Below are 144,179 nucleotides of genomic sequence, written 5' to 3'. Positions count from 1 at the left end.
CATAAAGAGCTTGTAAATGATGTGATTTTAACTATTTTTTATCTTCGCTTCGAAGTACTGCCATAATTGTTATTACAATTCAATGCCTAAACAGTACACCTAAAGCATATACTTGAAGATCATAAAGGTTTATTAACGTTATTTGTATAATGTTTCTTGCTCAACCAACATAAAAATATCAATCTCACAAAATAACTAATGTAGTGTTGTTGATTTAAATTGTAGATCTTTTGGTTCTAGGCATATAGAACATCACGATTTGAAATACCAACGCAAAATATATCAAAATCATGAACACAGTTATATTGCCAACATTAACAGACGGAGCAGAAACATAGTCATTCACAAAACAACAAACAAGAAATCTGGCCGCGGCGCAAAGGAACATGGAAAGAATAATATTAAACATAAATAGAAAAGACAAGACTAGAAATGAAGTCATCAGAAACAAAACTTGTATTAAAGATGTTATAAAAACAACAACAAACCTAAAGTGGCAACCACAGAATGGACACGAAGATATGCAAGAAGAACTAGAGGGAGACCAAAAAGAAGATGGCGAGATGCCATAGAAGAAAAGATTGGCATCACTTGGATGAGAACAGCAAAAGACAGAATGATGTGGAAACATATGTGGAGGCCATCTGCCAGCAGTGGCATGACCGGCTGATGTTGATGATATATCAACGCATGTTTGTTCTTCTTCCCGTACAACACGAAGTGCGGGCCGATCGCGTTGAAGTTAGCAAACTGTCTGTATGGACCTAAAAATTATAGAGCGGTTAATATGTAGGATTTAATTACGATGATTTCATAAAAGTTTTGCTGCCTTTTTATCGGTTTGGTTGTAGCCATGTTTTTTCGTAAAGCTGTTTGCTTGCAGGAATAGAGTTTTCACTGTTGATTCTGATGGATAGGTCTGTTGGTTCGATTCCAGAACATTCCAAATGCTGGGTTTTGTTCTTGCTGAATGTGTTATTTTGGTAAAGCAATGAGGTTTCACTATTTTTTGGCTTGTATGGGTTAGTTAATTTCGTTATACTTTAATTCTTTTATTCAGTGGTTTGCTTTTAGTTTATTGTAAAGTAATTAGTCAAAGGGGTGCTTAGTCGCTTATTAGTTAGTTATATGTATTATAATCTATGACTGGTCCAAAAGCTTAATAAATAATGCATTTTTGCATCTCTGTTTCGGTTAATCTTCGTTTCGCTTTATGTTGGTTTTGTTAACCTTTATTTCTTTAGGTCTACGTTTCGCTAAAACAGTGGTTTCAGCTAAACCTTTATATAGTAACGTTTGAAAAATATAACTAACCTGGAAATTAAAGTTGTTGGTATGATGTCACTTAAAGCTTATAAGAATAATAGCTTTTTCAAAACAACGTTACTCTAAATTTGTTATTGTTTTTTTGCACGAATAAATTTTTATTTTAGATGATGCTAATTCCAGCTAAACAATCAACATTCCTTTTATGCAATAAGAACACCCAAATGAACAGCTATAGAACAAATTGTTGCATATACTTCTGCAATCTGACAACTAGAAAAAAAATCAAAAGCTCTAACAGAATGCGAGCACAAATTTTGCAACATGTAATGACACCTGATGATAAAAACACACAAACAAATCTTTGAACACAAATTTTAACGTTACAAATTATGCAAAAGAAACTTGCGATATTTTGTTGTATTTTCTTAAGCTTGTAAAAATAAAATTGCAATTTGTTGAAAATATTTTTTTAAGTTTGTAAAAGAAAATTTAAGTATGTGGCTTAAAATAATTTTTCATGTGTATGTTTTCAGAGATAAACTTTCAGATTACAATTTGTTGAAACTATTTTTTTTATTTTCAGTTTGTAAGTTATGGAACTTAAAAGTTTGCAGCTAGTCAGTTAATTTTTGTTTTGATTTGTCAATCATACAACTTAAAAGTTTATAGTTTGTTAAAAAAAAATTTTTTAGTTGTTGGTTTTCACAAGTAAAGCTTTGTGATTTATTAAAATTATTTATTTTCATTTTTGCAAGTAACAGAACTAACTTTTTCAATTTCTTAAAATAATTTGAGAGTAAAAACTTTCAGTTTACAGTTTGTTGAAATAGTTCTTTTATTTCTTTCAAGGATAATACATCTGCTTATTTATTTATTTGTTTAATTTTTATATGTTACACAATTCAGTTTGTAACGTTTTAGCATAGAAAATCAAGATGAGGTATTTCCAGCAACTTAAAGCACGCTTATGATTTTATATATTTATGAATATGAATGGACTTGTAAATGTATTAATCCTAAGTGGTGAAGCACATTTGATTTTATGTGAGAAAGGTAAATCGCAAAGTACAAAGGCCGAATTAAGTGAAGCGACATAATTGTGTAACCGGGTTCGCTTCATGATTCACACGATAGGATATTGATGAAAAGGCACCTTATTATGAAATAATTAAAAAATGCTCATAACATATATAAAGTATAAAAAGGGTGGAATGAATGTTTTTTTTATGTGATAGTTTGGAAAACATGGAGAAACAAATCTCACCAATCAATGCGCCACAACCGTATGAATATAAACCATTGTATGAGGCTGAACAAGGCTTAGCTAACGAATCAAAACTTAAACGTGCTTCAGCAAAAGTTGTTGACATCGCCAGTACTTTCAATGTGAAGCATGAAATTGAATTTAATCCTCACTTAAGACGAGCTTCATTATCTGTTTGCGTCGGAAGAAAAGCGTTTCATCCTGAACAACTTTGCAAAGTTGCGAAAAAGCTAATTGTGAAACAACCGTTTTTTGCTTTTCCCTCCACGAAAAATATCTTACCAATTTTATACTGGAGCAAAGAAGTAGATTCAAATTATTGTTCTCATAGTCAGCATATCCAGCGTGTGAAAGAGGAGCTCCTACCTCAACAAATTGATTTGAATTTTACCAATGGGAAAGTTTACGCGCCAGCTGCCTATCTCTCGTATATTATCGATGGGAAAGTGAATGTGAAGGTTTATCATGAAGCGTGTCCCTTGCCAACTCCAGAAGATCAACACCAATTACAAGAAATCCTCAAATATTTAAAAGTCCTAAAAGATCAAACACCCAGCGCTTTTCGACCTCAAAAACGTATTAAATTAGATTCGATTCTGTGATTGTTTTGCACCATTTGTCAATAAAATATGATTGAAACTGTGCTGTCTTGTTTCTTTTGTCAGTCAGCACATAAGTTTTATTAAACAACAAGATTTCCAATAAAAAACACAGCAAAAATAAGTCGTAAAGCACATAGACACATACACAAATTATATTGATAATGGCAAAGTAGTGACATCATCAGAACAGACGATACGTTTCGCATAAAAATACGCCAATCCTTTTTTAGTTTGATGATATGTGTAAATTTTGTTTCTACATTCTGACAATTAGAAAAAAAAATCAACAAACCTAACGCAAAACTACATCACTATTGTTACCTAAACTTAAGATAAGCATGAAAAAATACAAATTCTAGCAGAATGCGAGCACAAATTTTGCAACACGTAATGACACCTGATGATAAAAACACACAAACAAATCTCCAAACACAGATTTTAACGTTAGAAATTATGCAACAGAAACTTGCGATATTTTGTTGTAGTTTCTTAAGCTTGTAAAAATAAAATTGTAATTTGCTGAAAATATTTTTAGTTCGTAAAAGAAAATTTAAGTTTGTGACTTGAAGTAATTTTTCATGTGCATGTTTTCAGAGCTAAACTTTCAGATTAAAATTTGTTGAAACTATTTTTTTTATTTTCAGTTTGTAAGTTATGGAACATATCAGTTTGTAGTTTGTTAAATATTTTAGTTGTTGGTTTTTGCAATAAAAACTTTGTGATTTGTTAAAATTATTGTTCAGTATGTAAACGAAAATTTAAGTTGTGATTTAAAATAATATTTCGTGTGTATGGTATTAGAATATTTTTTTAGTTTTCAATTTGTCAAAACTACTTTTTTAGTTTGTACTGTAAAACAAAACTTAACTATTCTTTTTATTTAAAATAATTTTTCGTGTGTATTTTCTTTGAGCAAAACTTTCATCATGTTTCCTTATTTCACATTTATTAACTTTACAAAATTAAATGTGAATAATTATATATAATGTAAGCTTGATATTTGATTTAACTTATAAATTAATTAAGATAATAATAACTCAAATTGATAGTTTTCTTGTACATAGTTTTGTTTGAAGCAAAAAAAAAATATGATAATGTTTAGTTTACAATAACTTATTACTACTTATTGCGAATTAATGTGAGTTACTCTTAGATTGATATTTTGTTTTCTTATTTCTAAAAAATAATACATCGGCTAATCTATTTTTATATGTTACACAATTCAGTTTGTAAAGTTTTTAGAGTAAAAAAAAATCAAGATAAAGTATTCCAGCAACCATATCGGGGTGCTTGAACGCATAAGATGTGGCTACTCAAAGCGCACTTATAATTTGCAAACTCTTCAAACACTTTCGATGTGTCACATTAAACTTTTAAATGGCAACGCCATGTACTTAAGGTTTCACCTCCATTCTGTTCTGAAATTTTTATTATTGAGCTGTTGGTTCTCTGATCGATCCCATGCTTCCATTTGTAAGAAGTATTAGTTGTCTTGTTAATACTGGGGTCACAAGTGTTTTTTTTTCACATTTTCAACCCTCCTATTAGTTTTGTTAAAAACAAGCATGGTTTACTTTGTAAATGCTAAAACTTTTATGCTGGTAGTTTTATCAAGCATATTAGGATATATTACAATTCATCTGGAAAGATAATGATTACCTAAAACTTGCTGTTTTAAAGTAACAACAAAATATTCTATCTGACTCTTCCTTGTTTCTTCTCCATCTAAATTTGTTGTCTTATTATAAATCTCATGTACAAAATCGTGCCCAATGGACATCTATCAATGTCATCATACTTCTTCCACTAGATTTGTTCTATTGGCATATATTATCGTACTTGTGAGTGATGTTACGCTAACGACAATTTATCAATCACCAAGCCAAGGTAGTCAACAAAACAACATGTTTAAAAAAACATATTATAACTAGGTTATCCTACAAAACTATACCTATTTATGTTATTAACACATATATATAAAATATATTATAAATATTTAAATAGAATATAGTATTATATATTATATCTATTTATATGAACTTTAAGAATATATACTATAAATATTATAGTTTTTTTAAACATGTTGTTTTGTTGACTACCTTGGCTTGGTGATTGATAAATTGTCGTTAGCGTAACATCACTCACAAGTACGATAATATATGCCAATAGAACAAATCTAGTGGAAGAAGTATGATGACATTGATAGATGTCCATTGGGCACGATTTTGTACATGAGATTTATAATAAGACAACAAATTTAGATGGAGAAGAAACAAGGAAGAGTCAGATAGAATATTTTGTTGTTACTTTAAAACAGCAAGTTTTAGGTAATCATTATCTTTCCAGATGAATTGTAATATATCCTAATATGCTTGATAAAACTACCAGCATAAAAGTTTTAGCATTTACAAAGTAAACCATGCTTGTTTTTAACAAAACTAATAGGAGGGTTGAAAATGTGAAAAAAAAACACTTGTGACCCCAGTATTAACAAGACAACTAATACTTCTTACAAATGGAAGCATGGGATCGATCAGAGAACCAACAGCTCAATAATAAAAATTTCAGAACAGAATGGAGGTGAAACCTTAAGTACATGGCGTTGCCATTTAAAAGTTTAATGTGACACATCGAAAGTGTTTGAAGAGTTTGCAAATTATAAGTGCGCTTTGAGTAGCCACATCTTATGCGTTCAAGCACCCCGATATGGTTGCTGGAATACTTTATCTTGATTTTTTTTTACTCTAAAAACTTTACAAACTGAATTGTGTAACATATAAAAATAGATTAGCCGATGTATTATTTTTTAGAAATAAGAAAACAAAATATCAATCTAAGAGTAACTCACATTAATTCGCAATAAGTAGTAATAAGTTATTGTAAACTAAACATTATCATATTTTTTTTTTGCTTCAAACAAAACTATGTACAAGAAAACTATCAATTTGAGTTATTATTATCTTAATTAATTTATAAGTTAAATCAAATATCAAGCTTACATTATATATAATTATTCACATTTAATTTTGTAAAGTTAATAAATGTGAAATAAGGAAACATGATGAAAGTTTTGCTCAAAGAAAATACACACGAAAAATTATTTTAAATAAAAAGAATAGTTAAGTTTTGTTTTACAGTACAAACTAAAAAAGTAGTTTTGACAAATTGAAAACTAAAAAAATATTCTAATACCATACACACGAAATATTATTTTAAATCACAACTTAAATTTTCGTTTACATACTGAACAATAATTTTAACAAATCACAAAGTTTTTATTGCAAAAACCAACAACTAAAATATTTAACAAACTACAAACTGATATGTTCCATAACTTACAAACTGAAAATAAAAAAAATAGTTTCAACAAATTTTAATCTGAAAGTTTAGCTCTGAAAACATGCACATGAAAAATTACTTCAAGTCACAAACTTAAATTTTCTTTTACGAACTAAAAATATTTTCAGCAAATTACAATTTTATTTTTACAAGCTTAAGAAACTACAACAAAATATCGCAAGTTTCTGTTGCATAATTTCTAACGTTAAAATCTGTGTTTGGAGATTTGTTTGTGTGTTTTTATCATCAGGTGTCATTACGTGTTGCAAAATTTGTGCTCGCATTCTGCTAGAATTTGTATTTTTTCATGCTTATCTTAAGTTTAGGTAACAATAGTGATGTAGTTTTGCGTTAGGTTTGTTGATTTTTTTTTCTAATTGTCAGAATGTAGAAACAAAATTTACACATATCATCAAACTAAAAAAGGATTGGCGTATTTTTATGCGAAACGTATCGTCTGTTCTGATGATGTCACTACTTTGCCATTATCAATATAATTTGTGTATGTGTCTATGTGCTTTACGACTTATTTTTGCTGTGTTTTTTATTGGAAATCTTGTTGTTTAATAAAACTTATGTGCTGACTGACAAAAGAAACAAGACAGCACAGTTTCAATCATATTTTATTGACAAATGGTGCAAAACAATCACAGAATCGAATCTAATTTAATACGTTTTTGAGGTCGAAAAGCGCTGGGTGTTTGATCTTTTAGGACTTTTAAATATTTGAGGATTTCTTGTAATTGGTGTTGATCTTCTGGAGTTGGCAAGGGACACGCTTCATGATAAACCTTCACATTCACTTTCCCATCGATAATATACGAGAGATAGGCAGCTGGCGCGTAAACTTTCCCATTGGTAAAATTCAAATCAATTTGTTGAGGTAGGAGCTCCTCTTTCACACGCTGGATATGCTGACTATGAGAACAATAATTTGAATCTACTTCTTTGCTCCAGTATAAAATTGGTAAGATATTTTTCGTGGAGGGAAAAGCAAAAAACGGTTGTTTCACAATTAGCTTTTTCGCAACTTTGCAAAGTTGTTCAGGATGAAACGCTTTTCTTCCGACGCAAACAGATAATGAAGCTCGTCTTAAGTGAGGATTAAATTCAATTTCATGCTTCACATTGAAAGTACTGGCGATGTCAACAACTTTTGCTGAAGCACGTTTAAGTTTTGATTCGTTAGCTAAGCCTTGTTCAGCCTCATACAATGGTTTATATTCATACGGTTGTGGCGCATTGATTGGTGAGATTTGTTTCTCCATGTTTTCCAAACTATCACATAAAAAAAACATTCATTCCACCCTTTTTATACTTTATATATGTTATGAGCATTTTTTAATTATTTCATAATAAGGTGCCTTTTCATCAATATCCTATCGTGTGAATCATGAAGCGAACCCGGTTACACAATTATGTCGCTTCACTTAATTCGGCCTTTGTACTTTGCGATTTACCTTTCTCACATAAAATCAAATGTGCTTCACCACTTAGGATTAATACATTTACAAGTCCATTCATATTCATAAATATATAAAATCATAAGCGTGCTTTAAGTTGCTGGAAATACCTCATCTTGATTTTCTATGCTAAAACGTTACAAACTGAATTGTGTAACATATAAAAATTAAACAAATAAATAAATAAGCAGATGTATTATCCTTGAAAGAAATAAAAGAACTATTTCAACAAACTGTAAACTGAAAGTTTTTACTCTCAAATTATTTTAAGAAATTGAAAAAGTTAGTTCTGTTACTTGCAAAAATGAAAATAAATAATTTTAATAAATCACAAAGCTTTACTTGTGAAAACCAACAACTAAAAAATTTTTTTTTAACAAACTATAAACTTTTAAGTTGTATGATTGACAAATCAAAACAAAAATTAACTGACTAGCTGCAAACTTTTAAGTTCCATAACTTACAAACTGAAAATAAAAAAAATAGTTTCAACAAATTGTAATCTGAAAGTTTATCTCTGAAAACATACACATGAAAAATTATTTTAAGCCACATACTTAAATTTTCTTTTACAAACTTAAAAAAATATTTTCAACAAATTGCAATTTTATTTTTACAAGCTTAAGAAAATACAACAAAATATCGCAAGTTTCTTTTGCATAATTTGTAACGTTAAAATTTGTGTTCAAAGATTTGTTTGTGTGTTTTTATCATCAGGTGTCATTACATGTTGCAAAATTTGTGCTCGCATTCTGTTAGAGCTTTTGATTTTTTTTCTAGTTGTCAGATTGCAGAAGTATATGCAACAATTTGTTCTATAGCTGTTCATTTGGGTGTTCTTATTGCATAAAAGGAATGTTGATTGTTTAGCTGGAATTAGCATCATCTAAAATAAAAATTTATTCGTGCAAAAAAACAATAACAAATTTAGAGTAACGTTGTTTTGAAAAAGCTATTATTCTTATAAGCTTTAAGTGACATCATACCAACAACTTTAATTTCCAGGTTAGTTATATTTTTCAAACGTTACTATATAAAGGTTTAGCTGAAACCACTGTTTTAGCGAAACGTAGACCTAAAGAAATAAAGGTTAACAAAACCAACATAAAGCGAAACGAAGATTAACCGAAACAGAGATGCAAAAATGCATTATTTATTAAGCTTTTGGACCAGTCATAGATTATAATACATATAACTAACTAATAAGCGACTAAGCACCCCTTTGACTAATTACTTTACAATAAACTAAAAGCAAACCACTGAATAAAAGAATTAAAGTATAACGAAATTAACTAACCCATACAAGCCAAAAAATAGTGAAACCTCATTGCTTTACCAAAATAACACATTCAGCAAGAACAAAACCCAGCATTTGGAATGTTCTGGAATCGAACCAACAGACCTATCCATCAGAATCAACAGTGAAAACTCTATTCCTGCAAGCAAACAGCTTTACGAAAAAACATGGCTACAACCAAACCGATAAAAAGGCAGCAAAACTTTTATGAAATCATCGTAATTAAATCCTACATATTAACCGCTCTATAATTTTTAGGTCCATACAGACAGTTTGCTAACTTCAACGCGATCGGCCCGCACTTCGTGTTGTACGGGAAGAAGAACAAACATGCGTTGATATATCATCAACATCAGCCGGTCATGCCACTGCTGGCAGATGGCCTCCACATATGTTTCCACATCATTCTGTCTTTTGCTGTTCTCATCCAAGTGATGCCAATCTTTTCTTCTATGGCATCTCGCCATCTTCTTTTTGGTCTCCCTCTAGTTCTTCTTGCATATCTTCGTGTCCATTCTGTGGTTGCCACTTTAGGTTTGTTGTTGTTTTTATAACATCTTTAATACAAGTTTTGTTTCTGATGACTTCATTTCTAGTCTTGTCTTTTCTATTTATGTTTAATATTATTCTTTCCATGTTCCTTTGCGCCGCGGCCAGATTTCTTGTTTGTTGTTTTGTGAATGACTATGTTTCTGCTCCGTCTGTTAATGTTGGCAATATAACTGTGTTCATGATTTTGATATATTTTGCGTTGGTATTTCAAATCGTGATGTTCTATATGCCTAGAACCAAAAGATCTACAATTTAAATCAACAACACTACATTAGTTATTTTGTGAGATTGATATTTTTATGTTGGTTGAGCAAGAAACATTATACAAATAACGTTAATAAACCTTTATGATCTTCAAGTATATGCTTTAGGTGTACTGTTTAGGCATTGAATTGTAATAACAATTATGGCAGTACTTCGAAGCGAAGATAAAAAATAGTTAAAATCACATCATTTACAAGCTCTTTATGTAATGTATGTAGTGTAATTGTAATGAAAGAAATTAAAGCAAGGTAATTATGAAAACCTACGAAATTAAAACGATTTCGCAATTAATACATTCAATGCGCAGCATCATGAAACAAAAGCGATGACACAAAGGTATCATGTGACGTTAAATAACCGCAAACATACTGTAGGTTGTTTCCCTGGTAAAGCGTTTAAAAAAAATGATGTAATGAAGGTTTGCAAAAAAAAAATGGTTACAATCAGGTTTAGCAATGTAATTCTGTGTAGGGTATGTAAGTGAATCTTATGTAGCCTATGCATTCTTTTAGGCTCGTGATAAGACATTTTTGTTTTATAATTTAGAAAATTAGTGCGGAGTTAACCGTCACCATTTATCGTCACTACATTTGATATAGCGTCACCACTTAGCGTTACCACTTTTTGATGCTTGGATGACGTATGTCTGTTGATTGCATCTTATGTTTTTGCTAGGAAAGATTCATTTTTCAATTCATTATTTCATAATGCCTTTTTATCAGTATCCTATCGTGAGAAAAGCGAACCCGGTTACACAATTATATCGCTTCACGTAATTTGGACTTTGCACTTTGCGATTCACCTTTCTCACATAAAATCAAATGTGCGTCACTACTTTGGGTTATTACATTTACAAAACCATTCATATTCATAACTATATAAAAAGCAAATGTGCTTGTGGCAGGTTATTACCGAGGGTTATTACATTTACTTGTTGAAACTAACATTTACTTACTACTTGTTTGGTATTGGCAAAAGTCGCTCTTTTAATTAATGCAGTTTCGCTTAAAATTAGGCAAACTTTGTTTTAGAGACATGGAGACTGAAAGCATCATTCTCAATATCGTTACGTCACACGCGTGCCAAAGGGGGGTTGTAAGTCCGCTGTGGGACTAATATCAGCTGTTTAGAAGCATATCAAACCATTCAACAAATTCTCACAAAATTTCGGTGGGGGGGCCGGGCCCCTTGCCCCCCCCATAGATCCGCGCCTGCATGGGAGTTACCGAGTAATGTCGGGACACATGTTAAAGGGCTGTTTGTTATGATATAAAATAAATTCATGCGTAGATAATGATGAAACTTTAGTTGATGCACTAAAAGTAAGATCGTTCGAGGGCCGCAAAAAGTTTGTCCGCGGGCCGCAGTTTACCGACCCCTGGTTTAGAACAACAGATCAAATAACTTAATACCCCAATGTTTTTTCGAAAATTCTATAAATCAACATGTTGCTTTGGTAGCCTACAGAAATGGTTGGATATAGCAAAAAAGTCACATAACAATGAAATCCTGTTGAAAATATGAGCAAGAAAACTGAAAATGTAAAAAAGAGGACATTTGAGCATTTTTTGGTGTCCTCGGAGGACAATTTACTTTTCTTCAAAAAAGAGGACGAATCCTCTTAAAAGAGGACATATGGTAGCCCTACTATAGTTAAAAGCCCGACTTAGTTCAATTGATCTTGTTCCAGGACTGCCAGATTTGACAGGTTCCGTCAATGAGTTGGTTGTGGAAAATATATTTTTCACATTTGGCCGCATAAAGACATTTAGTTTTTCCATAAACTTGGCCATTATCTAAAACTCAAAAAATGCTGAAAAGTATAATTTTGTTTAAGGAAGTAGCTACATGCTTAACACTTTCTTTCATTTTTTTTAACAACTCTGTGCTATTTAAAACCGATAACGCATTTCAACAAAATAGAGGTTTATTTTCTGAATGCAGATTTTATAAAATGGCATCTTCCCGTTATAGCCTAAAAATGAATTTTCAGGAAGTGTTTTTTGTCGTATCCAAGTTTTATTCCGACTAGTTGAAGATTTTTAAATGAACGGGAAGGCAAAGAACCCAATTTTGTTCCACCTTTAGGCATGCCATTAGGCGTCTTGTCAAAGACCCATCCGCATGCTTTTTTAGAATCAGTTAGTGAAATAAATTAGGTGTTGAAATTTATAATAGGCTTAAAAAACATCAGTTTCAGATCTATCATGCAATGTCACCTGAAGTTCATTAAAAAAAACACTATAACACAAATTTTCATATCTTGCAACAAACTAAATAGAAGGTCTAGTTTTTGGCCCTAAACTGTAGGCTAAAGCAAAATACTGATTTGCACCAACCAAAAAAACACGTTTGTTGGTTTATGTCACATTTCTTTATAAGGAGTGGTTCATGGTCCAGATCATGGAATGGAATTCGGACAGATTCGAAAAAAATTCATGGATCTAGACAGGGCCGGATTTAGACCATGAGAGGCCCTAGGCTATTCCATTTGTGAGGCCTCTCCCTATTTTTGAGCTCAGAATTTCTCTCTAAACAACATCACGTGTCATTGCTTAATGTTAAAAATATGAGTGCATTAAACTCTATCGTTCTTTTCATTTTCCACATTCATGGGTGCAAATTTTTATTTAAAAGAATAAAAATTTAGTTAAGGCAATTTTGCTTTTAATTTTAATTTCTTTGATCAAACAACCGTTACAATAATTGTGAAGTTTGTGGACATAAGAAATAGTTACAGCCATCAAATAGAGTAAGACTAGGCTACCATTTTTTTTCTTCTAGCTTTCGTCAAAGCAAAATCATGCAAAAGTTCATCAAAATTTATCTGTTTAAGTTTGCCACTCTCAATGCACAGAATGCTCAGTGCGAACAACCTTTCTTGAGACATTGTCGATCTCAGTTTATTTTTGATGTTTTTGAGCCTTGAAAAAGATCTCTCTCCTGAGCAGTTAGTGACCATTAAGCTTAGAAACAGTCTTAATATTGCTTCCACACTAGGAAAGGCAGTGTTAATTTTTTCCTTGCACATAATTTCCACGAGACAAGGAAATAGATTGCTCTAACTTTTTTCTCTGAGGACCCGATTGCTGCGAGATTAACAGCTGCGGGCCGGATGCAAATTGCGAAAAGATATACAACTATTTAGAATCTCCATTGACTTGAATTGAGCACAATAAATAACAAAGTCAGCGGTGGAGTTGCAAAGTTGTGATGAAAATCGAAAGGTTGCTGGAAAAGATATCCCCTGCTGTGATACACTACATGGCATCGTGCTCTTAAAAAACATTAGCCTACATCTTTCCAAATTTGGCCTAGGTTGCCTCATTTGTGGTGGCCTAACGATAAAAACAGAACACCAACATGTAGGCTGCCTGGTGGAAAAATGTACAAATTCAACATACAACAACGGTCAACGAACTATAAGAACGAACAATTTTAACAAAGAAGTCTTTATTACACAAAAAGGCAAAGCCAAAGACGGTTGCTAATGCCAAGGGAAGCACATGTACAGAATTGTAGTGCAGCTGTAATTTCCGCAGCACGTGGCAGGCCGGATAAAATCAGTTCGCGGGCCGTAGTTTGGTGACTCCTGCTCTACTGTACCGGTAAGCCCTTGGTTTTGTGTTTGTCTCACGTACAAATGAAAATGTAGAAGTTCATCAGTAAGTTTCGGATTAACATTTTCAGGATACAACGTAGCCTAGTTGAAACCAGTTGCGTATAGAATTTTCTACTCTGAAAAGCTTGATATATATATAGGCTACTTAAGGTAGGGTTTAAACTTGTCAAGTTTTGAAAAGAATTACAAACTTCGAAACTGAATTTCGAGGCCCTTGGACGTTGAGGCCCTAGGCTTCAGCCTGCATAGCCTATTGGTAAATCCGGCCCTGGATCTAGATTAGATCAGATTCTATTTTTCGGTCATACCGTACCTGATCTGAAATCTGACTCTTCGAAGCCCTTTTTCGGCAATGCTTTCGATCAACTGAGCGTAAGACTAAAAAGATAATTGATTTGGATGCTGTTTCAATTCATTGCATTGATAGTTTTGTAGAAAAAATGTGACGTTTTGCGATTCAAATGAATGCCATGTTGATTTAATAACCAGTTTTTCATTATACTATACTTTTCTATTTGTAATTTTTGGACTAGTTTCAACATAATTTAATCGCTTTCTGGATAGTTTGCTAACTAAATTAGAAATTTAGAAAACATCTGATTACACACTACACAGTAACTTAGAATGCTACAAATGGTCGTTCGACATCTTTTAATTCAGTATCAGCCTGTTATTCTAGTCTACTCTAGACAGTGGCGTATCCTGGTTGGTTGATCAAGGGAAGCAATAAAAAAATTTGTGGGGGAATAGAGCGTGCCGAAGGCACGTGTTTTCTAGGGGGGTCCGGGAGCATGCTCCCCCGGAAAATTTTTGCAAAATTACTCAAATAATGAATTATACTGCTTTCTGGAAACACTTTTAGGGTAATTTTTGTATGAAATTTATTAGCAGATAAACAGCTATTAACTTATTCAAGGTAGTTCTTACACACGAACGGGAAAAGGGCAAAAAATGCGACTATAATAATTAGAGAACAACAAAAACTCAGCTACAAAGTCAAGTCTAGCTTAGACCTCACATATCCTGTGTTATTCCAAAGTCTATCCAGCCAGGATAACGGTGTAAAGCCAACATTTGGCTCAGAGTTTTGCTTACAAGGCCGATATTATAACCATAACAGTGCCCTAGATTTTCTCATTACATAGCTCACTGGCACAACATCCAACAGAGCAGAGTTGCCAGACTACAAAAAAGTCTTAAAGCCAAAATAATACAAAGAAAAGGCCGAAACAAGGAAAATATTAGGCAAAAAAGGCTAAATATATATATTTACCTGTTTCTATCAAAACTAATAAAGTTTACATATATATTTTATAACTTGTAGTGGATTTTAATAAATTGTAGCAAAAATAATTCTGAAACTAGCCCAAAAAATAGCAAGTTAGCCTGTAGAAGTAGCGGATGAGTTTTGATCCGTCACAGTACGAGTATTAAACAAGTAGGCTATAGAACATGTATTGAACAATGTTGAATATGGTTTCATCTGGTAAGGTTACAATATTAGAGAAATATTGATTATTATACATTTTGAAAAGTTATTTAAAAAAAAACTAATTCGCAGAATTTGGCTAATCTGGCAACCCCGTGACTGGAAGCAATTTTTAAATCGCTTCCTGCGATTAGTTAAAAGAAACGTAAATTGCGAAAACTTTGCGCTGCTTTTTTCCTTTCTTTCAAACTTGTTTCTTATTATTGCAAAAACGAGAGCAACGGATGCAATACGAATCTTCGCTTCCGTTGGCTTCCAACTTTTTTTAAATTAAAACCGAGTTAAAATCATACGGGGGGCATGAGTTAAAAACCGTTCTAAATCGCATTTAGGTAAACAAATCACGAAATCGTTTTACTGAAAAATATCAGCTTCTCTTTTTTCAATTTTGACAGGGGAAGCAATGCTTCCCTTGCTTCCATTGAGGATACGCCCCTGACTCTAGACTGTATAGACCAGTGCAACATTTCTTGTTTGAGGCAAATTTTAAAACTTTAATATTCGTTGTCGCATACCAAGAAGCAAACTTGCTACGAAGAATACGATGCTAATTGCAAAAGACAATTTTAAATCTGAAGGCTATCAGTAATGTGTTTGGGGTAGTCATAATAGTCCGGCAGCCCGTGACGTATTTGTAACATCATAAGGTACAAAAGGTTTGAGTGTTTTATCAACCTTGCCCCTCCGTGGGATGTTCAGAAACCCACATCCGAGGTTTCACTGCTGGGGCGTTTGGGGGCTACGGCCCGGTGAAAAAAACATTTTGGGGGTCAAAAAAACATCATAAGGTACAAGAAAAAAACCTACGCCAGATTTTATGTCTTCACTTGTAGACTTTGGAACAAGTCGATCTGGGTGCCCCAGGTGGGGCATTCCCGAATAAGGGGCCTCCAAAGTTGGGGCAAAATACGTAAAAATAACATCATAAGGTACAAAGATGGAACTTTTTTCATAAGTTAGGGCATGTTCCACTGAGTACGAAACAACTTTTCTTATGGCCCCAAGGTGGGGCTTAACCTCATTTTAGGGGTAAAACCCCTAAAATTCACAAAATTAACATCATAAGGTACATGGATGAAACCAAGTGTAGGTGATAGTACCTCACTTACGGATTTCAGAACATTAAAATTTGGTCGCCCCAGGTGGGGCATTTCCGAATAAGGAGCCCCCAAAGTTGGGGCAAGATATGTAAAAATAACATCATAAGATACAAAAATGGAACTTGTATCATCAGTTGGGACGCGTTCCACCGAGTTCGAAAAAACTTTTCTTATGGCTCCAAGGTGGGGCTTAACCTCATCTTAGGATAATAAATACAACCCCCAAATTCAAGGTTGTAGCCTATTTGAATGAAATTAAGTGTTTGTAAAACGTCAAAAATTTTTTGCTTCAGCTGAGGATTTTTCCTAGCACAAAGACTGATACCGGATGCGAAAGTCATAATTCCATAATAAGCAACTGCGCTATAATTTAATATTTCACTGGTTGAAGACTGTAGTGTACAGTAGCATACAATGTGATAATGATTTGGCGCAACATGCATGCTTTCGTCATAGACTATTAAGTGTTACTCTGTATATGCTACTCTTGTGGTTATATTTCGTATAAGACTAGAGTCAAAGACAATAATAGCGCATAGACAACTCCACGTGCTGTTTCTGAAATTCTCATACTGACTGCCAGTTAACCTGCGCCATTAGAAATGTAAGATTTAGTATTATAGATTAAAGATTTTGAATCTTGCCAGTGTGTAGTGCCGGTTCCAGTAGCTTACCATTTTAGTTCTACTCAATAGAAAAGGTTAATTTGATGAAGATATTTACAACAAACTAAACGCTAAGCTACATCTCAGATTAGCAGACAGCATTAGTAGCACAGAAGCATCTGGCTGATGCAAAAAGTAGAATTCGACCACGACAACTACGGTAGTAACCAGTTTACAAGGGCTATCAAATAATAAAGTTTTAGTCTTCAATTGTTTAGAATACCGGTAGCGTAGTCTACGTTTTGAGTTCCTACCAAGAATTTTCAAGGAAAACCGAAACAGGAGAAAATGGCAAGACTGCCCAGTACTGGTATGGATACTTAAAACTTGTCAAGACGTACCTCCTCTTTGCTCGGAGTATTCATTCTGTAAATCATCAGTTGTTTGTGCGCTGCATAGGAGAGATGTCAAGCGTGTTCTTCATTTTCAACCAACCAAATTATGCAAGATGGATTTTGCGACTGCAGGATAACATGCTAAAAATGAAAGAAACTCACCCTGGAATAAGTGATCTGTTTTCACCCTGGAATAAGGCATCTTGTCTGTAAAAAGAACTGAAAAAAACTTCTATGGATGTGCTGTTGATCAAACTTTGGAGCAAACAATCAATGCAGAATCCGCCAATCGACTCACTGGGATTACGTCTTTCACCAATTCAATTGGTGCCAGACAGAGATGGGCACTTACCCACTTTATGCGCCAAACGATCCTTCCCCACTTCTATGAAGATCTGGGAATGACATCAGCAGAGAAAGCATCATTCGACCTTCATCCTTCAAGCATCGATAGAGATCGCAGACATTTGGATAAACCAATGCAAAAAGTAAGCAATACAGTTAATCCATTTAGTGCAGGCTTCGATGTATCCTTTCTATTCAATATTAGCACAGGAAAAGCAGTGGCTCCTGCCACTTCAAATTTTCTTTTGAATGTTTTTCAAAAAGGAACTGAGGATAGAAACAAATTTATTAGTCAAAGCCACCAGGACGCTAGCACCTTCAACAAGCCAATACGTAAAAACAAAATCTGCAACTTTGCTTCTGAAGCTGCCGTTGTCAAAAGCATAACCCGCGAAGGCAAATTTTCTCAGTTGAGAATGGAACGCAATTTGATTGGAAGGCTTCTATGTTTAGCAGATCACAAGGTAGACATGGAATTGATGCTGTCTTACCCCTTCACACCAGTACCACTGTCTTTGTGCCATATGGATGCAACGATGAAATCAACCCAAAAGTCAATGCTTTTGAAGGCTCTTGAAAAGAAAATTGAAAGTACAGATCCGCCTTTTGTTGACTGCACGTTGATCGATGGTATGTTTCTTCTTCACACTCTTGGATATTTGCCGATGACGTTCGGAGGTGTTGTAAAGACGACTTTGAAGAAATTGTGCAGACACAGTGGGAAAACAATACACGTTGTTTTCTATAGAACTGTATCGCCGTCCATCAAAGATGCCCAGCGAGATCGCCGAGCAATTCATGACTTCCGCGATCAGCAATAAGTCATCGAAAGAGAGTCCATGAAACGACCTGTTAATTTTGCAGCCGCAATGAGGAATGACAACTTCAAGCAAGCATTGGTGTATTTTCTTGTTAATTCTTGGAAATCAGATGAGTGTTCCAGCTTCCTCGACTTAAAGGTTCTTTATGCTACACTTGATGAAAAATGTTATGTTTATCGAAAAGATGGCGAAAAAATGTTGTCTGGTGAAGAGGAGTCCTTGTTATGCTACCACGAAGAAGCAGATACGCGCCTAATGTACTACATCGTCACCGCATGCCAAGATGTGAAAAATGTGGTAGTCCGCTCTAATGACACGGATGTTCTGATTATACTGTTAAGAAATTTGTCGTTCGTACAAAAAGACGTAAACATATGGATGGAAGTTGGTGTACAGGCAAACAATACTCTGAGATATATTGATGTATCAAAGCTTGGCAGTACTTTATCTCCAGACATGCTTTGGTCGCAACCATTGAAAAGGGCATGTGTGTGCCAGATGTATGGATGTAAAAGTGATCATTGCCTTAATGAATTACGATTTAAAAAAATCATTGAGACATACAAACCGAAAGGTTCCAATCCATTGCGACGACTGAAAGGTTCAGATGGAAGCAACTTTTCGCCGTGCAAAACTGTGCTCCATCAGAAAATACTCAGAGCGAATTACATTTGCGGCATTTAGAATCATGTTGTCGAAAAAGGAAGCTTTTTCCAGACACCAGTTGAAAGCGGCTGGCCTTTGGAAGATGGTAAATTCACTCCAGCTTGGTTTCATGGAGATCCAGTTCCGTCCACGCTGGATAACGTTCTGCAAAGTGAGAAGGGTTTGGACCAACACGGAACAGAATCAGATGATGAAACAACAGAAACGGATGAATGTGACTTTGACGACGAACCTGCAGACCTTTAATGAATAGATGTTTTTGCCTTTCTCCACCTCAAGCATAAATAAACTTTCGGCTATAGCCTACATAAGCAACTTTTTATCTTTATTCTTGTAAACATGGGGATAGAGTATGATTTGAACTTGTATTAATTTTACGGTTTCCACCAGAACTCACGAAACCACATGGAACAAACTGTTAGGATTAATCTTTTCACATGGCTGCAAACCGGGGCCAATGGTGCATAGCCTACTCAACAGAGATTATGCAGGAGGCATGCTTTTTCAAGGAGCCTTTTGACTTGATGAACAGGGCATACGTTTTCAAATAGTTCAATGTGCATCTTTTCGTTCTAGTGTAGCCTATAGTTTAACGTTTCTTTCGCACGCCTTCCAGGTTTCGTTATTTTGTAGCGAGCAATTTTTCCATTCCTTTCAGCACAAATCACATGTTATTCGAGAAGTCCTCTCAGTTGTTTAAATGAGACCACATAGTGTGATTTGTTTCTGTTCAGTGTTTAGCCTGAGAAAAACTTAAATGTAAGTAGGCCTACGTACAATCAGGGGCGGATTTTCAAACTAAATTAGCTCGGGAATTTAAAAATAATAACGGTCCACTTCTATCAAAATAGATTTAGCATAAAAATGCTCGTTTCACAAACAATTTATTTCAATTCAGAAAAAGTCTTTCATCGGTAATATGATGTAAGCTAGGCTATAAAATTAGACATTGTACGTATTTGTACAGCAAGCTTCGATTTGTAACTTGAATCATTGTCAGTGTTATTCAAACAAACAATAAGGATATACGGTAGCGCTACGACTATTATATTTCAAATAAAATTTTCTTTTGTACATAAAACAGGACAGTCAGGGCCGGATTTAGCTGATGGGGGGCCCGGGGCACTTTTAGATCGGGGGCCCCCATGCGAAAAACCATCTCTACGTCTACAGTAGCATCAGTCCAGTACTGCACAGCATTTTGCAGACTTTAAAGGCCAAAAGGAAAAAATATATAACAAAATCACATTTTTTTCCATAATAGGGGGGCCCTTCAAAAGTCGGGGGGCCCGAGGCAACTGCCCCCCCTAAATCCGGCCCTGAGGACAGTGATCCTCTGACCGGCCAACCGGGAACGTTCTCGAATTCCCAGTAGGCTAATGATTAGCCGCCAATCCACCCCTGCGTACAATATCTATTTTCATTGTGATAAATTTTAACCTAATAAGCAAATGTTATGCTGTGTAGATATTATATCTTACATACTTCGTTGATTTTCCAAAATATTTGCAGACGTTTTGAAATATATACGAGAGACACTATTGGTTTTATACCTTATGATGTTAATTTTGTGAATTTTAGGAGTTATATATACCCCCAAAATGAGGTTAAGCCCCACCTTGGAGCCATAAGAAAAGTTTTTTCGAACTCGGTGGAACGCGTCCCAACTGATGATACAAGTTCCATCTTTGTACCTTATGATGTTTTTTTTACGTATATTGCCCCAACTTTGGGGGCTCCTTATTCGGGAATGCCCCACCTGGGGCGACCAAATTTTAATGTTTTGAAATCCGTAAGTGAGGTACTATCACCTACACTTGGTTTCATCCATGTACCTTATGATGTTAATTTTGTTAATTTTAGGGGTTTTACCCCCAAAATGAGGTTAAGCCCCACCTTGGGGCCATAAGAAAAGTTGTTTCGAACTCAGTGGAACATGCCCTAGCTGGTGATACAAATTCCATCTTTGTACCTTATGATGTTATTTTTACGTATTTTGCCCCAACTTTGGGGGCTCCTTATTCGGGAATGCCCCACCTGGGGCGACCAAATTTTAATGTTCTGAAATCCGTAAGTGAGGTACTATCACCTACACTTGGTTTCATCCATGTACCTTATGATGTTAATTTTGTGAATTTTAGGGGTTTTACCCCCAAAATGAGGTTAAACCCCACCTTGGGGCCATAAGAAAAGTTGTTTCGTACTCAGTGGAACATGCCCCAACTGATGAAAGAAGTTTCATCTTTGTACTTTATGATGTTATTTTTACGTATTTTGCCCCAACTTTGGGGGCCCCTTATTCTGAAATGCCCCACCTGGGGCACCCAGATCGACTTGTTCCAAAGTCTACAAGTGAAGGCATAAAATCTGGCATAGGTTTTGTTCTTGTACCTTATGATGTTTTTTTGACCCCCAAAATGGGTTTTTCACCGGGCCGTAGCCCCCAAACGCCCCAGCAGTGAAACCTCGGATGTGGGTTTCTGAACATCCCACAGTGGGGCAAGGTTGATAAAACACTCAAACCTTTTGTACCTTATGATGTTACAAATACGTCACGGGCTGCCGGACTATAATAGAAAAGTTGCAATTCACTTCGTTTAACAATTTTCGAACACAAGATCATGCGGTGCTGGTTCGACTCTCATTGTGTGCACTTAAGCAACACATTTCGGAACTACTCTCCATTCAGCGGAACCTTATGGATGGAATAAATTTCGGCAACAACACTTCAACAACTCTCGGAAACATCACTCTGTCTATCTCGGTAACCAGGTTTGTGTCAATCGTTCAAAGCCTGTACAAATATGCGAAATTGCCAGAAGTAAGCTCTCAGAAGCTTTCCCAGTCCAAGGATAAAGATCAAATCAATCAGTCATATTTTGAGATACCTTTGTTTCGAACAGCTTTAAAAAAAGAAGCAATGTTTCCTTTCTAAATCTGTGATTTTTCTATTTCAGCTTTTCTTATGTCTCTGTTTGTTGGTGAACTTCACCTTATTATCCGAATCCCGTAGCTACAAGGGTGTGAGTCTGACAGTATTGAAAGAAAAAATGTTCGAGGAAGTACAACGAAATTTTCCGCGCAAAATGCGGATGAATCTTCACCCCGAGGCTGTACGGTCGGTTTGCCAACAAGACTCTAAAGATTGCCCGTACATAAACAGAACTCTACTTAACGAAATAGAATCTTCCCAGCAGATGAGACTCCGAAGCACGTCGCCTTGGGTGTTACTTAGGTCTCAGGATAATTTTCGATTTCCAAGAGTTATTTATCAAGCATGTTGTGCATGCAACTCTTGCTTCGATCTGAATACGGGAAACGCTCTGCCACGATATCATAGTGTTCCAGTCAGAGTCAGTTTTCAGGTAGCTGTTTGGAGTAATGCAACACATTTACCTCGTTTGGTGTCACGAAAATTTGCTGTTGCCTGTACGTGTGTTATTTCGCATACTGCAATTGACGTAACCGCTTGAAATTTTTGCAAAATTGCTCTTAAATTCGGTAATTTTGGCGCTTACGTTTAGTAATTTTGCTTAAAATCTAAACCTTTCCATGGACTTTAAAAGTTCGTGTACCTCGGTTTGAGAACCACTAATCTAGATTCAAGACTCATCCATCTCAAACTTACTCTAACGACCAGCGACAGGTATAGCCTACTTCATCAAGACGCCAAGCTCATAGAGGAAAAACAATAATGCAGCTTATAAATTGTGAACATTTTCTTATTTAACTTAGCCTATAGTTAAAGTGTGACGATGATGATTGTGTGCCTGATCTGATACAGAAGTTGGCAATTATGATCTTTCAAACTTTCTGTCATTTGCACAGTGGGTCTAAGATAGGTGCACAGAATCTTTAAGAAAGGTGCTAATTATACACCGTAAATGTAGGCTATATCTTGACACAAGCGCATGTAGCCCACCAGTGCAATCGTCTTTTGCCATGTAAGCTTTTCAGCTTTAGCGACTCTAACATGTTTAATTTTGCAAAAGCAGGTAATAGCAGTTACCTTGGTGGTATACGCGACATGGGTGCTATTAATCATTATGTAAATACAGTATAAGTAGCATATGGCATATTATACATGCTATGGAATATGGATAATGGTCCTTGGCAAAAGAGTAGGCTTCTTAGACAACCACTTTATCTGGTCCCGATCTGGTAAACATCTGGAACAGATAAAGTGGTTGCCTGGATTATGTCTACTGTCAGAAAAAAAAGTTTATTTGTCGAAACGCTGTAATTGCTGGAAACTTCTGTAAATAAGCTATAGCCTACTGATCATTCGAAGTAGCTTTCCAAGCTACAGTCAGAAAATACGCTGATATTGAAGTACTGTATTGAAAGTTTGCTTACCCTGACCTCTGATATCAACATATCTTTTATTGTCTCATCACACGCATTTTGATCGTGATGTAAGCAACATTCTGTAATTCAAAAAATATTGATGTGTCTATAGGCTTACCTGAGGTCAAGTTAGTTTGAAATATTTTAACGAGGTGTTTTAAGAAATGCAATTGCTTGCTGTTATTAAAGAATACGTATTAGTCTACTGAAATTCGCAATAACACTTGTAAAGTGTTGATGATAAAAAGTAAAATTTTTGTTTGATCTTTACTCTTTGCTGAAAATTTAGCTTGATTAATATGGAGCGTAATTTTAAAGTTACTGCTGTTTAGGCCAGGAGTGGGTAAACTACAGATCAGGCTTTACAAGCAAGTTTATAAATACACTTGATAATTTTAAATATTAGAAGGAAGAGCTACTACAGCTAGAAACGTGACAAGATTACCATTTTCTACACTTGACCTTGACCTGAATGTCAAGTTTTAAAATGTTTTTGCCCACCTGACTTGCTTGGCCATCCCTAGTACGGTCAACCTTTTTGCTAAGTTACAGTAGCCTATGAGCCTACATAGATGGCTGAAAAAAGATCATTTTCAATAATTCTGCATTTATTACCAATTAAATTGGTGATAAATACAGAACTTTATAAAAAAATGACGTTAATTTAATCTACTTAGGGCTTACCATATACTGCATTTTATCTAATAATGTGCATTTTGTATAAAAATAATAAACATGTGCAAAAATATTATGATTTGAGTATTTTGTGTTTCTTTGTTTCTTTGTCTGAAAAAAAATGAATAAGTTGTGGTGAGTTATAGGCTCTACGGGACACGTCCTTTTAAGCAACGTATTTCAGGCCTGCGCTCCATTCAGCGGCACCTGCTGGATGGATAAATTCAAGACAACAACAAGAGGAAACTTTGCTCTGTCAATCTCGGTAATCGGCCATGCATCAGTGGTTTACAGCCTCAACAAATAAGCAAACCGCCAGGAATAACCTATCAGAAGCTTTTTCAGTCTGAGGATAAAAATGATTTAAAACCAAACCAAACTTGAAAAGTTTTTGTTTTTGAAGTCTTGAAAATCAAACCATCCTATGAGAAATATCAAAGGTTCTTTGTTGTGTAAACCCAACTCTAACGAACAAAGTGAGGTTTGTTTAAAGCACCAAAAACATTTTTTATTTTTCAGATAATCCTACTTCATTCTTATTGCACTTTTGTAAATGTTCTCTTTTGAATACGAGTACTCGCTGGATTGAAATGGTTTTACATTAGGTTCAACATTAGGGTAAGGTATCATTTTTTTATGGTAATTTCGACTTGGTTGAGCTTTTTATCTTGGTTGATACCAGAGACCCATTATATAGAGACCGCTCACTCTTTTGCTCTTCGCGCAGCTTCACGACAAGCGAAGTGTTACACAAAATTGAGAGATTTTGAAAAAAATGAAAGTTTGCTGATTTGTCACAAGACGCTTTCTCTCGTTTCTACAGAGTTGCCAGGTTACTAAAGAGTTTAACCCACTGATAAAACAGTGGGCTTATTTTGCATTTTTTTGCTCAATAACTAAAAAAAAATTAGGTAGAGAGGTTGCTGTTTATACCTAAGAAATGTCAACAAAACAATAGTTTCATTGCATCCGGCAATTACGTTTCTTTTGCTTTTCTTAAGCTATAGTGGAACAAGTAATAATGTATTGCGGCTGTGCCATATTATAAACTGATTGCCTTATTTTGGTATGAAGTACGTTATAACGTATGCGTTTTTTCGCTTTTGCCTTTTCTAGACCTCTGCCATGTTTGGCATAGCCTATATTGTTGTTTGTTGTGATGGTCGGAAATAAAAACAATGAACTTCACTTTGTGATTTTTGTCTAGATACATAACTTTTACAGTGCAAATCAGTTTGCAACAATTGTAAGCAATTTTCTTGTTTTTCTCTTTATGATGTTGTTAATTTTACTTTTTTGGTTTTATTGCTGTATGATTTACTTGAAATATCAATTTAGACTAAAAATTTAGCAATAGTTAACTTTTGTTGCCATCTCCAACTAACGTTGGTAAAATGGCAGCTCTGCTCACGTGTTGTACAACAAGCAACTGGTAGAGTCGCTCTACTAGTCTACTCTACCATTATTGTAAAAGGAAATTCTTTTTCCGATTTGAGGAATATTGGATAGCCTATAAATCTTAAGGTCGCAGAGAGCAAACACTTGACATTAAGGAAATGTTGAGGTTAGGGTTAGATTAATTGCATCTGCAAAACTAGTTGAAATTTAATGGCATTGGTCCAGTGTGCAGACTTGTGACAGAATAGCTTAAAGGTATTCAAGCTTACCATCATTGCAGATTTGCAAAATTTTGAATTAAGCATCATGGTAGAGGATTTTTTTCAACAGTCAGTGGCAACATACTTTACTCAGTTAGCCTAAACATTTAAGCTACCTAGCTTAGCTCAGTATAATGCTATTTTATGATATTGACCAACAATTGTCCAATACACATTTTGCAGTTTGTACTGTAGTGCAAATACATCTTTTGTAATGATTTAATTTTAGCATGCTGTTGAACCATGCCCAATGTTTGCTGTGTTCCTAACTGCAAGACTGGTTACCGATATAAATCAAAAGAGCCCACAGAAAAAATATCTTTATTTCGATTTCCAAAAGAAGAAAACTTACAAAAAAAATGGATTAGAGCTATTCCACGAAAAGACAGGAAATTGAATAGTTCACACAGAGTGTGTGCACACCATTTTTACGAGGAGGACTTTCAAGAAGTTTCTGCTGATAAGCGACCCGACCGATGCAATGCTAGAGAAACTCAACAGTTGCAGTATATTCGTTTAAAGGCTACAGCTATTCCTCGTAAGTTTTCTAAGTTGCCAAAATATCTTTCTAGTTCTTTGCCTACATCTCGTCCAACAACTTCCAGCACTTCTGCCTCCAGGCGAGATTCTGAAAACAACAGAATCAAACAGTTAAATGAAGAATTTATGAAGAAGGATGTTTTAATTGATTTTTCTTCCTTTGTGTCACAACTGAAAGATGTGATTTTGCCTGCAGGGTTTGTAACAGTTGTTGAAGAGAGATTAGTTAGTTACTTATGAATCCCTGGTTGATACTTAGGATAGCCTATTTAGTTTTAGTATTTGTAGCCTCTGTCCTTAAAACACTATAAGGCACTGTTGCAAGATGTAAAGTGTCTACCTAAAACTGGGACGGTGTAGTAGTAGCCTATAGTAGCTAGTCTACAATATATTTTGAGACAAAGCATTTTAATATCGTAATTCGTACCATATCCAAGCATATTACAACAAAAATTGCTTAATTTACAAACAATTTTAGTAGGTTAATGTAAAGATAAATCGCCTGTTTTTTGTTAATACACAATCTACTTTTCCAAACATTTTTTCAATCTACCACATAATAATAGTTTCAACACTTATTAGCAAATAGCACCACAATTAAAAGTCCATTTGTCGCTTCCAGCTAGCTAGACTTGGGACAATTCGATTTATCCTCTCAATAATCCTGCACGATGGCAATGAAGCACACACAAGTCTGAGAGAAGATCGAAAGTCGTCGCTGAGCGTAACCGTATCTTCACTCGTTTTTTGCACATTAAATACATTTTTGCACATTAAATACCTCTCAACCTTAACAGTTGATGCGGTAATACCACAATAATTTGGATTGCAAATGAATGTTTGTAAGCTAAAGGATACACCACTCAAGTGATCTGCCATTGTTGATGTAGGCTACAGTAGCCAACTATAGCATATTCTATAGCCCTGCCTGACAAGTTTTTGGAAATCCACTTTTACCCTAGACTTAGAGAGATGGGCTAAAATACTTCGGCTGTTGAAATTTAGGGGAGACCGGGATTAGTTGGAAGGCGGGGTTAGTTGAAAAATTATCATTTTTTTCTCGATGACTTTTTAAAATATTTACTGCCACTATGTGATGTAATTTATAAAAGCATATAGCCTAATCCATGTTAATTTCGATTTGTTGAGTCCAGTTATGCCTGTTTGGCTGACAATTTTGTATTTTCTTACTTTCGAAGTAAAGTTTTTGGCGTTTTAAGAAACATCTTTTGCTTCGATGTCGTTAAAGATAGACAGAAGTTTTTTGGTGTGTGCCAGCTGTAGGTGTTCTACAACACTAAGAAATAAACAAATTTTAGTCAAATGCACCATGCTTGAAAATTTCAGGAAAATAGTTTGTCATATGCTAATGGGGCTAGTTGGAAAATAGTGGGTGGGGTTAGTTGGAAAATGTTTTGATAACAGTATGACGATGTAGTATGATAGGAGTAGGCTATGTCGTCGTGGTATGATAGTAGGCTAAGTAGTATAAGTTCAAATGTAGCCTACTTGTTTTAAGCAGATATACTAGTAAAATTTTAATTTGAATAACTTGGAAAGTGCAATATATACGATATCACAAGTTTTAACAACGATTTTATTAAAAAAACGTTTTTGCGGTGATTAGGTGTAGAATTCTTTGCATTTTGATTTCAAAGCAAATAAACATATTTGCTTACAACCCCATGTAAATGTTTGTTGGTTGAAAAAAGAGTATCCAGTTAATTAGCGTGCAGTAAACTGACGTTTTTCAACTAACCCCAGGCATGGGGTTAGTTGGAAAATCAATTGTATGTTTGTTTATTTTAAATTTGCATTAAAAGTTAAATTAACTGAAAACGTATTTTTAGTTGTATGATAGGAGACACAATAGATGATAATTTAAGCCACTTCAAGTTGTCAGGTCATGCACCGATTGTTTTAAATTCCACTTAAAACAAACTTTCCAACTAACCCCAGTCTCCCCTATTACTGAAACGGAATTTATTACAAATCTTGTGAAGCTTAAAAGCAAAAAGCACTTTTTTTAGGTTGCTCAATTGCCGTAAATATCGTGGTAGCTGTTAACTCATAATTTAAATTGATCAAAAAATTATCTAGATTCTTCATTATGATATTTAGCCAAATACTGGATTTTTATGAGCATCAGCAGCCTATGTTTACAAATTAGAATCTTTATTTTTGCGCCGTTAGTTTTAAACTGACTTTAGAAGGATAGGCTATGGGTTAATTTGTTTCTGGTACCGTATTCAGTGTAATTGAATACCTGCTGTTCATGTGATTTATTATGCAAGCCAAGTTGAAATTATGTTTTATCATTTGTAAAAACTTTGTGCCAAGTTCGACCAAAAATAAACAGCCATTTCAAAACACGTGACCCTGTGACCGACCTTCAAATTATTTTCAGTCCTGCTTCGCAGCGCCTCCATACGGCTAAGCGAAAATTTCCCTCAGTGCCTTGTAGGCTAAGAAAAATGCCAATGCACTGGGCCGTTGAGAGGATAGTTTGGGCCTGGTACAAGATTTTTGGCCTTAAATTAAGACACTTCTAAAAAAGTGCACTATATCCAAAAAATATAGGCCACGGTGGTTTCTTCAAGTTTCTTGGCCCCGTAGAAAGGTTACGGCCTCCTAATTTCATCTCAGGCCCGGGTCCAAATGTTCTCTCTGGACCTCCTAACTAGAAAAGTCTTCGTCAACAGAACGGTGGTTGCAAAGAATGATCCTAGTACTCAGTGCCGGATTTACCATTAGACTGGAAAGGCTGAAGCCTAGGGCTTCAAGATTTAAGGGCTCTAAAATTTAAGATTGGAAGGAAGAAAAATACCTTATTCAAACGCTTTCTCAAGTCTTTTAATAAAGCACTTTTTGAGCAGTAGGCTACTAAGCTTACTGTAATACGTTAAATCGCACAATTAAGATTTCAAAACGTAGGCCTACATATTTATTCAATTCGTCAAAGAATATTAAAATGCTATATCTGTTCAACCCTTTTATACAACTCTGAAACTTGGACAATGTCACACAAAATGAAAAAACGGATCGATGCCTTCGAGCTCTGGTCACACAGGCAAATGTTAAAAATTTCATGGAAACAAAAGATCACTACGTAACGATGAAGTAGCCTATTATCCAAATTCAATTCAAGCAAAATTCTCTTAGCCTACAATTAGTCAAAAAAAGAAAATTGAAATATTTCGGACATAGCCTACAATAAGGCAAAACTCATTACGGTACAAAGATCGAAGGGAAGATAAACGGTAAAAGAAACAAAGGCAGACCAAGAATGGTTTGGACATCAAACATCACTAAATGAACAAAATTAAGTTATGAAAAGCTCATGGTCGAGTCGAGAACAATGGTGCATTGTATCCAACCCTCAATACGAGGAAGGAACATAATGATGATGAGCAAATTTTCGTTGTGAAGCCATATAAAAATACAGTTCAGTTTGTTTTTATTTTTGACCATCACAACAAAAGCCAATTTGGAGAGAGAAAAGGGAGAAGCAACAAAATGCGAAAGTTATAACGTAAGTTCAATCATACCAAATTAGGATAATCAGTTTAAAATATGACACGATCGCAACTAAGAAAACAGATTATTCTATGTGTCATTGGATAGGCGATAGGCATTAAGTTATTTTTGAAGTGATGGCAAAAGGGGTTTTACCCAATCGACCCCGACTATGTTTTGAGCACAGCCCTGCACTTTTCCAGTATGTGCGCACGTAGATTGTTGTTCAGATTTTTCGATGGGCCTGCACGTGTTAGGCCTACATTCCAGGCGTGTGTTGCAAGCTTTGACGCGTGGCATTGCTAACACTGCCACTTTCAGTGGTTCTATAGCACATCCGTTTTTGCTTGGTTCTTCACAGAATGGTCGCACTCTATCAGTTCTCGTTTGGTTCGGTCCTTTGCAGAACGGCCGCATACTCTAAAAGTTTTCATTTGGTGTGATTACAAAGTGGTCGCACTACTTCAGTTGCTGTTCGTGGAATAGTCTTAGCCTACTTTTGGATTTCGATGGAAGACTGCCTGAACTTTTCATTTCCATTTGTAATTAAGTTCTGGTTACTATTATCGGAATAAATGTTATACGCCTACGTGAATGATCACTTCGTAACAGAGCCGGATGTAGATAAAAAAAATCTCTAGGAACTAAAGAAACCCGTTTGAGGCCCCAACCTCCACCATAGGCTACTGCCACAGAGACGAGAGAAAGATGTAGGCTACTTTTGTTTGTTTTTTCAAAACGAGAAAAATCAAGTAGCCTACTTAGGCTACCCTATAGAACATATAGGCTATAGCCCAGTGGTTCTCAACCTTTTTGTCTTGGTGGACCCCTTTTGGTGTCTTCGAAGCGGTCGCGGACCCCTAAAAATTTTAATTTGAAATTTTGGTATATCGCGTTTCCTTATGGAATCATATGTTACATAAGTTTCAAAGCAACAAAAAAGAATTTGCTGAATTCGCAACGCAGTTGACGATTGATGAGATTGACGAAATTATGTTATGACTTATGAGCTATATGTTGGCACACAGGATCAAACATCGGTAAGCTATATGCTCATTATTTTCTCTCCATACAAAGGTCATGCATCCTCCTTTTTTGGCATAACAGTAGGTTACATACCCTGGTATATTCAGCCAAAATTTTTTTTTAATTTTCCAACTACTAACTGCCGAAAAATAACTTTTAAATGATAATAAAAAGTGCCCGGTTGGTCAAACCCCTATACGACCAACGGGCCACTGCTATTCGACCAACGGGTCACTTCTACTTGGCAAAAAGCTGATGCACTGGTGCTTATTTTGGACTATTTAATACACGAACAACATACAAACAACACAACAACATAAGCAACAAGCACTAGAAACATGCTTTTATTATGAAATTTCATTTCATATTTTCATATTCAATTCAATTTCATAATATGAGATTCAAGGGTTTTTGGTGTTTATTTTACTCTTTTTAAATCTCATATTTTTCTAAAGTTGCAGAAAACTGTAAGATAGGCTATCAGACAGGTGTTTTGTAAATGCCACGGGTGTTGGTGCAGTAGTTTTCTCACTATCCATTGATTCATTTTTTAACATAACGAGCCAACGTTGTTTGTGGTATATCATATTTTTTCACCAAGTTTCGAACAGAAATATTTTGTTTCAAAACATCTTCGACAGCTTTGTTGAGATTTTCAGAAGTAAACAACCCTGTTTTATTGCTAGTTGTTTTAATTTCTGACATTTTAAGTCTGATTACATAAAGAAAGACGTTGTTGAACAATTAGCTAGTGACCCACTGGTCAAACAGGTGGGTGGTCCGTTGGTCAGATACATGATAGTTCTTGGATTTTATGACCTAGTTTAATGATGGATAAAATTTAAACATTTAACTCATTGCAATTTCATTAATCAATGAATAAGCAATCAGCAAACAAAAAATAGTCTTGAAAAAATAAACCGATGGGTGAAAAAAATTGCAGAAAAAAAATATTCAAAATTTACTTTCTACCTTGTAAAACATACTTTCCTTCATAACAATATGAAAAAAAATCACACGTCCCCGCAACAAAGATTTCCAAACCCAAAAAGGTTAATCTTGATACCACAATAACATTTTTCGTGCTTCCAACTTTTATTTTAAGAAATAGAAGGGTGGTCCGTTGGTCGTACCCTGTCCGTTGGTGGAACATCTCCCTACTTGCGACTGTTACAAAGAATTTGTCCCTTTTTTCATTTGAAATCAATATTAATTCGTTATAATCACAGTCATTGCAAAACCGTGAGTGGTGATAGACTGCTGACTAACGTTTGTATTTCTAAATTAATCATTGATCAACAATCTGTTGTCTTAAAAGAATTTAGTTGAACATAGCCAACATAGCCTTATTAAAAGGTTTAAGTAATTTATATGATATTTTAGTTAAGAAACCAAACCTTTGTGCAATGACCTTTGCAATTTCAAACGACGCACCAGTGCGTTGCGACTTACAGTTTAAGAATCACTGTAGGCTAATACATAAACAAAACACAAACAATTTTTAAATTTCTTAATTTAGGGGAAGGGAAGGTAATTTGATACACTTTTAACATTTTTGCCTGTTAACTGAAAATTATCTGACACAAACTATTGATTTTAAGCTGAAATGAAAGTCTGCTCCCTTACACACTTTTTAAAAACATTTTCACTTTTTTATTTTTGTTACTTTTTTTTTTAATTGAAATTTTAAAAACGTCACTCAAATGTATCAAATTACCTTCCACGGAAGGTAAATTGATACACCCGGAAGGTAATTTGATACAGTAAAACTAATACAGAAATCCCCTTTGACAGCAAAGCAATAGATGAAAATTTAATATGTGGTTGGCGTGCTTGGGTGCAAAGATGACTGTTGAAGCCCATGTGTGCGGCGAAGCTTCTGCAGCGGGATGGTCATGGGAAGGATCATTGGCTGGAGTTTTTATTCAATGGGGGTGCTTTGCACTTTTCTCCTTTTTTGACAGCAGATAGCGTGTAGACCTACGAAAGCCTATATAATAGTTGTTTCCCAAAATAGCAGGTTTTGTTAATAAAGAATAACTTATTTAAATCAAGTAGATCAATGTCAACATTTATTACAGTCACAAAAAGAATTTAATATACTGTATCAATTTACCTTCTCCACATGTATCAATTTACCTTTTTCAAAAAAAGTTATAAAATACTGATTTTTGTATGCTTGGATGCACATTGCAGAAAAAACGTGACATGCCCTTGAAGCCTTATCAATGAACTGTCAAATGAGTTTGGTTTCATCTTTCAGAAAATTTTCTTTAATTTTCCAGACGAAAATAATCATGAGTTAAAATTTTTACGAAAATACTCAAAAAACACACTTTCACAATTTTATGCCATAAAAGCACGAGTTAGCTGCATGGTGCAATTTTTGTAGGCATTATTTTCACAGATCTTCCACCTAATGACAATATTTTTGACCAATATTTTTTGTACATTTCTGCAGGGGGGGTGTATCAAATTACCTTCCGTATCAAATTACCTTCCCTTCCCCTATCCGTCATGTTGAAAACTCGGAAACTTTCGCGGACCCCCGGAAATCGCTTCACGGACCCCCTGGGGTCCGCGGACCCCCGGTTGAGAACCACTGCTATAGCCTATATCCTAACGGAGAAAAGACTGGCGTCATCGTAGGCCTATAACCTTGTCGTTTCCTTGTCAAGCAACAGCAATAGTATCAAAATTCATTTGAAATCGTAATCACTACGTGTAGCACAACTAGCACATATACAAAGGTTCACAATTGCCAGTAGCTTTATCTTACGTGTTGCTTACAATGATTCTTTTAGAATATTGCACAACTTGCCTCGTTATGGCAGTGCCCGTGAATATCAAGTAATGAATAATATAACAACGTTTGATGCTTTATTGATGAAAAACATCGTTTATCAACCGTTGCATTCGCTCCTCAAATCGCTTTATATCAGACCTGATGTCATCTGATTGTTTTTATCGTTCTGAATACTTTCAATTCATCCAACGCTCATTGTACGGTATGTAAATTTGTAACAGTAGATAGCCCATTTAGTGAGCTTTTAAACCGATATTCTATGTTCTGCCGTTTCATTTTGCATTTCGTTTTTCAATTCAGTGTTTAGATCAGTTATTCATTTTCATTGTAGGTATGATAAGCAGTTATTTTTTGTTACTTGATAAGGGCTAACGTGTGTATGGCCGAAAACGTTTGTAGCTTATAGTTTATGTTCAATTTTAATCCATTATGTTAAATGCCGTGTGGTTGCTTGGTTGTATATGTCTGTGGCTGAAGAAAGTAACCTCTTTACCAAAATTGTATTTTAAACCGACGGCATCCAAAGTGGCTCTCTGTGACTTTTGTACATTTGTGGTTTGTGTATTATTTCGTTGTCTTGTTTTGGATATGGACAACTTTGTCTGACGCAAATAAATAATAAACTTTGATATTTATACAAGTAGACCGACATAGTTCGTTCATGAGTAGCGTCATAAAAAGCAATTGATGACTCCCTCTCAAGCTATTCAGGAAATTTAACGTATACAGTTCAGGTATACAGTAACAATCTGCTTTTATTCCAATTAAGCAAATTGTCACTGTATACATCTTGTGATATTTTAGCTTAATTTGCACCAGTAGAACATCTCATATTATTTAATTTAATGCCTGGTGACTGAACAGCCTCATTCAATTTTCAATAAACACGTTATGTTGAGCTATTTTGGGTTACTTTTGAGTTGTGTTTAAAAATTGGGTTGCATGTGGACTCGTTTTTTGCTACACAAAATCTGGCAGCACTAATAGGTCTAGCTCATCAAACAAAATAAAAGTTTGAAGGTGATTTTATGGTGCTCCTTGTCTGACATGTCTGTTTTTGTTGCAATTTGTGAGTAAACTTTTTAAAGTTGTTAAGTAGTTAATCTAGAATTTTTTAATCAGGTAAACCAGGGTGGTCCAAGACTGCGAACATGAAGGGCCACATTAGGGTCTGAGAAAAACTTCACGGGCCGCATAGTGAGAAATGATAACGCTTTGCTGAAAGTAGAAACGTTAAGTAACAACTTAACTAGGTTGCGATTTTGAACTTCTTTTCTATAGATTTCGATCTGTTTTAGCTACATTCTTACTGTTTGCAGGCTATGAACATTAACAAATCTTGTCGCTGACAAAATACAGTTGCAATGAAAGGACTGAGTTTGCTGTTCTGATTGACCTGATGTTTTGCTGCACGCCTAACTCAGTTTTTAATCTCTGCTTGCGACTCAAAAAGTGATTTTCAGCTAGTAAAAAAGATACGATACATAACACGTTAACAAATTAGCAAACCAAAACAATTTAGTGTTATTTGCTTTTGTATAGTGTCGATCTCTGGTTTAAATCCAGTGGTCGACAAACGTAAGCAGGCATCCAGGGTTTCATCAGCCATTCTGTTCCATGTGTCGCTTTTTAACCCTTAAAAGGTTGGGCTCCTGGAGTCTTGCTCAGTTTGTGGGGGGGCTGTTGATTCTTCTTAAGCTTTAGGAGTGATATCTCTGTTATTTTTTAAGGCACGGTTTCAAAATTTGGGATTCACTTTGTAAAATTATTCATGCTGAGCATATCCAAAAATTAAACTATGTGAATTTTAGACCTGCTCATATACGTTGAAATGTTGAGGTGACTTATGACGTTTGGATTATTTTGCGATTGCGTGAGTTTACACATTATTTTTTGGTAGAGTAATGAAGAACATACATTGCGATATTGTGATTAAAATTTTTTTACATTATCTCAATTTAAATCTATATTTTTCATGCAAAATAATATAATAATGCAAAATAACATATAAATAGAATATGAAATATTTCAAAGGATGTGCTGAGAAATGCCTTATATCTCTTAATGTATAACCTTTATACCAGTGGTTCCCAACCGGGGTGCCAATTGCAATGCTCAAGGGTGCCGCGAGATATTGCAATACTGCGGCCCATTCTTTATTTTAACTTTAAGTTTAACCCGTTAAATGTGGAATTTATTTATTTAGTTTAACTCTAATCCGCAGTAAGCCTTTGTTTTCTCACCCAGGAAAAACAGCGTGAAAGAGATTTGGACTTGTTGCTGTTCTTTCCATAAAAACGTTTGAAACGCATCATTTTTGCCAGGTTTCACGGCGCACAAAGTCAAATTGCAGTGATAGAATATCGGATTGTGTGACCCAGCACGATTATAAAATTGTACGATTGTTTACGAACCATTATAAAATAGGAAAGGTTTGCATGGGGGATACAAGCACGATACATAGCTAATCGAGAAAAGGCTAAGTTATAATTAATTTGTTCTTTATACTTATGAATATATTTTGTGAATTGCTTTGCGATTACAATTGGGTCTCCAAATTAGTGTATAGGCTATTTAGTAGATATCTTCGACCATTTAAACAACGTAAATGGCAAAAACGAAACTCCGTTAACTTCTACCGATAAATTGAAAGCACTGAGAGAAAAACTGCAAATGTGGTCCTTAATAGTGGAGAACGGAAACTTTGACATGCTTTCACGTTTCTCTGAAATGAAGAACAAAGAAGTTGTCTCACTAATAAGTAACTCGGCAAATAAAATTGTTGGAAGAAAAAATCGAGAAGTATTTTCTCAGCTTGTCCACGGAAAATTACGCATGGGTGAGAAATCCATTTTTACTGGACTCTCATATTGTTTTGAATCTTAACACTTTAGCTGCCAGCGTTTTGAAAAAGTGAGAGAAGTTCTCCTCTTTCTCTGGTTGCCATGGTAATGAAAAAATGGGTTGCCAAACTATTGAAACGCACTTTGAAATTTTGGAGCAAATCGGTGTTGCAATTGATCGTCGAAATGACCATTGCATTTACAAGCGCGCCAGTCAGCAAAACAGTTTTTTTTTGCATTGAATCAACCTGTTCAGACGTGAAATCAATGTAAAGAAAAACGATAGGCCGAGTGATTCAACGTATTCAAACATTGAATCAATGTAAATACGAACTGTTAGGCTAATTCGGTTCTTTGAACAAATCGAATGGCTTTTGTAAATATTTCTCAGTTGCAACTTATACCTGGTCAGCAAAAGTTCCTTTTTTACACGATTTCAACATCTGGCGACGATGAAATGGTGTAAAAATGACAATTTTTGCTGGCCGGTAGCTAGGCTACTGTACGGTACCGAAGTTTAACTTAACCAACTAGGCGATTGCAAACATATTTCCTTTCGATGAAACCTATAGGCTACCACGTTTGGTTTGCCTTTACATTACATTCAAAAGTTTTGTTGACATCATAACATAGTCATAGCCTATATTCATAAGAAAATGCTTGCTTGGATTTTTTTAGCGACTAGGGTTAAATAGCCTACAGGACTTCTAGCTAGTATCAGTAAGCAGTCTAGTCTAGTGACTCTAAATGAATAGGTAAATTAGTCTAAACCTTAAAAAATAATAGAATATTTCAATTACCTTGCTGCATAAAAAGTAAGCTCTTTTACATGACCTATGTGCATTGATCAATATACTAGTAGCCTGGCATCATGATCCCAGTATAAGAATTTCTACACCTCGAAGTCATTGCTGTATTTCAAGCTTTGTTCACACAGATTGGTGTTTTGACTTTTATATAATTTTAAGAATTTGGCGGGGAAATAGGTTAAAAATCGTTTTTTTTTGGTTTAAAATTGAAGCAACCTGTCAGGCCCCCAGACTGGCAACACATTAAGATTTTTGGGGCATTGTGACGTCATGTGACGTTAAATTACATCACAATTGCACGAGCTAACTCGTTTCCAGCAGCAGAACTGTTAAGAAGAAGAATTAATTGACATTTGTAACAATGGAAATTTTAAGCTTATGCACAAGCAGATGCCTCTCGATGAGTTCTGGATAAAAATTCAAAATGAATATCCTTGCGTTGGAAAGAAAGCTATTGTTCTTTCGCTGCAGTTTTCCACGTCATACCTATGTGAGAGTGGATTTGCCGTATTAACGAACATAAAAACTAAAAAACGAGAACGACTGCTCATAGTCGAGGAAGAAATGCGAGTGGCTTTATCGAATGTGCCCCCAGATATTAAGGGACTTTGTGCAAGAAGTCAAGCCCAAATTTCACACTAACATTTGAATAAATACATTTATTTACGCGCTCTATACTGTACAACTCATTCTGTGTCATTTCATACAGTGATTTGAAATACAGAAATCTCATAAAATTGACCCAGTTTTGCCAGGGTGCCGCAAACTATTTATATCTTTGATAGTGTGCCGCAAGGTCAAAAAGGTTGGGAACCACTGCTTTATACGCTCAAAATTTCAGCTCAATAAAGGTGAATAAAAGTTAGCAAAAGTCAAGAAATCTCGTAGTCGCAGCCTCAGTGGTTTTAGAGATACAACTGTTGATACAAAAAAGTTGAATTGACAGCCCCCTCCCAACCTTCAAAGGGTTAATCACTTCATAACAGAGAAAGTGCTAGCAACAAAAGCAAAATATCAACACACGTTTGTGTCGTCACAAACCGACATTGTTCCCTCATAGTTACCTATTGACCCGATTATGCGCGACTTATTTAGGGTTGTGGCGAATGTAATGTATTTATAAAACGTAGGTGTATTTTTAAACCTTGGGTTTAGCACTGATAATTCCGGCATGCACAAAGTGTTCACAGGCGTCCAAAAGCTTCATGCAGCCCGCGTGCCAGGGTTTGGACCACCCTGAGGTAAACGATAAACTCAAATTTGATTTCACTTCGTGTATTATACTTAACATTAAACAGATATGATGAAATCAACGTATGGGTTCTCAACTCTGTATTATGCCCAGTCGCTTACATATGACCTTGAACATTTCAACAATGGAAAAAAGTGAAGTACAGGAAAACTAGTAAGGGTGTGGCACGAAACAGCTTAATGCACTTTCGGGCTTTTGCTTTTTTTCGGTACCACAAACCTAAGTTGTTTCTGGTAGAACACAAGAGTCGACTACTCGACTTGCTTTCGCTGAGCAACCCAACATCGGAAGCTCCTACTCTCGCATGTAAGACAATGTCGACCAACGAGTGTGAGGACTAGTCACCCTCCCCCGCATTGGTGACTCCTGATGTTCAGAATAAGGCAAGGCACTCTACTTAATATGCGTACCTCTGATGGGTGTTATGTGGCATGAAACAGCTTAATCCACTTCCGGGATCTTGCTCTATTTCGGTACCACAAACCTAAGTTGTTTCTGGAAAAACTAAAAGGTCGACTTGCTTTTGCTGAATAACCCAACATTGAGCTCCCACTCTCGTAAGTAACGCAATGTTGACCGAAGGGTGTGAGGACTAGTCACCCTCCCCCGCAAAGGCATAAACAGTATTCGCTTGGTTTAATTTCAATCTGAGATGTATATTCACAATATCATTGCAGCATTTATGACCATGGTGGAGACTTATAGTACACCAGCTTCATGAAAGCTTTATCAATAAATCATACAAGTTTCCAAACATGACTGATTTTGTTTCCTTGTTATAAACTTTTGCAAAGGTTTTTAACTTCAAATCCGTTTTCAATTTACTTTGTTCATAGAAATATTAACTAGAAATAGCGTTGCCAGATAAGGAGTTCTGCCTTAATTTGAGAAAAGTTTAAAGCTGTTGAAAACAAAAACTTGTATTTTTGAAATTTTGTTTAGTCCTGTGCAAAGATCAAAACCCTAACCTTATTCCTAACTTTAACCCTTACCTTAACCCTTCCTAACCTTAATCCTAACTCTTGCAACACCTGATTGTAACCATGGCAACAAGTGGGTAAAAATAGCCACTTTCAGAAAAATAACTATAATCATTCATTTCATGACAATTGTTTTCAAAGATTGAAGCATGGTTCAATAATGAATGTTTTTCAGGTTGAATTTACAAAAACAACAGAAAAAGTAGTGGTTGAAATTTTAGCCATTACAATGCCATTGTTAAGTTCTTTCCTGTTTTCAAAGTTTGATCAGCCATTGGTTAACTCTTCTAAGGTATGGTGATAGTGTAACAATGTTTTTTTTTAAATACTTTATTAAGGGACTGCTACTAGATCAGTGGTTCTCAACCGTTTTTCTTTCATGGCCCATTTTTGTTTGCATAAAAGTTTTGTGGCCCATTCAGTTTTTATGGAAGAAAAAAATTACAAAAAAGGTTTATAAACAAAAGCAGCAGAACATTGCCTTTGGAATGTTGATGGAATCCCCTTGTTGAATCCAGGCGCTGACGCTTCACACTGTCTTCTTTTCGTTAAAAAAATTTATATCTTCATACTTGTAATTGAGATGAACTTTTTCCAAGTGAAGTTTCAGTTTTGATGGCCTCAATGAATGGTGTAAGAACTTTACAACTTAATACACATTGTCCTTTTTCTTCTCTGTTATCAAAAATTGATGTACATACTGAATGTAATTTTCATCAAACTTAAAGCTTCAAGTATTGTCAATTCCTCCCCAAAATAATTCACAAAATAAAATACTGCACGTACTAAAAAGCGGATCTGCAGAAGTTCGACAAGGCTACCGCTTATAAAGATGGCTTAATTGTAACCACAAACTAGTCTATTACATCATAAAGTGTTGTAAAAACTGAGTTGATGTAAGCTGCATGTTGCAATAATTAGAATGATGATTGCCACTTTGTAGCTAAAAACAGCAGCATCATTCATTGTAACTAAACAAACACACAAGTGTAAAATTGGCTATAGTGACAAAAATGAAACAAAATGTTTCAATAAATCTTTCAATTTTTCAAATATGTCTGTGGCCCACATCAAAATGCTTCTATGGCCCACCAGTGAGCCATGGCCCACTGGTTGAGAACCGCTGTACTAGATGCTATAATAAGGTTTGTGATTGATCACTATTACCATGCCATAATTATATCAACTTTCAACTTGAAATTACTTTAATGATTGTATTCAAGTTTCAGCAACCACTTATTTGTTCAAAGATTGTATTCAAGTTTCAGCAACCACCATTTTGTTCAAGTTTCAGCAACCACTTATTTGCTAATTAGTCATAATCATCAATTCTGTGCAAAATTATGAAGTTTTAACTTGAGATGTATCACTATATTCTACTGTTTATTACCTGTCGTCTAAACATAGCCATATTTTTTACTGTTACACACTACACAGTATATCTCATATTGTAAATATGCAAATGATGTAAGATTACACATCTAACAAAGGACAGTAGCTGGACACAGAACTCCATGTTTCTCTCTTGTGTATGATTATGTGTTGGCAATCACTCTAACTTAAATGACATTTTTTTCCTACTTTTTATCAATGTTGTTCTCGATACTTTTAAATAATTATGTGTTATGTGGCAATAAATTTGCTAGGATTGAATTGCATAATTCAAGAACAATACATCTGTTTAGTATTCAAGAATTATCTCTGTACCAAAGCTATGCGATAAATTTGCTAAGCAATTTACATTCTTTTTTTTACCTTTTATTTTTGAGTTTGTGTGTTCTCCAACCAGTTTAGATGTGTAGTATAGTTCGTTCACATTATTTTCTTTAACATATCATCCTGTTATTTTCTAGTGAATGGAAAGACTAATTTCTTTGACAATGTTATCTCAATGTCACTCTTGTCTCATGCTAGTAAAATCACATTTTCATCATGATAACCACCAAAGTTGTTTTATTTTCCATGGGGAGTTGAGCACTGATTTGTGATCACTTGTGATTTTCAGTTAACTTTAAACCAATTTTGTTGGCTGTGGCTATATTTGCACTATATTTATATATAGTGTAATAATCAGAGATGTGCGTATACGCCACAGACGTGCGGCGTAGACTTTTTGTTTACGCTAATGCTTGCGGCCACATTTTTTTGGATAGTTTGCGCTTGAGGCTACGCCGTAAAGTTTTCGCGTTTTTTTAGCGCATAGCGTCAACGCATACTTTTTAATGTCTTTTTTTCGCTACAACACGCTAATACCTTCCAGCGCTGCAGTTAAAAGAATGTTTTCAATTGGCAAAGACATATTGAAACCAAAACGCAGCAAAATGTCCAATGAACACTTTTAGATGCTTGTGTTTCTTCGTGGAAATTCAAAATAAAACTGGTTTGTTTCGAGTGGTTTATACCGTGTGAATGTTTGGCACCAAGCAAACAAAATGAGTTTACGCTAGTGCATGCGCTGACGCCGCCAACTTTTTTTACAAGTTACGTTGACGCATACGGCGTATGGTTTTTCGAACGTTTGCGTTTACGCTGACGGCGTCAATATTTTTTGTATGCGCGTACATCACTGGTAATAATAGCCTCAATAACGTTGCCAGATAAAGAATTCTGCTCTAATTTGAGAAAAGTTTGAAGCTGTTGAAAACAAAAACTTGTATTTTGGAATTTTTTTTAGTCCTGGGCAAAGATCAAAACCCTAACGTTATTCCTAACTCTAACCCTTCCTAACTTTAATCCTAACTCTGGCAACACCTGATTGTAACCATGGCAAAAAGTGTGTAAAAGTAGACTCTTCGAATTTTGTTTCTTTGTAGACTGCAGAAGCACCAAAGACATCTTCACCACCTGTTCATGGAATATCCAACACCAAAGTAGCTAATGTTGGTGGTGCTCCTCGCGCTGCAGCAACAGGTAATTAATGTCATTTTAAGTATTATGAAGCAAGTGTGTGAGAAGGAGAATGCTTTTAAAGACTAACTTTAAAGGTAACTTGAACTTCAGCATAAATAAGTAAAGCAGATTTGCGTTATTTACAGAAAAAATATAGCGTCTGCATTGTATTAGTCTCAAACTTCTTAAAAAATTATTAAGCTAGTAGATCTTTAAACTTCCTAGAATTGACTAGCAGTGATAATTTTTCAAAATTACTTTATTCATGCTGTAAATGAATTGGAGTGCCAAAATTTTATTAACAGGTAATTTTTCTTAAAATCAATATATTCGTAACCTCTTAAAATTTTCTATGGACCCAAGTGAAGATCCACAGAGATTATTATTCTCTGCGTAATGCATACACTGCTCTATGCTTGATCTACAACTAAGAGCATCCCTCTAATTTTGTAAACAAATGCTTCATTTACAACTTATTACAAGTACTGATAGAGTGCGACCATTCTTCTGCAAGTGCTTCTTCATTTTGTGAACGAAGATGCTTCAAGATCAAGCTGCGCTGGTTCGACTCTCGGGGTGTGCGCTTGAGCAACGCATTCTCAGGACTGCTCTCCAGTCTCCATTCAGTCGCACCTAATAAATGGAATAATTCCCCGGCAACAAGACTTCAACAATCGGAAGTTTCACTCTGTCAATCTCTATAATCGGCCTTGCGTCAAAAGCCTCTCTCAGTCTACAAGTGTGCGAATGCGAAACTGTCCAGGAATAACCTATCAAGACCTTGTCGGTCCGAGGATAAAGATTCAAAACCAACCAACCGTGTAATTGTAATGTTTATGCAACTCGGTTATACTGTAATTTCAAAATATTTAGATTTGACATTGGGCTGTGAAATATTGTGTGATTCCCTTGACAACAAGGTTGTCAGAGAGCATACAGTATTATTTACATTATATGTGTCGGAGACAAATGTCACGCTTGGCGTTATATAAAGGAGGAACGAACAAAACCAAGAAAACGACGTCATATGATACTTGACAGAGCTGAACTCATGAAAAGCTTGAGGAAAAAAATCATCCCGACTACTCTATTTTGAAAACGTGTAGTTGTGTCAGTTAATTTTCATTTGTTATCTATCTTTGCTGGGAGGTAAGCTCTCCCAGACCAAAGTAAATTTGCCATACCGGTACTTTTATAATCTATATTCTATACTCGCAACTGGTTTGATACAAAATATATGCAGTCGTAACCTACGGTGTTTTCTTCAGTTTGATCAACCCATCCCTTAACTATGCTTTATTCGTCTAGCTACCCTTCAAACAACTACTTCAAGAGCCAATTTTGCAGAAGCTTTCCCATCACTGTATGCACAACAAGAATATCACATGGTGAGTGCAACTTTAAACAGAGCTGTATACAACTTTGTTAAGGTAGCGCTTTAGTCTTGCAGTGAAGTTCAGAAAGGCAAAAACATTTGATACTGATTGCGAACCAGACGTGTAAGTTACCTTGCGAAATCACTTTCTCTAACCATTGAAGAGACCAACGTCATCACCTACCATTGAAACTCGGCCCAAAACGCAATTATTTCAAAGAAGCCAAAAAATACCCTGAGTGATAGCGCTTGTCAAATCAAAGTCTACTTCGATAATCGGAGTTCCCTGTTGACCTACTAATGTGTTTCATCTATCAAAAATTCGGAAAAAAAGCGTTACATAATATTTGAACGTTACCTTAAAAACGATTAACATGGAAACAAAAATCTTTGCGCTCACTCACAGCAACAATATTTATCTGATTTCGTACTGTATTCACAGAAGGTAGCGACCTTCGTTTGTCTTGGTGGAGTTGGAGTAACCTACTTCAGATTTTATGCAGTAATTTAGCGTAACTTCTTTTCTGCAAGAATTGGGGTTCGACGCAAGCACCCAAACGCATGTTGTGAATTGATTGGTTTACGAGGTGGGCGCATACGCTGCGGCATTAGATCAGTACATTGCCAGCCAAAATGGAGAAGAGTTCAGTCAGTCTTCTGTAAATGGCTCAGCAGCATAGTGAGTTAGGGATAATGGGTCTGTTTTGAGCGTTTAATATGTGGGCCAATTTCCCTTTCTGACATCACTTGATTCGGTCGAAAAATTCTGAAATATTTAAGGCGAAGGAGGTATGTCCCAAAACTTGCATAATCGGCAGATATGCTGTAAATGTAGGCTATTGAGTCGTTATTTTTAATATTAAAACAATCGTTTTTTCAGCAGTCTTATACCAGTAGGTTATTGTACTTTGATTCGAATTGATCGCGTGATTTTGCGATTAACATTTTCTTAAATCGTTCGAAGGATTTATAATATCGCCACATAATTTAAGAAATTTCATCCACCTTTTATTTCTGCAGAAACAGCTCAAGGCCGGAATACCAGTGCACCGATCTGGTAAACTGGACTCTGTGATCCTACCAGCAATATATCTGCTGACTGGGTTTGGCTATGTTTACACCATGTACCTTTTTGGCCAACTTGTTAAAAAATCTTAAATTTTCAGACAGACTAATTTATGATGGTTTGGTGTGCATTTATTCTATAATATTATCAATAACAAAAATAAAAGAAAATATTGCGTAATTATGCATTGAATCAACTGCTTTTAAAAACAGAGTCGTTACTATAAAACAGAAGTTTCTCCCAAAGCACGCAATAAATACAAGCAGTATGTAGTCCACTGCAAATCAAGCATCACCCAGTAGACACCTTCAGAGCATTCGTTAAATTTCACTTGTCGAATGATGAGAAGTTGAGAACCGATTGCGTTGATTTCGCAATTTTGTATCAAAAAATGAAAAGCATCAGCAGGTTTTGGTTATTGTTGGTTTTGGGTGTTCTCTACTTCTTCGACATTGTCAGAGGGGGTTTCGTCCTTGTTGTCTGTAGAGGGTTCATCAGCGTTGTCTGCAGGGGTTTCGTCAGGAGTAGCTCCGGTCGGGGCTTGGCCCCAGGCAAACCCACCAGGGCTGTCCGCTTCAGGTAATCTTTCATACTCTTCACTTTCCGGTGGCGCGTCGAATAAGTATTTCCTAAAAGGCAAAATCGTGAAAACCAAAAATAAGTCAAAGCTGCGACATGACAGGCTCCGCGCTTTAAAGTAATTTTCCGAAGAGTTGGAATGCTACAGCAAGAAAATATTTTGAATCTAAGACTGCTGTTGTCGAAGAGCAACTCGTAAATTAGACGAGGCAATGATTTTATTAGATGGTGTATCAAATCGAAGGATAAAGTTACCGGCATTCCAAATCTACACAGCTACAAATGACATTAAAAGAAAGCACTTCGCAAATTCGCATAACCTTAGGCGGTGAACGAAACTCTTCCAGCACACAATAAAATAAACCTGATGAAAGGGTGTGTCTCGAAGTTTAACTTCATATAAACCAACAAAAGTGTGAAATGAATGAATGTGAACCAACACGTAAGTTTTAAGGCGGTTTCTATCAGACACAGGCAGTACACGTCTAGTGTCTACACAAATAGGTGCGGTATTTTAAGAATGAATTAGCAGGGATATTTACTACTGTAGTAGCACAAAACATATTCAGCTTACAGTATTCTTGGTGTGTGAAGAATTTTAAATCCAGCATTTTGTTGCGGAAATACGTCCTCTAAAAAGTAGTAGATGTGCCCGCAAGATATTCCTGCAAACATGCGAGGAATTATTAGTGGAAGCTGAGATTTACAGCAAGGTACGATTTATAAAGCTTTGGTAGAGCGGTCGCTTTGTTGAACCATAGACCGACAAAACAAAGTAACTTCAACGGGTTTAACATATTTATTACGCAAAGAAACATAACATAATACAAATAAACTCAACGTTTTCGACACGTACTTGTGTCCTCATCAGGAGTTACTTTAAATCTACAATACCGTACATAAAATGAGAATTGTGAGATGAATATTGAATAGGATGCTTTTCTGTCCGGAGTGTCGTTACAGTTATAAGGCATAGTCAGATCTTATAATCCTCATTTTATGTATAGTTGGTTAGTTAGTGCACGCCTTCGTTCCCCGTATCGCGAGGGTAGGACGTCAGAAAATTTGTCTTGATGGCGGCTTTCCACGCACTCGTATTTAGTACGTTGACCGCCACAAGGTTCCCCTGCATATTTTTAGGCAGGTGTACTCTTCCATTCGTTCTACCTTGCCGAGCCAACGGAATGGAATATTGTCTTGTGGTTAAGTTTTATTGCTTAATTGGTACAAAGCAGCGACAGCACGCTATTGGCGTCACACGAAATCGTTTCAAAATATCACAATTTAAAAGTTGAAACCTCAGGCTTCACGTTGCGAGATTCTAAAACCACCTTAGTTACATGAGAACAATTAAACCGAAGCAGTGTTCCATATAACATTAATTGAGTGCAGGAAGACAGCTTACCAATAACGTCAACAATAAATGAATTTCCCAGCATGATGGAAAACCCGACCAGAACCCAGGGTAGGTAAGGCGCCTAAAAGTACAAGTCATAAATATCCCAATTTTAACAAGTTACTTTTTGTATATACATTAACAAATAGCAACATGTAAAACGTTTTTTGTATATAAAATGATAATTATTGCTGACTGGGTCCTAAACTTCTAGTGACATGCAGGGTTTACAGAGAAGCAATGCAAATCCGTTTATTTCGTTTCTATTTGGGCTGCACATTCAATCAATTTTTGTACCGATCCTAGTTCACAGCATACCAGGGTGAGTCAATAACTGGTGAGACTTTCTCAATTAGGTACTTCAGTGGTTTTGCTGAGTTTGAGCAACTGGTTGAGATCTCAGCTCACGGAATTCCACGCCAAAGGCATAGACAATCTAATATCAAAATGGAACAAGCGTGTTGCAATAAAAGAAAACTATGTTGAAAAATAAAAAGTATTTCTTGAATGCCAGTCAATACAAACTTAAGTTTTTAAAAGTCTCATCACTCATTGACTCAACCTCGTATTTACAAGTTTTTGCGAGATGAAGTTGTAGCAGTGAATCTGTATCATTTTGCATTCATTTCAACTTCATGTACCGCAATATAAACAAATTTCCTCAGCATTCTTTGAAGTGCATGGTTAACATTAAATTTGGGTTACTTCCCTCTAACACCTCCACTGCGAAAATGAGGGATTCATAAAAGTTTCGGCAACACTTTTGACTCCATTTGTCAGATATCGCAGCGTTGGCGCTCCCCTACTTTTATTAATCCTTGCCGAAAATCCTATTTTTATTTTAGAATTTGGGAACTCAAACCGATTTTTTTTAATCAGGAATTTTTTACATTTGGCAATAAGGTCCATTAACCCTGGTTTCCGCCAGACAAAACGGTCGAATGACATGACAATACATAAGCTGGACAAAAAAAAATGAATGACACACAGACTGGTGTGTATTGTTTGATTAATACATTTTATACATATATACTCACCCGAAACGTGAGTATTCCGAAAAAGCTCATTCTTATGTAAGGATTCCTTCTACTCCATACGTACACAAGCATTATGGTGAACGCTTGTCCCAAAAACACAAGATTGACAAATAACCCAATAACCTGCAGTTAATGATTTATAGGAAAATAGATGTCAAACATAGGCGATTGCATGAATGGGTTGAATGCATATGCAGTTATGCACTGTGCTTGCTGCGGTTACGCATAACTTAAAGATTGCTTTTAAGACAGTAATTGTTGCAAGCTAACCAAAACCTGAACAAAAATGAAACACGGTAGGTAGCCTACAGTAGCCCCCGCTACAGTAAGTCCACGGTTAATAGGCCCCACCCGCTTATTTAGCCCAACGTGGTTCGGTATGGAATTACTGAAGGTATAGCGCTATAGAGACTGAATATGTAGATAATCGTCTTTCGCTTAGTAAGCCCAAAATCGTCCGCTGTCGAGATGGGTTTAATAAGCGGGGACTACTGTATTAGACGAAATGGCCCGTTTCGGTTAGTCCGATTTGGTGAGTCCGATCCATATTTAGTGATTTTTTTAATTTTTTTTTTTTAATTATCGGGTACCGCAGCCTAATTATCATTGCCGTTTTGGGTTAGGGGTTAGAGGTTAGGAACTCACCGAATCAGACTCACCGAATAGTAGCAGACCCGTATTAGAAACCGCACATTAGAAAAGTTTGCCTGCAACACCTTTGCAGCATGTGTTAGACACATACCGTAGTTCTCATTACCGCATTAAAAAGGATACACACATGACTAATCCTCCTAACATGAACATGAACACAAAATCCGCTGTTCTATTTCTGAAGGATCCTTCTTCCAACATTCTGCAATAACGATATCTGTGATGCAATGCCAAGTTAAGAACAAACTTACGTTCAATGGTTTTGAAACACAAATAAATACAGTTGCAAAAATACCAACAACATTTGGTAAGATATTTCCCTTCAACTGTGTAGAATGTAGATTGAATGTCATTATCACTACGCTCTGGGGGTGGATTTGCTACAAACGAGTCCAGCAATTGTGCTTACCAGTATTGACATAAGTTTTTAACTTAAAATATGTACGGGTGGCTTTTTTACTAACGCCTTTCATTTTAATATCCACAAATGAATTTCATTGCAATAACTTATGTTTTTCTTTTTTTTTACTTGCTCCAGCTCCATGCCAAAAAGTAGTAGTAGCCAATTTGGCTTGCCAATTTGGCTTGGTACAAAACCTTCCTTTGCAAAGCAAGACCATTGAATTAGAAAAATCTTGGAAATCTCCATGCTCAAGATCGCATTATTCAAACTCTACCTACTATAAAAAAATATTTATGGCATCATACACTTTTCGGAAATGCACTAATGTGTAGCAAAACGGTGACACGCACTATTCTAGTGAAACAACACAAACTAACAATATTGACATGTGTAAAGCAATCAAGAGTTTAATGTTATTACACTTTTTGGCATGGAGCTGGCTATATTTGGCATGGAGCTTTCTTTTTTTTACTTGCATACATACGCTGTTATGTTCTATATTATAATGAACAGTTCGGAGCAAAGGAATAGATGACCCAATGGTCGTTTGCTGCTCCTAGTTAATCAGATTGAATTGTTCAACAATAAGCGTTTCTCTATGTTTGTGATGTAAGTATAACGTATTATAAAGTCTATATAACTGGAAAATAATTTTATTTCCAACTGTTTCTCATTAGTACGTTTTAGTGGACAAAGTCTAGCATTAACTCACAAAGTCTTGCTCAGCCGAGATTAAAAAGTTTGAGCATAGCTCTGGATGAATCTTTGTATTATTTTAACAAACCATATATTGAAACTAGTGATGGAACAACCTCTGGAATCGGCCAAACTCCGGCCACTTGTTTCAGCTCCGGCTAGGTGTGTGTGCCAACTGTGTGTATGGCTGTAGTCAAGTTCATGACCTTGGATAAATGTAATTCTATGTTTCATTGTGGTGTTGTAGTAAACGCAAGAATATACAATTACATGTGTTGGCTGTAACATTGGTCTTAAATGTACATGTAAGATTGAAAATAGGTTCAAGGAAGTGGATCAAAAATCTTCAATATCTTAAAAACAATACTACATCAGGTGGATAAAAAACACAAAAAAATTTAAAATCTACCTAGAAAGATTTACTCTTAAATGAATCCCTTTAAAGTTTAAAGGACCGTAAGGATTACCATAACACAATGTTATCCAGTTCCCTGTTACACCACTGCTTGATAAGAGTGGTGTACCAAAAACCTGGGCTGTTAAGAGGATAATTTGGGTCCAGTATGAATGAGACTCTCAGGCCCCAAGTTCAGACATTTCTAAGAAAACGCACCATATCTTGCAAATACGAGGTGGTTTCTGCAAGTTCATAAGCCCCTTGGAATGATTACAGATTCTCTTAAAATTATCCAGGGTCCAAAAATACCCTCTGGACCACCCTGTCAATGCTACTGCCAACAGCCGCTTGGTTAAAACATTGATTATAAGATAGATGTTAACAAAGACTGGAAGTTCCGGTCGGAGTTGACATTCTCTGGCCGAAACATCCTGCCTCTGGCCAAAATCTTGCATACATTGCATCACTAATGGAAACGTCTCCATTAATTAAAACAAGTTCAAAAAGGATACAAAAATAACATGTTAAAAAAGAAATTGAACTCGAGCTTTCCAAAGAACAGGAAATTTGTGAAAAGCCTCCATACTTCATAGTGATGGAAAATAAGGGATGGATTGAAGTAGATTTGAAATGGAGAAATGACATCCAATTGCTGTGAACAACAATTAGTCGATTAGAAAAGACAATAAAATGTAGCAATGTTTACGAAGAGCCATTATCTTGTGGGGATATTATGCTGTGGAAAAATTGAAAGTCTATGGTGGGTTTATATCTACCATTATAAATTTATGATTTAACATCTCCTGTTTCACTAAATTGTGAGGGCTAAGAGCAAACGAATGTCTATTCCAGCTGGCAGCATTTTACATACCACCTGGTCCTGAAGGTCGGCTGAGATGAGATCAACCGACTACAGATCTTTCCAGATTAAGCCAATGCTTCTTAAGATGTATTCATAGATTATTCCCATCAATGTCCAAACATTAAATTTTCTTTGGCCACACAACTTCTACTCTGTGTTACGTGTCCAAACCAACACAGCCTTCTTCATCTGCTTTATTAAGAGTCTAAGAATGGGTTCACACAAAACAGTGTGAATCAGGCTAAATGCCACTGCTTTTCGAACATGAAGAAAAAATTCACAGACTTACCCCACGTTTTGCCTTAGGTTAACCAACCATAACCTAAGCAAAAATTTGCTCATACAAAAATACAGACTTCTGCACGAGTAATCGAGTATATCTAACTTAGTGGCAAAACTTAATAATTTTGAAAATTTGGCTTGGTACAAAACCTTCCTTTGCAAAGCAAGACCATTCAATTAGAAAAATCTTGGAAATCTCCATGCTCAAGATCGCATTATTCAAACTCTACCTACTATAAAAAAATATTTATGGCATCATACACTTTTCGGAAATTCACTAATGTGTAGCAAAACGGTGACACGCACTATTCTAGTGAAACAACACAAACTAACAATATTAACATGTGTAAAGCAATCAAGAGTTTAATGTTATTACACTTTTTGGCATGGAGCTGGCTATATTGATGGTAATCAATACCTGGTTTATTTTTTCTCAAAATATGATAATTACGGCCTTACAAGGTCACCAAATCATATTCCACAAGGTAATGTAAATATCGCCACTTCACTTTAAAAACTATATATATATCTGTGATACACTCTTCTGGTGTACAATAAGCAAAACTATCGTATGGTATTTCAGGTGATAATGCAAATTTATTTCGAAGTTTCATTAATCAGACTCTGCTGACTTCTTCAGAGAGCTAGATCAGGTAATGACTACCTGTATAACTGCAACACAGAATCATTTTGCTATATTGCAAAACAATTAACTATGTAAAATGAAACCAATTTCAAAAAGTCTCAGTCGTGTCTGACTGATAAATTGTCGGAATAAATGCAAATTAACAAAAAAACACAGAATACATTAGCATATTTTACACCGAAAGAGTACCGGTACCGTATATCATATTATTCAATTAAATGCCTGGTGAACAGTCACATTCACTTTTGTCACATTTTGCTGTATTAATGTGATGAACAATTTATCAAAAATATAATACAAGCAAAGCATGTGTTTCAGTAAGCTTTTAGTTTCTATTGGCTGGGCAGTTCAGTTTAATGAATGGTGTGATCTGTTTTGTTGTCAGATCATTTTTTTTTTTAATTAAAGATGTGATGTCAATTTGTGATGTGTGTTTTTATAATTTCAAATTTTTACAATATCAAAGGCTACATTTTGTATAACTTTTTCTGTTTCCACTCATCTCATTGAGCATACAGCACTTTAGATATTATAACTATGAGCCTTATGTGATATGCTAACAACTTGCAAGTGATTTAAGAGAAATAAAGTAGTCTACAGTACCAGTACATATAGCCAAAAAACTGTGCGTTTACTACTTAGATGTGGATACAACCTATTTCGTCCCCGTTTGGTTAGAAATAGAAACATTTCTAACCGTTAGAAATGTTTCTATTTCTAACCCTCAATAAGGATGCAACCTATTTTGTCTCCTGAAAAGATCAAGAAAGTTTTTGAAATGTTTCGGCAACTACAATCAACGACTTTGGCTCTGTTGTATTTTTTGTTCAATCTTTTCAGGGGATGAAATATGTTGCAAACGCGTTTACTTTGCTGTAACAACCAGTGCGCAACCGCATTTCTAGAGGTCTACGGTGCGTCTACTGAGGTAGAAAAGATCAAGAAACACTGCATTAGAGAAAGGATTAGTATAATGATACAAACAGTGGAAAATTTAGTTTAATGCCGCTAGTGGTACACCACTACTTTAATGCTACAGAGTGACTTCGCGTAAATGAAATCATTATTTTGTAAAAAACATTTCAGAAATAGTGTTAATTGTCATCAGTTTCCTGTACCGGGTATATCAAATAAATTGAAAAGCTCAAATCTATAAATACTTACCACAGCAAGTGTGGTGAAAAGACATGCAGTTGTGTAGGTTCTGGTCACAATGGGAATTCGCATATACTCTTCTTGAAATGAAACGTGAGCCATATCAGAGTTATCATACACAGCAACAAGAAGAAACTTTAAACTTCTTTTTATTGAAATACTTCCCAGCATAAAATCTCAAACAAACGCAATATTATCTCTAATCTTTTTCAAAATACCGATAATGGAGTTCAGTCTGTTGACTTCTCAAACGAAAGGTGATGGACACGTAGGCTATGCAGTGTAGTCAATCAGTGATGTAAATTTGTCCTGTGAACTCTTGCGTCATAAAGCAATTGAACCATGACCAAGTGAGAGTTGAGTGATATTAATAAAAAGAAGAGGAAATGGTTGTTTTTATTTGCAAAGAAATTTATTCTCACACGAGTCAGTTCAATCATATATTGCTAAAATCGATTTCGATCAGCTAGAAGCTAGATCATCTTCAGTTAAGCTAAGCTGGAAGCAAACAGCACAAAATTCAAATGATGAAAGTGCAAAGAAATGAAAAAACGTTTTACTCTAGCTACATTAAAGAATTAATGTAAAGACCTAACAATCAAAGACGAAATAAAAGGAAAATTGCACGAAAGAGTATGGTATACTATTGTAAGGCCTACCATCATAAGCCTAACCAGAAACACATTGTTCAACAATACGAAAAAACATGGACAGAGCGATTTGGACCTAGTCAACCACAGAAAAACATGGGAAAAAAATTCGACGACAAAATTGTATGGGCTACGTCATTCCCTGATAAACTGAAACTTACCAATAAAGAACGCAAACTAAACCACACTTCTATGATTGTATACAAAAAACCTACCACATTGACTCAGATACTGACAAATTTTAAAAGCCTTTCATTGAACACAAGCTCTAAGATTGGATCATCTCAACCCTGCGGAAAATGCTCCCTTTGCGGCAATCGTGGCAAATACGGCAGTATGGTCACTGCTACAAATCATCTCATCACAAAATTAGGAAAAACTATACCACTGAAACAAAATTTAAAGGGGACCTGAAATGAAAAATTAAAATTTTTTTGGTGATTCTTTACTGTTTAAGTATTACATTTTTCGAAAAAATTTTGTGATATGCCTTTTTGTTTGAGAGATATAACCAAATTAAAATCGGCCACCTGATGGCGCTATGTGTCTTGTGACGTCATCGGCTGGCAACCAAGTAAACAACTTCATGCATTTGCCTTAGAAACGTCGCATAGGTCATTGTATATTGAGCATAAACAAGATGTCTGAAACAAGACAAGGATTTTTCTTTGAACCAAAAAGACGGCGACTTGACAGACAACACCAGTTCGGACAGCAGTCGGATGGAAAATTTGCATTGAAAAAAATGCAGGAAAATAATTTGCTTGAACCAAGAGTGGTTTATATCAACTAAAAGTAGCCTATGTGTTCAGAGTTGCCTAATATGCCTACCCTGCCAATGTTTTACTGTCCTACTGACCTGTTTCAAAGTCTTGTTGTTTTCTCGCTTTGCTATTCGATCCAAACGCCCGATCGTACTCACAGACCTGTACCTAGGTCGATTGAGTTCTGTGGGTAGCCTACTGTATTGACAGTGGCTTTCACATATCTTGAAAAATCAAAGACAGAAGAAACAGCTTCAGGGATGAGCAGGTGTCTGGACCTGGTGCCTTGTAGCTCTACCTGCTGTAGATCACGTTGGTAATCGCTGGCCAGAAAATTATTGCTGCACACACGGCAGTGCTTGTTTACAGGTGGGTTTCTGAGTTTCATCGCTGAGATCCATTTCTTCAGCTTGTCGTCATTATTCAGAGGTAAACGATGAAAGGATACCCCTTTGACGATTCCCCGGTTAGTACAACCGGGAGCCATACAAGAAGCCATCATTTTAAGGGTGTAAAAACTCCCTTAGCACAAAATTGTTCGCTGTTTCGGTAGCCTACGCGATTTGTTCCTTGTGTTTGCAAGCAAAACAGTAGACCTTGGATGCCGCTTTGCCAGCCAATGACGTCATCAAAAATTTTGACCAATTGGAATCGTTCAATTCAAAAAAGGTTTTTTTAGGTTTTTTAATTAATGGTAACACAAAAAATAAAAAAATTGTTGAAAAACGTTTTATTTCAGAAAGATCTACAAATACAAAAGCCATGTATTTTCGTTGCAGTGCACCTTTAAACTGCGAAAACTTTGGCATATATGTTGCCACATGCAAACTGTGTAAAGAACAATATGTCGGCCAAACAATTAATTCATTTTCAAAAAGAAGGACAGGTCACCGAACAATGTGGAAAAACTACTCTAAAAACTTGAATAACACAAAAGCATCCCTAATACAACACTACTCCAAATTCCACAACGACATTTTACAAACCAGACCCAAGCTAGAACATTGCTTCGACGTCACCTTCACAGAACAACCATCCACTGATTTACTCGACCTACATGAAAACAAATGGCAAACAATTACCAAAGCAAAAATTAATATTCAAAAAATGATCACACCTTTTGTTAAATAAACCCTGTCACCCCTTCCGTTTTTCAACTTTTTGGAGACTGCTTAGTTGTAGTCCATTCATTTACTTATGACGTAACAATTAGTTTTTACAGTTCTGCATTTTGAATTTATCTTAGTTTAAACATTAGTTAATTTGGTCAGTAATTTTAGTCAGTAGGGGAAGGGAAGGTAATTTGATACGGAAGGTAATTTGATACACCCCCCCTACAGAAGTGTACAAATAATATTAGTCAAAAATATTGTTATTAGGTGGAAGATCTGTGAAAATAATGCCTACAAAAATTGCACCATGCAGCTAACTCGTGCTTTTATGGCATAAAATTGCAAAAATGTGCTTTTTGAATATTTTCGTAAAATTTTTAAGTCATGATTATTTTCGTCTGGAAAATTAAAGAAAAGTTCTTGAAAGATGAAACCAAACTCATTTGACAGTTCATTGATAAGGCTTCAAGGGCATGTCACGTTTTTTCTGCAATGTGCATCCGAGCATACAAAAATCAGAATTTTATAAATTTTTTTGGAAAAGGTAAATTGATACATGTGGAGAAGGTAAATTGATACAGTAAATTAAATTCTTTTTTGTGACTGTAGTAAATGTTGTCATTGATCTAGTTGATTTTAATAAGTTATTCTTTATTAACAAGACCTGCTACTTTGAGAAACAACTATTATATAGGCTTTCGTAGGCCTACACGCTGTCTGCTGTCAAAAAATGAGAAAAGCGCAATGCTCCCCCCTTGAATAAGAACTCTAGCCAATGATCCTTCCCATGTCCGTTCCGCTGCAGAAGCTTCGCCGCACACATGGGCCTCAACAGTCGTCCTTTCACCCAAGCACGCCAACCACATATTAAATTTTCATTTATTGCTTTGCTGTCAAAGGGGATTTCTGTATTAGTTTTACTGTATCAAATCACCTTCCAGGCGTATCAATTTACCTTCCGTGGAAGGTAAATTGATACATTTGAGTGACGTTTTTAAAATTTCAATTAAAAAAAAAGTAACAAAGATAAAAAAGTGAAAATGTTTTTAAAAAGTGTGTAAAGGATCAGACTTTCATTTCAGCTTAAAATCAATAGTTTGTGTCACGTAATTTTCAGTTAACAGGCAAAAATGTTAAAAGTGTATCAAATTACCTTCCCTTCCCCTAAGTTATTTAGTCAATTTTTTCAATAGTCTAGCCTATATTTAGTCAATTTTAGTCAATCAGTAAATTTAGTCAGTAAAAAAAATTTTGTGCAGAGAGCTGTCAGGTTACTACTTCGATATCGCTTGATGTAGTTAATTCTGTAGATACAGTTCTAGGTAATTTGATGTACGGTAGTTAATTCTTTTCGTCATTATCGGTTTAAGCCCAGTTTTTATACAATTTGTCATTTTAATCAATATTTTTCGTATTGTTGAACAATGTGTTTCTGGTTAGGCTTATGATGGTAGGCCTTACAATAGTATACCATACTCTTTCGTGCAATTTTCCTTTTATTTCGTCTTTGATTGTTAGGTCTTTACATTAATTCTTTAATGTAGCTAGAGTAAAACGTTTTTTCATTTCTTTGCACTTTCATCATTTGAATTTTGTGCTGTTTGCTTCCAGCTTAGCTTAACTGAAGATGATCTAGCTTCTAGCTGATCGAAATCGATTTTAGCAATATATGATTGAACTGACTCGTGTGAGAATAAATTTCTTTGCATTACAAGACATGTAACCGAGTCGTTCATATCAAGCATTGTTGTGGGTTTGACACCTGTCAGAAGATACTTCATTTTCTTGATTGTTTTTATTTGTTTGTTTTTTTGTTTCATTATCTTTATCCTGCATTGCGAAAAAGCGGACTTGAGCGCTATGCATCGGTGTACGCCTTCCGACGTACACCTGACCCACGCTGCAGCCGACGGCAATGTCTGTTTCCGGTTGTCTACTCTACTTATGATTTAAATTTGGTACTAAAAATTACTCGAAATCGATCACTGGGTAGAGGCAATTATCGTAAAGTTTCTTGCCCAGAGAAACTACAGCAAGTGCGGGTGGCTGGAGTCGAACATGCAGGCTCTCGACTGCGAGCCCAACGCGCTAACCACTCGGCCACTGCTGCCGATCACAACGAAAAAACAATATATGACATGGTGAGGAAGTATTATTATATATTTCTGTGGGCTAAGAGAGAAATTTAACTTTATTGGTGCACCGTAAGCCTACATCACAATGACATATACCCAGTGGCGCCGGCAGGGGGGGGGCAGGCGGGGCAGCTGCCCCCCCAATGTTTTGGGCATCATCTTTTTAATTTTTTTTTTTTATTAATACTTATTAATATTATTTTTTTAATATTTGGATCCCAACCTCAAGTAAGTCAACTCAAGTTGCAAAGGGGGGAGGGGGGGGGGGGGGTAAAAGCTCTTTCTTTAAAAAAAGTATGGAAAACCTTGATGACTAAATTGTACAGTAGATAAAAAGATTTTCTACAGAAGCAAAGATATATAGACTTTTTAAAGTTTTAACTAACGTCACATTGATGTAGAAAAATAACAACCTGTTAAATTTTTGATACCTCACACTCCCATGACTTCTTCCGCCCGCATTTTGGCATTGGTTGCTTGCAGTGATTATTTCACTTAAACAAAACGTTTTGTTTCAGCAGTTTTGAGTTGTTCAATTCTTAAGTTGTAAAGGAGACTCAATTTCTCCAATATTTATCATTTATGTTTCTTCTTTAATCTCAGCAGAGTATAAAACTTGTAAAAGTTTTTCATCCATACGACGTCATGAATGCAATTATATCTCAAATCAGCGTAATGACGTGACATCATCTAAACATTTTACCGAATAATAAATTAACAAATTCGGTCGTCAAAAGTGGTTTGGTGGTGGTAAATATTACGTAATGAAAAAAATGTGATAAGGTTGGAAGACATTACGTCATGTATTTTCAATACAAATTGAAGTTTAAAATTTATTCTTTTGTTCATAGTCGTAACTCGTAATCCACCTTCAAAGCGGTATTACAAAGAACAATTTTCGATAAGGGGGGCATCAAGAATAAGTCGACATGACTTTTAACCCTTAGAAGGTTGGGCTCCTGGAGTCTTGCTCAGTTTGGGGGGGGCTGTCGATTCTTCTTATGCTTTAGGAGTGATATCTCTGTTATTTTGGCACGGTTTCAAAATTTGGGATTCACTTTGTAAAATTATTCACTCTGAGCATATCCGAAAATTAAAACTATATGAATTTTAGCACTGCTCATATACGTTGTAATGTTGAGGTCACTTATGAGTGTAATTTGTAGCCTGAGTTTACACATTATTTTTTGGTAGAGTAATGAAGAACGTGCATTGTAATGTTGTGATTAATTTTTTTTTACATTATTTTACATACAGCCAATGCCCTTCACGCTGTGAAACAGTTAGGATTAACGAGACATGGGCCAAATTAATTACTTTCATCCAGCTGATGGGAAAATGTTTCACAATTAGAATATGAAATATTTCAGAGGATGTGCTGAGAAATACCTTATATCTTTCAATATATAACCTTTATTCGCTCAAAATTTCAGCTCAATAGAGGTGAATAAAAGTTAGGAAAAATCAAGAAATCTCGTAGTCGCAGCCTCAGTGGTTTTAGAGATACAACTGTTGATACAAAAAAGTTGAATTGACAACCCCCCAACCTTCAAAGGGTTTGCATTGAGTCAACAGATCTATGCCTTAAGGTTTACGTCAGCTCCGGAGATCAGTAAAATGTAAGGTTGTCATCTTCGGTGCACCAAGACCATTGATTGATTGGTTTAGTGAGGATTCGTAGTCCCATTGCTTTCATTTTGAGTGATCATACTGATTTTCAATTTATTCCTACAAGACGTTACGTAATGAAAAAATATATAACTAAGGTTGGAAGACATTACGTCATGTCTTTTTAATTCAAAATGAAGTGTTAAATTTATTCTTTTGTTCATAGTCGTAACTCGTAATCCTCCTTCAAAGCGGTATTACAAAGAACAATTTTCGATAAGGGGGGGCATCAAGAATATGTCGACATGACTTTTAAGGTTTACGTCAGCCCCCGAGATCAGTAAAATATAAGATTCTCATTATCGTGACTGTAAGCCGCGGAAACTTTTTTCTCTAAAAAACATATTCCCGGGAAGCTAAACATTTTTTCCAGCCGTGGTAGAAAACAAGAGAAATTAAATAATATACCACTGTCTAACTGTCTTGCACCAGTGGCGTAGCCAAGGGAGGGGGGTTCGGGGGTTTCAACCTTTTAAATTGAATTTACGGATGTTAATACATTGTTTACAAGAAAAGCTTTAGCCTATGATGTAATTTCTCGTCAAACTGTGCAAGGATGCAAGCCATCTGAAACTGCTGAGATCGCATGTTCGATCTAGATTAACATCTAAACAGCTATTCGTTATACAAAACTTGAATATATCAGAAATAGCCTAAAGTAACTTCATTGTCTCAAAGCTTTTTGTTTGACACTCATCAAGATGTATGACCTCTATGACGTTACATTTTCTAAACTTTGGGTTGACTTCAGAGCATAAAAGTTAGTGACTTACCGGAATAAGATCGCTTTTTGAATCAACCAAGGAGAAAATTGATAAATAATAAAACTGTAATAATCTCGCAAAAAAAGCAATCAACCTATGTCTCTAAAACAAAGTTTGCCTAATTTTAAACGAAACTGCATTAAAAGAGCGAGTTTTGCCAATACCAAACATTCAAATATCTCAGTCTGGAATTAGCAACAAGAAAACACAGAGACTTAGCTTTATTTCCGAAAAATGCCGAAGAAAACATGATCTTATTCTTTTGCTATGCCACCGGACAGCACCATTTTACAGAAATATTCATACCCACAATTTTGTTGAAAATGCTCTCAGAATGCACCAAACTGAAAGTAATTTTTCAAAATTTTCTGGGGGAGGCCCCCCAGACCCCCCGCCGCTAAGTGTCGCCTTCGGCAAACACGCCATCGGGCTGCGCCCGCCGGTTGTCAACACCCCCCTTTCAAAGTTTTTGACTACGCTACTGTCTTGCACTGTCAATATTTTGCCCCCCCATTGTTGAAGGTCTGGCGGCGCCACTGCATATACCCTAGAAAGACAGAGAAACGTTTGAGTATGCTCAGCGCTGAACAGTTCCATCTTATTAGCAAGGAGCAGCCAAAAAACATTTGGCCATCCAGTGAGCTGCTCCGCTGACCATGTTGTAACAGAAGTGGCTAAAGCAGATGTGGCTAAGCTAACATTCTGTATACATAGACAAAGCACTACTGTTGCTTCTCAAAAGGGTTTCTTTATTGATTACCCAGCGTGCAAGAGGATGTCATCAGATAGCCGAGACAACGACGAGCTACACCAAGTTGTGTCAATTTAAAAAGAACGAATATTGCCATGCTAGCGTGTTTTATGCAAGAATCGAGTGCTGCCAGGCGCATAGGAAATGAATTAATAAAACTTGAAACAGTTGAATTATGCTAATAATATAAAAACTTGAAAGTAGACTAAACAGTAGAATTATGATAACTGCACTGCAGATATGGCTGATGACGAATACGAGACAGCAGTCGGTACATACGTTGGCCCCAGTCAAAACGACGTTGAAACGTAGATGAAACGTCGTGAATGACGAAAACAAATTAAGTTATGATTGAGGGTTAGAAACTGAAATTGAATACTGGGGCACAACTGTAAAATCAGCCATGAGAAAAATATTTACAAGCGTTTTTAGAGAAAAAAAATTAAGCATGTATACAAACAGGTAAGCGTCCATGGCTGTCCATGTCCCGCCTCCGAAGAGATAGGACCGGACGCCCATGGAAGCAAACCAGAATAGTAAAAAAATTGTATGTAGCCTAACGGTGTACGCGCGTGGTTGTGCGAGACAGAATGTTCTAAAGTCATACTATTAGTTCGAGTATTTCGATGAGGGAGGACGAGACGACAGCATTTGATTTGGAAGTTCGGTGATGTATATGATGAGCACGACAGCAGGTGATAAGCAGTTCAGTTAGTAGTCCATTGATGGATGACGAGCACGACAGCTGTTGAGTTGTGAGTCAGTCGATATGGGACGAATATGACAGGAAAGAGGCCAGCTTGTATAGTTGCAAGCTGTGTGACATGCAGCCATTGCATGTCGAAAGTGGCGCAAAATAGCGGCACTGGTTGGGTTGACGGCGCGGTGTGCTTCTGACGCAGAGAAGGCTTGAATGATGAACGATGCAGCAATTGCACGTCGAAGGTGTGTCGCAGGGAGTAGCGACAGATATGGGGTTAACCATATTGGTTGCGTCGGTGGCTGTGGATAGCCGTATTGAGGGTCATCTCCGTGGAGGCATCTCGTGTTGAGGTATATGATGAGGGACTGTTCAACTCAGTGCAAGTCGTGAAGAACATGGGGTGCTGTGGTGCCATGTTGAAGTGGTCTCATCAGTGAGCTTGTCGTGTCATCATCGTGGTGTTGTATTGAAGTTCCTTGAAGTATCGCATCAACCTCTCGCAGCAACCGTGTTGATAGGCAGGTCTGAAACGAAATTGATACAAAGTAGCGACCGCTAGAAAGTTACACATAAGCAGTTCAGACACATTAAAAAAAGCGATACATGCGGGGATACAAGTAGTTACAATATGGCAGTGCCATAGGCGGCAGACGCCGGCTGATGATGGGACACATAATGAAAAAGAATAGCGATACATGCAGGGATACAAGTAGTTGCAATATGGCAGTGCCATAGGCGGCAGACGCCGGCTGATGATGGGACACATAATGAAAAAAAGAATAGCGATACATGCAGGGATACAAGTTATTAAATTGGTAAGGCATGGCAAGGCAATGCCGGCTGGATAGGTAGGAAACGAGACAAGAAACTATGAGAGTCGTAGTATAAGTACGGAGTAGGCTCAGCACTCATTAAAAAAAAGCGACAAACACGAGCATAAAAAGTAGTTACAACGTCACATGACTGTAGTTAAGCGAGTGATTATAAAATGAATGAATGGATGCAGTTTTCACGTCTTGCTCAGGACGGTAAGCTACAGAATGGATGCAGTTTTGACGTCTTGCTCAGGACGGTAAATTGCTGTGATAAAAGTAGCGACAAGCGCAAGCTGAAACCGTGTGCGAGGCTGCGATGTAAGCTACATACCGAGATTAATCGGTAGGCTGACATGTGGGTTTGCAGCATGTGAAACAATACAGTAGGTGTATGGCGGTTGCTTATGTAAACACAGAAATATTTGCGCTGGCAGTTGACCAGCGCGCAATGAGACATCATGACGTAGTTAGTTGACATTGCAGTGGTTAGGCTACGTCATGAAGGCGATAAACTTGATTATGAAGACACAGAGGTGGATCCGTCACCCTTACATTGATGCAACGTCAGCAAACGTTGAAGCAATGTAAGTATGACGAATATCGTTGTATGGGGAGTGACGCCACGAGAAACTGTAGGGAAACGAGACATAGTGGGGAAATTAATGAGGAATAAGGGCGGCAATAAGCTACTTGCAATTAGTTAAAAAAAATTTTATACAGTGGTTTTTATAGCAACAGTAAAGATAAGGTACCGTAGAAAAAAAGTGGAAGTTATAAACGATGCATAAAGACTACCGTAGATAATTACATAAGGTTAAAAATTTTAGCATGCAGTGGTTTGTACGGCAACCACAAGGTTAAGGTACCGTAGAAATAGAAGTTAAAAACTATGCATGTAGACTACAGGAGATAACTACAAAAGTTAAAAAAAATTTGGCAAGCGGTGGTTTGTATGGCAACCACAAGGATAAGGTATCTAGGAATAGAAGTTAGAAACTATGCATGTAGACTACAGTTAGAGATAATTTCAGAAGGTTAAAAAAATATTTGAAAAAACGTGGTACATTACCAGGTGGCGTGGATGCCTTTGTTGCAGGTCGTGAGTTCTGAAGATGTACTCGGGGTCACCATTGTAACAGAAGTGGCTAAGCTAACATTCTGTATACATAGACAAAGCACTACTGTTGCTTCTCAAAAGGGTTTCTTTATTGATTACCCAGCGTGCAAGAGGATGTCATCAGATAGCCGAGACAACGACGAGCTACACCAAGTTGTGTCAATTTAAAAAGAACGAATATTGCCATGCTAGCGTGTTTTATGCAAGAATCGAGTGCTGCCAGGCGCATTGGAAATGAATTAATAAAACTTGAAACAGTTGAATTATGCTAATAATATAAAAACTTGAAAGTAGACTAAACAGTAGAATTATGATAACTGCACTGCAGATATGGCTGATGACGAATACGAGACAGCAGTCGGTACAATGTCTTGATGCGAAATTACGGAACAGTTAAAATTAAAGATTAATTACACAATATCCTGTCTGTTGTTGAATATATTTGTACCGGTTAAAACAATGAAAACTATTAATATTACAAAAAGTACTCAATGCCAAGCAAAAAGGCAAAGCAGAGCGAATTAAATCAAATATAGTTATTACTATCTGAAGCCTTTACAAATTGTTTCACCTAACGGATCATCAGAAGGTCTTATTCAAATAGAATCAAATAGAATATTTAAATCAAATAGAATATTCAAATAGATTCTATTTGAATAAGACCTTCTGATGATCCGTTAGGTGAAACAATTTGTAAAGGCTTCAGATAGTAATAACTATATTTGATTTATTTGTACCGGTTTATATTTGTACAGTATACTATTTCGCAGCAGACAAAATAAAAGGTTTCTCTCTCTCTCTCTCTCTCTCTCTCTCTCTCTTATCACATTAACTCAGCTCAAATCAATTTTTTTATTTGCAAATAGGTAACCAACCTCTCTGGTTAAGCTATCAAGTTTATAAGAAGATGCAGAACCTACTATAGAACGTCATATTTTCATTTCTATAGCAAATAAAAAAGCAAGTTCTGGGCTCCTTGAAGGATGACAGACAGCAACTAACCCCAAAGTGAAAAGCGAGTAAATCAAAACTGCTGCCAGAAGTTTTAAACTTTAAAAAATATGTTCCTGACACTTTGAGCATGACTTACTAAAGTCATCTGGTAAGTCATCTATGCTTTGAGTCCTTTTCAAAATTGGTTAAAAAATATTTAGCGGCGTCTGGCAGCACTCTTCAAATTGTAAACAACAAATGAACTATCAAATAAATTTTGTCAGGCAGTGTTCACCATTAGGTCGTTTTGTTTTTAAGTTTGTTTTTGGGATGGAAAACTGTCTTCCATCTCATTCATACTTGACATTTTCCATTCCAAAATCTGCTTTTCATCCCATCCCCTGGTGGCAGGCTAGTGTGGCTTGATCTGCATCACTGTATATTTATAGTATTATACGGTAACCGGTACCATATGCCATTGTCTGCAGTTATGGCACCTCTCAGCTTACGCTGATTGAGAACTTTACTGGAGGTACTTTGCTGTTGCATTATGCACTTTTTGAGAACTTGGCAAGGTTGGCAAAAGTACCATTTTGTGGCTTTTTACCTACCACAAATAGAAAATCACCACACGTTGGTAATCGGAATATACGGTGGCCTTTTGTACCATCGTACGGTATGTACTTTATTGACGAGGTCAGTAAGCCGAAATAATGTGCCACTGTCTGCAGTTATAATATATCATATAGATATTCATTTCATGCTAGAATTGTTATATGTAGCCTATAGTTATTGAATCTTTTGTTGCATTTGTGCAAAGCACCCTCTCGTTGACAACTTTTCTCTGTTTTACCATAATTTACTTTTAAGTCTAGAAAAGAAAAAAGTCTGTGCGGCTGTCATGCAACATATTTTGCAATGAGTAAAGTTAAAATTAAATCAGAAGTTGAAAAGTCTTGCAATCAAAAGACAAGAAAAGCATAGGCCTACCCCTACACATCCTAGCCTACAAACTAGTCAAAGAATGTTTTGAAAACTTCTTAGGTTTTTTATATTCTACACATTAAAATTCAAGCAGTTCTGCTTCATTGTGCATGAAAATTAATAATAATCCTGTTTTATTTGTCGTGTCCATTGCGGCAACACACATTACACTGCGATCAGAGATTTGATACAACAGAAAACAACAAAGGAACATATTATTAGTTTTCGAGTCAGCTGCTCCCTTTATTTTAGCTTGCCAATAAGTGTGTTTGCCGAGACTTATACAAAAGTGATATACAATAAACTTTCAAAATGCAGAAATTATCATAAAATTTATATATCTGGGTATCTGCTCTTGAAATTTAGCATTTACTCATGTTATTCTAAGTAGCTAGTAAGCTATCTTTTAAATAAATTTTGTAAAAATTTCTTACAACCAAAAACATTTTGGCATAAAAATGTTTTTTCAATGCAAGCATTATGGTTGTTGTATGCATGAAGAATTAAAGATGATTAAAGTTTACAATCTGAAACTTATCGGCATTTCATTGTTATGTTAGTATTGTAATTTTATATCTAAAAAGTTTTTAAATATGGCCACAAAAACTTTAAAGTGTGATATTGATTTTGAACATGTTGATGAGAGTTTGAATGATTTCTCGAATTCATCATATGAACAAGAAACGATTTCTTCCACTGTAAGTATCTCAACCCAAAAATAGGTTTAGATTATTTTCTTTACTGCTTGGATTGTTAAATTGTGTATTTCAACATAGCAAAGATATTTCAATACAGTACTTTGAAATCAAGGCTCGGTCATACCGAACTGTTTTGTAGTGTTTTCTATTTCTAGCTGGGTATAAGAATTAGTCTGAAAACTTGTTTCTTATCATCATCATACGTTATTTCTTTGTTGAAGGTTGGCTATCAATTGTTTCCACATTCATAATCTTCTGCTTTTCTCATTGTTTCTTCGATACTTGATCAGCCATTTCGTTATTCAGTTTATTTATTTTTTCTACGGAAAAACCAAAAATATACGCAACACAATAAACAAATATAATTTGCATAGTAAGGATGACAGCAAAAGACTAAAATGTTGCCAATGTCAGCTGCCACCCAAACATATAAGCAAAGCACTAAAATTGAGGAACATATATAATGCCGGTAGCCTACTTCACATTATACAGTAAAACAACAAAAACAAAGCAACATAAAGACTCGGAATGGCCCATTTCGGTGAGTCCGATTCGGCGAGTTCCCTATTCGGCGATTTTTTGAAAATCCAACGATGCCTTCTGTAAATTCAGCGATTGAATATTATTCAATATTCAGATATTGAATCAATGTAAATACGAACTGTTAGGCTAATTGGGTTGTAATAATATTCAATCGTTGAATTTACTGAAGGCGTCGTTGGATTTTCAAAAAATTGCCGAAAAAGGCTGTTGCCGAATAGTAGCAGACCCATAAAGACTATGAGCATTGTGCAAGAAAATAAGCAGATGATATGTTTTAAGGGGTCTGCTACTATTCGGTGAGTCCAATTCGGTGAGTTCCTTACCTCTAACCCCAAACCCCTAACCCTAAAACAGCAATGATAATTAGGCTACGGTACCCAATAATTAAAAAAAAAATTGAAAAAATCCCCCGTTAAGGGATCGGACTCACCGAAACGGGCCATTCCGTGTTTTAGGAGTGATTACTGTACAAATTTTTAAACAAACCTTTAAATTTAAAAGTATGATAACATATATAAACACTCCATTGAAACACAGCATCTTTTACCAAAGTTTGATTTTATAGATGGCAAATACAAATCATTGTTTTATTTTTCTTATTTGTGTTCATCATTTTCCCAATTTCTTTCACTATATCTCTTTTCTTTTGCTATTCTTTCAACGACTAATTGATCCAGCTGACCTGCCGATCTTCACAAAATATATCCCATTTATTTCATCTTTTGTTTTACTCAATCAATTTTTGTATGATATTTTTAATATTCTTCTGTAGCAACAAAATTAAAAAGCAAATATTTTTTTGTGGATTTCTTTGGTGATAGTTCAGTTTTCAATGGCATATGACATAATTGTTTTACATGGCATGACAGTATGGTAATATGTAGACCGCTTCTTGAAAATCTTTTACATTTCCAAAATTTGTCATGTTCTATTACTAAATACTTTGTTAGATTGTTCATAATAAATACTTTTAAACTCACTGTTAGATGACCATCCCACAAATTACCGTATGTATATATTATGAGATATTTTATTTTTAAACATGTTTCTGTTTTATGTTGTAATTTTTAAATGTATTGTGTAATAACCTTGTATCAATAAAGCTTTAGTAGAGAGTTTGCTTTGTGGTACCACAGACATAGAAAACAAAATAATTTCAACCTTGTATTGATTTTGTGTTGTATACATTACGCTACCTGACAAGTGACAAATTGAGCCGTATTCTTACATCACTGGCGGTTCTTGTTGTTTTGTATGACGCTATAAGTCCAAGCAGTTTTTATTTAGCTAATCCATGAGGACATGATTATGCTACCTGACAAATTGAGCCTTGATCTTACATCACTGGCAGTGTAGCTATTTTCATGTGATTTTAGCTCGAATCTTTCTCTGGAGATCCATTTGAAAAACCTGTGGATATCCTGAATATTGTTGATGTATACAATGTTGCCTCAAGTGTGGGACAAGAGTTTGAACGGCTAACTGAAGCATTTGGAGGTAAGTGTAAAAAATCATTCTTTGCTTTCGATGTAGCTATAGTATATCTATTTTAGGGAGCAAGCCTTTTAGGCGCAGACAGTTAGGCGCCGGTCAAATAGGCGCGCACAATGTGGCGTCAGGATATTTAGGTGCGGAACACTGTGGTGCTCGTTCATTTAGGTGCTATTCTTAGTAAAGTCTGCAGATTTTATCAGCTTGGCAGGTAGGGCAATGCTTTTCACACAAAATGTTATATATATTGAACAAAAAAATATGTTGTTTTGTTAAAGCACGTGCATTTATTTGTTGTTAGTGTTGGCTTCAGTGAGTGAAGCTGCTTTATCCGGTGTAGCAGTCCAAGAGTTACTGCATGCCAAAAGTTACAAGAGTTGCCAAATATTTCATTTAAATTTTATTTAATTTTGTTTTAAAAAATAATTAAACTTTTAACCTCTCAAAAGATCAGATTAATAATTATAAGTATATATATATTTTGTAATGTTAACTGAAAAGCTTGCATTAGTTTGAGAGCAATGAATTCATTACACTTAGTTAAAACAATTTTCGCTTTTCTATCGATTGTTAAAACGCCGGGCACCGCTGGTAACTTTTGGACTGACAGTAACTTCCAGACTGCAACACCGCAGAAGCAGTCCAAAAGTTACTGCTATTGTAAGTGGGTGTGCTTTTTCGAAATTCTTTTGGAAAAACTTGTAAATGGACTGAAACTTCACTTGGTCAGTAGATTAAACCCTCTGCAAGTAGGCCTATGCGAAAGATGAATCCCAAGGATAAATATTCTCACCACGAAACCATAATTCTAGACTTTAAGTTTCGTGCCACGTGTTTTCGATGGGAGGCCAACGGAAATTCATTGGAATCTCAAAGTGTTCAACACTTTCATAAAAGCTAAAGCCTTCCCCGCGTGTGAGGCTGTGATAGCCTACTCACTGAAGGTTGATGGCGTTTTGACTACCGGTTGGCCTACATGTAGCCTAAGTTACTTTATATTTCTTTAAAACGGTAGTTATGAAAAATCAGACCAAAAATAGGCTCAGTGCTTCATTCACTAGAAAACTTTGGTTTTAACTTTCATGAAATAGGCCTACATAAAATATAGTCAAAGAGTATGTTTGTCAACTACAACTCAAGACCAGCGGCTAACAAGTCAGCCTTCAAATGCAAACTTTGCACGATATATTAAGGCCTGTATAGCTTATTAAATGCCACCGATTCACGTATAGCCACGATTTAAACTTTGAAATGTTTGGAGCGATAATCAATTAAATTATTTGTTTCAACAGAGCCATATAACCTACAATGAGTCAATAAAACACTCATAATACTACATTGTAAATCGTAGGTTGCATTATAGCACAATCAGGATGACAGCAAAAGACTATAGGCTAAGTGGTCATCTAGTCAATTACCTCCCCATGCAAATTTATTTGCCAACGCACGTAAGGCATGGACACAACTTCAAATGGTATACCGTAATAAAAACAAATCAGGTTAAAATGATAGCCTACGTAAATTGTTAGGTTACAAATTCAAATTTCATTCCAAAACAGCAACAATTTCTGGTACAAAACTCATCTTTTGACTTTCATCTTATTTTCGCTTCATTCCCAATTACGTTTCTGCTGTAGGCTAAATCATGTTGTTAAGATGCAATGGTGGATAAGTCTTCAAGTTCAACATGTTTCCAATGTTGAAATCCTTTATACAAATCTGCTGCAAGCGTCAAATCTGACAACCCTGTTTTAGTAACTTCTGGACTGGCAGTAACTTTCAGACTGCGTATACGCGGTCCAGAAGTTACAGTAACTTTCAGACCGCAGTAACTCCTGGACCGTTACACCGGCTATGCTTTTCACACAAAATATTATATTGAAAAGAAAAATATGCCATGGCTTCCGTGAGTGAAGCTGCTTAAACCGGCAATGCTTTTCACACAAAATATTATATTGAAAAGAAAAATATGTCATGGCTTCAGTGAGTGAAGTTGCTTTTTCCGGCTATGCTTTTCACACAAAATATTGTATTGAAAAGAAAAATATGTCATGGCTTCCGTGAGTGAAGTTGCTTTATCCGGCTATGCTTTTCACACAAAATATTATATTGAAAAGAAAAATATGTCATGGCTTCAGTGAGTGAAGTTGCTTTATCCGGCTATGCTTTTCACACAAAATATTATATTGAAAAGAAAAATATGTCATGGCTTCAGTGAGTGAAGCTGCTTTATCCGGCTATGCTTTACACACAAATTATTATATTGAAAAGAAAAATATGTCATGGCTTCAGTGAGGGAAGTTGCTTTATCCGGCTATGCTTTTCACACAAAATATTGTATTGAAAAGAAAAATATGTCATGGCTTCAGTGAGTGAAGCTGCTTTATCCGGCTATGCTTTACACACAAAATATTATATTGAAAAGAAAAATATGTCATGGCTTCAGTGAGTGAAGCTGCTTAAACCTGCAATGCTTTTCACACAAAATGTTATATTGAACAGAAAAATATATTGTATTTTTAATGCGCGTGTTCGGCATTAATTTGTTGTTAATACAGGTTTGCATTGGCAAATGCCTTATCAATACATTACAACTAACAACAAATAAATGCCAAACACGCGCATTAACGAGCGCCACAGTGCTCCGCACCTAAATATCCTGGCGCCACAGTGTGCGCGCCTATTTGACCAGCGCCTAACTGTCTGCGCCTAAAAGACGTGGACCCCTATTTTATGAATCTGTTTTCCACTGATGCAAGGGTTGTCTCAAATCGACTGTTTATCAATCATGATCTTTTTTTTTCACTCAATACTACACAACATAACTCCACAGTAATTCTCCGGTTTAATTTTGGCCTTCCTCTGTTACTGGCCACTTCATATTGTATCACATTTTGGCTTATTATTTCTCCAATACTTTAAATTAACTGCCCATCTTAATTCATAACAAATATAAGTTAGTTTATGTGTCTATCGCTGTCAATTCTTGCTACAAATCGGCTGCCGAGAAATATATTAGTTTATGTGGTTGGTTGCTGTTTGTTTTGAAACATTAGGCCTACATTTTACTGCATTTCACATTTATGATTTCTCATATAAACTTAGCAACAGTATATCTTGCTCATTCTATGCTGCATTGTGCGACATACAGGGGCTGTGTTTTCTGGTGTAATGCCGAAGATCATAAAGGTACTTGAAATGCTTGAATCACTTGTGACTAAAAAAGAGAAGGAGTCTGATCAAATTATTGAACTCAATGCCATGTTGCAAAAATTGGAAATACAAAGCAAGCAAAGAGACAGCAAATGGCAAGAAGTGAGTCTTCATGATTTCTACATTTAAGAAACAATTCAACAATTTTGGTTTGTTTTGTAAGTGCATAGCTTTATTTAATGCAGGAAATTGGAACAGTTGAATCTGCTTGGAAAGAAAAAGCGAAGGATTTCATGGCAATAGTTTCTACTCTTAAGGAAGATAATCACAATCTGACAGCTTTGTTAACTGATAAACTGCAGGTATGCATTTATTCCATGGACAGTTCATTTCTGTTATCCGTTTACTCACACACTTAAATTTTTAAATCCCCCGAGGTGGAGATGACCGCTTGTAAACTTCTCACAATTTAATCCATAATTTTATTCCTAAATTTCTTTTTTTTAATGCCGCATGTTCATGGGACAAGTAATCTTTGAGATTCTAGAATATTTTATACAAAATGTATTCAGTTCACCTCGTGCACATACGTCAGTTTTAAGTCAAACTTGATAAACGCAATTAATTTTATACCTAATTCTTCAGTTTCCAAAACAAGGTTTGTTTCCTACATCACGTTCGACGCTTGAAAGATATTGTTTGCTCACAGAATGAAGACGATAATGAAGCGAAGGTGCAGCTGGAACAAGCAACGTTAATCGACAAACTTCAAGATCGGATTGCGGCACTAAACGACGAGATAAGATTGAAAAACTCCATCATGGAAGGGCAAGAACGTGAATCGGACGCTGTATGATCAATGTGTTGGTTTGTTTCTTAATTCAGTTGTCAGTTTGTGGAATGTATTCAGTGATATGAATTTGTATATTGGTTTGTCCAAAAGGTATTAATTATCCTTCAATGTTTAAAACTATAAAATATGCAAAGCTTTGCAGTAAAGGTTTTATACTTTTTTTGATTGCATCCTATATCGATCGTGTGCTATAATGCTGAAGCCGAGGCATACACTCCAGATACGAAAGTTTAAAGTAGTTTGGAATTTTCAAAAATGTATTTGACAAACTCAGCAACAAACCAAATGTCATGTTCTTCAGCTTCAGATGCAAATTCAACGAATGACTGAACTAAACATGGCTATCAGGCATAAAGTTCACGTTCTTGAAGAGCAAGGAAAATTGTTGATAGAGCAAAAAGTTGACTTGGAAGCTGAACTGAATGATAGTAGAAAACAGTTGTCTAGTCTTAAGTAAGTCGCTACTAACCATTCTGTTTGAAATATTTCACGTGCAATGTGCATTCATCATCAATCATCATCATCAACCAATTTTGATTATACAGGCCATGAATTAATCCTCATGTCGAGGGTGTGGCCATTATTATTATTTATTTGCGTCAGACAAGCTGTCCAAAACAAAACAACGAAATAATACACACACTGTAAATGCATTGTTTACATATTTTCCCATAACGCTTTCAAAGAGAAGTTTAAACTGAAGAAATACCATCAAACAATTAGTTACTGTATTGGAGTAATTTCATAAACTAAAACATGCACTGTGTATCTACAGAGTACTGCCATTGCCAAACGAGCAGGGGACTGATTCTTTGCTCGATGAAGATCGTCGAAAAATGAACACAACTAAAATTAATGTAGGTATTCCGCAAGTCTTGTTTACGCTGAATAAAAAAAATCCGTGATTAAGAGATCTCTATGCCGAAGCATTTTGAAATATCCTCGAGAAAATTCATATATATTAGACATTTTCCCCATCCGCCAATAGATAAATAGATAACTTCAGTAGATAAACTCAGCTTCAAGTGACCCTAGTTTAACTTTCGGTGTGTGCAGTTGGGTAACGCTTTTCAAAGGCAACTCTTCTGACCTCACTCTAGTTGTGGAACACACAGTTAACTTTAGTCTTTTTTTGGTAACAGCATTCTATTAATGAAGACGTTGACCTGGTAGACAAGTTAATCATCAACTTGAAAGACCCCAACAGACCGCGCTATACTCTCAGCGAACTGCATGAGGTGTTGAACGACAGGAACCAGTTGAAAGCGCGCTGTTTTTTGCTTGAAGAAGAGCTAATGTCCTACAAAAGGTCGGTGACTGTTGTCATTATTACGATGACATCATAACAATATGCCGCTGGTGATCGTTCGCACTCAATTTGGGAAAACAGTTGAAAGTCAATTTTTAATACCTTAGACACGAATACGTAAAGTTGTTTTCTTTTTTTCTTTTGATATACGACAATTAAAAATAAGGATTTAACGTTTGCATTGATTCTACGTCTACAGACGTTAAATCAATGTAAAAATGACGGATTTTGCTGTCTGGGTGTGTGCAACACGCAACACATCATCATCATAATGTACAAGATACAGAAAGAACAACAAAGAGATAACAACGTAGACAATAGACATTGCAGTATTCAGCGAGATTTAGTTCGAGTTTACCATCTCATGTGGTTCCTATTCGGGTCTGCTACTATTCGGTGAGTCCGATTCGGTGAGTCTGATTCGGTGAGTTCCTAACCTCTAAACCCTAACCCTAAAACGGCAATGATTAGGCTATGGTACCCGATAATTAAAAAAAAAAATTGAAAAAATCCCCCGTTAAGGGATCGGACTCACCGAAAGGGGCCATTCCGTTCCTATTCAGTTCGTGCTTTTTAGGTCCCTTGTAAGTTTTCGAACCAAATTGCATGCTTTATTTCCCTTGTGGTTTGTTCGTGGCGCACATATCAACCGTTAGATGTCGTTGAAGAAGTATCTTTACTAAAATGCTTTGTGCGAAGGCAACGAGCATGGCTAAGTTTAACAGATTGATGATAAAAGTTTGACAAACTTCCGAGCCGAACTGTTGCTTCGTTCGTCAAATAAACTCAAAACTTATCCAACAATGTTAACTGTGCAACTCTGTCTTGTACTTTATACAAAATACCAATACACTGGATCACGAAACGGGAAGAATTTAATTCATTAATTAAAACGCATAAAAAAAAGTCTAAGTTCTTCTTTGGTGTATATTTTACTTGGCTTGTTTGATCGGTTGCTTTGAATAGATTTGTTATTTCTGAACCCTTAAAAGTCATTCCCCAACAAAAAGCAAAATTTGGTCTTTTTGCGAAGGTCAAAGATTTTGCTTTGAAGTTTCGTTGACGAATTAGTTGGAAAGGTGCCGCGAGACTTTCTTTTAATAATTCATACGCATATTGTACATGCAGTGAAAACCCACGAAGTGAAATCAACAAAGTTGACTTATCGCAAAATGACGTGGATCAAATCCAGTCCAAACCGACCAAAGGCGGAATTCTACGATTGTAAGTGTTTGTTCAATTAATTACCAATAGACGACTTCAACTGATGTTAATTTTGGGATTTAGCAAAACATTTACGCACAGCATCACTAGACAACATCATGTTAAATTTGTTCATATGTTTTCACGAAAAATTGGTAAGATATGAAATCTATCAATAAATTGGCCGCTCCCAGACTCTATTCGACAAACATCCGGTTTTGCGACTGATGCGATGGAACACTTTTTAAACGACAACACTTTAACAACAAGCAAAACCTTGCTAAACCAAGCTAAGTGCACTGGTTCAGCGTCAGTGGTTCAAAGACTTTAAATAATAACATGCGAAAATGTCAGAAGCTTCGGCAGAGGCCTTTTCAATCTGAGTCTTTAGATTCTTGCAAATCGCTAGTTTCTTGTATTCCACAAAAAGTTTGCAACCTTATCAAAGATGTTCAAACCGGCTGCCCGGTCCGTATTGAAGAAACTGACATATGACGTATATGCGAAGTAACCGACTGATAAATTTACCGCACGTGGTAACCATAATGGCTACACTTACCGAAATATGCAATTGTAACAGAAAGTTCGTGGGAAAAAAAATTCGCCACCGGTCCGTATTGAAGATCACTGTGCAACCACGGCGGTTTGAAGTTTGTAACTTGACGTTATTTTTCACAGTTTTAACTTTCTTGCTGGAGACGGTTCTCGGCGCAAAGCGGACGGTACAAAGGCAACCGAGCCTTCGAGTTCGTTGTTGATTGAAAGATGCGGGCGTTTGGATACAACTGACGAACGACGTTTGATTGATCCCGATGACGTCAAACAGCTGATGCCTGACGTTGATCCGGTACGAACCAATGAAACAATAGCAGCGGGTGATCCTGTATTGGAATAGACATGTGAAGTTTCACACTTCAGAAGATCGCACTTTTTGTGATTCAGAACTTTTTAAACTGTGCAGGAGGTAGTGGACAAATGTGACCTTCCATACCTGCAGCCTATGCAGTTGGCTGGGAAAGTTCATTTTATTTTCGTGCGTGTTTTTTTGTCGTTGCCTTGATTAATGATTTTTTTTTTGCTAAAAACAAAACGTCCTGAAATCTGACTTTCATAAATTTCAAATTTTTACTAGCAGTTGTTGGCTACTTACACTTAGTCTTCGTAATGTGCAGATCCATTTACAATTTTTATTTTTTACTTTTTTGTTTTTACACGCTCTTGTCTTGTTTGTCTTATTATAATTCAACTGTTGTAGCATCTTCAGTCTTCACGCTTTGTCAGGCATTACAAGATGCGGATTTAATTTTTTGCTTTACCCGCAAAATGTCTTGTTATTTTTGCTTGTAGTTGCTTTGCATCATCGCAAATGAAATTATGAACAGCTATATTTTACTGGGACGTGCTTTAGTTTGTTATTCCGTCAAGCTTTTATGTTTAGAATAATTTCATTTATCAGGTATTTCCATTACGTCAGTAGCTTTTTTGAAAGTGTTTTAGCATATTTTTTGTGAGTGTGTTATTATTCTTAATAAATATAAGGTGATAATGAATTATAGAATTTTGTCTGTCAAAGTCATCGCTACGTTCTTGTCGAATAAATCAATGAGCTTGCCAGTACTATTAATTTCCGGGGCTTACTGTATTTGCAATGTTCAATCCTTTCTTTTTTATTTATTTTCGGTGCTAAATTGACTGTTATATGCAATCTGCTCTGTTTTGCATTTGAAAAATATCGTAATCTCCCAGGCAGCAAAATCAGCCATTTGGCTCAATCGCTTGCTTTCGTTGGTGCAATTACTCATTTTACTCTTTAATATGTTACACTGTAATTGTCATCAGCAATTGATTGCATTGTTTACTTCATTATTTACTTCACTGTCTAATAAATCTTTCATGATTAAATATTTGCAGTTTTTAATAATGTTTCAATTTTCTTCAGTTGCTGCAGATTGCTTGTTGTAACCCAGCTACAAAAATCTAGCATTTTTACGTTGCTTCAACGCTTGCAAACGTTTAACTTCGCTGGCTGGGTTATAGCTAAATTGGGTGGGATACTTTATACTTACTATGAGCAATGCAATTAACAATAAAAGTACAGCATAAATTAGTTTTTGCTTGATATGGGCTGAATGTATAGCCGAAAATGTTTGCATATTTTTGTTTTTGTATTGTGATCAATGCCACGTTGTTGCTTGGTTTCGTTTTCTTAATACAATGTTTGCATCCTACACAAAGATACAACTATGATACTATGTTCATTCAACGTAAAAATTTCGGAAAGAGATTAGATTTCAGTGAGCTGCAAAAGCTAGTGGCAATATATGCATATGGTATATGGGCCTCATAGGCTACTTGTCGCTGCTGGATGTTTTTAATTAGCGGAAGATACTCTTCTTTTGAGCCAAAGTAATTGATTGTGATTTGGTCTCACGTGTGCACAACATGCGTAAGTACAGGAAAACAATCTCTCGCTCTAAGAACACCATATGCATAATTCATACTTAAAACTGTTAGTGTATGAACTTAGGCAGTTCACAAATTAGACTACTTGCTTGGCAGTAGCTGGTACGGTACTTGACAAATCAAGATTTCTTTCTGATAACAGAATAGTCATGGGATCGTCCACTTCAAAAACCAAAGGTAGTCTGAATTGTTTTGAATACGAAAGTCTAGTTTGCATGCTTGTCAACTTTCTTTTCCTTAGGCTAGCTTTATGTTAGTTTTGTGCATCTTTGCTAGACCGTTTCATCTTGATCAATGAGCATTTTATTTTAGATGCAGCCTAGTCTACTGTAGGTGGCAATTGCAGATACTTTTGTTTGATTTGTGCTACAAATGAGAAAATTGATTGTGATAGAGCTATGAGCCTACGACCACAATGTTGACAAAAGGCGTGGCTAATTGCAACCAAAAAATTCAAAAACACTGTTGGTTTTAAAATTTAAGGCTTGATATTTTTATGACTAGGCTATCAAATACTGAGGCGTTAGGCTAATGGTAAGCAATTTTGATAAGCATATTTTAAATTAGTCTAGGCTACTTATTCATACGAATTGCTTTATTTTTGTCTATTCTATTAGACGAGACAAATCAAACTGTGATGTCTGAAAATTCACCTTCGCAAAAAGAAGATTCTGCAGCTGAGAAACTTTCTTCGCAAACGTGTGAAAAAACAAATGCCGATGTTCCAGAGGAATCTGTACAGGAAATGGATAACACAAACATCATTCAAGTTCAACCAGCTAAAACAACTTCCAAAACTAAACTTAATCTTGTGCCTAAAAACCAAGGAAGTTTTGCAAGGGGTAGGCCTATGCTGAGTTAGTTTTTATGCAGGCCTGTTGACGCGACTTCGATAATATCAATGCTTATTAAAAATGTTACGCCTTCAGAAAATAAATAACTTAATTATTTTAAAGACGCGTATTTTGATCATAACTTCTGTAAAGAGCCCTAATTAGGATGTAGGCTAGGCTAAGGCCTAATTTTAGTTTCTAGTTTTCATCAACTTAAAAGTGGCATACAACAATTCGTTTCATGTTTTATATAGTCTGCTTCGTCACATCGACATCAATGAGCATCGAACCTTTTGTGGTATGGCCTACATTTGAGGCCTTGATAAGAAAGGCTGTTTTTACGTTCATCAAATGCTTCAAAATATCAGCTAATAGTTTAATTTCGGCGCTCATGAAATCGGATTCCTTCTTATTGTCATGTATCTAGCATTAAAACCATGTAGCCTATCTAGCATTAGGCTATTTTATTATCAATGTGTCCACTTGTTTACGCTATAGCCTATGTCTTATAATGAATGTTGCATGCAATTGAATTTGTTGAATTGTTCTTTTCGCTTGATATGGATCGCAAGGTTTGAAATAAACATTTTAATAATAATAATAATAAAACTGCTGTTTTAAGCCAACCACTTGGTTGGTCAATTGTTGAATCTTCATCCTCAGACCAAGCCCTTAGTAGATTATTCTGCACAGTTTCACAACTTTCACATACCTACGGTACCGGTACTTAAAAAGGCTTTGAACCACTGACGCAGGTCCAGCTACCGATTCACAAGAGTAAAGTTCCCTTTTGTTGTTGAAATGTTAATTGTTGCCTCTGAATGAATCCACTTATACACTAGAGTACCAGACTTATCATCTTTGGTGCTAAAATAACCACTGCAAACTCCACATGGTTCAAACGACCATCAACGTCCGCGTTTTGTCGTTTCTACCTTCGTATCACAGTAAAATTTCTCATGTGGGGCACCTTGACTTAGATAATTGCATAGTTTTTCGGAGCCTCCATGGTGTAGCTTTCACATAAACAAAAGAACTATGTTATATTATCTGCTATTGTACATTAAAATTAGTGTTGAGCTATGCCGAAAATAAACTTGATTGATCTGCAAATCAATTAATCTTTCAAAACAAAGCTTCGTTCCTAAACTTTTCATCAAATTTTCCTATAATTCAACTGATGATCCACTGGGATGCACGGTGTGACAAAACATTTTAAATAAAGTAAACAATATCACACCAAATCAGAAGAATCGGTTTATTTAAATACAGAGCTTTCGCCACACAAGTGTGGCTTCATCAGAATAAACTTATTCAAATAGAATCAGAATAAACTTATTCTATTTGAATAAGTTTATTCTGATGAAGCCACACTTGTGTGGCGAAAGCTCTGTATTTAAATAAACCGATTCTTCTGATTTGGTGTGATATTGTTTACTTCAATTAATCTTTGTTGGCAGAAACGAACCAGCTGAACAGTCATCCCTTGGGAGCGCTAGAGAGAAACTCAAAACAGAGTGGTGCTGCTAATCCTTTGCATGCACACAAAATATTTAGCATTCAACCATACCGAAGTCCTTTTAAGGTAAGATGTGGGTGGTCATTTGCCTTGGCATTGTGATTGGGCTACTCTGGTATTTTTGTGACAGTGTTTTCACTTAGGCAATTTGGCAAACTTACGTACTTTTGAAATAGTGCTACGGTACCATAGATTCATAGAAGGACAGGCTACAGATACACAGAAATTTTGGAAAGCTAGATCTTTATACAATATTTTGGCTTCTTATTTCTGAAGAATTTTCACAGACTTGTTTGTTGATTAGCTTAAATATTTTATTTTACTGGAATTGAAGAGACATATCTATAAAACACGCAGTAAGTATTTTTTGTTTTGTTTTTAGGATTATGATCACAAATTATGCCTAATTATCCTACATTTAAATTATAAACTTGCATGTTTGTAGAATATTGTTTTAACTAATAGATAAGGTTGTTTAGATAGTTGCTTTATAGAATAAATAACCTACAAAGTCTTTTTTACTACTATCCTAATCTGTTGTCTCAGACAACTGGTGTGCTTTTAGATACATTTTCAAACTTAGTTTTTCTTTTTGCAATTTTATGACAAAAATAACATGGCTGATCATTTAATCAAGTTTTGCTTATTTAGTAGGCTACTATGAAAATAGAAATTATAATAAAGATTGTTTACATTTGGCCAAATTTGCACAACTGAAAACATTTGCTGGATGCTTTTAACCTATTTGCATGATGATTTGGTTTATGAAGGCAAAATAAGTTTTCTGAGATTCACTTTATAAATTGAACTTGTGCTTTGATTGAGTTGCATGCTTTAAAACATTATTCACTAAGGTACCTTGCACAGTTAAATTTTTGTTTGTTTTGTGATAGAAACTAGCTTCAATTGCGACCTAACTATTGTTTATTGCTAAGTCTTGGTATTTACATGTACATTCATTGCAGTTCTTGAATGTGAATAATTTGCATGTTTTGTTGGTTAACATTTTATTGAAATTGTTGTGATACTCTGCTAAAAACAATGTTTTAGTGCTTGATAAATGGTTACCTTCACTTTATTTGTTCTCTTTATTTGCTTTATTAATTATTTTTTTATGTTGTCATCCTATAGTAGGCTAACTCAGTTTTGTTAAAAATGAACTGCTAAATAATAAACATTAAAGGTTTTTGTGTAATTATCCACATGATGATTGAGATCAAATCAAACTAAAAAGCATATAAATGGAATGCCAACATGCCATTATTTATCTGAATGTAGGTTTATGATTTGGTACAAGTTGCAAATGTCACTATTGCAAAAAGATAGAAAGATATTTTTGCATTGCATTTAAGTTTTCGCTTCATTGGATGTTTTGCCCACAGCCACAGTTAAACGTATGGTTTTTTCTTGACAGACTTCATTTTTTGTCATTGGATTGTTACTGATGGAACTTATGTTGATTTTTTTACCTGTGTGGTCCATGCTACTGGTTGTGATGCTGTATATAACTTTACAAGTCAAACACTTCTGGCAACTGGACATGTAGACTCAGAACTTCTAACCAATTAAGTTTGTTGACCATTCACTACCCCTGAGAGTTTTAAACTCAACACTTCAACTACGTTTTTTGATCCTTTGATTGAGTCAAACTCTATTTGCATTTTTGTAGCAAACATTTTGTTTAGTTTCCCAGTATTGAAATAACGATAACTCAGCACTATTTCTTTATTGCAACTTGACTTAAACAAAAGTTAATGTGTTTGTTGTCACATCCCATATATATAATGGTGTTTGATTGCTTTACAAATATTTAACATTACCTCAAACTGAACTGTATTCTTTCAAGAGTCATATAACCACCATCTTTGACCAATATGTACACTGTTGTACAGTACACATGCCAATATCTAGATTCTAAAGTATCTCAGTATACTTTTTTTTTCAGTTTTGCTTTTTTAGCATGAACTTATTTACAGACCAAATGAGATAATTGCATCTGGACAATTTGCCAGCTTTTTTATACCTTAAAATGATTTATCCAATTATGCAAATCAGATTGTCAGATTATTATCGTAGGGCTTGAGATTTTTAATTCCTACGCAAAAAACAGTTTTTGTGTGTAACCAGTATATATGCAATTAAATGATTTTGTCTATGCGTGACATTTAGTAGTTCATGAGTCAATAAAGTAAGGTCCAACTATTTTGTTGAAATGGCATCACCCAGATCATTACAAACCCCGGTTTTAATTTTTTTGATTGATGATGAAGTGAGGTGCTCATGGATTTAACTTTATTGGATTGAATAATGTTATCAAAACAATAAAGAAAAAATCATGTTTAGGCACAGTTCTACCAGGTTTTACTCTGAAAACCTTCAAAGTTGTTCTGCTTGAATAACCTAGTTTCTTTGTTGTCAAAAGCAAATTTATCAAAAAAATTCCATTCCATAATCATAGCTATCTAGAGGTGGCCAACTCCAGGTGGCCATGCCATGGTTTAGAATTGTTACTGTGGGCATTGAAATGTTAAAGCGGCACAGTTTACCATAAAAAACTGTGAAACGTCTTTAAGCAGCTGTTTCATGTAATCAGTGAATATGTATAGATTGCTTGCTAAATGAATTTATAGGTTTTCTGCTTTGATTGTCTTGAGCAAATAGTCTTTGTATTATGGTAAACTGTCCAAGTTTGTGGTTGTTCTTTTGGTATTGCGTCTACTGTGTCTTTGGGGTGTAGCCAGTGGCGTAGCCAAGGGGGGGGGGGGTTTTGGGGGTTACAATCCCCCCTTTGGCACGCGTGTGACGTCACAATATTGAGAATGATGCTTTCAGTCTAAAAAAAATTGCCTACTTTTAAACAAAATTGCATTAAAAGAGCGAGTTTTGCCAATACCAAACATTCAAACATCTTAGCCAGGAATTAGCAACAAGAAAACACAGAGACTTAGCTTTATTTCCGAAAAATGCCAAAGAAAACATGATCTTATCCTTTTGCTATGCTACGGTACCAGACAGCACCGTTTTACAGGAATATTCGTACCCACATTTTGTTGAAAATGCTCTCAGAATGCACCAAATTCAAAGTAATTTTTCAAAATTTTCTGGGGGAGGCCCCCCAGACCCCCGCCGCTGGGTGGTCAAACCCCCCCCCCCCTTTCAAAATTCCTGGCTACGCTACTGGGTGTAGCGGTCTAGTTATCAAAACGGTATGGCTCACTTCTTCAAATAGGGTTTTTAGATTGACGACTTTCAGTCTTATTCTTCTTCTTCATAGTGTATCACACGGCCGTAGCCCAGAGCATCACGCAAGCTCTTGCTCTATCTTTGAACTCGGCCAAATCCTGTGCAGAGCATCTTGCTTTTAGGACAGGGCATTCGAGGAGATGCTGCATCGTTTGCTCCTGTCCACACCACGTCACCCGACAACCGTACCTACGACTTTTCAGTCATAAGTTATGTAAGCCAGTAGAAGTTGTACAGTATTTTTAATGGTTAACTTCCTTTTTCTGTTGATCAATACAACCTTTCATCGTAGGAAAACATTAATTTAGAACAAACACGAAAACAGTCTTGATACTTTTGCCACTAGCAATCGAATTGCTGCTAGAAATGCACTGAGATTTTTATACAGTATGTATATATTTTATCACCACCAGACCATACCACTGCTGGCGTGTGACTTCTACAAATTTGTCCACGCCTTTCGATCTTTGCTCTTATCCAAATACAATATCACGAATGTTTTCATTCTCAGTTCATCTTTCATACCATACTACATGTTTTAAAAAAACTATTGCACTAATCTAAAAACGTAACTAAAATAAACTGACTGACTGACGTAATGTCACTTCTTGAATCTTGTTACTTGAAACTAAACATACTTTACTGTATAAATAGCTCGTGGATTATCGCTTTGAATTTTGTTAGCGTTTACATAGCCTTTTTTCTTCGTGCAACGAGCGGGTTTCGCATTTTCAACATTGGTCTTTTATCAATCTTTTAATCTGCGCAAAACAAACAAATCGGCCTCTTGCCAAAACGATTCTATACTCTTGCCCTGTTTGCTTTAAACATAGTTGATCGAAGTTAAGGCTAAACGTTGATTCATTACTTTACAAGTATGCGTCTTATGTGAATAGGTATTTGCTGGTGGGGTGTGGTACAAGATTTATGATTTGAAAACCTTTGAACATTGATAGTCCTATTTTCAGACAGTATATAAACGCGTAGCTGGATGTTGTGGCGTGGCTATCCAATTATAAATTGTAACAGTAGCAGGAAACGAAAGATTTCAAGAGTAGCGAGGCTTGTGATAACCCATAGCTTGAATGCTTGCTTGTGCCACTTGAGATTATGCAATAGAATAGCTTCTTCAAAATTTGCAATTACAAAATATATCAATGATATGTTTGTGCTTCCCATGTGAAAGACCAGCTAAATTAACACACAGTTAGTGTAGGAGCATTATGAAAATATGAGAGGGGAGAGGCAGGAAGCAATTGCATTATTAGAACACTTAGAACAGCTATGAACCGCGAGATGATTGACCGCGCTACCAAGCGATCATGTGCGCTTCGTGAGTCGTTGAATATGTCGCCAGAGATTGTTGAAGGTCAGATCACGGTTAGCTTTCCAAGATTAACGACAGCAAAGGTACTTCGCATCACAGGCTAAACTTACTTGGTTACAACGTGCTCAACTGCTCGTGTTTGTTTGCACTTGCCCATCCCAGCAGCGCGATGGCAACCAGGCAACGTGGCATTCATAAAGTAAAATTTCGCTAAGAAATGTTCAAACTTAACCAAACCGTTATAGAAGGGACAGAATGGCCCGTTTCGGTGAGTCCGATTCCTTAACGGGGGATTTTTTCATTTTTTTTTTAAATTATTGGGTACCGTAGCCTAATTATTATTGTCGTTTTAGGGTTAGGGGTTAGAGGTTAGGAACTCACCGAATAGTAGCAGACCCTAGAAGGGAAGGGCATTACATGATAAAAAATGTAGTTAATTTACTTTAACTTTCGCCTTTTAAACCATAACATTCAACGAAGAAAACATAAGTTAGGTTCCTCTTTGCATAGTGCTTTTTTCTTCACTGCTCACCACATTGATTTTATTGAACTTAAGTGATCATGATGCGCCCAATCATCGTATTAGCATTGACCATATTTGGAAATAGTATTATGACGGCAATAATAAATAATGTTCATGTTTTGTCACGACTTAATGTTAGATCTGTTTTTTTTTGTATAGATTTATTTGTCGATCATAATACTGTGTGTCATGAAACGGCAGTTAATGCCACACTTATTTTAGCCATTAGATATGTAGTTGTAGTTTTACTAACACTTGAGCTTTTATGAGAAGAGTCTACCTTCTTTTACCTTGGTTGTTTACTTTTACAACAGTACTCGGCTTGTCGTTGTGTTTAGTTTATATGATAATAAATAAGCCAAAACAGGAAGCTACATGGGATTCTTGCTTTTCTACACTGATAATTTTCTTTCAACTGCTAGCACTCTTGTAGCCCCAAGTTCAAAACCAGCAAGGTAGAACGTAGTCCGTTTCTTATAATTGCTCTTCTCCTTAATAGGTGATTTGTTTTCAGTTTGCATTAATCTTAGTTATTAACAGAAGTATTGTCATAAAGAGGGATTGATATATCATAATGACGTTTTTCTTGAGCTTGATATGAAAAAAAGAATGATGATGTTTTGCTATGAAGATAACTCAGCAATGTTCGATTGTTTCGATAATTCAAAATTGCAGTACTGCTTTTTTGTTCTGTAGATTTGTAATAAAAAAGGTGTGTGGTGGTTTGTGATGTGTAAGCAGTGTCCGTAGAAAAGTCTATGCATTTTTAAGTTGTACTTTGTCACCAAAGAACTCTGCAATATTCTACTTTGGCAGCTCTGAGCAATGGCGGCAGCTGGAGATGGACATGCTACCGGATTTAAGGTGAATTTATACGAGTTATCAAATGCAATGGCCGAAGTACTTCAAATAAAATAATCTGTCAATATTATATGTTCGTTGTATTGGTAATCGGAAACAATTGTTTATTTCTGCTTTGTTGAATAGACGTTGGAAAATGCCACATCGTACCGTACTTAAAGAAATGTGTACCATGTTATCGCATTTTTCGAAAAGAATCATGAACGTTTGTCCGAGAAGTTCACAGTTTGTGATATTCTATATAAGATGCTGTGCTGTATGTATAAGATAAGTAACTACAAATAGCCGTTCAATTGACAAATATATAGCGATTGTTTCCTGAGTGAACCATTTTGATCTTACGCATCAAATGCCCTTATAAGTGAAGCTTATTTCGTCTTTGCATTTGCATGGACGATAATTCCCAAATTGGAAGCCAAGACGATTAACCATTGGTTTCATCTGTCAGAAACGATACGGCTAATTCTATTTTAGTCGAATTACACGCTAATTGAATGTTCGAAGCTTTTGATGCTTTATTATAAGTTGTGGAAGCATACGCTTAGCAGCAGTAAAATTTATCAAAAATGAGGCTCGATTTTGATGAGATCAGTTTTTACGTAAGTTAATTTTGTTTTTGCTTAGCTATGAGTCTTTGAGAATGATTAAGTTTTTTTCATGAGATGCGGTTGAATAAAAACTTGTAATTTATGCAAATATGATTGGAATTTGGAACACTATGCAAAAAAAATATTTCTTATCTTGGATTCACGAGCTTGTAATTAGTGTTGTGTTGATTGACAATTGCGGGCAATGGGTCTTGTGCGATTGACTCTTTGAAGCGAGGTAATTCTCCAAGTTCACCAGGAAAGCTTGTTTGATTGCTGTTGGTCGTTCATCAGCGTATTGACTGAGTACATGAAGGCAATTGATTCATCTCAACACAGTTATTAGCTCGCGACATGCGATTGCTGTTCCAGGCAAATTCATATCCAGAAACATATATGACTTCCTGCCTCACTGCATGGTGGTGGAAGTTCGTCATTAAACCCACACATAATCATAAGAATGCGCGCTCTGTCCGAATGTGTTGGTTGTGCGTTGAGTAACGTGATTGCACTTAGTGCATATATCATATTTTCATTTTTTAACACAAAAAATAAAACTAAGGTCCCACGCATTCAAAGAGCACACAACAAAAGTTTTAGCTACGAGCAATCATGTGTTTTTTTGAGCGTTTTCGCCCTTCATGCCAAACTACAAACCCAGCATGCGTTTTAAATCTTATTCTTTGAGCATGTTTCCAGCACAATTTTCGAATGAGCATGCTTGCGAAACAATGGAAGCATTCTTTACCTTTGCTGGGTGTGTCAGTGCAGTCTGCAAATCTCAGTGCAGAACTGTTGCAGTGGCAATGTAAGTGTCAAACATATATCGTGATTTTGTTGCAATAACTGCGTTGAAATGTGTTGCAAGCAATGATGGTGCTTGAAATTAAGGGTGTGCTACTATTCGGTGAGTCCGATTCGGTGAGTCCGATTCGGTGAGAGCCTTTTTCGGTGAGAGCCCTATTCGGTGATTTTTTTTTTTTAATTATTGCGCGCCGTAGCCTAATTATCATTGCCGTTATAGGGTTAGGGGATAGGGGTTAGGGGTTGGGGGATAGGGGTTAGGGGGTTTTTGGGGTTGGGGGTTTTTGTGTTTTTTTTTTGAATTTTTGTTTGAAAATTATCGGGTATCGTAGCCTAATTAAAACCCCTAACCCAAAACCCCCCAACCCCCCAAAAACCCCAAAACCCCCAACCCCAAAAACCCCCAACCCCCTAACCACAAACCCCAAAACCCCCCAACCCCAAAACCCCCAAAAAACCACCCCAACCCCCTAACCCCCAACCCCCTAACCTCTATCCCCTAACCCCTATCCCCTAATCCCTAACCCCTAACCCTATAACGGCAATGATAATTAGGCTACGGCGCGCAATAATTTAAAAAAAAAACTCACCGAATAGGGCTCTCACCGAAAAAGGCTCTCACCGAAAAGGGCTCTCACCGAATCGGACTCACCGAATCGGACTCACCGAATCGGGCCATTCCGTGAAATTAAGCCCAGAAACGCATTGTCTATATTTTTTTCATTACCCCAACTCTGAAAGCACCATGTAATGGCTTCTGTTGTTTTAGTGAAATAATTGCCACGTGGAGCGTAACTAATGCACTGAAATAAAGCTCTGCAAGTAAAACCCCTTGAGCTAGAATAGTTTGCTCTTGAGTGTTTCCAAGACCAGTGTACTTCTTGTATGATGTTTGATGCGAGTCAAGACTTGGCGTATGGTTGCGGACTTTCATCAATCAGTTTTGACTCATCAGTTTAGCGTTTTATGTACAGTATTCCCAGACAAGTACTGAAAAACATCATTCACCCCAGTCCCCAACCCCATGCAGCAAATCAGACTCACTTTGCTTTGCACTATTTTGCATTGACAAACGTTCATTCACATTACAACGTCAAGTCAATGTAAAAACAGAATTGCCTGTCAGGATAAACCTAACTGACTTGCAGCCAATGAACTCCACTTGTGAAATAAACATTACGCTAAAATGTGAATTACTGAGATATTTTGGTGTGTGGTACTGTAGTTATATTACCGGTATATTACTGAGTGGATTCCAGTGTACGCAGTTGAAATGTACCGAGTTAAGAGAATTACGTTGGCACATGCAGTGTTTGCAAGGTCGTTCAAACAAAAGTAAACAAGAGGCTTAGCTGCTCTGTAATACTGATTTACAAGCCAAGTGTGTCAATATACAGTATCTTCCTGTAGTTCTTCAAGCATTGAGCTAACATGCTTGATTCTATTCGATATTACTTTGAAAGCTTGTTTCTATGATAAGCTTTCAACGTAATGTCAAATAGATTTCTATGATAATTGCTTTTTCTGTATTTGACATTGATGTTGCTGATTCTGTATTTTGACAACTTTTACGCAATTCTTATGCTGGTGCTTACCCACAAATTTAAGTTTCATTGCGTTATATATTTACTGAAGGCAATAAAATTTATGAGCCTGGCAGCCTGCCACGCCAAGTCTGTTTCTCAGCTTGCTTGATAAACGCTTTAGGTTGGGCTTACTTGAGTTGGCGTCTTGAAATCAAAATAATTAGCTTTGTTTCAGCGCAAGCAAACGTTTTTTTTTGGTTTTTTTCTTCACGCATGTAATTGTCAGGCCTGATGCCTTGACAGCAGAATCTGTCATTTTTTATTAACTCAACGTCTGGGTCTAAGCTAGAAAACTGCGTCCTTTTTACATTAATCTAACGTCTGCAGAATAGTTATCTTCGTCTCCAACGTATTTATTTCCTTATATGGCAACCTGCTTTGAAGCAATTTGTGATGACGTCACATATGTTCTAGCCTGCGGATATTCAAGTTTCATGGATTGTTTGAAGAGACGTAAATTATTCACTTTGCAACGTATCGTATGAATTAGGGTTTTACATCACAGTTTTGTCTGTTACCGACTTTTTTATCCTTTTTCACACACTTTGGGTTTTTATCAAGCCATATTAAGAACATCCTCAAATCAAAATAAGCTCCCAAGCAGATTACACAAACAACTGCTATTTACTGAAAAAGCTGTCAACTTGGCAAAACATGTTGCCACTGTCAGTTAGTTCAAATAAAATATTTTCTAAGTACAGGATGCATTGCTAATCCAGCAGCAAATTAAGCAGCCTCATTTTGATGATGAGAAATCGATTTCGCTGCAATAGTCAGTCGCACAACGTCAAGAGTAAAATAAGAATTGCTGGAATAATCGTTGTGTGAACGCTGGTAGTCGAGTGACTGCCATCAGCAGCCTGTCCGAATACCGGTTATGAGAGCGATATCTGTTCGATACGTTATAGGTCTACAATCTACATCATTACCGTATTTGGTCAAAGTGGTACATGCTTGATTACCGGTAAAGCTAAAACAAAATACCTTTTGTTTATTATGTGTTGTTTGTCTTGTCTATTACAAGTAATCGCGGCAAATTATTGATGTTTTTGGGTCGTTTTTTTATTTTATTTATTTTTTATAAAAGTACAGTGGTTTAAAAGTAGTGATGCGTTGCATTATTTATTACGTGATAGTAAATAAACGTCATGCTTCGTAATGTACTCAATGCGTAGATTCTGAATGAAGGATTTAGCTAGAAAATTATAGTCAACCGGCTAAAGTAAACTCGGTTCACCGAAACGAGTAGGCGGTTAGCTAGCGGTTTTTGAAGAATCTACCGGCCTACATTTCACACGTTCAGTCATGCGAGGATTATTGAATTGTGTTCTGTACGAACGTACCAGTGTACTTGTGACAGTGAATTTCATCACAGACGTTTCTAGCAACAAACGTTTATTGTTGTTTGCTGAGCTCTGGTGTTTACAACTGTAGCAACTGTATATCGGCGTTTGGTCCAGTGCGGATTTGTTTGCAATGGAAATGGTGAAGTGATCTCGTGAGTTTAGGCTTAACTTTTTATGCAGTCTCAACACTTTCTACATGATTTAAATCTTTTGAGATTAGAAGTTAGTTTAAGATATTGTCGAGAGTTGGGATTATTAGGGGGTTTTTGGGTTGAGCGTGGTTTTAACGAAAACAACTTCATGAAATCCTTGTCCAAATTAGTGAGATGACGTATCAAATCAGGACCATCGTTTTAGTCTCAAGCATGGCCACCTAAAGATATGGCCTGATTTGTCACATTTTGCAGAAATTTCCAGGTTTTTCTAACTTTGGGCGAACGTTTAAATAATTTTTTTTAAATGAGATTTTTGCGCTTACTTTATTCTTTTCCCCAGATGACACAATAGGTCTTAACATCCTCACATGTTGAAAAACAAAGAAAATTTGATTTCGAAGATTTTAGTCAGACTGTTAATTTTCAATAACAGTCTGATTTTGCGTTTTTCAACTTACTTTTTCTCATTTGCTACTGCTTCCCCAAGGCAACAAAAAAGTTTTATGTCATTAGGAAACCACAAAAAGTAAAAGCATCTCAGAAAATGTCAGTCAAACACTAGCAGTAGCTGTAATCGAAATCTGCAAAATATGACAAATCAGGCCACATCTCCAGGTGGCCATGTCTCAAGCTACGTAGAAACGATGTAACGATATTGTTGGGAAACGTTGTGTTGCTGTACTTTGGACTGCTATGTTGATATGGAATAACTACACGATGTTATTATAACCTGTGAAGTGTCCATGATGTATATTCCTGTCAAAGGAAACTGTTTTCAAAGACATGGCAATTGCATGAAGACCACGAATTTATCAAAGTTGTGTCAGCTTCGTGCTTATCGACCTTGAAATAACGTTGATAGCCTTCAACTATTTTGTTGACATTAACAATGACTCTTTGCACAACTCATTTTGAAGCTCATTATATTTTCATAAATACCGAGCAACAAAAAGTCGTGGGCCATTAACGAATCAAACTTAAAAATGGCTTTGCTATTCTGATAAAATACATTGTAACTTAAGTTGTGAATTTTTGGCTTTGCTGTTCTGATGAAATACATTGTACCGTAACTTAAGTTGTGAATTTTTTCATGCTTTTGTCCTCAACCGGTCTCGCCGTCCCGGACGAAAACATGAGCTAACACGCGAATGAACAAACTCTATTTGAAACCTTGCGATGTATAAACATACACGAATACTTCTTTAAGCAGTAACTACAGTAGTAAGATACCATTCGAGTCTACATGATATAATATTGTAGCCAGCAGCACCACAAAATCCACTTGATTATACAATATCTTGATACTGCATAAGTGACTACAGTTCAATATATTTAGTCGAACATTAACATGTTATGTTATGAAGTTAGAAACGAGTTTATTCATTTAGAATAATTGGGGTTCTGTAGTGTCGTGTGTAACCTGAGTGTGACGGTTATGACGTCAGTGCAAGATGAATTAATTGGAAATCGCTGGACGTTGAAAAGATGTAAAAATGGAAACTTGCAGTCTGTATCGTCGTCGTAAAAATCAAGTTTCAATCGAGGTTGGGTTTTAATTTGGTTCATCCTGCCTGGCATAAGTCACACTCAGGTTTTAATGAACTTGCTTGCAAATAAACTGCTTAGCATTCTTTGAGTTACCGGTAGTTGAACTATATCAATGACGGTGGTTTGCAGACGTGGTGCAATTTGCTTTGCTCTCAAACGTGTTTTTCAGAACGTTGAAACTAATTAACAATTTTCTTTTGTGAAGCTTGACGTTTTGATGTCATCTCGATAGTGTTGACAAACAAAGATGTTGACAGACTAATAGATCAACGGAAAAATAACGCATTGGCATGTTTATTGTACTCCCACTACTCAAACCATCAATGACAGGTGTGGGTGCGTTTTGTTAACGCTTATGCGCGAGAATACTTCGCTAAGCTGAAATCACATTGACTTTGTTGGCAAATCGCTTTGCATCTCATTAAAAATGTATTTGATTGAAGTCAGTTTGCAGTTTGGTTTTGTTTCGTTATTTCCCAGACGGCAAATCAACCGTTTTTTACATTGATTCAACGTTTACAGACGTTGAATCAATGTAACAATCTGCTGATTTGTCGTCTGGATTGTGCTCGGTTGATTTCTATTCTTTAGACGTTCAAGTGAGGTAAAAAAAAATAGAAGTAATTGTTCAAGGTCTTTCTCATTATCTACGTTTTCTATGATACCATTGTTATTTGAATCGCACAGTTCGAGTGGGTCTGCTGTCAGTATTTTATCTGTCTACCTAAGTTTGTAGTACAAGTGTCACGAGTAGCGCTTCTCCCAGCCAGGAAATTGGTTCTTTTTACGTTGCTTCAACGTCTACAGACGCTAAAGAAATGCAAAAAGTAATGAGGTACTTAGGTGGGTCGAAAAGTTTCTAATGAAGTTGCCACTTAATACTCTGTCACATGACCAACCAGGTTTATCTCTCCGTGCACTTGAATAGCCCGCAGGACAAGCTGATTCTGTCTGCTTGGTGAATTTGTATAGCGAGATTGGATAATAGTAGTCTACTTTTAAATTAGTTTGAGGCAAGGCAGCTAGCAACTAAAGTATTTTATGTTGATTTAACGTCTACCGACGATCTTCATTAGAAAATATCAAAGCATAATATACAATTCAGTTGAATGTTGTCACTGTAGTTACAAGTTTATGTCAATTTGTTTGCACTTCTTGATGTGTCATTACTTGATGCTTGTGTGCTGAATTACTCAAGTACTTGCTACATGTGTAAACTTTGAATCGACCAAGCCAAGAAAACACGTCTTCCTTATGTTGACTCAACCCAAAGGGTGCCTTTTACAGGGCAGATTGCAGCTGTTTTGTGGCGGCCAATCATCGATAAATGTCTCCTCTCTCGATGAATGTCAGAAATGAATCTAAATCATGGCGTAAAGCAACTGTTTAAGTTTTGCACGGTACACAGTTATGCATTACTTCTTTTCTTTCAGTGATACACAGTTTCTAATTTCGATTTTTTGTTTTGCTGCAGCGTGGTGAAAGGTATTCTGTCTCCACCATGGAAGGGGCTCTCACTGCCCGGGATAGAGTGGGTGTTCAAGATTTTGTGCTTCTCGAAGATTTTCAAAGTGAAACCGCTTTCATCAACAACTTGAAGAAGAGATTCAACGAAAAACTCATTTATGTAAGTTTGGACTCTCAAACAATATTTTTTAATCAAGTTGATTATTTTACTGGATAGATTGCAGCTGTTTTGTGGCGGGGTGTCGTAACTGGCAGCTTCATAAATGTTCTAAAACTTGCAAGTGGTAATGGAAAAAAACGGCCTTGAGTATGAAAATACTCATTATTGGCAAGACCTTCCTGTTCAAGTAGCCTAATCCCAATCTTTATCTACATTCTACATGTACAGTAAGAAGAGCTTGTAAGTGTGGTACTCTATCTTCTCGGTGGATGTTTGTAGTCCTGTTTCACTTGGATTAACAGCGCTTCTTGTCAACATTTTGAGCGATTTGTTTTAACTTTGCCTAAATATTGCTTCTGACTCACAGACTTATATCGGTTCTGTGCTTGTGTCTGTCAATCCATATCAAGATGTAAAGTTCTACACCGCCTATCACATGGAGAAGTATCAAGGTGTCAACTTCTACGAGATGCCACCTCATGTGTAAGTTTATCGCCTAAAAATAATGTTCTCACAATCAACTTGTTCTGCGATCTCACAATGTACAGAATCATGGTCACAAAGATCACGAAAATTAGGAGTTATAACATCAAAAAGTTTGAAAGATTACATACCATATTGACACTGAAAAATTTTCCTAATATTTTTCCGTTTGGTGGCAATCATGGTCTATTTCATCACTGAATAATTTATGAACGAAAAGATTTGGAGGAGGCTACGACTAATACGACGACTTTACGACGCCACGATTTTACATATCTAGAAGATTCTGTGCACACATCGTATGATATGCAAACTTGAATGAGCGCCAAAATGCTCTTTTTATCACTCATACAACTAAAAATACTTGAATGGTGTTTTGTTTCGTGGTTAAACGTCTGTATACTACTACCCAGACAGCCAATTAGTCATATTTTACATTGATTCAACGTCTAGTTCAACGTCTAGACGTTGAATCAGTGTAAAAAATGACTGATTTGCTGTCTGGGTACTTCTGCAAATCGGTTGGAGTAAACTTGCACTTTGGTGCTACAGGTACGCCATAGCTGATAACTCCTACCGGTCTATGAAGAATGAGTCAAGAAACCAATGCATTCTCATATCCGGGGAGTCTGGTTCAGGGAAAACAGAGGCATCGAAGTACATCTTGCAGTATCTGAGTGTTTGTAGTACATCCAGTGAAAAGGTTGACGACATTAAAAGTCGGCTTCTACAATCCAATCCCGTTCTTGAGGTAATTTGATTTGTAAATTGTTGAGAATTGCATTTTTGGTCAGTTGCTATTGAAAAATTATTCATTGAAATGTCCGCCCTAATAGCTTTATCGAATAAAACCTAGAAATTACGGAAGAAGAAGAGATTAAGCAGCACTGGCTCAACTTTTGTTTCTTGAGATGTGCAATTGTGCGTTTGTGCAACACACTTCAAGGCTAGATCTCTTCTGTGGTTAAAGAATGCAATATTTTATGAACAAGAATAAAAACAACTTCGATGCCTGTTCAAAGCATTTACAAATATGCAAAATAGCCTCGATTAAGGTTACAAACAGACTTTCTCAGTCCGAGGATAAATGTTTCCCTCAATCAAACACTGCTGTTTTGAAAGTTTCCTGTGTTGTGACGAATTTATTTGGTTGGTTGGTTTTTGCATCTTCATCCTTGGACTGACGAAGCCTTGATAGGTTATTTCTGGTAGTTTTGCATACTGTAAACTAGAGGCTTTTGACGCAGGGCCGGTAAACGAGATTGACAGAGTGAAGTTTTCCGATTGTTGAAGTGTTGTTGCCATTTCTTGGCAAAAGAGCTCCGTATCTCGTTTTGATCTAGGCGTGTTCACTGTTCAACTGCTGATTGAAAAACAATAAGTCAGTCGCTATTGACACAACAATCAAAACAAAAGCAATTTGATTAAAATTGTTGGGCGCTTTCAGATTTAATCTGGCCATTATGATCAAATGCTTTCTTCTTAGGCTTTCGGTAACGCCAAGACTCATCGCAACGACAATTCCTCCCGCTTTGGCAAGTACATGGACATCCAGTTTGATTTCCGTGGGGCCCCTGTTGGTGGCCAAATATTGAACTATCTACTTGAAAAGTCCCGAGTGGCAAGTATTTTAAAATTAGAAGTGAATAAATAATCATGACGTAACCTACTTATTGTTATGAGGTGCTCGCGGTTACACCCGGGAACTCAAACATTGGCTCATTGACAAAGTGGTCTTGGTAACAGTTTTCTCATTATGTTATCTTGAAGTGCCAGTTACTTATTATCTAATTGCGTGAAACTCTTACAGTTAACTAACCGGTTCCTTTTTCATTAATTTGATGTCATTAGACGTTGTTTAGTTTGATTACTTGACCTACTGCACCTTATACACGCCAATTTATATGTGTTTAAGAGAGAAATTGTTGCAAAATATTGAAAATTTGTTTCCTCAAACTTTTCTATGCCAACTCAAAGGACAAAAGCAAACCGTGTTTAACTTTTTTTTCCTATTAATTTGATTTGCAGTACCAAGCAAAGTGCAATTTTTGTTGGCTGGGTAAGCACAAATGATGAAAAATGTGATGAAAAATTATTTTCTGCTTGTATTTCATGTAAAAGGAATATTCTTGAGAAAATCTTCTTCGTTACGTTGAAACAACGCTTGAAAAAACATTGCATTGAGATGAAACGACAAACTTGTTATACAAACTTTTCTGTTCTGCCAGGTTCATCAGGCCAGTGGCGAGAGAAACTTCCATGTTTTCTATCAGCTGCTTGAGGGAGCGGACGATGACATGCTCAAGAAATTTTCGCTCGAGAAAAGCCCAGACAAATACTTCTACACCTCACAGGTTGGATGCTTCACTGAGTAATTTATCTTACTTTTTGATTGATGAAGCAATACGAAAGTGAATTGCAATGATGTTAGTTTGCTCGGGTTGTGCACAACCTTGCTGCAGTTGTCGATGCAGCGACTTTTAGTTGTCAGCTGTGTAGTTCACCTGGTTGTACCAACAAAGCTAGCTTGGTGTACTTTCAACAGTGTTTAAAATTGAGGTCTTAAAAGAGTCCCGAATTTCTTATACAACGAATACTTTATACAACGATATTACAGTGAGTATGGTTCCACAATATATCATGTCGATTGGAATAGCAATCGCTATTTTACAAAACTAAATAACTAGAAAGGTGCTTCTGGAAGACTGGAACAACAAAACTAATACGCTTTCGTAAGTTTTTCATACTTTCTGAATTTAACGATGACTTCTTTCAATTGCAGGTGTTTTTTTCATTTGTATTTTTAAAGTTGTGCCTAACTCATCATTAACAAAGATGTGTGTTTTTTTAGGGAAAATGTGCAAAAGTTGCCACCATCAATGACAGAAGAGATTTCGTAGCGATCCAAAAAGCTTTGAAGGTTCTCAATTTCTCCGAGGAAGACTCGGAGGTGAGTGTTGCAAGGAAGATTTTATCAAAAACTTGAACTTTAGTATATTCTATGAATGTTTATTGTTTATGTTATAAATAAATACTTTACTTAGAAAGACATACTATATAATGTCATGCTTTTACTATATTCTTAATTCTATAATCTCTACTCTGCGGTAAAACGATCTAAAATGAAATTCTGACATCAACTCATATCCGTTTAAGGTTAGTTCAAGGTCAACACTTCATGCAGCTTAGTGTAAAAACGCACATCATATTTTTGTTTCTATAAGAGTTTATCACGCTAGCAAGACTTGGCAAAGCTTTGCAGATCAAATGTTGCGTCATTATTACTGCTGTAAGACTAAACCATAACCGAGATCTTAATGTCACGATGATATTTCAGAACTTATTCGCCATAGTTGCAAGCGTCCTCCACCTTGGCAACGTCACGTTTGAAGCAGACGACCACGGTCACGCTTCAGTGGCTAAAGAGCATCTTGTCCACACAATCGCCAACGTAAGTGGCTGCTTCGTCACGCACAGCGCACAAGCCGCATATTGATGGCTCATCATCAACATTGCTTTTGAAAAATGAGATTGATAATAAAGTTTTTCTTTTTCTGGTCTGTAGTCAATTCTATCCTCTTTTTCGTTCGTTGAAGCATCAATAGAAAAATTTGAAAGTACCGGTACGCATATTTTTATTGTACTTTTACTTTTGGCTTGCTGTTGATACCCTAATTATATTTAAGGACTTTTATGCTGGGCTACCTTATTTGTAAATATATCAAATAAATGTGATAACTCTTTTTTGTTGTTGCTTTAACTAAAACAAGCAAAAATATTTGAATGGTTTTTGTTTTCTCAGTTGATAGGTTGTCCACTGGACCAGCTTGTAAAATCCCTCACACACAGGACCATTGAGGCTAACAGAGAGAAAATGCTTACGCCCCTCACTGTGGATCAAGCCGTTTACGCCAGAGACGCTCTTGCGAAAGCTGTTTACGGGCGAATGTTCAACTGGCTGGTTGAAAGGTTGAATGGTTCCTTAGCGAACAAGGTACACTATTTATGACTTTAATTAAAAAAGATTCACCTGCTTTTAAGTTTTATTGCCTGCCAGCGAAGTCAACTTTGTCTCAGAACTAATTAAAATGCTGCTAACGACTTTTTGTCCGTATTACGCCGATTGTTTGTTGGATTTACGCCACAGTGGTTTGTAATCGGTAACAAGTAGACCACAATCCTAATCAATTTTTAGAAGTTATCTTTTTTTAAACAAGATTGTTCATTTTTTCAGGATGACATGCGCAAAAGTGTGATCGGGCTTTTGGACATTTACGGATTCGAAATTTTCAAGTCGAACAGTTTCGAACAATTTTGCATCAACTACTGCAACGAGAAACTTCAGCAACTCTTCATTGAATTAACTCTCAAGCAGGAGCAAGAGGAATACAGAGCAGAAGGGATCGAGGTATGTACAAGGAAAATGCTACAGAAAGATGACTTTTCACATGATACTACGTTCATTTTACGTAAAACTTGCACACTTTTTACGTTTTCTCTCGACTGCAGTGGGAGCCCGTGGAATATTTCAACAACAAGATAATTTGCGATCTTGTGGAGGAAAGACACCGTGGCATGATCGACATCCTGGATGAGGAGTGCCTGCGACCAGGAGATGCCTCCGACAAGACGTTCCTCGCCAAGCTCGAGGAAACAGTTGGAGAACATCCTCACTTCATCACGTAAGTAAACCAAGGCACGGCACAAGGCAGAAAACTACACCCATGTGTCAACGTAGATTTTTATCTCTAACAGTTTCTCATGTCGTCTTTTTCAGTCACAAGTTGGGCGATTCGAAGATACGGAAAACCATCGCCTATGATGACTTCCGCTTGGTGCATTATGCGGGTGATGTCACTTACAACATCGAAGGTAAAGTATTAATCGTGGAGCTGCCACTTGCACGCTTTGTCTTTTTTTTATAGAAACGTATTACGTTTGCCAATTTCAATCTCAAATCTTGTAATTAATAACTTAACATATTAGCAACATAAAATAATAAAATTAAAAAAGAGGGGGGTTTGCGACACTTTTTAACCTTGAATGGGCGTAAAGTCCACAAGGGATCCACGTAAAGCAGATACTTAAAGCATCTAAATATAGTGAATACACTATAAAATAATAACTTTACATTTACTTTTGCCTTTCATGGAATGACATTATAACTTTGGTAGGCTAATAATGTAACAATCTCAACAACTTCAATTTTCAAAGTCTTATTGTGGCCGTTTATTAACCTACTTTTTATATATTTTGAAAGAAAACATTTGTATTTTGCTGCCAAAATTTTCATGTTTTCTGATTTTTTTTTAGGATTCCTGGACAAAAACAACGACTTGTTGTACAGAGACTTGAAAGAAGCGATGTCCGAAGCTACAAACGCGATTGTGAGAGAAACGTTTCCCAAAGCTGAACTCTCCAGGTAGGAACGTCTCAGAGAAACTGAATATATTGCAGTTTCTAAACAGATTTCCTCTCAGTCACTTTCCTGACTATTTGGATTGTAATTGAAATTTTATTTTGCCGGAATAAAATCGTTTTTTGCTTTTGCTTGCTTTTCAGGTTGATTATTTGTTATTATTATTTTGCGCCATAGTTTTTTTTTTCATCGGCAAACCGTTATCCATTCACCCTTTGAAATGCAAGATTCTAACGTAGCGTTTAATTTCAGCACCATTTCATTTGCAACTGTTTTCAATTGAACACTTCAAGCATCTTTTTAACAAACCAAGTATTCTTGTGTGCTGCGCTACCAAGACAGTAAAGTCCGCCCCGTTAGCTCAGTGGTTACGCGCCAGACTCAAGATCACGCGGCGCAAGTTCGACTCTCGGGGCGTGCGCTTGAGCAACGCACGTTAAGGACTGCTCTCCATTCAGCGGCATCTAATGAATGGAATAATTTCCCGGCAACAACACTTCAACAATCGGAAAACTTCACTCTGCCAATCTCGGTAACCGGCCTGCGTCAAGAGCTTCTACAAGTATGCGAAACTACCAGGAATAACCAATCAAGGCTATGTCAGTCCGAGGATAAAGATTCAAAACCAACCAACCAGCAAACCAGTCCCATTATACGCTGTGCTGTGTACTGTTCAGTCCATTGATAGCTGTTTTGAATCCTAATTGGTCCTAATTCTTCATTAAAATTTTAGACTAAAGCGTCCAGACACTGTCGGAACACAATTCCGCTCCAGCCTGAACAAGCTCATGGTCATCCTCATGTCCAAGGAGCCTTCCTATGTCAGATGTATCAAACCAAATGACGCCAAGATGGCAAGTGAGTTGGTTTTTGGTTTACAAGACACTCTTTTCGATATAAACCAAAGTTTCTCAAAAATGAAACCTTTTATTGTCGAAAAAAGGTCATTAATTTTGCAATATTGAATTTTTATGATTCTTTTTAAGCGCTGTTTTATTTAATTCCAATAGCATTTCAACGTTCATGATCCAATGATAAGTTAGGCCAAATAGTTGAACTGCATTAAAAAAGAAATGAACCCCAAATAAGCAAAGCAAATGAATTTGCTTGACAACCTGTTTGACAATTTTGAATTTCAAAAGTTTCCATCGTCTTCAGATCGCTTCGATGACAACTTAATCCGGCATCAAGTCAAGTATCTCGGATTGATGGAGAACCTCCGAGTCCGAAGAGCAGGATTTGCATACCGCAGACCTCACGAAGTCTTTCTTAAGCGGTGAGTGAGCTCTTGAAGATATTTGAAGCTTTCTTTTCGTGAAAAGGAAAACTATATCATGATCCAAAAGATATCTATGGTAACTGGAAAATTCTTATTAATCTTTTTACGCCTTATCTTCTGTAACTTTAATGTAACTTTCCTTCATAATTCCAAAGTAAAATATCTTTTTCTTTTCTTCGAAATGTTCTCACTTCAGTTTTTACCTGTAGATACAAGAGCTTGTGCCCCTCCACGTGGCCTAGCTACACATGCAGTGACCGAGACGGTGTTGGTCAGCTCTGCAAATATCTCGACTACAAAGAGGGAGAGTATCGATTAGGAAAGACCAAAGTCTTTATTCGCTTCCCGAGGACACTATTCGCTACAGAAGATGCCTTTCAGGTTTTTAATTAAATTTTGGCTGCATAATTTTGCTTTGACACATCAAACTTTCAAAGACGACTAATTGCTAAGTAAAAACAAGTCTTTTTTCTGTTGTGTGCGCAACTGCGTATGCTCCGTTCGTACCCAGCCATGTTTTTGTTAGTGGTTAATATACTAAAAGTAGAATTGTCAATTTTGTTTCCTTAAAGCCTTAATGTTTTTTTTTCTATGTTCAAACAAATAACTTCAATTAAGTAGAAAGTGACTTCCGTCTGGTCAAGATTTGTTCTATCAATCTCCTTTGCAAATGGTCTCAGATTCGCAAACAAGAGTTGGCAACATTGATCCAAGCGACGTACAGGGGCTGGCACCAGTGGAAGTTGTTCCACAGAAAGAGAGACGCTGTCACGCTCATCAATTCCCACTGGCGTCGAGTGCTGGCTGTTCGCTTGAAAGAGAAAAAGAAGAAGGCTGTACAAGACATAAGAAAGTGAGTAAAAAAAGGGAATATTTTCCTACAGAAAGGTTTTTCAAGATACGAACTGGTACTTTCCCAGTTGACAACGTAGCCACATCATCATTGAATATGTCACAACGACTACAAGAATGAGGTAATACAGACGAGGTACAACAAGTAGAGGCTCGTTCAACCATAATGAATACTTTACATCAATTTTTGGTGTTATTTATTGAAATGTTTGGGTGGAAGCTGACGTTTCAGTCCTTCGCTGCCATCCTTGTTGTGCGAACTATTCACCATTTGTGTTTGTACAATTTTTTCCTCGCTAACAAATACAAATAAACAACCGAAGTTACTCCAAGTGGATATCACTGTAGCGTGTTTGTCCTCTTGACGCGGTTATACCTTTTCTTGATTTTAAATCGTTGTTAGTCATGGATAACATTAGTTCGAATATCTTGTTTTTGATCGTATTCCTCATTTATGTTTCCACCATAGGTTCATAATCGGCTTTATGACGCGGTTGAAGCCTCGTTGCCCAGAAAATGCTCACTTTCTTGACTATGTGAGAATTTCATATTTGGAAAAGTGCAAGCAACGACTTCCCAAATCTGTGCTCGACAAATCGTGGCCATCGCCTCCCGCGGCACTGGCTGAGGTTAGTTGACGTTGCATTAGCGTTACTTTTTGTCTTTTAAGTGCTGATGTGTTGCCTACTGTACTCAGCACGTCATTGCGCACTGGGATAGCAAAGATTGGCGATGTAATGGAATTGCTATGACGCTTTGTGAGAGTAACACCGTTTTGTAACGTAACATTACGTTGGGATGAATGAACCAGTGCATTTGAAAGATTCTTTTACTCGTTCTGTTGCTTCACATCAGACAGCAGACCTTCTGAAAGACTTAAACATGCGAAACTTGACGTTGAAATACGTCCAACCAATCACAGCAGAGAAAAAAGCAATCATGGAAGAGAAAGTGCTCGCCAGTGCCATCTTTCGGGAAAAGAAAAAAGGCTACGAAGAAAGTGTTGCCAAGCCTTTCCTTAAAAAGCGTGAAGGTGAGTTGAGAAGGAAAATAATGCGATCACCACTTCAGACGTTGCCTTCGAATGTTGAAATCACAAATCATTTGATGCCTTTCCTGCACAATATGATCATTGCATTACTCTAGGAAGAGCTGCGCTACAAAACACATCATTTCCGTTCTTTCAAATTATAACTGATACGGCAAACGTTGGTTTCAATTTTTGTTGAACAACATACGACCAAGTATGCTGTATATGTACATACCGTCGCCTCCCGCGTTTCATTTTCTTCAAGCGTTCCAGTTAAGGAAACGGGTTTCTATAATGTCATTACTTGACTGACTGCTGTTCTACATAAATTGAAATTATAAAACTGATCTACATACACAAAATCGAATAAAGAAACGCATAAGAGAGACAAAATCACATGACGCTTAATTGCGCAAGGAAAAAAACGCAGTTTTTTATAGTTTTATAATTTCAATTCATAGAGAACAGCAGTCAGTTTGTTACTTGATAAGGGCTAACATGAGTATAGCCGAAAACGTTTGTAATTTTTAGTTTTATTTAAGTTATTATGTTAAATGCCGTCTGTTTGTTAGGTTTTATTTGTCCATGGTTCAAACAAATCACTTCTTTGCCAAATTTGTAGTTATTGTTTTGACGTCAAATAAATCGGTTGGTTAATGGTAATCCCAGACAGCAAAATTCGCCATTTTTACATTGATTTAACGTCTGCAGGCGTTGCTGTTAGGGAATAATTTTGCTGTCTTGGAATAATTCCCCAAGCTTGATATGATTCGGTACCTGTTGTTCAGTTGATGATCTTAAACCGAAGATGAAATCCATGATAAGCCCCGATGAGAAGATGCTCTACACCTGCTCGGTCTCAAAGTACGATCGCCATGGCTACCATCGAAGGCCGCGAGTTTTGGCCGTCACCTCTAGCGCCACATACTTGTTCGATAGCAAAGACGGAAAACTAAAGCAAAAGATTTCACATTCGGAATTGCGAGGTTTGTTCATATTATAACTTTGTTGTTAAGGATTTCGATTAATTAATGCTCATCATTTAACTATAACCTTTCAGCGCTGCTTTTTATAGTTTCAATCTTCCAATCACATTCTTCAAAGATAGTTTCGCCAATTCTGCTATGCCGATGGTTGGTTTTGCATCAGTTTGCGTCAAACTTCTTTTATACCGCGTTATGACGTAGGAATATCGACCAGCAGTCTTGGAGATCACGTGTTCGTATTACATGCGCCGTCTGACAACAAGGAGAAAGGAGACGCCATTGTGGAGAGCACGTTTGCGATCGAGACTGTCACCAAGCTGGCCAGCATCGCCAAGAAGAATAGAGATGTTAAAGTCGTCGACAACGGAAGGTCAGAAGAATATATCTTTGTTTGTCTGTTTTTATGTTGTGCAACGTAAGAATGGAGTTAAAATAAAAGTTTCAGGCTTTTAAAAGCGTTATACTTTTAAGTGCTTGTGTTTTGATAGCTTTAATCTGAATGTAACAATTTGATTAAAAAGAAGGAATGTAGGCATCTTTCTGGCATCATCAGAGTGTAGGCATCTTTCTGGTTAGAGAACCAAATCATAGTTGAATTTGCTGAATCAGCGTCCTCTCCTGGTCCTCCTGTAACTATTTTGTGCCAGAAGTTGCTGTAAATGTAGATGAGGAGGTCACTCTGATTACATTTTTGCTGCAAATGTAATCTTGACGAAATGTATTATCGGAAAAGAGTGTTCATTTAAGTTGGGTTCTTCTCCCGTCCTTGGCAGAAAGGTCATATTCTTTCGCGTCTCGTATATTTTATTGCCGACCTACATTCTTCATTAAAGTTTGCAAAATTGCAATTATAATTTGATTAATAAATAAAATCAGCTCAATGAAAATCAGTACTTACACGACCTACTAGAACACGGCCAAATATGTTGCTATTTGAGAAAATTTCTAAGAGTCTGAATTGTTACAATCATAGCTATGATAAACCTGTCATCTTCCCATTACCAGAAGTAAGTAAAATAAGCAATATTTGCACCAACACATATGTTTGGCTTTTTTAACCGGAGATTAAGTATGGACGTTGAGCAGTTAAGCACAGTTTACACAATAATAATTTAATATATATGTAAGACTTTTCAACTGCACCCTGGAGGTAGTATCGTTTGGTGTAATTGCATGTTCCATTTAAAATATCAAGGATTTTTTGTGGATTCTATGTTGTAAACTGTTCATTTGATGTGTCAATTTAAATTTTAATTCGTTTGTTTTTTGCCAAGTTTAGTTTTGCAAGTAAAAAATATCGTTATTGGCGAAAGTTCCTGCTTTACAAAAAAACCTAACGACTGTATGATGAGACTACATCCAGGATGCAGTTGGAAAGTCTTACATATTTACATTATTATTGCATACATTGTGCTTAACATACATATCTAATCTCTGGCAAAACAAGCCAAAAATATGTCTAGATGCAAATGTTGCTTGTTTTAACTTTAAGTGGAAAAATCACAGGTTTATCATGGCTATGATTGTAACAATTCAGACTCTTAGAAATTTTTCCAAATAGCAACATATTTGGCCGTGTTTTAGTAGGCCGTGGTCCTTAGTAACCACACTATAGTTTCAATGCATCAACTTCAAACAACGTTTAAACAATACAATAACCTTGTTTTTTTCGCAGCATCATGCACGATATGAGTGGAGGCAAGCAAGGTACAATCGAATATGTTCCTGGTAGCGATGTAACTGTTTCGAAATCTAAAAGTGGAACTTTACTCGTGGTATGTTGGCTTTTGTTTTATTTTCTGATAGACAACATATGTTAACGTTAGGTTCTCAACGTTTTTGATGTGTTTGTGCTAATCTTCCTGCTCCTGTGCTTGCCAACGTGCCTGAACTTCACGGCCCACTGATTTTGTACGTCAACGTGATGCGTCATTTATCTTGGGTCAGCTGCGTATCCTAGTGGTGACAACGCACGTCGCTCAGAAGGTTGCCAGTTCGACTCCAATCGAGCGCACGCTGCTGTGGTTTTGACAAGACGTTGAATGACAGGCTCTGCAAAATCTTCATTGTATGTTCTCTGTTGGATGCAATAAAGCTTCCAACTCTTGTTAAAAAAGTACTCAAGAAAGTTTTGTTTCATGATAGCCAGTTTTAAAAATTGTGTGAGTACGAAAGATATTTATGTGCAAAAAGTTTTTTTTTCATGTTTGTAGGTATTGAACGTTCAAACGTTGTTCTGACATTTTTTATTTTTTATTCTAGGTCGCCCCAAGAAGATGATTTTGATCTCTGCTTTGTGAAATCAGCTGCATTATCATCAAACAACGTCTCCTTGCGTTGAACAAATTACATTTTAATGCTCATCTAAACACGTGATTGTATTTTGAATGACGCACAAGTGTTTTTTTTTCTATCCGCGTATCTGACGGGGAGAGTTGACGTTCTATGAACTCGCTTTACAGTCGCATTCATTTAAACAGCTCTGACTTAAAGCCAAGTGTTCCAATTTTGAACTTGAAAACGTTACAATTGAAATCATCACATTACAATCATCGTGAGGTTGTGGGTTCGATTCCTCTTGGAGAATTTTTTTTATTTTTTGCCTCCACATAGTTGACAACCATGTTGGGTTCAAGTGAGTCTTGGCAACTAAAAAAAAAACTGTGGACGTTTCTCCAACATAGACTGTTGTCATTCGTTTTGACAGGTTTTCTTTGCGACGCTACTTTCTTGCAAAATTACGTAGTTATCTGAATTTCGTTAAGGTCGCTGTGAAAGAATAGGGTTGTTAATACCGAGAAATGCCGAATTTACAAAAGAATATTTTACATCACTACTTAAGTACTTATCTTGTAGTCTACCTTCTCTGTCATATACTACATTACTGCTGCGTTTTGCTATCATCGAATAACGTTACAACGATGTAAAACTGATGCGATTTTGCTTCTTTGGTGTGACTGGTATTGGTGCTTTTTGTTGTATGTATAAAATTGAACATAGACGACAAAATTTAACGTAAAAGAGTTAACTTTCTGCTTTGACTGTTAGTTTTGCTCGTTTCCCTTTGCAGTTGAATTGTTTTATATTTAGTTACTAATTTCTTTTGGAGAGGAGAACTCTGATGCAGCACTACAAATAATTGCACTTTTTAGCGCTTTGTTGGCTCATGTCCACTATGTTAATCTCTAATTTTTTTGCTGCACTATTGACATTTAATAAACTGAAACCACTAACTTGCAATTTTGCCAACAATAACAACCAGTGTTTCTCTTTCCAAGTTCATCAATACAAGGTCACATGTTCTGAGGCTTATCATTTGTAGTTATTATTATGTAGTTTGTAGAGCTACTTTATATGCAATTAACAAGTTTCGCAGCAGTTAAAAGCTCTCTGGTTATTTTGTTCCAGTTCTTTTGTACAGCAGCTAACTTTGTCCGTATGCATCTAGCTTGCAAATCTTGTTGTTTGTTCATCGCTTTTATGGAAAAATGACAACTCTACAAGCGGTTAAGTGATTTTCCTTGCTGCATGCGACTGTTTTCTTATTTAACGTAATGTTTTAGAAGTGTTCAAACGACAAATCTTGTAGAAGTGTTCAATTCTAACGCGAATAAAATCAATTACGCCAAAGCACAACCTCTGTTGCTGCCGAGTGGCGATGCAAAGTCATGAAAAGTGTTCAGAGTAGAACCACACCGGTGGAAGCACTTTGTGGCTAAGCCTAAGTCAATAAGCACAAACTTCAGAATTTCAAATAATCTTTTAGCAATTTAACTGTTTTTGTCTTCAGCGCGCTGAAGTTTGCGCTTCAACGATTGTTGCTGAACGGACAGTTTTTTTGTCATTGTTATTTCAAATTTGACTCCAATATTGTAGTTTTGAGTATATTTTTTCAAACTTGTGAAAAAACACACAGGAACGTCAGACAAAAAGATGTTTCTTCTTATTTTCCTTGAAACATAATGATTAAAGAATTCCTAGAGTTGCTGCTCAAATTTTTAAAAATCCAAAAATTATCATAGATATTCTTTTGGGGTCAGATAAACCAATCACTGTTTGAGGGTTAAATAGCCTGAAGTATTATTCTTCCACCACTCGCTCCATCGAGCCAATGCGCTACAGTTGCACGGCAGTCCGCTTCTCTTGCCCGAGAAGGAATTCTTCTAACGCTGTATAACGTAAACATTTTTAACTAGAAATAGGTCAATTGTGGCTTATGAAAGAGGCTAAATGGAAAGATTGTTCAATATTCATTAGATAATTAAATTTTAGTAATAAATACTCAGCAACGTAGGCTGTAAACAACAAACCATCAACTTACCAAAAACAATTTTGTACAGCTGAAGCTGCTGGAAACTTTTTTTCCGTAGCGCCCCTTCCCACTTGGCCAAATCGTTGCCCATAGTTTCCTGAAGCATTCTCCTGGTGGTCTGGGATAACTTCCTGCCGCTGAAGCCCACAATCCGCCCCGATAGCTCAGTTGGTTAGCGCGTGACTTCTGGAACGAAAAAGCTTCAAGATCAAGCTGCGCAAGTTCGACTCTCGGGGTGTGCGCTTGAGTAACGCACGTTAAGAACTGCTCTCCATTCAGCGGCACCCAATGGATGGAATAATTCCCTGGCAACAAGGCTTCAACAATCGGAAACTTCACTCTGTCAATCTCGATGACCGGGCCTGAGTCAGTGATTCAAAGCCTCTACAAGTATGCGAAACTGCCAGGATTAGGCTCTGCAAGAAGCTTTCCCAGTCCGAGGATAAAGATTGAATCAATGGCGCAAGTTCCAACTCTCTCGCTCTTATCATATTCGTGATCTATCTAGCTAATATAAAAATCCGCTAGCCGGCACATCAAGTTGACGTCATATTGAAAATATAACGTCAATTTTGAAATCAGTGACGAAAGTCTAGTCAAAATTTGACCCGAACCTAATTTTCCAGAAAAGTCACCTAAAAGTGGGACACCCTACATCACGACTTACCAAACGCGGTATCCGCAAAGTAGCCTACGCCTATGCCCATGATTTGGCCATTGTACACCTGTCGAATCAATGGGAAACATTAGAAGGGATTATAAACCAGGACATGTCGACACTTTCGGCATACCTCAAGAGATGGAGACTGAAGCTCAGCGAAGCTAAAACAGTGACGACAGCATTCCACTTAAATAACCGGGAAGCGAAGCGTGAGCTCAGCAAGATCGGCACCAATGGAAAAACCCTGCCCTTCTGCCCAAACACTAAATATTTAGAGGTGTAGTCCTGGACAGGTCGCTCACTTACCGTTTACGTTTGGAGTCATTACGCAAAAAGATAACACGCACAGCTATGCTAAGGTATGGACAAGGCGTGTGGCCGGCTCAGGCTGGGGAGCCAGAGTTGACACCCTGCGCATTGCCACCATTGCCCTATTGTTCACGCTCCAGCAGAATAGCCTACTATGCAGCTGTCTGAAGCCGCAGTGCCTACTGCCAAAAACGACGCCTTGCGTATCGTGACAGAATGACTGCGACCTACACCATCGGACAATCTCCTGCCAGACATCCAACCTGCGGAGGCGTCGCGAAGAAGCCATCCTGTCTCTTTCCCGCCGAGCTACAAACCTCAACCACTTGCTCCACTCAAGTAGGCTACGAGTCTGTGCGCGAGCAACCTCGGCGACTGAAATCGAGACACCCATTTGTAGGCTACGTGCCGCAAAATTCCTGATAAAAATCGCTGAAGACCAATCAGTGCGGCTACCTGGGCGGACCACCAAAAAAGCTCGTGGTGGAAGAAGAACTACTCAAGACTCCAAACTTCCATCTCAAACACCAGCCCCCACCCAACCGAATTGCATTTGCCAAGGAAGACCTGGGTGCGGCTCAGCCGCCTGCATATAGTGGCGTCGGACTATTCCGCTCCAACATGCACTAATGGGGGGCGGCTCAGTCCGCGATCTGTGAGTGTGGCAAGAATTAGGAACAAACCGCAAACTATACCATCTGTAACTGCGCCATCTACCATGCGCCAAATGCTGTGCGTGGTCTGCGTGAACTAGATTACGAATCAATTCAATGGCTGCTATACACCTGCCCAAACATCTAGACCGCGTAGCCGCTGCACTGCCCAAGGGTGGTAAAAGTCAGAGCCCCTCGACCTCTGGAGTGGCGAAGAAGGTTAAAACGAAGAAGAAGAAGAAAGTACCAAGAATGAAGTAGGCCTATGGCTTATTGCGCAAGCAATATGAACATTCTAAGTAGATGACTATCGGCTAAGTAGATGACTAGAGCTTCATGGCATAAATTAGTGGTTCGATACTGATTAGCAGTCATACTGATCGGAGCGTCATTGGCAAAACATGTGACATTTGCCCTCAATTTTCGCTACACTTGAATTGTCGAGAAACATTTGATGATTGGATAAGTTTTCATGGCTATGGTGAAGGTAACACTGGTATGGGTAACAATATAGGCTACATGATGCTCGTTGTTTTGAAGTGAATACGACTGCATGATAGTCAGCTTTGTGGATTATGTCAGGTAGATTTCCCTCCCTTGCTATTTCTGCATCAAAAAAAGCATCCACCAACATTATCTAAAAATAACATTTGACATTTTTCCCAATGATTTAGTAGCTTTTTAAAGTCCATTTAGCATTTTAAAAATTACATAAAAAAAGGGGCGATTACTTTAAACCCGTATCAACGTAAAGTCAATCGGGGATCCGCGTAAAGCAGATACAAAAGCATCAAAAATTTGAGAAAAATATGAACGCTATAATATAAACGACGACCTTTTAGAGTACATGCATAAAAGTGAGACAAAGTCCAATTTGAAATTCTTTTGTTGCATTTTTCCAGTTAGAAATTCTTATGTTGCATATCGCGCGATTTCGGGTATTTAACCCTCTTCAGTACAACTTTTATCAACAGCATAGTACAGTAAAATTTACACCAGTTCACTTTTAAAAAAAAACTTTTTTAAAAAAGCTCATTGTATATAAATTTGTAACAGTAGATAGCCCATTTAGTAAGCTTTTAAACCGACGGCATCCAAGGTGGCTCTCTGTGATCTTTGTGCATTTTCAGTTTGTGTATTATTTCGTTGTTTTTGTTTTGGATATGGACAACTTTGTTTGACGCAAATAAATAATAAAATAAAATATAGTGTTCATATTTTTCTTAAAAATTACAGTCTGGCAACTTTGCTAAGTAGATTGTAATTGTGTAAAAATCCAGCGTTGCCAGATGGGGAAATAGGATACCAAATAAAAAAAATTGTGGTGAAATTTAGAGGTCTTTGGTGCCAAGCTTTTTGACCTGGAAACCAGACAACTTTTTGGTGAAATCTGGTGAAATTTTCCCCCATTCAACTTTTTCCAAATTTTTTGTAAACTTTTCAGCAAAAAATCTCCGCTTGTACAGAAAACGTTTTGCAAGAGGTATTCGCATGCGTGATGGCAGTGTGGTGCAAGTTCAAAGTGACCAATTTGTGCTCTTCAATCAATCTTTTGAATCTGATAGCAGCATTGTACCAGCAATCGTATAGGTTTTGCCAATGGCATGGTTGCAGGCAGTGGCGAGACACTGCTTTTTGGAGAGTTCTTTTACCAAAAAACTGGCCAAATTGGCAAGTTTTGTATTTGGAATTAGTGAATAAGGTTGTATTTTGCCCAAAAACTAGAAGTTTATCAACATCAGTAACCTTACATAGGCTACATGCCTACAGTGGCCACTTATTTCATTTTCATGGATATCCTGAGCAGGATATGCAAAAGTCTTTCAAATTTTTTCTTCGGGATGTTGTTGCATCTTTGAGTGCATTTTAACCCTGGCAGTAAAAGTTGCTGCTTTTAAAGTAAAAACAGCAACTTTTTTGGTTAAGAACTTTTGATGTTTACTGATAATTATGACTGCTACAGTTATAATCCGTGTATGCAATGTGTGACAAAACATGTGTTTTTGCATATTCGTTTCATTTTAGTCTTATGTCTCAAAAACTATTTGTATTTTAGGCGAAATTGCTTTATTTAGGGTGTTTTAAATATCTGGTGAAATTGCTTTATTTAGGGTGTTTTAAATATCTGGTGAAATTGTATGCAATCTGGTGAAATTTTAGTTACTTTTTGGTGCCAAGCAGCTTCCAGCATCTGGCAACGCTGCAAAATTCATTCATTACAGTTAGGTGCAGTTGTACGGATGCAACCTAGTTCGTACCCTGAACAGTTCGGACCCTCAGTTCGTACCCTAAAAAGATCGAAAGAAAAAATTAAAAAAAGGGGAAGTCGCTGATCACAGTTTCCGCAAACATTTTAAAATTTCCCCCCTGAAAAGATCGAGAGAAAGATAGCACAAAGCCGAAATCGCTGATCGCAGTTTCCGCTAACTTTAACCAGCATTGGCTAATCTATGCTCTAACCCTAACCCTCGCTGATCGCAGTTTCCGCAAACATTTTCCGTAGATTCCGCTGACCGCAGTTTCCGCTAACCTTTACCCTAACTCTAACCACCACCGTCATTCTGGCAGAATAATTTTTTGGCTTTCCGCCTAAAAAAGTTATCCGTGAATAAGTGCGAGGCATAAAATGCGACCAGACATACATTCGAAAAATGTTAAATAAAACATCTTGGAATAAAACTATAATCCGCAATACGTGCCACTTAAATTTTACATGCATCGGATTTAGTATTAAATTACCTTTCCAGGGATGTGCACCAATAGGTGCGCATTTGGAAGGAACTCCCAGCAGAACGCTTCAAAGATGCTGGAAGATATATTTACGATAAACATTAAAATAATACGATTTTTGCATAATAAACACCACTCAAACATCTTGGAATAAAACTATAATCCGCAATACGTGCCACTTAAATTTTACATGCATCGGATTCAGTATTAAATTACCTTTTCCGGGATGCTGTGCACCAATAGGTGCGCATTTGGAAGGAACTCCCAGCAGAACGCTTCAAAGATGGAGGATATATTTACGATAAACATTAAAATAATACGATTTTTGCATAACAAACACCACTCAAACATCTTGGAATAAAACTATAATCCGCAATACGTGCTACTTAAATCTTACATGCATCGGATTCAGTATTAAATTACCTATCCAGGGATGTGCACCAATAGGTGCGCATTTGGAAGGAACTCCCAGCAGAACGCTTCAAAGATGGAGGATATATTTACGATAAACATTAAAATAATACGATTTTTGCATAATAAACACCACTCAAACATCTTGGAATAAAACTATAATCCGCAATACGTGCCACTTAAATTTTACATGCATCGGATTTAGTATTAAATAATCTTTCCAGGGATGTGCACCAATAGGTGCGCATTTGGAAGGAACTCCCAGCAGAACGCTTCAAAGATGCTGGAGGATATATTTACGATAAACATTAAAATAATACGATTTTTGCATAATAAACACCACTCAAACATCTTGGAATAAAACTATAATCCGCAATACGTGCCACTTAAATTTTACATGCATCGGATTCAGTATTAAATTACCTATCCAGGGATGTGCACCAATAGGTGCGCATTTGGAAGGAACTCCCAGCAGAACGCTTCAAAGATGGAGGATATATTTACGATAAACATTAAAATAATACGATTTTTGCATAATAAACACCACTCAAACATCTTGGAATAAAACTATAATCCGCAATACGTGCCACTTAAATTTTACATGCATCGGATTTAGTATTAAATTACCTTTCCAGGGATGTGCACCAATAGGTGCGCATTTGGAAGGAACTCCCAGCAGAACGCTTCAAAGATGGAGGATATATTTACGATAGACAATAAAATAATACGATTTTTGCATAATAAACACCACTCAAACATCTAGGAATAAAACTATAATCCGCAATACGTGCCACTTAAATTTTACATGCATCGGATTTAGTATTAAATTACCTTTCCAGGGATGTGCACCAATAGGTGCGCATTTGGAAGGAACTCCCAGCAGAACGCTTCAAAGATGGAGGATATATTTACGATAAACATTAAAATAATACGATTTTTGCATAATAAACACCACTCAAACATCTTGGAATAAAACTATAATCCGCAATACGTGCCACTTAAATTTTACATGCATCGGATTTAGTATTAAATTACCTTTCCAGGGATGTGCACCAATAGGTGCGCATTTGGAAGGAACTCCCAGCAGAACGCTTCAAAGATGCTGGAAGATATATTTACGATAAACATTAAAATAATACGATTTTTGCATAATAAACACCACTCAAACATCTTGGAATAAAACTATAATCCGCAATACGTGCCACTTAAATTTTACATGCATCGGATTTAGTATTAAATTACCTTTCCAGGGATGTGCACCAATAGGTGCGCATTTGGAAGGAACTCCCAGCAGAACGCTTCAAAGATGGAGGATATATTTACGATAAACATTAAAATAATACGATTTTTGCATAATAAACACCACTCAAACATCTTGGAATAAAACTATAATCCGCAATACGTGCCACTTAAATTTTACATGCATCGGATTCAGTATTAAATTACCTATCCAGGGATGTGCACCAATAGGTGCGCATTTGGAAGGAACTCCCAGCAGAACGCTTCAAAGATGGAGGATATATTTACGATAAACATTAAAATAATACGATTTTTGCATAATAAACACCACTCAAACATCTTGGAATAAAACTATAATCCGCAATACGTGCCACTTAAATTTTACATGCATCGGATTTAGTATTAAATTACCTTTCCAGGGATGTGCACCAATAGGTGCGCATTTGGAAGGAACTCCCAGCAGAACGCTTCAAAGATGGAGGATATATTTACGATAAACAATAAAATAATACGATTTTTGCATAATAAACACCACTCAAACATCTTGGAATAAAACTATAATCCGCAATACGTGCCACTTAAATTTTACATGCATCGGATTTAGTATTAAATAACCTTTCCAGGGATGTGCACCAATAGGTGCGCATTTGGAAGGAACTCCCAGCAGAACGCTTCAAAGATGGAGGATATATTTACGATAAACATTAAAATAATACGATTTTTGCATAATAAACACCACTCAAACATCTTGGAATAAAACTATAATCCGCAATACGTGCCACTTAAATTTTACATGCATCGGATTTAGTATTAAATTACCTTTCCAGGGATGTGCACCAATAGGTGCGCATTTGGAAGGAACTCCCAGCAGAACGCTTCAAAGATGCTGGAAGATATATTTACGATAAACATTAAAATAATACGATTTTTGCATAATAAACACCACTCAAACATCTTGGAATAAAACTATAATCCGCAATACGTGCCACTTAAATTTTACATGCATCGGATTTAGTATTAAATTACCTTTCCAGGGATGTGCACCAATAGGTGCGCATTTGGAAGGAACTCCCAGCAGAACGCTTCAAAGATGCTGGAAGATATATTTACGATAAACATTAAAATAATACGATTTTTGCATAATAAACACCACTCAAACATCTTGGAATAAAACTATAATCCGCAATACGTGCTACTTAAATCTTACATGCATCGGATTCAGTATTAAATTACCTATCCAGGGATGTGCACCAATAGGTGCGCATTTGGAAGGAACTCCCAGCAGAACGCTTCAAAGATGGAGGATATATTTACGATAAACATTAAAATAATACGATTTTTGCATAATAAACACCACTCAAACATCTTGGAATAAAACTATAATCCGCAATACGTGCCACTTAAATTTTACATGCATCGGATTCAGTATTAAATTACCTATCCAGGGATGTGCACCAATAGGTGCGCATTTGGAAGGAACTCCCAGCAGAACGCTTCAAAGATGGAGGATATATTTACGATAAACATTAAAATAATACGATTTTTGCATAATAAACACCACTCAAACATCTTGGAATAAAACTATAATCCGCAATACGTGCCACTTAAATTTTACATGCATCGGATTTAGTATTAAATTACCTTTCCAGGGATGTGCACCAATAGGTGCGCATTTGGAAGGAACTCCCAGCAGAACGCTTCAAAGATGCTGGAGGATATATTTACGATAAACATTAAAATAATACGATTTTTGCATAATAAACACCACTCAAACATCTTGGAATAAAATTATAATCCGCAATACGTGCCACTTAAATTTTACATGCATCGGATTTAGTATTAAATTACCTTTCCAGGGATGTGCACCAATAGGTGCGCATTTGGAAGGAACTCCCAGCAGAACGCTTCAAAGATGCTGGAGGATATATTTACGATAAACATTAAAATAATACGATTTTTGCATAATAAACACCACTCAAACATCTTGGAATAAAACTATAATCCGCAATACGTGCCACTTAAATTTTACATGCATCGGATTCAGTATTAAATTACCTTTCCAGGGATGTGCACCAATAGGTGCGCATTTGGAAGGAACTCCCAGCAGAACGCTTCAAAGATGGAGGATATATTTACGATAAACATTAAAATAATACGATTTTTGCATAATAAACACCACTCAAACATCTTGGAATAAAACTATAATCCGCAATACGTGCCACTTAAATTTTACATGCATCGAATTCAGTATTAAATTACCTATCCAAGGATGTGCACCAATAGGTGTGCATTTAAAAGGAACTCCCAGCAGAACGCTTCAAAGATGCTGGAAGATATATTTACGATAAACATTAAAATAATACGATTTTTGCATAATAAACACCACTCAAACATCTTGGAATAAAACTATAATCCGCAATACGTGCCACTTAAATTTTACATGCATCGGATTCAGTATTAAATTACCTATCCAGGGATGTGCACCAATAGGTGCGCATTTGGAAGGAACTCCCAGCAGAACGCTTCAAAGATAGAGGATATATTTACGATAAACATTAAAATAATACGATTTTTGCATAATAAACACCACTCAAACATCTTGGAATAAAACTATAATCCGCAATACGTGCCACTTAAATTTTACATGCATCGGATTTAGTATTAAATTACCTTTCCAGGGATGTGCACCAATAGGTGCGCATTTGGAAGGAACTCCCAGCAGAACGCTTCAAAGATGCTGGAGGATATATTTACGATAAACATTAAAATAATACGATTTTTGCATAATAAACACCACTCAAACATCTTGGAATAAAACTATAATCCGCAATACGTGCCACTTAAATTTTACATGCATCGGATTTAGTATTAAATAATCTTTCCAGGGATGTGCACCAATAGGTGCGCATTTGGAAGGAACTCCCAGCAGAACGCTTCAAAGATGGAGGATATATTTACGATAAACATTAAAATAATACGATTTTTGCATAATAAACACCACTCAAACATCTTGGAATAAAACTATAATCCGCAATACGTGCCACTTAAATTTTACATGCATCGGATTTAGTATTAAATTACCTTTCCAGGGATGTGCACCAATAGGTGCGCATTTGGAAGGAACTTCCAGCAGAACGCTTCAAAGATGCTGGAGGATATATTTACGATAAACATTAAAATAATACGATTTTTGCATAATAAACACCACTCAAACATCTTGGAATAAAACTATAAACCGCAACACGTGCCACTTAAATTTTACATGCATCGGATTCAGTATTAATTTACCTTCCAAATGCGCACCTATTGGTGCACATCCCTGGATAGGTAATTTAATACTGAATCCGATGCATGTAAAATTTAAGTGGCACGTATTGCGGATTATAGTTTTATTCCAAGATGTTTGAGTGGTGTTTATTATGCAAAAATCGTATTATTTTAATGTTTATCGTAAATATATCCTCCAGCATCTTTGAAGCGTTCTGCTGGGAGTTCCTTCCAAATGCGCACCTATTGGTGCACATCCCTAGAAAGGTAATTTAATACTAAATCCGATGCATGTAAAATTTAAGTGGCACGTATTGCGGATTATAGTTTTATTCCAAGATGTTTGAGTGGTGTTTATTATGCAAAAATCGTATTATTTTAATGTTTATCGTAAATATATCCTCCAGCATCTTTGAAGCGTTCTGCTGGGAGTTCCTTCCAAATGCGCACCTATTGGTGCACATCCCTGGAAAGGTAATTTAATACTGAATCCGATGCATGTAAAATTTAAGTGGCACGTGTTGCGGATTATAGTTTTATTCCAAGATGTTTGAGTGGTGTTTATTATGCAAAAATCGTATTATTTTAATGTTTATCGTAAATATATCCTCCAGCATCTTTGAAGCGTTCTGCTGGGAGTTCCTTCCAAATGCGCACCTATTGGTGCACATCTCTGGATAGGTAATTTAATACTGAATCCGATGCATGTAAAATTTAAGTGGCACGTATTGCGGATTATAGTTTTATTCCAAGATGTTTGAGTGGTGTTTATTATGCAAAAATCGTATTATTTTAATGTTTATCGTAAATATATCCTCCATCTTTGAAGCGTTCTGCTGGGAGTTCCTTCCAAATGCGCACCTATTGGTGCACATCCCTGGATAGGTAATTTAATACTAAATCCGATGCATGTAAAATTTAAGTGGCACGTATTGCGGATTATAGTTTTATTCCAAGATGTTTGAGTGGTGTTTATTATGCAAAAATCGTATTATTTTAATGTTTATCGTAAATATATCCTCCATCTTTGAAGCGTTCTGCTGGGAGTTCCTTCCAAATGCGCACCTATTGGTACACATCCCTGGATAGGTAATTTAATACTGAATCCGATGCATGTAAAATTTAAGTGGCACGTATTGCGGATTATAGTTTTTATTCCAAGATGTTTGAGTGGTGTTTATTATGCAAAAATCGTATTATTTTAATGTTTATCGTAAATATATCTTCCAGCATCTTTGAAGCGTTCTGCTGGGAGTTCCTTCCAAATGCGCACCTATTGGTGCACATCCCTGGAAAGGTAATTTAATACTGATTTCGATGCATGTAAAATTTAAGTGGCACGTGTTGCGGATTATAGTTTTATTCCAAGATGTTTGAGTGGTGTTTATTATGCAAAAATTGTATTATTTTAATGTTTATCGTAAATATATCCTCCATCTTTGAAGCGTTCTGCTGGGAGTTCCTTCCAAATGCGCACCTATTGGTGCACATCCCTGGAAAGGTAATTTAATACTAAATCCGATGCATGTAAAATTTAAGTAGCACGTATTGCGGATTATAGTTTTATTCCAAGATGTTTGAGTGGTGTTTATTATGCAAAAATCGTATTATTTTAATGTTTATCGTAAATATATCCTCCATCTTTGAAGCGTTCTGCTGGGAGTTCCTTCCAAATGCGCACCTATTGGTGCACATCCCGGAAAAGGTAATTTAATACTGAATCCGATGCATGTAAAATTTAAGTGGCACGTATTGCGGATTATAGTTTTATTCCAAGATGTTTGAGTGGTGTTTATTATGCAAAAATCGTATTATTTTAATGTTTATCGTAAATATATCTTCCAGCATCTTTGAAGCGTTCTGCTGGGAGTTCCTTCCAAATGCGCACCTATTGGTGCACATCCCTGGAAAGGTAATTTAATACTAAATGCGATGCATGTAAAATTTAAGTGGCACGTATTGCGGATTATAGTTTTATTCCAAGATGTTTTATTTAACATTTTTCGAATGTATGTCTGGTCGCATTTTATGCCTCGCACTTATTCACGGATAACTTTTTTAGGCGGAAAGCCAAAAAATTATTCTGCCAGAATGACGGTGGTCTCTAACCATAGATTAATCTATGCTCTAACCCTAACCCTCGCTGATCGCAGTTTCCGAAAACATTTTTCCGCAGTTTCCGCTAACTTTTACCCTAACCCTAACTATAGAGCAATCTATGCTCTAACCCTAACCCTCGCTGATCGCAGTTTCCGCAAACATTTTTCCGCAGTTTCCGCTAACCTTTACCCGAACTATAGAGCAATCTATGCTCTAACCCTAACCCTCGCTGATCGCAGTTTCCGCAAACATTTTTCAGCAGTTTTGCTAGTTGCAGTTTCGGCTAACCCTAACTCTAATCATCGAGTAATCTATGCTCTGCTCTAACCCTCGCTGATCGCAGTTTCCGCAAATATTTTTCCGCAGTTCCGCGGTTTCCGCTAACCCTAACCTTCGAGTTTGTTTGCGGAAACTCCGATCAGCGACTTCGGCTTTTTTTAATTTTTTCTCTCGATCTTTTCAGGGTACGAACTGAGGGTCCGAACTGTTCAGGGTACGAACTAGGTTGCACCCCAGTTGTACGACTATTATGTATGGTTCTGCCTACTGGGCTACTGCTGAGTGCTGACTCTGGTGTCTTCTTTGCACATGCTGGACATAGCAACCACTATCAAAAATTATGCAATGTGTTTTTGAGCTTGCCAGATGTTTCGTCCTGACGTTTTGGCCCTAGCTTGCTAGATGTTTCGTCTCTGAGATTTTTTGCCCCGGCGTTTCCACCCTTAAGCGTTGGATTGTTCACCCACCAATAGAGAACTTAAGCTGGGTTTAGATCATCGTGAAACAGGTTAGTTTTACCCTACTGATGAACGCTCATTTCCCGACTGAGGGTCGCCGCGACAGCAACTCTGCTCAGTACGAGAGGAACCGCAGATTCGGACATTTGGTACATGCGCTTGGCCGATCGGCCAGCGTCGCAAAGTTACTGTCCACGAGCTTACGACTGAACGCCTCTAAGTCGGAATCCTTCTGACAAGCGATGATTTGTTCGTGCCCGGTCCGGAGCTGGCGAAGATAGGGCAATCGTCTTTGTTTCGGCGAAGCCGTGGAGAGGCCGTTCGGGTCAGTCGCGGCCAAGGTGTCGAGGCCGGGCGACCTCGATGAAGACCGGGGTGTCGTGATTGCTAGAACAGTATTTTGACTGCGATTCGTTGAGTCTGTCTTCTGGTCTGTGATTCGTCTTGTCATGAAATGACAAATACACCGCCACCGTCGCGCAGTTGGGGCGTGCATGCGGTCGCTCGGGTTAGCTACAGTCTAAAATACAGCTACAACTAGGCCTACATGCCGACTTCGAATAAAACTTTTTTTCGGTCGCGGTGTTTTGCCACTCTCAATTCCGCACTTCGCAAATTCGCAATGGTTAGTCTTTCTCACAAAGACTGTGTTTAGCGTCGCTGCAGCAATTAAGCTTTAATAGGTTTGATGTTTGCTTTCTTGCGCCTTGCGATCTTATGAGCGCTGCTAAACTAAACAAACTTCTTTTATGTTTTCCTTTGCGACCTAAAAAGCGCGTGACTCGTGACCTGTTATCTTTAAAGTGGCTTCTTCAGATTTGCCACAAAATGTTCGGACAGGTGACTACAGTAACAAGTACCATCAGGGTTAAGACGCATCCACTGGAATTCGGAAAAAGCTTCCTTTGCAACACACGACCTTCCCGAAAAGGAAGCTGATCCGGCAGCATGCTAACTTCAAATGGAGTAGGAAGAGATCCATGGCTCATGCTGTCTTCTACAACTACCGGTGCATTGCCTGAGACATTGACTTCACCACTGTCCATCCTTGAAGCATTGCTTTCTTCATCAATGCCATCTCCACGTTCATTCGTGCTGGACGTGGTTTCTTCAGCGTTATCATTTTGGCGCCTTTTGGGAGCTGGTTTTAAGAATGCGCGAATAGATGTTTGACTTTGCTTAATGTTTAACTTTTCAATGATGAAATGACAACATCGCGCGGGGCCCCAACCTATACCCAGCAACAAGTTTGTGAGGAAAAATTTGTAAAAAGCGATTGTTTCAGTACGTCTTTAGTTGTTTGTATTGGTTAGTTTATTGTCACGTTCATTATGATGTCATATTCATATTCCCTTATGCTGACCCCAACGTGTGGCGGTTGCCATAGCAACAACATTGCAGTGAAAACTGCCTTTTTTCAACGCAGCGTTGTTGTGAAATTGCTTTGTTCTGTCGAGCGAGTTCTGTTTAGCGAGAGACATAGCGTAAAACAAGAAGTTGAGCTGCAGTTGGTTGGATAATTCAGCGTTTAACAAAAACGGAAATAGTTGTAACGAACACTTCATAAGTGTCATGAAAACAGGGTGGGCAAAACATATTTTGCCCACCCTCGTTTCACGGCAGGGTGAGTGCCACCCACCCGGCCCACCATATTTCGACGCCTATGTGGCCAGATATGTTTTTGATATTTTAAATAGTCTATACATTTTTTGTCCAATATGACAGCCTTTAAGAGACTTACCTGTAGGCCTACTGATCAATAGAGAATAGAGATACAAGCCTTAAAGCAGCCGGCGGCCATGGCCGCTAAGTAGTGCTTGAATGACCGCCTGTGCTACCTCCTCCGTCGGCCAAGTTTGGCCGCCGGTTTCTTCTAGCCAATGATTTAATTTCGCAATAGAATGATCGTGGATTAAATGTCGAAAATATGTAGTATCAAAGAGAGACGCAGAATTAGGTCAGCGCATCATAGTCACTACTGTTGTATTTTGTATTGAATATATCCAGTGGCGCCGGCAGGGGGGGGGCAGGCGGGGCAGCTGCCCCCCCAATGTTTTGGGCATCACCTTTTTTTTATTTTTTTTTATTACATATTAATATTTTTTTTAAAATTTGGATCCCAACCTGAAGTCAACTCAAGTTTGCAAGGGGGGGGGGGGGGGGGGGGGGGTTAGGACTAGAAAGCTCTCTCTTTTATTTTAACTTTTTCTTTTTGCTGTAGTTATTATTATGATTTTGTGATTCTAGTCGCAGCCCAGCAGATTGGTTCTTGCTTAGGTTGGCTATGTTTAGTTGTGTAATATATCATCTTTTTACCTCATGCGGTTGTAATTCTTAGCTTAGTTTAATTTGAATAAGCTGCATAAGCATAAGGGTCATTTGCTTCCACAGTGTAACATCACTTTTGTGAAAATAGAAGTTGTGTGAGCGAAATCAAAACTGTCCTATCTGGAAATTAGGTTGTCTGTTGGGTTACAGAAAAACATTTACATTCTCTCTTTGTCTGCAGCGTCCGGAAAAAACAAGTCTATTAATTATCTTAGATTCTGACAGTTTTCAGACTCAAAAGGAGTCTATGCCTCTTTTAGTCATACAGTGGAGCCCATATTTTCTGAAATTGTGTTATATTTAACTTTTAACGCATCGAAAATAGCCTGTGTTGTCGGATTCTTTCCAGTTGATTAATTATTGTGAGATTACATTTGTGTATACATTGGCATAGCACAGTTTGACGTCGATTCTAATTTCTATGCTAAATGGGTTCACTTGTTTGTAAACGTATTTCTTTGTGTCAATTTCTTGAAAATTTGTTGTATTGTGAAATATTCAGCATTAACGTTAACGAACAGCCTTTTTATGCAACTGTAACGTTTTTACATTCAGCATCAGGAATAGCCTTTTTCCTAATCTATCGCTTCAAATGGAAGAACTTCGCATTATTTCTCAAATTCAGCAATAATAGCTCAGCTACGCGAACATTCCTTTGGGTCACGTATTAATGGATAGAATTGTTCAGCAGTTTAGAAATAGATTACTGCATTTGTTAACTGAGCTATTGAAATGAACTCTTGATCGTAATTTAAGAAAGGTCATGTTAGATTTTCTGGAGTATTTGTTAATTATGATCCTGTTTGAATAAGTCGTGATATAGTGCTTAGGCGTATCACCTTGTAAATGAATTCTGGAAAAAGGTTTGTCAAATGTCAACAAATGAGAATTTTGTTAATCAAACCGTACAACCAGTGTTCTTTATTTAGAGCAGTGATTCAGTAAATCTTAATAATTACCAACTAAAATTCTACAATGGACTTAAAAGATTATAAATTTGATCCTGCCTTCCCTTTGCCAAAATGCCGTGAAGCATGTAATTATGTTATTAGCAGTGATGTACGCGCATACAAAAAATATTGACGCCGTCAGCGCAACCGCAAACGTTCGAAAAACTATACGCCGCATGCGTTAACGCAACTTGTAAAAAAAGTTGGCGGCGTCAGCGTTAGCGCATACTCTAGCGCAAACTCATTTTGTTTGCTAGGTGTCAAACATTCACACGGTATAAACCACTTGAAACAACACACTTTTCAAGCCACTTCGCGATTTCTCGTTACAATAAATTATCTTTTTGGCTAAAAGGCACATCTGGCATTGAAAATATAAGTTTTTGCCTTTCGAAGAAGAGAGCTTAAAATACTTTTCCATGATTGTAGGGCCATGGATTTGTATTATCATGCTCCATTTCACTTGGAGATTAGTATTACCGTAAGTTATTCCCTGAATACAATAGTGTAGTGTAAGAAACTGTACCATATGCCTATCAAGAAAATTCTAGTATTATACTAACTGTCGCTCCTAGTAATATACTAACTGTCGCTCCCTAAAAATCCATTATAAAAAACACTATTTTTAAAATGATTCCGTTTGAATAAGACTAATGTTGCTTGTAATGCCATAATTCTCTGAGTAAGCTCTATGCTTTTTTTTGATAAGATTTTTAAAAAGTGGGTTAATGGAAGACAAAACTGCCAGACACAAGCAAGTTTAGATTCTGAACTGCACAACTCTTTGTTATTAGCATTCAGGGATAGTTAGCATTACTAGTGTTATTAGCAGTATAGGCTACTCAAAAGCCTCTCACAATTGGCCCCTGGATGCATGTTTTGCTAAACTGCTCATCAAGTTACAAAACATATAGGCTATAATTACATACTTACGCAACAGAATGTATAAATTGTCAAGTAAAAATTACCTTAGCTTGATAGCCTACTGTATGTAGGCCTACACATTACTACGCTACATAGCCTACAACAAGAATGACCGGCAAAGGCAAAGTAATGTACTACATATAACATACAGAGTACAACATCATGCAAGCAATCACGGTCGGAGACCAAATATTTGAGTTTGTTTAGATACATAGGCTGCACTGCTCATTGCCTGAGAAGTTTCTGATTTGCCCCAAAATGCAAGACTTAACTAATATAAATTAAAGTGCTCACAATTGCTTACAAACGCCTTCAACACTGCTTGACTAAAAAAAATTCACACTACGAAGCCAAGTCATTGTTTACATTTTACATGGAGCGACATTACCAACCTACCTACTTGCTTGCTTACATTACATTCCTGTTCTGACCCGTAATTTCGCAGTAGGCCTAAGTTGTTTTAACTAATTCTTTCTTTTTTTCTGCAAGACTTCAGTCTCTACGTGGGACTCTAGCGTCAAAGGCAGTAGTGCGATATACAAACAAACTCCAGCTGACTGAACAATAGATGACACAGTGACACAACACTAGAACAATGGGCAATTGCAAGACGTCAACATTTCGCAGTTTGACAAAAAAAATAAATTGCAAACAACAACTAAGACATTAAAAAGTATGCGTTGACGCTATGCGCTAAAAAACCGCGAAAACTTTACGGCGCATCCTCAAGCGCAAACTATCCAAAAAAATGTGGCCGCAAGCGTTAGCGCAAACAAAAAGTCTACGCCGCATGTATGCGGCGTAGAATTTGCGGCGCATACGTACATCTCTGGTTATTAGTAGAGGACGAATTAAAACTGTCGAGGCCAACTATCCGAAAGTTAAAGGTAGAAAATTTCGCTCACAATGGTTTGATGACTACCTCTGGCTGGAGTATTCAAAAGCTAAGGATGCAGCATTTTGCTTTCCCTGTCGAGTGTTCAACAGCTTGGTATGTTATAGTCCTGTTAAGTGTTAATATTATTTAAAGTTTATTAAACTGCAATTATGCTCCACCGTGTTAAATGATTATTTGTTCTTAATATTTCTTCTTCCTATCCACGAGGATTTCATGCACAATTGTATAAATTGTAAGACCTGCATCCCCGCGAGGAAGATTGTACATTTTTTACATCGATTCAACGCCCTACAACGTTGAATCGATGTAAAAAGCAGCAGAATTAGCTGGCTGGGGTTTGTGTTTTAATAATTATTTTTACTATAAGTGAAGCTTGTTTTTACGTCTAATAAACGAAGAAACATGTAGACTTTAACTGTAGCCTATTGTTCCGTCATACTGCATTTTTGACATCTTAATAAGAAATACAAGAATTGTTCGCTAACTTTGTGTTTTAAACTTATCATTTGACATTGTGCATTCTCCTGATTAAATCTTCGTGGAAAGGAAAAAGAAATATTAAGAATAAAAAACAATATGCAGAGCATTTATTGCAGTTGAACTATGCCTGGTGGCCGTCACAGTAAATTTGTTCTATTAACTTTTATTGGCCTCAATGCTCGCAATGTCATAAGGCTACGCATGTGGCCGCCTCTGTGTTTGATATATCTACAATGTCTTGACATCTGTGTAAGCATGGAAAAACGTTTTCACAGCGTTTCAGTGCAGTATTTGATAATTTTTCTATCAACTGACAGACAAGTCCAAATCATGAGGTATATTTTACTAACAGACTGTTGGAAAATCAGAAAGTGCATTTGTAAAAAATGGTTTTTCAAACTGGAAAAAAGCTACGCAGAATTTCGCTAGCCATGCTAGCTGCAAGTCCCATGCGGAATCAAACTGTGATTGGATATCTTGGAAGGCTTCAAACCGCGTTGATGTTCTTTTGGATAAGCAAAAAGCAGAACAACTCAGTTATCATGAAGAAATGGTATGTTTAATATTAATTATGTAATTATTGATATCATTATTTACTTGTTAGTTTTCATTGTCAATTTACATGCGAGTGGCAAACATTCCATGCAAGTCCGTGGTAAGCGTGCATAATAGGCTATACTCCATGCAAATGAAAGGTAGCCTAAACACTAGATGCTACTATTTCTAACGATGTCACTGTGTTGCAGGTAAACAAAAACAGACATGTCTTGGGTCGTATAGTTTCATTAACAAGTTTGTTGGGAAAACTGTCACTACCTTTTCGTGGCCATAGCGACGACCTTGCGGCGGAAAATAAAGGATTGTTTCGAGAAATTTTAGAATTCGCTGCTGAAGGCGATGTGCTTCTTTCTGAACATCTCGCAAGTGCACCAGGTAATTTTGCACAAACTTTCTCAATATTTAAAATACATCATAATCGTATGTGGGTCTTTAATGTAGCCTACCACTGACAGCATAAAATGAGATACGAATATTGAAATAACGGCTAAACAGCCTATTGCAAATTTTTTACTAAAGTATTATTGATAATAAATATAATAGCCTAACATTTTTTCTCATGTTAAAGGTATTAATAAAATTTAGCAATGCTCCCCTTCAAAAAATGAAACATGCAGATGCATTGACTGACTCAGCTCTCTCTATATGTACTTGGCCAGATATCAAGGGTGTTTGTGCTTAATTGACCAAAATTTTTTGTGCAGGCAATTGCTCCTACTTGAGCCACCAGACACAAAATGAGATGATAGAGTTGGTGTCAAACGCTATAACTGCAGAAGTAGTCCGTCAAATCAAAGATGCTGAATTTTTCTGCATAATGGCTGATGAAACTATGGATTGTGCACATGACGAGCAGCTTTCCCTTATTGTGCGTTATGTTTACAATGGTACCGTTGAAGAACGATTGCTCGCGATGATTAAAGTCGACGACACATGTGCTGCTACTCTGTTTATGATCATAAAGAAGACACTTGAGAATCATGGTTTGGATGTGTCCAAAATTAGAGGGCAATGTTACGATGGCGCGGCAAATGTGAGTGGAAAACACAAGGGTCTTCAAGCGCGGATTCAAGAGTTATCTCCATCGGCGCTATTTGTGCACTGTTATGCACATTGTTTGAATTTAGTGCTGGTGCAGAGTGTCTCCGACAATATCATTGCAAGAAATTTTTTTGGACAAGTTCAAAATCTTTATGTGTTTTTGGAAACTTGCTCTATGCGCCACGAACTGTTCCAAAGAATGCAAAAATTACATTGCAGTGGGCAGGTAAAAACACTGAAAAAGCTGTCCGACACGAGGTGGGCATGCCGTATCGATTCTATATGTGTTATAGACAGCACACTTCCTGCTATCCTTTCCACTCTTGATGAAATTTTAATAAATGGGAAAAAAAGTGCTATATGCAGCCAGGCACGAGGACTTCGTCACTGCATCGACTTTGAATTTGTGCTGTCCTTAAAAGTAAGAAAAATGATTTCTTATATTTTGGTTAGTATTCGTATACGCGTGATCTATTAACTATACTTTCGAAAAGGAAAACTTTTCAGAAAAGTAGCTTTAAATGTTCGTCGAATTCAATGGACCTTACCTTTAACATTGGCTATTTGTGCATTTCAGGTGTTCAAATGCCTTCTTTCTTTAACCAAAGGAGTGTCAGATAAACTCCAAAGCAAAACGTTGGATGTAGTATCTGGCTTTGATCGAGTGGAAGACCTGCTTGCAACAGTCAAAACTCTTCGCAATGACGAGAAGTTTGAGGAATTTTTCAAGGAAGCCGCAGCAGTGTGCCAGGAGTATACCATTAGCGGTTTTCCGATCGATGCTGACAGCTGGGGTAGCCCACGAAAGAGAAAAACTCCAAATCGACTTGACGAAAATTCTCACACTGTCGCTAACCTTACTGGAAAAGATCGCTTCCGCGTGCAATTTTACTTTCAGGTTTGTGATAGTTTCATAGAAGTCGACATGTAATGTAGCACACGTTCCGCTCAAGTACATTTGATATTTTGTAGGCTACTCCGAAATTACTCTGCGAATCTGCTCTCACTTCTTTGTATTCACCATGCCTTTTTATATTTCAGGTTCTTGATATCATGCAGCAAACGATAATATCACGATTTAATCAGCCAAGTTCATTTGTGCTGCGCGGTCTAGGATATTTAGCTCCAAGACGATTGCGGACGAAAGATGCTATAGCCCACATTATGAAGGCAGCCGAGTGGTATCGTGACGACCTCAATCTGTACGATCTCAAATTGCAACTGCTACTACTGCAAAACGCTAGTTTTTTAGACCCAGATGCAACATTGATAGACCTATACTGCATAATTCGTGGCGAGGTTAATTGCTACAGCAATGTTGTGATTCTAATTAAACTGGCGCTTTCGTTGCCCGTCACTTCATGCTCAGCTGAAAGATCGTTTTCAAAACTGAAAATTGTTAAATCGCGACTTAGAACCACCATGATTCAAGATCGCTTAAACAATCTGATAATAATGTCATCAGAATCAGACCTACGTGAAAAGCTAGATTTGAATATGTTGATAGAAAAATTTGCCTCGGCTAGTGCAAGGCGAATGATGCTATATTAAAGTAACGTTTACGTTCTATTTGTGAAATTACTAATTGACGTTGTTAGTTGTAACGTAGTTGTCAGTCAGCTTGTCATTTTTGAAAAGAAGTTCTTTCCCATTGCCAGTATATGCAGTGCACTATTAATAATGCTTCTAAAATTTACCCTCAATTAAGTATTCAGTTATTCCCACTTTTCTCACGCTAACTTTTACCAAAAATGTGAGTAAATATTACAAAAAATTGAGTAATATTTACTCAAAAGTACAGGTAAAATGTAGCCTACCACGAGAAAAGTGGAAATATCTGAAAACCAATGGTAAAAAAAATTTACTACAGATTTTAACGGTGCAGCCTGTTCTCTTTTGTTATGTGAATTGACGCAAGAAGAAAGTTGTGTACAAATATTACTCCTCAAGTTTGAAGTTGTGAAGAATGAATATGTATTTCGAGTTACCGGTATGACAGATTATCCACTGCGTTAGATAGACGCTTAGCAGTGTTGAACGGAATGCGATTTTAAAATTATTTTACATTTCTAGAGAGTCAAGGTAAATTACGATACTGCCAACTTAGTTTAGTGCAAATGAAATTGAAACTATAGGTACTATGTAGGCTATAACCCATGCAAGAGAACTTAACTGTTACAAGCACCTAGCATCAAGTCAATTTATTTTGTTTCAATAGATCAGACATGTCAAAAATGTGTGACCTTCATCATCATCATTATCAGCCATTGTTGTTCCACTGCAGGATGAAGGCCTTCCCCATATCTTTATAATTTTGTCTGTCTTTGCAAGTTTGTGTCCAGTGTTTGTCGAATTGGTAAAGTTCGTCCCGCCATCTTGTTTTCTGTTTCCCTCTTTTGCGTTTATTGTCAAGCGGTACCCAGTCAGTAGCTCTTGTCCATCTGTTGTCAGTTGTTCGCATGATATGTCCTGCCCAATTCCACTTTAAACTTTTTATTGTTTGAACGATCTCTTTGATTTGTGTTTGTTGTCGTATCCATTTGGCTGGTTTCCTGTCTATCTATGTAATGCCTAAGAGTGCTTTTTAGGTTTATTTTAGGAGTAGCCTACTTTTTAGGTAGGCTATATTGCAGTAGAAAGCAAGAGAAATTAAATAGTATATCACTGTCCAGCAGTAATATTTTGCCCCTCCAATGTTGAAGGTCTGGCGGCGCCACTGAATATATCCAGCTGCGATCACCAGCGCTGTAAGTCTTGTTTGCAATTCCCGATGTTTATTTTAACGAAGTGTTAATCCGAAGTGCTAATTTACATCGGCTGGCAATATTGTCGTTTTTATATCGACTGGCAATATTGTTAAATAGGAGAACTAGGTTAGTTGACATCCGTGGGTAAAACACGTGTCTTCATAGTTGAGAACGCTGTGGGTTAGTGACTTCACACCCTCAATGGTGACATCATAACGGAATAAATGGTCAGGTTTTATGAAAGGCGGTATGCAGTTGAAACAATGTACTGAGCTGTAAGCAGTTAAAACAATTTAGAGTCGTTAGATGGTCCCGCAATACCGGATTACAATCCCGATAAAGCATTTAATGCGTGGTACAACGATTCTATTGCAGGACGTCGCCCAGACTTCAACAACGCCAAGTGATCATTTTAACATTGTTGCAAGTTTAATGCTATTTACTTGTGCTATCGTTATTGTATTTGGCCTCCAAGCACGCAGATTTGGCCGCCGAAAAGGAGCTCTCGGTAGGCCACGATGGCTGCCGGAAAAAAAACACGAGTTTTAAGGCCTGAGATAGCTGGATAGCACGGTAGATAGCCTAATTTAGTAGGCCTATGATTTGTGGCTATACTAGTTTTGTTAACTGTTCTTGTAGGTCATACCAATGTATGACGACTACGTGAAATTTGGCAACGAGAGTGAGAGAGCATTTGAACTTAGCTAATTTTAATAAAAACAATGCAATTAAAAATCATATTTGAAACTGTCAATTGTGTTCAAACAATAAATCCTCATTGGAGTCCTTCGAAATTGTTTGTAAGTGTTTGTCCGAGTTCAAAACCAAGATTCACAAGGCATTGATTATCAAATCTTTCAACCCAGGGCTCAACAGGCAATTATTTGCTAGCAGAGCCTCCTATCTTTTTACAGTTTTTGATTGAATTGTCACATTTTGTGCTTCTCGTATTTTTGCTTTGTTTGTGCCACTATCTCGTGCTGTGCTTCTGTCCATGATAATCTGCTTGAATCCTTTTCTGAACAATTAATTAATTTTACCTCTCAAATACTTGATCCGTTGTGCTGCGTAGTTTTTCGGTTATCCTTGCGTGTGAGCTAGTTAAGCAAGTTTCTCAAATGTTTAGATTTGACTATATCTTGGCTGTGACAGTGTATGATTCTAGCCAAAAACGTTGGCTTATTGTTTTTTGTTTTTATAATGTTAAATGTAGTGTTGTTGCTGAGTTATGTCTGTTTATGGTTTAAAAAAGTTACCTCTCTACCCAAACTGTATTTTTAAAATGAAGTCATTAAATGGTTTTATCTTTACTGTCTTCTTGGTCCATCTGTTGTGATATCATTATCAGTCAAATGTAAGAATTTATGCAGCAAGTCAAATCTTCTTCCACTCATCACTTTGTGAAAAAAGATAGAAGCAATACTTTCATGAGTAGAAAAATACATGGAATTTGCCACTTTTTTAGAATCAATGTCCTGCTTTGTCCTCAATGTCCTGCCTGCAATGTACTGTTTAGAATCAAATAAACAGACCAATGAACACTTTCATTTCACTTGTACTCGTGTCATACCAGTTATGTACCTGTGATTGTGATGACAGAGTTTCTATATATATTTTTGTTATGAAATTCATTAGCAAATTTGTTTGTTTCAGTATATATATAACAAGATAAGTAATGACTTCACCAAAATATTCCACTGGGTTTTCTTTTATACTATATATAAATTTTACACCATGGTATGCACTAAAAGTGAATGGATTTCTTTCTTTACTACTTGTTGTCCAGGTATTTGGCAATGCAATATCGTCATCACTATCAGGTGATACGATCTTTCATCAGAATCGCTGGAGGATTTGAGCTAGAACTTTTAAATCCAATGTATCATCAAAATCTTCTAACAACACCTCAATTTCATCATAGGAGAGACACTGCCTCTTTTTTGCACTCATTATGTTATTGAATGAGTGCAGTACAGTATATATATATATCAGCCCTCGAAATTAGCTTCCATCTACAAAGGCAAAAACATTGCCGTCGCCAAATCAACAAACCTTGGGTTGCGGCGGCAATTGCCATATGCTTTAATCAAAAAAATTTTTTTGCGCTTCTTTTTCATCGTGTGTCACACGGCGGTAGCCCAGAGCATCACGCAGTTCATGCACGCTATTTTATACGCTGACAATGCTCTTGTGAACTGTAAAAAGTTTGCAACGTGATAAATACTGGCTTAATTGTTACGCAAAAGTTATTCTTTCATCGAATGCTTGTTTTTGACCGGTGTCGTTGCGAATACAAAAAGTGGTACAAAATTGGATAAATGGTTCTTTGGCAGTAAAGAAAAGTAATGCTTTCGATCATATGGCATCACGCGTTCATGAACGGGCAGTTTTGCGTCTTCAAGTATTCCAGTGACGACGCGACAACCTCATCCTCCGATGATTCCGATTCTGACTAGTTCTTTATCTAACAGACTTTGTGTTGCTCACAGTATCCTAATTGTGCCGAAATTATGTTAGCTGTACGTGTACTAGGGTGGAGTGAAAAAAATTTTTTTTTTCAAATCAAAAAATCAGATTAACCAAAAGTGGCGTATGGACCTAAAACCAACTTCTGAGAAGATTTTGGGTTTGCGCCACCTACACCCAGGTGGCCCATAATTTTTAAAGGTCATCCGAGGGTCAAATTTCATGAAAATCCCATAACTTGGAAACTGGTTAAGCTAGAATGTTGGTTTTTGGCTTAAAATTTCCAGAAGGTCTATGTTTATATATGTTCTAATGCAACTTTTGTCTCTATTTTAACCACATAAGCTGATAATAATAAAAAATGACGTTTTAGTTTGAAAGCTATATAACGTGAAGAAGTGAAAATGCTATATTTGAACTATTTGCACCCATAGTTATGTGTTAAGACATAATAGGTAAAAACTGACTAAGTAGCCTACTGCTTAAAATACTTTCTAACTAGTTAGTACAAAGGATATGCAAGCAACAATCATGGATATGTGACAAAAAAACTCTATCCCAAAAATAAGTAGCAAAGACTCATATGCAATAATGTTACAATGTTATATGACATTAAGTTTCAAAATTTACATCTTTTGTTTCCATGAAATTGATAAGAAACTACTTACAATCAGGGTCGCATTATAAAAATTATCATGTGTTGAAAAAATATTGAAAACCTTCAACCTGAAAACATCAGAACTATCAAAATCAGAAAAAATATATTTCGACTCTGATCCATTGCAAATTTGGGCAAGGCTGACTGGGCTTTGGTAAAGACCCTGCCAACCTTAATCCACCACTGTTTGCAATGAGTGTTACAGAAACCATGACATCAACTCATTTATAATTACACATATCCAATAGCAACACACAGCCATGATGGAATGGGCAATGAGGAAAAGAGGTATACCGGAGGTATTAGTGAGAGCTGTGATGTCTATGTATGAGGATGCAAGAACAAAAGTGAGAGTTGGATCAAATTATTCAAACGAGTTTTCTGTGAAGGTTGGTGTACACCAGGGATCAGTTTTGTCATCTCTGATATTTGCTATTGTGGTTGACGTTGTAACTGAAGGAGTGAGGGAGGGCTTATTGAGTGAAATTTTGTATGCAGACGACCTGGTCTTGACAAGTAATAGTATGGAGGGAATGGAGAGAAAGTTTGAGAAATAGAAAGAAGCATTTGAAACCAAGGGTATGAAGGTGAATCTTGAAAAAACGAAAGTGATGGTGAGTGGTGCAGAAGGAACAGTTGTTGAGAGCAAAGTAGATCCCTGTGGAATATGTGGCAAGAGAGTGATGAGAAATTCAATGCAATGCAAGGAATGTGGAAAGTGGGTACATGCAAGATGTGCTAATGTCAAGAGAGCCGCAACAAGATTGGCGAAGTGTTTTGTTTGTGGGAAATGCAGTAAAGGAAGGAATGAAGTGGAAGGCCATGATGATGAGTTCTGCCATGGCATCGAAACAGTGACAGACTTCTGTTATCTGGGTGATCGGATAAATGGAAGTGGTGGATCTGAAGCAGCGGTGACAACAAGGGCAAGATTGGGCTGGGCAAAGTTCAGAGAATGTGGGGAAATGTTGCATGGCAGAAAATTTTCACTAAGGATGAAAGAAAAAGTATATCGGAGCTGTGTGCGGCCTGCAATGCTATATGGTAGCGAGACATGCCCAGCAAACATCATAGCATTAGGCCAATACTGGCCCAATATCAGCTTGTATAGGCAACTTGTATTGGCACGGTACTGGCGTCAATACCGGCCCCGTATATTCTTGCACCCGGGCAACAACTTGGGCCGATACAGTCTTTGTACGGGGTAGCCGTATGCTGCCTGTACACAGCCAGCATTGGTCCAATACATTTAACTTGTATTGGCACTGTACTGGCGTCAATACCGGCCCCGTATATTCTTGCACCCTGGCAACGTCTTGGGCCGATACAGTCTTTGTACGGGGTAGCCGTATGCTGCCTGTACACAGCCAGAATTGGTCCAATACATTTAACTTGTATTGGCACTGTACTGGCGTCAATACCGGCCCCGTATATTCTTGCACCCTGGCAACGTCTTGGGCCGATACAGTCTTTGTACGGGTAGCCGTATGCTGCCTGTACACAGCCAGCATTGGTCCAATACATTTAACTTGTATTGGCACTGTACTGGCGCCAATGCCGGCCCCGTATATTCTTGCACCCTGGCAACGTCTTGGGCCGATACAGTCTTTGTACGGGTAACCGTATGCTGCCTGTACACAGCCAGCATTGGTCCAATACATTTAACTTGTATTGGCACTGTACTAGTGCCAATACCGGCCCCGTATATTCTTGCACCCTGGCAACGTCTTGGGCCGATACAGTCTTTTTACGGGTAACCGTATGCTGCCTGTACACAGCCAGCATTGGCCCAATACATTTAACTTGTATTGGCACTGTACTGGCGCCAATACCGGCCCCATATATTCTTGCACCCTGGCAACGTCTTGGGCCGATACAGTCTTTGTACGGGTAACCGTATGCTGCCTGTACACAGCCAGCATTGGTCCAATACATTTAACTTGTATTGGCACTGTACTAGTGCCAATACCGGCCCCGTATATTCTTGCACCCTGGCAACGTCTTGGGCCGATACAGTCTTTTTACGGGTAACCGTATGCTGCCTGTACACAGCCAGCATTGGCCCAATACATTTAACTTGTATTGGCACTGTACTGGCGCCAATACCGGCCCCGTATATTCTTGCATCCTGGCAACGTCTTGGGCCGATACAGTCTTTGTACGGGTAACCGTATGCTGCCTGTACACAGCCAGCATTGGCCCAATACATTTAACTTGTATCGGCACTGTACTGGCGTCAATACTGGCCCTGTACATTCGTGCACCCTGGTAACGCCTTGGGCCGATACAGTCTTTGTACGGGTAACCGTATGCTCACTATGCTGCCTGTACACAGCCAATACTGGCCCAATGTAGCTTTTCTACGGGTAGCCGTATGGTGCCTGTACATAGTCAGTATTGGCCCAATGCACTTAAATTTGTAATGGCACTATACCGATATCGATACGGCCCCGTACATTCGTGCACCTGGTTAACGCGTTGGGCCCATACAGTCTTTGTACCGGTGCCTGTAGACAGCCAACACTGGCCCAATACGGTGTTTGTACGGGTGACCGCATGTTGCCTGTACTGGCTCAATGTCCTCAACCTGTATTTGCACTGTAGGCTACTGGCGTCAATACCGGCTCCGTACATTCTTGCACCTGGTTAGCGCGTTGGGCCAATACAGTTTTTGTACGGGTGACCTATGGTGCCTGTACACGGATAATCTGCCACTACCTTAACTGTATAGAAACTATCGCGCCGCTCTGATGTGATTCTATGGTACAACACCAATAGGCTACTGATGAGTATCGCTCGATAACTGAAACTGTTCTTCTGACGTTCTGGAATAGCATAATGTCTTTAGGAATTCTTTTGACAGGTTTTGCAACACAACTTATTTACCACTTGCAACTTTTATTGGAATCAAAACAATTAACTGTTGACAGCCTCAGCTCTAACTCGGTGTCTTCTTCCGCCTTGGCGATCACGCCAATTTCTCATCCAGGTGCTGGCTGCCTTCTCTATCTCTTTTTCGGTAGCTGTAGTCAGCACCGGGTTTTGTAGAACCGCTCCTAAAACAAGGATTAAAATGTTGTCAAGAAAAGATAACTGTAACATCAAAATATGGTACGAGCATATTACATAACCAATAACCATTCAAACAACAAGGGCCAACAGAAAATTTGAAATGGAGGTCCAATTAAGTGATTCTTGAAGGGTTTTTGACGCTGATTCCGCAAATGTGATTATTTTTTCTACAGCACACCAGGTTTCAGAGATATTTGAGTTTTTGTTGTTTAAATATGACCTATTTATGACCTATTTATCGATATTGACTTTTAAATATGACCTATTTATGACCTATTTATGACCTATTTATCGATATTGACTTTTAAATATGACCTATTTATGACCTATTTATGACCTATTTATCGATGGAAATGCGACGCAATTTTACTTAATAGTGACAATTTTGATCTCAAGCTTGCACAACGCGGATTTCTCAATAAATTACGATTACCAGCTGCATTTTAGAAACGTATTTTTTATGACTAAAATACGTAAAACTACCTAAAATATCAAAGTGTAAAATTTTTCAAAACCAAATGTGGTGAAGAAAAAACGAGCGCAGATTCGGAATCAGCGCAGAAACTTTATTTAGAAAAGGCTACTTGTATCTCTGATTACAAAACTTAGTTAAAATTTGTTGACCAGTGAAATTAATCTAGCCTACGCCTAAGCAGTAAACAATTTGATAAATAAGCTAGGTATCACTATGCTGTACCAGTTACCTGTTGTGGAGACAACTATTTTATTATGCACAACATACGCGCTGACTTCCGGGGGGGGGGGGGGGGCGGCGCCCAACGTAAACTCATGACAAAAATGGTTATTACTAGGGCAACCAAAAGTCAATAAAGTCAAAAATTTTCTGCTTTGTTCAAAGTTTATAAAACGTCCACAAACTAAATTTCAGGCTGACACAAAGAGAGGTTTCAAAGTTATTAAGTAAAAACAAGTCAAAATTCATGGTTAGGTCAAAATCTTCTTTTAACGTAGTTTTTCTTCTCTCTATTGATATTTTATTAAAGCTACACAGATACTGATTTTTTGTTGCTATTCTGACGTAATTATCGATTTGTTGCAATTTCTGAGGTAATAATCTTGTTTCGCCACTACTGACGATTGAATATTAGCCATTAGCCAACTACCCTGCTGTTGATGAATTGGTTGCCAGGGTTAAAGTAGTGACCATTAAAAACAGGTCAAAAAGAGCTAGATTTACTTCCATTGACCAACCTCCACAGCCAAATGTAACTAGATGGGCCCTTGGTTGAAAGCTGCTTTTTATTATTGAAGAAGTCTACTAAAAGTAAGAAATATTGTGTAAGGCTTCCATGATGGTGTCTTGCTGCGGCGTGCTCAAGATGCTATAAAAGCTGCCAATTTAGCTACTCACCTTGAAGAAATAGAGGAGCAGTACAGTGCACTGTTTGATTTAATTCAGAAGATGGAAGACAGCCGATACACCATTCAAGAAGCTTACCAGAAAATGAGGTCCCTTAACTTTGGTGTTGATAGCTGCCAAATTGGAAAATATATTCAAGCAAGAATCTCAAGGAATGACATCAAGTGCATTGTGAAAATGGGACGAGATGATACTTCATCACATTTTTATAGCCTGCTGAGGAACTCCCAAGCAACTTCTGTATCAGTAGAGAGAAGCTTCTCTATTTTAGGAAAAATTTTGGCGAGAGACAGGAACTTCAAAGGCGATAATGTGAAACGTTACTTGATGTTGAAGTATAATAGTGCAGAAACCTCTCAGTAATTTTGGGATGTTTAAAGACACTCCTTATTTATCTTTTGCAGTTTTTCGAGTGACTTTCATTACGTTTCGTTAGCTGTGGTGTCGTTGAGTCTTCCACATTTTTCTCATATTTCATTCGAAAAAGAAAATATCCTTACCTAACGATTTGATTTCTAATATACTTTGTATTTCACGTTTGAGTTGCAAACGCAGAAAGTTATTGGTCAAAATTTGTAAATTATAAAGTCAAAATTTCAAGTTTTTAGGTCAAAAAATTGGTTGCCCTAGTTATTACAAATGGTGTTTCAAAGATAAAACACTTTGCGAAAGAGATTTTGATCATTTAAACCAGGGGTCACCAAACTACGGCCCGCGGGCCGGAACCGGCCCGCGAACTAATTTCATCCGGCCCGTCAAGTGCTGCAGAAATAACAGCTGCACGACAACTGTTAAGGAAAAAAGTTACCAAACTTTTTGTAAAGGACTGACGTTGCTGTTGAGCAACACGCAACCTGCTAATGATTCTGTTTTTATCATTAGGCCACCACAAATGGGGACAGCCTAGGCCAAATTTGGAAAGATGTAATGTTTTTTCAAGAACACGATGCCCTGTAGTGTATCACAGCAGGGGATAAATTTTCCAGCAACTTTTCGATTTTCATCACAACTTTGCTATTCCACCGCTGACTTTGTTATTTATTGTGCTCAATTCAAGTCAATGGAGATTCTAAATAGTTGTATATCTTTTCGCAATTTACAACCGGCCCGCAGCTGTTAATCTCGCAGCAATCCGGCCCTCAAAGAAAAAAGTTTGGTGACCCCTGGTTTAAACGGACTTAAAGAATGCCGAAAGCGAAAAGTAGCCTACGTTGCTCTTGCCCGCAAAACAGCAGCTGATCGCATGACTTTCTCATATGGGGGCCGCTAAGGTTTGACGTCGACTTCAACGATCATGGAATGTTACGTAATAAGGACGATTATATCCTACACGCAAAAATAAAAAAATCGATCTCTTAAAACAGCTCTTTCCGCTGTTTTGTCTCGTGAGCTTTGCATATTGCTCAACAAGTGCATAAAGTTTAGAATTGACAATAAATCATTAAATTTGAAAATTAAGTTCGAATCACAGCGAATAAACGTATTCAAAACTTTTAATTCGGCCGACACCATTTCAAACTCCGTAATCTACGTCGGCAATGATTTTGCAGCAGTAAAAATGTGTTCATTTTGAAAACTGCGAGCTGGAGACAACAGCTTGTCCCGTGTATAAGTTGAAGCTGTGTTGAGGTGAAAATCACAAGCGAATATCTCGACCTATACTCGGGTATACGGTATTCGATAAAAGACTATTAAGACTTTCGATAAAAAACAGAAGAGAAAACACTTCGTCTTTGTTAGCGCTTTGAAAGTAAGTAATTAGCAAAACGAACGAAACGAGGTTAATAAAACTGATTGCGGGTTTCCACTCTGCTGGAAATCACGATTTTTAGCGTTTTATTTCGATGACTTCGCTGTCTTGATCGTTGTTATTCACTCGCACGAAAAGGAAATGAATCGGCTTGTTTTCCAACTGTTCCAATTATGAGCTAACAATATCAAAATTTTACAACTAGGCGTACTGCATGCGTAAAACTAATCGGTTCAAGCAGCGGTTCTAATAAATTCGGTTTGCGATTTAGGTGTCATTATAAACAAGACAATGAGCTTAATCAAAGACTATTTTAATTGAGTAAAATAGCGTTATGGTTATGACGTCATCGCCTTTCTCGCCCCCCAAGATTTTTTGAAAAGTGGGCGCCTATGATTGCACAATTTGACTTTCTCACATACCATTACAGTTTTTTGTGTCTTCATACTTTATACCATGAGAATAAAGTTCGAAAATTATTTCACTATTTCTTTATGTTTTTGCGGTGTGTGTTTTTGGTGTTAGATTTCATCTTAAAGTTTAATATGGAAGCTAAATCTTTGAGCGCTAGATTACTTACTTTTTATGACATCCACAATGTTTTTCAAAGAACATAGCGCCTTTTTTTGTGGCAAACTAAAATCTCCCCTCCATCCACTCTTTCCCGACCAATTATATTTGTCACACAGTGGATTGAAAATGATGCTCTCCATCACTCGCCAGCTGCATTCCTTCACTGACGAGCCACCCACCACAGAAAGGCGAGATATCTGAAACATAAAATACTCAGAAACGAAATATTACGCACCGATAATTTGCTTACTGAACAATATTTACAGACACTGGGTTGCGACAGTAATTATCTTGATATGTACATTGTACATTACATACCAATGATGATGGAACACCCTCCGACTCCGAAAGTGTATGTGTCTGTGGTTACGTTTGTGACCTTGAGTGAATCTAATTGTTTTTATCATTGTGGTATTGTAATAATGCTAGAATACACATACGGTTGAAAATGGGATCTAGGAAGTCAACTAAAAGTCTTCAATGCGACATTAATTAGAAAAAAATTTGAGTGCAAGATAGATGGGAAACGATTTGGCAAATACAAAAGATGAAATTCGCGAGACATATTTTGAAAGGATCGGCAGGACAACTACATCAATTGGTTATTGAAGGTATGGTGGAAGGAAATAGGTGCAAGGGAAGAAGGAGACGAACTGGGGGAGATAATGTAAAACACTGGGCTGACTTGTCAAGCATTGAAAAAGCAAAAAGAGTAGCGGAAAAACGTGACTTGTGGAAAGAATTGTCTGCCAACTTTCTACTCGGAGACGGCACATGATAATGATGGTGAATGCAACATCGGGTGAATAAAAAACATTGAAATCAATTGTAAAACTTGAATCTACCAAAAGTTTATTCCTAAATGTATTCCTTTAAAATACCCTAGCGGCCTTCCTAAGCATTGCCATAAAGCACCTTCTTAAAAAGCTCTTGGTTACCGCTTCACTGCTTGGTGAGCGTAATGTACCAACAACCGTTTACCAATCAGTTGGAATATTAATTATAAGAAGTAGGTATTACCAAGGCCGGAAGTTCCGGACGGAGTTGCAATTTTCTAGCCGGAACTTCCGGCCTAAATGTTGCCTCCGTGCATCACTACTTACCAATGCATTTTTTATACCCGTATTAACGAGAAGACCTTCTAAATGCTCCAATTCCTCCACAGTTTTGGATGAAATTGGAATTCCATCTGGAAGCTCTGTTACCATGGAATTGGATGCGTTATTCGACCGCAATATTTTGCGCAGCAATTTCTTCATTTCCACCATCTCCTTGGACTGAGATGTTAACTGCACCTTTATTTCAGCTAGTTCTTGGATAACGTCATCTGAGTTTGTAAAAAGTTTTGTCAGTCCTAGGCTGCAGATGTTGCAGTGACTTTTCATTAACCATGCCAAGGATTGGCCACAATTGATGCATCGAACTTTTAAACAAGGGTAGTCCATCAATGTTTACATTAATAAAAATTTCATCTGATAATTGCAAGCTGGAATTACAAATAAGTTCTTTACAAATGTTCTTTTCAACACCAACATGATAATAAGATCCGCCAGCAATACTTTCAATTCCAGTCACTTTAGATGTGGACAAAATAGTTCTTGGGTCTTTCGGTATATTTGGGTGAAATTTTTGCAATATATCCAACAGTTTGCCTAAAGCATTGCAAGTTATTGAGCATTCTACTGCCCATATTTCTAAAACTAGAGGCAAATCGTATTCATTAAAATCGCCTTTTTGTTGTTTGCGGAAGCATCAATATTAAGACTTTTAGAGGAGCTATTCGAAGAAATCAAATCGAACTCATTTTGCGATTGAACTCATTTTGCATTTTTAAATTTGCAAGCTGGCGTGCGGACGTTTCTAGAAAGCAGTGGTAGCGCTCACGCGACTGTGCCTTTAACCCACGTCAGTTAGCTTGTTCGTTTTTCTGAATACGCGATTACTCAAGGCAAAGCAGCATGTCAGAAGTTGAAGCAAAGCTTGATACTATTCTGTACAGCTTGAACAATCTAACATCCAAATTTGAGGAGATGAGTGACAAATTTCAAAACCTGAATAAAAGACTGAATAAAGTTGAGGAAATAATTGACCGAAAACACAGTCACCTGGAGACGAGTATCAAAAACAAAGCTGATAAAAGTTTAGTAGTGGAATTATCAAAGAGAATCGAAACATTAGAATTCTTTATGGACAAAGACAAAGAAACAAATGCACTCTTGCAAGAAAAAATTACAAACCTAACCAATTCAGTGACCCGTTATGAAATGCAAACAAAAGAAGATTTGATCATGAAGGACCTCTACAGCAAACGCTTTAACATTCTGATCCATGGCTTAAATGAACAAGAGAGCAAGGCGTGGGAAACCCGACAAGAAACTGATGAGATATTTCGAAAATTTCTGAGAACTGCTCTTGACTACAAAAACCCTGAATCTCTCAAACTCACAGACATACACCGGCTTCCTCAGCATCCAATCTATTCTAACAAGCAGAAACAAACAAGACCAATCATTGTCAAACTCACCAACATTTTTGACAAGCAGGAACTTATGAAGTCTCTCTACATGCTAAAAACCTTCAACGAAAAAAGGAAAACCGATGCTCAAAATTCATACGTATATGTGACTGAACATTTACCAAAAGAACTTCAACAACAAAAAAAGAAACTTTTGCCGATATTCAAAAAAGCAAAAGCGGAAAAAAAGAAAACAAACTGGTCAGTGACAGAAGGTAAATACTGTTTGTATGTCAATGGTGTGAAGCACCTATCCAGCGAAACCTCGAACTAAATTTGTACCTAATTTTATCAGGATTTATTCTTCCACGTGTTTATGTTTAGTATTATATCTGATAACTGTTGGTGTTCACCGTGGCATCCGTGTGGTTCTACTGGTTCTTTCTATACCGGCCTGGACCACATGGGTGCTGTGGTGAAAGCTGACAAGTTTGCTATTATTGTTATTTTTTTCCTTGTGTAACGTTCTGTTTGTTTCTTACCATGTCGAGCTAACTGACATAAATGAGCCTAGCGCTCGAGGCACCAATTTTTATTTCTGTTTTGTAACACTTTCAGGCACTCTGCGTGAGCGCCGCATGTACCTAGACTCTACTAAAATTGCTAACGCAACTCTACGAACTCCTAATAGATTTAACTTGAATGATTCACTTACGTCCTCACTGACTTCTAATATTAAATTGTGCAATTACTATGATCCTGATACTCCAACCTTCAGTAATAATCGACAAAAATCGCTACTGGTATTGCACGTTAATATCCGATCCATACAAAAAAACATTGATTTACTACATGAATTTCTTGAATCCTTTAAGAAAGCCCCTGACGTCATCTGTATAAGTGAAACACGGATTAGAGATGTGCCATGTGTAAACATATCACTAACAGGTTATGATTATGTGTTTAAAAATTCTCATACCTCGGCAGGAGGAGTATTGATTTATATTTCGAATAATTATAAATTTAACATTGTAACAGAATATCAAATTGAAAGTAACGAATGTGAAAACCTATGGGTTAGCATTGATATAGACTCTTCTCAATGTAAGCTTATAATTGGAGCAGTTTATCGCCATCCTAGAACTAGTCAAACTAACTTTGTTGAAGCTGTTGATGCTACTTTGTCCAAACTAAACAACTCGAAGAAAAAATACTTCATACTCGGAGATTTTAATATAAACATTTCTGACTTAAACAGATGTCCCCTTGCAAACAATTATCTTACAATGCTTGCAAGCAACGGAGTTTATCCCTTAATAACTAAACCCACGAGAGTTACTGAAAAATCATCGACCATCATCGATCATATCCTTACCAATGACATCTCTCATTGTTTAACGCCGGGAGTTATTAATTACGATATGACTGACCATTATCCAGTTTTCTGTCTCATCACGAGTTGCAATTCCTCATCTAAGTATTCAACAACCTACTCACGCGACAAACGAAGTTTTGAATTGGAAAGTTATTGCCAAGAAATTTCTGATTGTGTGGAAAAATTCATGCCTTGCCTTACGGCTATATCATCTGTAAGTCTAAACGATAAATTCTCCGAGCTAATTGAAATAATCAAAAATGTAATAGATAATCATGCACCCCTTAGAAAAATCTCGCGTAAAAAGGCTAAATTGTATAGAAAACCCTGGATATCTAAAGGAATTTATGTGTCCATTAAAAATAAGCAAAAGATGTATAAAACTCATTTCTTAAAGGGCAATGACATAAGTAGGTTCCTTTACAAAAAGTACTCTAATAAACTAACAAAAGTAAAATCTTTAGCAAAAAAGCATTACTTCGAACAAAAACTATATACAAATCGTAATGATGCCAGGAAAACATGGCAAACTATTAACTCGCTTTTACCAAATAAAAAATCATCCCAAGCCACTGTTGGTACTATTAATGTAGAAGGAACACAGATCTCCCAACCAAATATCATAGCTGATAATTTCAATAATCATTTCTGTAAAATTGGAAAACACTTGGCCGATAATGTTGAACCCAGTAATGATGATGATTATCTCAGGTACCTAAATAATCGAGTCAAATCTTCCATCTATTTCGAACCAACGGATGAAACTGAAGTAGACAATGAATTACGTCTTCTAGATACTAATAAAGCGTCTGGTTATGATAATATATCGCCATATTTTATCCGACCTGTAACAAGCATTATCGCACCTCCTTTGACAGCTTTGATCAACTATTCATTCTCATATGGCATTTTTCCAGACAAGTTAAAAGTTGCCAAAGTTATACCAGTTTATAAGTCAGGTAACAAACAAGATGTATCTAACTATCGACCTATCTCGTTGTTATCGTG

General features: G+C 36.8%; 7 protein-coding genes across 10 annotated transcripts; 5 read left to right on the top strand and 2 right to left on the bottom strand.

Moving 5' to 3' along the window:
* The first annotated feature begins 26,016 nt into the window (after window positions 1–26,016).
* LOC145772550 (uncharacterized) lies at window positions 26,017–26,553 on the top strand. Its single transcript, XM_082584412.1, has one exon. The coding sequence runs from the start codon at window positions 26,017–26,019 to the stop codon at window positions 26,551–26,553; it is 537 nt and encodes a 178-aa protein (XP_082440538.1).
* An 8,118-nt stretch (window positions 26,554–34,671) lies between these two features.
* Window positions 34,672–45,055, top strand: LOC145771897 (uncharacterized). Of its 4 annotated transcripts, none has more exons than XM_082583652.1 (5): window positions 34,672–34,730; window positions 39,721–39,837; window positions 42,359–42,455; window positions 43,743–43,822; window positions 44,830–45,055. In XM_082583652.1, exons 2-5 carry the CDS (start codon window positions 39,775–39,777, stop codon window positions 44,965–44,967), a joined length of 378 nt encoding a protein of 125 aa, XP_082439778.1. In that variant the 5' UTR covers window positions 34,672–34,730; window positions 39,721–39,774; the 3' UTR covers window positions 44,968–45,055. The 4 variants fall into 4 exon arrangements, with proteins under 4 accessions (XP_082439778.1, XP_082439777.1, XP_082439775.1 ...); XM_082583651.1 differs by lacking the exon at window positions 34,672–34,730 and adding an exon at window positions 35,429–35,534; XM_082583649.1 differs by lacking the exon at window positions 34,672–34,730 and adding an exon at window positions 37,719–38,554.
* Window positions 45,056–45,184: 129 nt separating this feature from the next.
* LOC145771896 (derlin-2-like) lies at window positions 45,185–53,259 on the bottom strand. Its single transcript, XM_082583648.1, has 7 exons — window positions 52,989–53,259; window positions 50,547–50,686; window positions 48,662–48,755; window positions 47,888–48,010; window positions 46,860–46,932; window positions 46,029–46,119; window positions 45,185–45,504 (listed from the first exon to the last, which is right to left on the bottom strand). The coding sequence occupies exons 1-7, from the start codon at window positions 53,148–53,150 to the stop codon at window positions 45,291–45,293; spliced, it is 897 nt and encodes a 298-aa protein (XP_082439774.1). The 5' UTR covers window positions 53,151–53,259; the 3' UTR covers window positions 45,185–45,290.
* Window positions 53,260–65,964: 12,705 nt separating this feature from the next.
* On the top strand, window positions 65,965–76,857 carry LOC145772249 (RILP-like protein 1). Its single transcript, XM_082584107.1, has 10 exons — window positions 65,965–66,073; window positions 67,993–68,113; window positions 71,259–71,422; window positions 71,506–71,622; window positions 71,970–72,110; window positions 72,415–72,566; window positions 72,889–72,970; window positions 73,256–73,422; window positions 74,551–74,646; window positions 75,304–76,857. Exons 1-10 carry the CDS (start codon window positions 65,969–65,971, stop codon window positions 75,518–75,520), a joined length of 1,362 nt encoding a protein of 453 aa, XP_082440233.1. The 5' UTR covers window positions 65,965–65,968; the 3' UTR covers window positions 75,521–76,857.
* An 8,322-nt stretch (window positions 76,858–85,179) lies between these two features.
* Window positions 85,180–106,726, top strand: LOC145772708 (unconventional myosin-Ic-like). The gene is made up of 23 exons (XM_082584581.1): window positions 85,180–85,397; window positions 92,895–93,047; window positions 93,415–93,530; window positions 94,083–94,281; window positions 95,017–95,151; window positions 95,759–95,884; window positions 96,382–96,480; window positions 96,868–96,981; window positions 97,333–97,524; window positions 97,765–97,938; window positions 98,040–98,212; window positions 98,308–98,402; window positions 98,844–98,952; window positions 99,683–99,807; window positions 100,108–100,225; window positions 100,438–100,609; window positions 100,909–101,081; window positions 101,550–101,709; window positions 101,936–102,113; window positions 102,899–103,096; window positions 103,298–103,466; window positions 104,772–104,871; window positions 105,359–106,726. The coding sequence occupies exons 1-23, from the start codon at window positions 85,359–85,361 to the stop codon at window positions 105,374–105,376; spliced, it is 3,135 nt and encodes a 1,044-aa protein (XP_082440707.1). The 5' UTR covers window positions 85,180–85,358; the 3' UTR covers window positions 105,377–106,726.
* An 18,540-nt stretch (window positions 106,727–125,266) lies between these two features.
* On the top strand, window positions 125,267–129,164 carry LOC145772287 (zinc finger MYM-type protein 1-like). The gene is made up of 5 exons (XM_082584156.1): window positions 125,267–125,648; window positions 125,842–126,028; window positions 126,358–127,115; window positions 127,272–127,592; window positions 127,736–129,164. Exons 1-5 carry the CDS (start codon window positions 125,646–125,648, stop codon window positions 128,243–128,245), a joined length of 1,779 nt encoding a protein of 592 aa, XP_082440282.1. The 5' UTR covers window positions 125,267–125,645; the 3' UTR covers window positions 128,246–129,164.
* Window positions 129,165–135,481: 6,317 nt separating this feature from the next.
* LOC145772549 (uncharacterized) lies at window positions 135,482–140,664 on the bottom strand. The gene is made up of 3 exons (XM_082584411.1): window positions 140,445–140,664; window positions 139,349–139,538; window positions 135,482–135,621 (listed from the first exon to the last, which is right to left on the bottom strand). Exons 1-3 carry the CDS (start codon window positions 140,607–140,609, stop codon window positions 135,482–135,484), a joined length of 495 nt encoding a protein of 164 aa, XP_082440537.1. The 5' UTR covers window positions 140,610–140,664.
* Between the last annotated feature and the right edge of the window lie 3,515 nt (window positions 140,665–144,179).

Source organism: Aplidium turbinatum, chromosome 6, assembly GCF_918807975.1.
Source record: "Aplidium turbinatum chromosome 6, kaAplTurb1.1, whole genome shotgun sequence".
Classification (NCBI taxonomy): domain Eukaryota; kingdom Metazoa; phylum Chordata; class Ascidiacea; order Aplousobranchia; family Polyclinidae; genus Aplidium; species Aplidium turbinatum.
This window is presented reverse-complemented; position numbering and strand designations above follow the sequence as displayed.

Excerpts from the sequence above, each read along its gene's own strand:
- LOC145772550 (XM_082584412.1), top strand. The coding sequence starts at position 26,017 with ATGCCCAATGTTTGCTGTGTTCCTAACTGCAAGACTGGTTACCGATAT.
- LOC145771897 (XM_082583649.1), top strand. The coding sequence starts at position 38,519 with ATGCAGCCCGCGTGCCAGGGTTTGGACCACCCTGAG. Across the intron at positions 39,838-42,358 it reads CATTGGTTAACTCTTCTAAG|ACTGCAGAAGCACCAAAGAC; the intron begins GTATGGTGATAG and ends GTTTCTTTGTAG. Across the intron at positions 43,823-44,829 it reads CACAACAAGAATATCACATG|AAACAGCTCAAGGCCGGAAT; the intron begins GTGAGTGCAACT and ends TTATTTCTGCAG.
- LOC145771896 (XM_082583648.1), bottom strand. The coding sequence starts at position 53,150 with ATGCTGGGAAGTATTTCAATAAAAAGAAGTTTAAAGTTTCTTCTTGTT. Across the intron at positions 48,756-50,546 it reads TTTTTTAACATGTTATTTTT|ATATCGTTATTGCAGAATGT; the intron begins GTATCCTTTTTG and ends ATTGCATCACAG. Across the intron at positions 46,120-46,859 it reads ATTTATTGTTGACGTTATTG|GAATATCTTGCGGGCACATC; the intron begins GTAAGCTGTCTT and ends GCATGTTTGCAG.
- LOC145772249 (XM_082584107.1), top strand. The coding sequence starts at position 65,969 with ATGGCCACAAAAACTTTAAAGTGTGATATTGATTTTGAACATGTTGAT. Across the intron at positions 68,114-71,258 it reads GCTAACTGAAGCATTTGGAG|GGGCTGTGTTTTCTGGTGTA; the intron begins GTAAGTGTAAAA and ends TGCGACATACAG. Across the intron at positions 74,647-75,303 it reads AAAGGCGGAATTCTACGATT|TTTTAACTTTCTTGCTGGAG; the intron begins GTAAGTGTTTGT and ends TATTTTTCACAG.
- LOC145772708 (XM_082584581.1), top strand. The coding sequence starts at position 85,359 with ATGGCGGCAGCTGGAGATGGACATGCTACCGGATTTAAG. Across the intron at positions 95,885-96,381 it reads AATACTTCTACACCTCACAG|GGAAAATGTGCAAAAGTTGC; the intron begins GTTGGATGCTTC and ends GTGTTTTTTTAG. Across the intron at positions 100,610-100,908 it reads CTACAGAAGATGCCTTTCAG|ATTCGCAAACAAGAGTTGGC; the intron begins GTTTTTAATTAA and ends AAATGGTCTCAG.
- LOC145772287 (XM_082584156.1), top strand. Across the intron at positions 126,029-126,357 it reads ACATCTCGCAAGTGCACCAG|GCAATTGCTCCTACTTGAGC; the intron begins GTAATTTTGCAC and ends TTTTTTGTGCAG. Across the intron at positions 127,116-127,271 it reads AATTTGTGCTGTCCTTAAAA|GTGTTCAAATGCCTTCTTTC; the intron begins GTAAGAAAAATG and ends TGTGCATTTCAG.
- LOC145772549 (XM_082584411.1), bottom strand. The coding sequence starts at position 140,609 with ATGGTGGAAATGAAGAAATTGCTGCGCAAAATATTGCGGTCGAATAAC. Across the intron at positions 139,539-140,444 it reads CGGGTATAAAAAATGCATTG|ATATCTCGCCTTTCTGTGGT; the intron begins GTAAGTAGTGAT and ends TTTATGTTTCAG. Across the intron at positions 135,622-139,348 it reads CATTGTGGATGTCATAAAAA|GAGCGGTTCTACAAAACCCG; the intron begins GTAAGTAATCTA and ends TCCTTGTTTTAG.